Source organism: Psittacula echo (genome assembly GCF_963264785.1).
Source record: "Psittacula echo genome assembly, chromosome: 17".
Lineage (NCBI taxonomy): Eukaryota > Metazoa > Chordata > Aves > Psittaciformes > Psittacidae > Psittacula > Psittacula echo.
In genome coordinates this window covers 8,809,688-8,948,209 of record NC_137753.1, presented here as the reverse complement: position 1 = coordinate 8,948,209, position 138,522 = coordinate 8,809,688, and the positions used below count along the sequence as shown (strand labels likewise).

Genomic DNA, 138,522 nt, shown 5'->3' with positions numbered 1-138,522 from the left:
GGGTCAGCCATGGGGATAGACGTCAACGAACATGGGATGCATGTCAGTTAATATGGATGTCAGTGAACTCATGTCCCCTTTGTTCCAAACTGCATAAAAACCTGTAAAAAGTTCATGTCATGGCACGCCAAGACACATCCAGACCTCCTGTACCTAAACACTGCTTGTGCTAAAAAGCCATGTTAGAGCAGCTGTTCTGAAACAAGACTGGGAATGAGCTTCAGGAAGGGGGTCACAGAAGCTGTGGGACAGAAAGAGACAAGAGATACAAGAAAGAACCTCTTGAGACTTATGTCCTTTTCGTTCTACACCATAGGGTGCTGCCATCCCACCACCCAGTGCAAGGGATGGATGGAGGGCAGCACCTGATCAGGTCTCGGCACCAGCTCTGGGCATCCCCATAGGCAAGAAAGAAAGGAGGTCTCCTTCCTCCAAGCTCCAAGCTTTCTTTTCATTCCTTCCAAATGATGGGATGGAATTGCAGGAATTCCACAGCCAGAGGAATCACCGGCTCCACACAGATGAATAAATGGGGAATTATCCTAGGGCTTCTCAAACACATCATAGAATCACAGAATGGTTTGGGTTGGAAAATACCTTAAGATGATCCAGTTCCAATCCCCTGCCATGGGCAGGGATGCCTCACACTAGACCAGGTTGCCCCAAGTCCCGTACAACCTTGACTTGAACGCTTCCAGGGGTGGGGCAGCCACAGCTTCTCTGGGCAATCTGTGCCAGTGCCTCAGCACTCTATCAGGAGCTAGATGCCTAAATCCAGAACTCACATTTGAAAACAATATTAGGTGTATTAATTCCTGTTTCATTTGTCAGAAAAGGTATGTGTTTACAGAAAATAATTCCTCACATCTGGTATGTTGACACAAAACTTCCAACAGCAAATGCCAAAGCAGAATCTCACACTAAGGCTCTTACTGTTGCCTCAAAATTTGCATCTCTGGGAAAATGGATTTCCAGAATCAAAACTCTACCTGGGCTTATTTGAACCTGTCCTGGGTTCAGCAGCAGCAGTCAGTTTTTCTTCTTCTTAGTAGCTGGTGCAGCGCTGTGGTTTTGACTTTCGGCCTGGGAAAAATACTGATAAAGCTGATGTTTTCAGTTACTGGTCAGAATGTTTACCCTGACCAAGGACTTTGTGAGTCTCCTGCTCTGCCAGGGAGGAGGAGAAGCCGGGATGAAGCAGAGACAGGACACCTGACCCAAACTAGCCAAAGAGGTATTCCATACCACAGCATGTCATGCCCAGGAAGTAGAATTGAGAGTGCCCAGAAGGGCTGGATCACTACGGGGTGGGGGCGAGGTGCCAGTTGGTGAGCGGTTGTATTCTCTTCCTTGTTATTTCCTTTATCATTATTACTATTAGTGGTAGCAGTAGTGATTTGTGTTATACCTTAGTTATTAAACTGTTCTTATCTCAACCCATGGGAGTTACATTCTTCCGATACTCCTCCCCATCCCTCTGGGGGGTGGGGGGGGAAGTAGACTGCGTGGTTCTAATTTACAGCCGGGGCTTAAACCACGACAGAACCCTAAAGTTATTCCTCTGCATAGAGAAATGTGGCTTAATATTTTCTCATAAAACCAGCTTGTCAAATCACTAAATCTTAGCACAGCAGCTTGGAGTGGCTCAGAGAGGACTGGTTATGTATTTTGCAAGGAAGACTTGTGGCAGTAAGTATCAAGATGTGCCTGCTGGAACGGAGACCCTCATGAGTGTTTTCCCATGAGCCTTCTGCCCCTTTTTATACACCACAGACGAATTATGGTCTAGTGTATAGAGCAGTGTCTTGGCACACAGACAAAGGGGGTTAAAGGAGGGTAATGAACCTCTGTTCTGTACTTGCTGGATGAGATCTTTTAGCAATTTGGGATTATACAGAATGTTATGTCTCTGGGGAGGAAAAGGGGTGCACACAATCAAATAAACAAACCAAGAGAGCCATGAAACAATAGGCAGGAGTGGAATTTGTGTTTGTAGTAGGCTGTAAAAAGCCCACTGGAGAAACCAAATTTTGAGAACGGTTCTCCCCAGCAGTCTCCGGGACCTGGAGCTGTAGGCATGGCATGCTCAGAGCAGAGCAAGTATTTCATCAGGCTGGGTTACCAGCTCATCCGCTGACCCACTGTCACCTGCACACAATCTGAGAAATGTCCTGCAGGCTTCATGCTTGTGCAGAAACCCTAAGCTGACTTGCTGAACTGCTAATACTGTGTAAAAGTATTAGTACTGTGTACTAATAGACGTACTGGTCCATAAAGGTGTGTATTGACTAGTAGGATGTTCTTGCTTTAGGAAAAGATTTCTTTGCCCTAAGAAGTAACCCCTATGGCAAATGTTGTGTTCCTCCACACAGGAAAGCTGCTGTCTCCTCCCGTGACCCTGTACTCATCAGCATCTCCTTCTTGGCCCGTATACTAAACAGACACATGACAGAGTGAAAGAAGGAAATCCAAGGTAGGTCTGAAAGAAATATCCTCTAGTTTTCATTGCCTTTGTTGACAAGAGAGAAGACAAAGTCTTCAGCTAGTCACAGCTCAGAAGAAGTAAGCTGCTGGCTCAACTCATTTATTTCACCTAATTGCACCTTTTGAGGGTAGAACCATCCTAAATCATAGAATTATTTAGATTAGAAAAGACCTATAAAATCATGAAGTCCAACCATTAAACCAGCACTGCCAAGTCCACCACTAGACCATGTCCCCAAGCGCCCCATCTACATGTCTTTGAAACACCTCCAGGGACGGTGACTCCACCACTTCACTGGGCAGCCTGTTCTAGTGTTTGACAACACTTTCAGTGAAGAAGTATTTAAACCTTCCTTGGTCATTTCCTCTTGTCCTATCACTTGTTGACTTTTTTCAGTTGTAGAATGCAAGAAGGTCTCCTCTGGCATCCTCAGGTAAGATTAGCAAGTTTTTTAGCCTATTTTTCCTCCCATGGCCTCACCTCAGTGTGTTTGAGGGCAAGCAAACTTTGGCTGTTTGCTCATGTATGTGTACAAAGCACTGCCAATACAAAGCACTGCCAATACCCAGTGAGCAGTTATCTGTGCAAATATCCTGCTTCCCTAGACAGCTCCACTCTGTGTCCTGAGCCATAGCAGACACTCATAAACAACCTTTAGAGGTGGTAGAAGAGTCTGGGTATGAGAAGTGCCATGATGGAAGCATAAAGATGGCTGAGAGTCCTGGCTGGCAACTTTGTAGATCAGCATAACCAACTGAATTTCAGCATGATTGCTTGGCCTGAAACCTGGGAGAAGTAACAAGTGCTAAGCAAATATTACATAAGATCACCTTAATCTGTTGTTCAACATAAACTCCCCCCAGTTTCTATCCCAGCATGATGGGATGTGGTATGAAATACTCCTTTGGCTAGTTTGGTTCAGGTGCCCTGTCTCTGCATCCCCCCAGCTTCTTGCGCTCCTCCTCACTGGCAGAGTGTGAGAGGCTGAAAAGTCCTAGATCAGGGTAATTGCTACCGACCAACAACTAACATATCAGTGTATTATTAACATTATTCTCAGACTAAAGCCAAAATACAGCACTATGACAGCTACTAGGAAGAAAAATAAGTCCACACCAGCTGAAATCAGAACAAGCTGATACCTACTCTGAATACACATTGCCAAAGAGAAACAGCCACTCTTGCTTCTTTAACCAAAAACTTTTCACTGGCTAACCTGCCATTTTAACCGTTGGAAATGTGGACTGCAGGCTGTGCCTTGAGCTAAAAGTCCTTCATATTTTTGAACAGAGACAAAGGAATACTTCCCTTCCTCATTGTCACTCCATTCTACTTCTTTTCACTGCATCATAGTATTTTTCCAGGAAGATGCAAGCAAAGCTATGAAATTGTTGCTAGATAAATACATAAAGTAAATTCCTATGATGAGCAAGCAGCAATAAAGCAGTCATAAAAAGACTTCCTCATACGTAAACTCAGAAGAGAGTAGAACAATCAATTAGTGTGAAAAATATTCTAACTGTCCATGCTTGTATTTTATTCTCTGCTCGTTTTATGTGGAAGGATATGATAGAGGTGGTTTGTGTCATGGGCAACATGTACTGCAAATGGTGAAAAATCTGCAGTAAAGTACCAAAGGGATGGTAAAAGAGTCCAGTATAACATTGCCCATTGCTGCTGGCCCCAGGGAAACATGGAGGCTTTTCTGAGTAAATACTTCCCTAGTAATTTCTCATACCATAAGCCCATGGATGGAAGACAGATGTGATCTTGGAAGGCTGTGGTCTTAAAATAAATGATTGTAGTTAAGTTTGTGACTGTAATGATTGTGATTAAGTTAATGATTTTTGTGCCTTCCTAGCCTTGAGGAATACATGCATCATATTCCTATATTGCTGTATGTAGTAAGTACATGCACAACATGTATTGAGACTGCAAAGGGCAGAATAGGGCAAGAAATCATGTCGGAGTGCTGTGAACAGATCCTACAAAGAATCTGTACAAGGTTTCCTTGCTGCTTTGTGCTGTCTGTCTCCCAGCCTACCAGGGTCACTGGCATCTTCCCCATGGTGTTAAACTCCTTACAGCTCAACAAGATTCCCTGTCCATCAGTGCTGCCATGCGAAGAGTTGGCAGAGTTTAATCATTATCATGATGAAAGTCGGTAAATCAGAAGGACTCATGATTTAACCATAAATCACACTTTGCTGCCCATGTCACTAAAGAAGAGTTGTTACTAACTTAAAATGAAGTTTTTGCTGAGGAAATGAAATTTCAATGCCATTATGCTTACGACATTGAAAAGCGTTAGGAAAAATGCAAAACATTTGCAAGCAGTTTTGATGGTATGGTATTGGTCTTATCCGTGGTTATGCTCTCACTCCTACTAATCACACAAATGCAAGGATGCAGAAAGAGTTCTCGGCAAACACTAAACACACAAAGGTGTGATTGTCTTTGAGTAATATTTTAACTACAGTAACAGTCAAAGAAAGTACCAGTAATGACGCAATTAGGTTTATAAGCAATAAAAAAGCTATTGCATACAAAGGAGTATTTACATCAAATATTTTGTGTGACTGGCATGGGTTCTGATAAATAATAGTGAAGTCTATATAGACTTAGATCTTTCTAGGAGCTTATCTTGTTTTTTCAGGCATCTGGAATTCAAATTCAGCATGGACCTCTGTCTGGGATATTTTCACTACCAGACACTAGAATTGATGATGCAGGTTGGTTTTTGTTGCTTTCAGTCCAGTCATGGTGAGACAGATAGCATTTGACCAGATCAGCATCTTTTTTGCTTTGTGGTTCGGTTGGTACACAGGAGGGAAGGGATGGGATCCAGAGGGACCTTGACATGCTTGAGAGATGGACAGTGAAGTTCATGAAGTTCAATAAAGCCAAGTTCAAGGTCCTACACCTGGGTTAGGGCAATCCCTGGCACAGCTACAGGTTGGGTAGAAAAGTGATTCAGAGCGGCCTTGTGGAGAAGGACTTGGGGGTGTTGGTTGACGAGAAACTGAACATAAGCCAGCAATGTGTGCTCTCAGCCCAGAAAGCCAAGCTGTGGACCTCCTTGTCACATGCAGTAACAAATGGCAAATATTTACAGGAGTTTAAAAAAGGAATGAAAATGCACATGGAAGATCAGTCCATGGAGGGCTATTGAGCAAAACTCACATTCTGTTATAAGAATTATCACAGGACCAACACTCTATGTTTGCCCTATTCTTTTACTTTTCTTTGCATATCAGTTGGCATTCCAAATGTCTTGATCAAAACCATCCCAACTTCCACATTGTTTTTCAACATCCTGTTTACTACCATCTTTCCCCAGATGCCTGCATCATGATGGCTCTGTTTGGAAAGGATCTTGTGGGAAAGGTTTTGTTTGAAAATGAAGATGTTATTTTACTGTACTGGTATCTCTTTGGTAATCCAGACCCTCTGCTGCAAAATAATTGTTTTGTGTTTATGAACAGCAGTGCAGAATCACCAACAGTGGAGAAGCTGCCAGTGAATGAAATGCAGACCAGTTCCCATGATACTCACAAACCCATATTTCTATCAGTTGAGACATCTGCTGCAATCATTACCTTGTTATTGCATAGGGACTGATAACAGAATGAAATAACAAAAGCAGATCATAAAATAAGCTCACTCTCCACTGTCCAGGGTCCAAGGACAAGATTTTCTGGCCTTAAGTGCAGTTATTCTTGTTCAAGTGAAGTTACAAGAGTATTCTCTGAGATATATATGTGTGTGTCTGTATGTATATCTAAATGATTACACTGAAAGGAAAACAAAAGCTTTAGGTCCATAAGTGATATAAGCATGAATTAAAACAAAAATGAAGTTTTGCAGAGAATAAACTAAAACCATGAGAGCCAAGGATGAACCATCTTCTAAGAAACTGATCTTGTAAACCCTACTTTGAAAATATGCTTTAGTAACTGACACAGAAAGGCGAGAGAATAAAACATTCACCTGTAAACATATTTTTCCTTATGCGACTGAGGCACTTGATTTCTGCAGGAGACACAATTAAATTAATGTTGGTTTTATTTCTGTTTCATCAGTCTGGCAGGCTGGAGATATATTTTTCTGCTAGTCACATGAACCCATATCCAGTTCTAATAATAATAGATGAACCTGCTTGGATTTCAGTGGGTGCTAAAGAGGTAGGAAACGGAGGCTTAATTCAGTTAATTAAATAGAATGGACCCGACTGACTGTTTCTGTTGTATCCACGCTTCTTAGCATCAGTCCTGCATTCAAACAGTGGCTGTATCATGTAACACTTGTGTGAATTCAACTGCTAGAATTATCTTTCTCTGATCAACTGCTCAAGGAGAGCTACTCTTGCCAATCATCTGCTATTGCAACCACACTGATGAACGTGGCTGGGATTAAACAATAATCGTTCCCCAAAGTGAAATTTAATATTTTGACAATTTATTTGCAGCCAAGAAACTCATTTAGTTGTAGTTGTGCTTATGGCTGATCTCACAGTGAAGGCACATGCAACTGCCTAGGTGCACTGCTGAAAATCACCTTTGACCAGGGAAATTGTAATCCACAGAGTGACTGGCTTAATGTAAACATAGATCTGGTAGAGGAGACTTTACTTCAAAATAATTGGTACAAGGTGAGGAGAAAGCAAAAAGTCACCTTCTAAATATCTTGAACATAGAGCCAAAACCATTCAGCAAATTCATCTGGGTAAGTAAAACCAACTGCATGAACTGTGCAAGAAGAGAACTGCACTGTATGATAAAGAATCTGATCCAGTATTGGTGGTTGCAGATACAGGACATAACAAAAGATTACCATCGTATAGGGAGAGGATGTGGTTGGTAGCACAGCTTGGGTTGGACCCTGCTTGTCCAGATAAGGATCTTGGTGGCTTCCCAGCTCAGGTAATTGGGTTTCCTCCTGAAACTGAGGCATAAGGAATGATAATGTACTCTCTGGGTCTTATCTCTATGTAGGACTGGGAGGGAAAGAGGGACTGCAAGACCAGAGACTCAGAAACAAGTATGGATTTACCAGCATAGACACAGGCCATGTGACCTGCAGCCACAGAAATGACATCTTTTCAGATTGTTCAGTCTAAATCAAGGTTTAGCTTCACCTAGGAAAGAAGCCAGCACAAAAATAACAAGAAATTCTCCAGGATTACAAAGTGAAACAGAATGAAAGATCTGATGTGTAATAAAAGCATCACTAACAAAATGTTTGCCTGAAGAGGCAGAAGGAATGCCCAGATTTCAGGTTCTGCCTAACAGGCTTTTGTTCATGAAATACAGAATTAAATTAAATCCTAAATGTGACTAGAATCCCCATGTGAATTAGAGAAGAAAAGCTCTTTGTCTTCAAGCTGGATTTTCAGGTTTATTGTATAACACCGTGATTCACCAGCTGAGCAAAATTCTGTATCTAGAAAAGGTTTCTGTGAGACAAGCGAGCCCAAGGCTAGCTTGAAAGAAATACGTGATTTCTTTTTGATAATTTCTTGCAATTTCCTAACAAAAAGCTAGCTATTACTGAAGCCATCTTGAATCAGGCTATGACTCTTGTTAGTGCAAACAAGAGAGTGAGGAAGCCTCAGAAGCAAAGGTATGTGGTGGGCTTGGGGCCCCAAAGTGCTCTGTCCACGTTAGAGATTACTTGTGTCCAAGAAATATCCCGTGTCTTAATATGTCTAAATATCTTAGGAAAAGCTTCTCTTTCAATCCAAGATGTGGCTGAGTTTTCACAATTTTCCCTTGTGAAAGCAGGGGATGTCGGAAGAGACTTCTTTGAATTGGACCACGCTGGCAGGTTCAACACATCGTCTTTTCCTCCTTTGTTTTGAAAGAAAACTGTATTAATATGGAAAGATCCATTAGGGTGATTAGCTGTCTACTGAAGTTAGTTCACAATCAATCGGGGTGACTCCTGATGTGTCAGGCTGTCTTTTCTGCAAAGAGATGATGTGTTATGGCAGGGCTGCCAACTGCATGTCAGGGGCCACACAGACTGCACCAGCTTTACTAGGATTCATTTATATTTTCTAGCTGAGCAAGTTTGATTTGCTAACTTTCAACCAGGAGTCCAAAAAGAGCTGGTTGAGATCGTTCAGTGATCTGTGACTCAGCTGAGCATGCTGGGGAACTAAGTACAGTTACTGAGATCCAACCACAGTACCATGTGTCACTATGATATACAAACCCTTCCAATGTCACTCTACAGTCACATGAGTATGGTGAGTACTAAGAATAATATTAATGCAACTCTTTTGATCCTGCCTGTGAAGGAAGGTCCGATTCCACCCAGCCCTTCTGTCCATGGGGACGTTTGTGTTATTGGTAAACTGGATGATACTGTCCCCTTTGCAGCATGTTCTCTCACATAGTCCAGAAATTTCAGTTCTTGTGGCATAGCTCAGCTTTACTCACATGATAAAATATTATTAAACAGTTATCATCATCTCACTTTTTTTTACTTCTGTGACATCGTTATCATTCCCAGTAGACTCTTCTATAGAGTCTCAGTGGGCTGAGTATGCAGAACATGGCAATGGTCTCTTTAAGAACCTATTACCGTGGCTAGGGTGAGATGCCACTCCATATTGGCAGGTTACACTTACGTGGAGCAGATGTGGAGATTCTGCACACAGATGCATTCATTTGCTGAGAGTGTAACATCTTGCTAAATAAAAATGAAACATAATTTTACCCCGAGATCATTACTGCTATTTCTTATTTTTGTGCTGTATAAAAAAACCTCATCAGCTGTATCTCAGTGGTCCTAAAAACCGCCTTGTGATCGTCTGACATATTCTGCATTTCTCTGACTTATTCCACATCCTTTCTAATATATGAATATTAAAATTTCTATTATTTTCTTCTTCTGCTTCATGGGGTGAAGCTTTTCATGAGGGTTCATAGTACAGTGGTGCAGACCTTTGAACTGATTTTAATATTCTGACTAAATAACTGGTTTTTGCTGGCTGGTGAGGCTAATGGGCACCTCTGTGGATTTTTGTTAGCACACACCTCAAAGGTAAGCTTTCAGTGTATGCAATGTAAATGTAACCTGATGTTTGGATTTACTAGACTAAGATCCAGGAATCATAAACATTTGTAGCAGTATCAGTGCATATGCTTGCCATATACTGTTGCATCGCAAGAGTCTGAAACACAGTCTTTCCTTGCACACACAAATTAAGAACCATGTTTAAATAGACAAATTAAATGTGAAGATGAAAACCAGACTTTGTTAGATCTGAAGTAAAGCCTTGCGTGAATAAATGAGTGTCATAATCTCTGTGTAACTGGAGAAGTTGACCTTTTTGTGTGTATTTTCACCAATTCTTTCATGAAGACGTGGGTTTGAAATGAAAACCACACAAGAAAAATCCTTCTAGAGATTCAAATATAAAAGCACCCCTAATTGCCCCAAAAAATCACTAAACTGCACATTGTGGAAAGCTTGCAGACTCAGCTGGAAACATGGTCCCTTCTGCTCTGGGATGAAAGGTGTCCTCCACATGTGCTGCTGGATCTGTAGCTGCCTCCTAGAAGGGTCCACCAGACCCTGTCTGGTCTGGGACTGCAGGGGAAGACCTCTGAGGATGGTCCCTGTGCCCTCCCTGGGCATGGAGAAGGGCCCAGCAGCAAGGCAGGGGAGTCCCTGCCTGAGCCTGGCAGTGCTTCCTTTTCAGGGCTGCCTTTGTGAGTGGGGAGATACATTAATCTTCTATTGTTTTTACCCTAACGCCAACCATGTTAAAACACACAAAAGTGTGTTTATTCCTTAATAAACAATTAAAAACACTGCTTACCTGGGCCCAGGTTAAAGATTTTCTCTCACAATAAAAAAGAATGACAAATGACCCCTGAAATGCCATTCTAGCCCATTTTTAACACTACCACAGGCAGTCTTGCAGACATGCCAGAAAGGTGTGCTGAGACCTCATTCAAAGCATTCCCTCCCGCTGCAGATGGTGCTCTGAGCTTTGGGTGAACTATTTCCCATTTTCCCAAATTTCTATTTGAACTATTTCCCAAATGCTTCACATGTTGAATAATGTCTCATTCTACAGGACAGATTATCCCTGACAGTCCTTGACAAATTAGAGAGAATTCCTTCCTGAGGATCCTGCAGTAACCAATGTAATAATGAATGCTGGGCCAATGTAGAGAGATCACTTTGGAGGCATCAGTGCTCCTGGCAGCCCTGCTGCTCCCATCCTGGGCTCCAGAAGACTTTCAGGAGCTCTGGGCTTGCTAAGAGATGCTTTATTGTCTGTGAATCAATGAATTAACTCCCTTTCCACACATTAGGTATTTTGTTGAACAAAGTCAAAGGGAAACAGAGGAAGATGGGGATCATCTCTGCCAACATCTAATGGGAAGGGGGTTACATGTTAAATCCCATGAATCTTCAAAAAAATTACTGAAAGCGCTATTGAGGTGGTCACAAGTAGCCTCTGCTTGAAAGGTGTGCATTTACCAGGGCTGTAAAATCTCAAGGCAATGAACTCAGATTGGTAACCTGCAAACAACTGAAACCATCTCTGTGGAATGATACTTCATGACTAAGCATGTTTATATCTATGTGATGCAATCCATGCACACATGGATCACAGGAACTCCAGACTGATATGCAAGTACAGATGGACAGTGTATCAACCAGTCAAATTAATAAAGCAAATGCAATTTACAACTGTTAAAAATTAACAGTGATGTCCTGTGCTTGGAATGTCCTGTTCATTTGGTCTCTGTCAGTGTCCCTACTATAAGGAATATTTGCATCTCTGTTTGACTGTGAGACTGGCTAAATTGTAGACTGGGTGGGATGGAATTTTCTTTTGGGAGGTTTCTTTGCTGTAGTAACCCCTGAATTCACATACTCAAAGCCTGAGATATCTTTGATCATAGCTTTTCAGCTTAAACAAGTTCAATTTCTATCAGCCTGTTTCCTGTGCGCATTCACTCTTCCATGTATTTTACAAACAGAAACATGTACCCCAAAAAATCTGTCTGTTCCTCAGTGTGCAAGTACCGTCCTGCCATGATCATCACATTTTTAGCCTACAGACTGTAGATAGAATTAGGATGTGTCTCTCATGCACTCGTCATCCTGTGGCTGATCAGCAGCACATTCATAGTGGATCAGCAGTTCTGCTGCCCATCCTCTCATACTACTCTGGCTGGAAGACTGAGCAGTTTGGGTTTTGCATACAAGGTGAATTGCTGGCAGGTCATACTGCTCAGCAGTGTACAACTGTGTTTTCTCATTCAAATGCAAAGGTGTAAGGATGGCAGTCACCTTCTGCTGATCCTGGCCCATTGATTGCTTCTGCTTTAAGCCAGCCTGCCCTGAAAACAGCAAAGGTGTCAATGAATGAACAGCTAGCCAAGTGGCAGTGGCATACCAGAGGAATGCACTGGTTTAGCAGGACCTGCCTCTAGATTGCTGGATCAAGCATCTTTTTATCACCTTTCCTTGCCCAAAGCAGAGGGTGGGAAGGAAAGCATCTGTCTTGAGCATCTCACCCTGCAGGGAAGTCTTTTTGCATACCACAGAGATAATCCAGGTTCAGGAAACAAGGTTCATGACTTTTGCATGTGGGGTTTGAACACTGACAGATAGGCCAGAAGGCAGAGACAAGAAAAGATTTCAGCAGAGGCTCCCACACAGGGACAGGAAAGAGAGTTAGTGGCTTCTTTTACGTTGGGGTTTAATGGCTTCATCTCTGCTTATTCTGAGCTGGACAGGAAAATAATATGTTTTGTTAGGAAAGTTCCATTTTGTAACTGATGTACCAGAAAGATTTTTGAACATTCTCCAAATCTTATTCTTTGTTCCTAGGTTCCTAAGATTACTATATACAAAAGCCTGTATGTTTGCATTCCATTGCAAAAACGTAAGTGGATAGACTGTGAGTTACAAGTGTAAATGTCCATCTCAGCAATGAATTATCAGATCTCCTGTCAGTATTGCTTGAGCAAGAACTAGAGGAAGAGGCACTTGACTTAGGATCTTTTAATATTTTTTTAGACCTTTCTTTTCATTAGAGCAGACTAGGCTAAGAACTAGGAGGTGAAAACCCAAAGAATTGGTGATATTTCAGTCCAGGTTGATTTAAATGATTTGGAAGAAATTCACGAATTTTCATAAAAATATCATAGTAGTCATTATGTGCAATAATGGGCATGCTGACATCACAGGGTTGGGGTTAAAGAGGAAAATACACCACTTTCAATATTTCCAACATATTTTACTTACTTGTTGGTTGGGTGCCATATTTGGACTGGTCCTGCCCCTCTGCTCTCGTGAGACCTCACTTGGAGGATTGTGTGCAGTTCTGGTGTCCTCAGCATACAAAGAACATGGAACTGTTGGAACAAGCCTAGAGAAGGCCACGATTATCAGGGGCTGGAGCATTTCCTGTGTGAAGATAGGCTGAGAAAGTTGGGGCTGTTCATCCTGGAGAAGAGAAGCTGTGTGGAGACCTCAGAGCAGCCTTCCAGTATCTGAAGGGGTCCTACGAGGATGCTGGAGAGGGACTCTTCATTAGGGACTGTAGTGATAGGACAAGGGGTGATTGGGTTCAAACTGAAACAGGGCAAGTTCAGGTTGGAGATAAGGAGAAAGTTCTTTACTGTGAGGGTGGTGAGGCACTGGAATGGGTTGCCCAGGGAGGTTGTGAATGCTCTGTCCCTGGCGGTACTTAAGGCCAGGTTGGACAGAGCCTTGGGTAACATGGTTTAGTGTGAGGTGTCCCTGCCCATGGCAGGGGGGTTGGAACTGGATGATATTAAGGTCCTTTCCAACCCTAACTATTCTATGATTCATGGACAGATGAAGAAGTCTGACTATAATCATAGCTTAACCATTAACAGCCTAAAAATTTTTTTGAGCCCGAAAAGCACAAATAAATCATTTCAGTGTTAGAACCCCTATGAATAAAGACCGAGGAGCACTTTGCTTGTTTCTGTGGTGGTGGTGGCTGGTTTTGAAGAAAAGGGCAGAAGTGAACGTTCAGAGCGCCTTCTGTAATTTTGGGTTTATTAATGCATCCTCTTGAGGGTGTTTGCACCTCTCTCCCAGGAGATGGCAGAAGAGTCCCAACGATGGCAAATAGCAGTCATTGCAAGCTGTCATTTTGCTGTCATGTTTAAGCAGCGAGAAAAATCAGGGAGCTGTTGAGGTACAATACAAAACATCAAAACCTTACGGATTTACAACCGAGGCTTTTCATGCTGTTTCTAAATTTATGCTTTCATGCTATGCACATAGTGATGTGTTCTGACTTGATTTCATATCATACATGCATCCAGCTGAAGCAAAGTGAAAAGTCAGCCATAATGTGTCAGCTGGGAGCAAAGAAGTTTGTAAAGGGCTGGGCTGTTTGTCAGGAAGATCTTGGTTCAGGAGTGATGGAATGACAGTGTCAGTTTTTAGGTTAGAACTCCGACCGCAGGACTGAATTCCTCAAAATGAAGTCACAACAATCCCATTTTACAAGTCTGTGGGTGGGAGATGCCAGAAACTGGGACTGAGTGAATCACAGTGCCTCACAGTTCAAAGCTCCTGCACCTAACAGCATGTGAAGTAGCACTGTATACATCAGGAATATGGCTTCCAGGTAGCAACACTGGCATAAAGTGCATTGCACTGCTTGAGAGCAAACCAGAGCTGCTCCAGCTCAGGACTGATACCTGCTAAGATGCAGCATTGAGGTATATTGCAGGCATCAGGCTGCCTGGTCATCCACCGAGCAACATCGTGTGAGATGCACCCAGCCATGGAGGTGTAGGGGGGACCAGACGTGACACAGCCAACAAAACAAAGGGTGCTTTAGAAGGCAAACATAAACGGCATGGATATCACTCTAGCTGCTTCACAGCTGGAGTGCTTTTCTGCTGCATGAGATACCTGGCTCAAATCCCTCTCTAGCCTGAGCTAGATGTCCTACTTTCAGGTAACGTGCCTTCATCAGTAAGTTATAGGCTGTTTTCCAGCAAGTTGCACTTGATCTGCCACACTGAATAGCCTCTCTTGCTGTTAATGAGAATGAACAAGAGCACCAAAAAGTGCCAGTTTACAGGTTTGAGGGTGACTCACTAGAAAAGGAAAGACTTGTTAGTGTCTGCAATACTGATGGAAAAGTAAAACATCTTATCTTCATCAGACAGAAGGACGTTCCAGTGGTGTGTCATCCTGACTAGACAGTGACATGGGGTATAAATTCTAATTATTCTTGGAAGTTTTTAGAGATAGCAGATGGGTAAACAATCACTTATTTTGTTCCAAAGCAAGAACTGCCCCAAACTGGCACATAGCCCTCACTCAAAAAGACCAAGGTTAGACCGCTTGAATATCTTGCAATCAAATACTACATCTTGTGAGTTCAAAGCCTGGAAAGCAATGTTGTGTCAGGCATGCCACAGACAGTAAAGGCGCCTCTACAGGAAATCAATCATAGTGCAACATACCTGCCTGCACACCTCTGGGCATGATCATACATGACTGCAGAAAGAGTTTGCATAGAGCTTATTGCTGTTTCTATAGCCCAGATGAAATACTTGAGCATATGACATTCATATTACACATGAAATGCAATTACCTACTAAGTCCAGAGGAAACGAGTAAAGCAGCAACAATGACTACCTGTAAGGCAAGGTTTACATTATTTCATATCTTTATCAGGGAACAGAAATTGTCCGAAAAAAGGCAGGGAACCAAGTTTGCAAATCTTAGTTTTCTAGGCCTTCAGCAATGGTCTCTGTACTCAAAAATGAAGCTGAAAAACTGCACACAGAGTGAAAACAGTGAAAGACAAGAGAAAAGGGAGGCAGGGTAATTTTCTAATCCTCTTTGAGACACGTCCACTTTGGAGACACTGAGTAAACATGCAGTAGGAGGAAGTTACTCTGCAAGAGGATCTAAACTCAGTTATGACATATGAGAACATGTATTTTGAAGGGTCTTTGACTGTGCTAGTCTGCCTACCCTTTTGCACTGCCTTCAGGATTTCCAGGCTGTACAGCCATTCTGCAGACGGCTGTTCATTTTAAGGTAAGAGTTATCTTGCCCTGACCCTCTGCTTGCTTTAATTTCAGGGTCTAGTTAGGGCTGCAATCACAATATCCTCCTAAACCTGAATGGGCACTGTAGGAGCCAAGACTCCTCAGTCAGTGGTACTTGCTCTGCTTGCACTCATGCCTGACACTGTTCCCATCACAGTGATATGGTGTTGGCATTGAGTGGGCACAACCAAGGAGAAGAAATTGTGCCTGTGGCTTTGCAGATTACTTGCTGCTATAGCTGTCCTAAAGGTAGGCTTCTGCTGGCTAATGCACTTTCCCTTAGCATCCTCCCTCACGGGGACGTGTGCCTACCCTACCCAAAGCGCACATTCCCACACATTCCTGTACTTAAATGCCACACTCACACAATTGCCTATATACTGACATAGACACAAACTTGAGTCCAGCTGGAATATACCAGCATATGTTCATATGTGTCCACTCACATGAGTAAGCTTCAGCTTTAGTACTGAAATGCTTCAACACCCTTTGTGTGACCACCACTTCTGCAGAAATCCATCCACACTGGATGTTCTTTTCACAGTTTTTATGTGATCCAGGAAAGAAACGGACCCTCACGTCCCAGGTATCACAAGCAGGGCTTGTAGGCTGGTGCCATTTTCTAGCACATGATGCTTTTAAGGCTAAACCAGGTGAGGAAACCTCTTCATGTTAGATGGGCTCCTGAAGAGCCCTGGACTGAAGAACGCAGATTTTCTGAGAGACACAGGAAATTTTCAGCCCTGTGATGATACCAGTTAATCACCACAATGGTCATCAAACACACAGTGTAAGTGTGGAGACTTAATTGCTTGTCTTTCTGTTTTTCTTCCAAATTCCATCCATCCAGCCCATTCCCACCTCTGTTTTCTGCAAGCACCCTCAGTTGCTAGCTGGCCTGTTGTGCACTGCCAGGGATTGCAAGCCATTAAAGTAATTTCATTTCCAAAGGGCTCTGAGAGCCAGCTGTGGAGTTGTCATTCCCTCCCACAACCCATCCATCCTCCCCTGTCTTTCCCTCCGCAAACCCTATGATGCTGCTCACCCCTGCACCAGCAACCCTGAATCGAGTAGGTGATCATTTTGTCTTGGCAAACAACTGGAAACCCAACATTAGAAACGTCGGTTGGGCCATGACAAATTGCAAAATAATGAACAAGCAAACGTGAGGAAATATGTGGATAAAAAAACCCCAATTCTCCTGGCATACGGTCAAAAAGTTGCAAATTTCCTTCCACACAGAAGGGGTTTAAGTTCTTGAATGATATGATGCTTGGAGATGCCATTTTTCATTAAAAAACCCCAACCAACGAAAAATTTCCAACCCCAAACTCACAATCTGGTGTTAATAAAAGAAGGTAAAAGGACAAATCTCTCAACAATGACAATTGAAAAATAAAGGTACAAATCAGCATTTGTAATCAAAAACTATTACATACTGTACCTGGGAAGTCTCCTGGGGAAAGATCATTGGCATCTAGTGAGGATATCACTAAAAGTCCTGTGCATATGATATGTATGAGGCAATGATGCCACTGGAGGATGGATGAATGGACCCTTAGGAAACTGTCACTCACAAAACTGTTCCATGACAAGAGAAAATAAGAGATGTAAAAAGGATTGGTTTTTCCCATTGCCACCCCCTGAAGCATTACAGATTCCTTCTCAATTGTCGGAAACACCCTCTTCTAGTCTCAGTTCATTTGTTTGTTGGTTTGGTTTGGTTTTTATTTTTTAAAAAAGTCTTTAGCTTTTGAAGAAGTCCATCCATTTCTGAGATGCACTTAGTTCCACAGCACCAAAGAGCTTCAGCTCTCTCTCCCCTTTGATTTGCAAACAGGGGCTTTAGGGAAGGACTGCTGACCGCATGACACTCCCAGAGCCGCCATCTCATGTGAGAAAGAGAAGTGCTTCTTGAGACCTTTCTTTGCATTCATCTTCTTGAAAAAGTCTCATTGCTCCAGAGGTGCTGGGCCCAGCTGCAGCAGCCTTGCGCAAGAGGAAACAGACAAAACTGTTCTCTTCTCTTCCTTTGGAGACTCCCATTGGTCTTGGAGCCCTTTTCAAGAATGCAATTGCTTTATTACTATTTAAAAATATTTCATAGTTTGTGGTTTGGTTTGGGGTTTTTTTCTTTTTCTTTTTTTTTTTTCCCCAAAATAGTTGTCTTTTTTTGTTCCCTTTTTCCATTGCTTAAATTCTAGACGCTCTTGGCGACTTCTCATTGCTGATGGCAGGGCATTTCTTCCTGTTGCCATGATCCTCAGAGCAGCTGCCTGTCTCTGGTCCATGTAGAACACTCAAGAACTGTAGTTCGGACATACAAGGGCAAAGGGGAGCAGGGCCTCAAGGAAGAGGAGTAGGAGGGCACATTGCTATCAAACCTCCACAGACGGAATTTGGTTCATCTGTGCTCTCATCACCTGGATACTGTTAAGAATTTTCTTCTGGTGTCCTGCTGAAGTGACCCGAACTCACAGAATGTCCCTTTTGGAGAAAAAGAAACAAACACCACATAATACCACATTTTCCTCACAGCAGAACAAGTTCATATGTGAGCATATTCCATGTATGCAACAAATATAAGCAAACCTGGTGAAACCTCTACTCTTTCTTTTTGACTCTTCCTGGCTTTGCAATTGCTACCTACCTGCAGCACCCCTGCAGTACTGCAACCTCAATAGAGAGTACGAAACCAAATACCACAGGCTCTGCTCATTGTTTGTAAGTGAATTTGCCTTAAGGTTTTCTACCCATGTATTGTTTTGTTTCTTTCTTTGCATGTTTAGATTATCTCTCTCTTTTTGTGAGACAGTAACCCATTTTTTCCATCCCTGGGGACACACAAGCAGGAAGTGCTACATCATCAGCAGCGTGAATCTCACTCCCCCTGTGCAGATGATGGTTGCTCTTGCTACTTTTGCTTTGATCTGATGACGCCATCAAGTGATAAACTTTTGCTACTTACCCTCTTTGCTAAATCACAACAATCTCATTTTTCCACTTCTATTTTTTATAGAGAGTAGGCATCTGGGAAGAACAAAGGTTCTGTCAAGAGCATGCACTGTTCGTATCTGTGGTCACTCCAGATGAGTTTGTTACTCATCTCCTTGGTGGATAAATCTCAGTCATGAATTCTTCTGATCAGTGAACAGACAGCATTCATGAGATGTGACCTGTACCTGACTGTAAGGATTTTCCGTTGCCTTTTCTCCTCCCATTGAGTGTTAGCAGTAGATTTCTAAGAAGTGTGGCAAAACCCTTGCCTGTTTTAAAGTGGAAGTCAATGGGCAAAGAAGGGTAAACAGGTGCTCCAAGGAAAGGTGAGAAAAAATCCTCTAGCACAAGTGGCACATGAGCCTTCAGAGCTCGCTTTAGACCTTGACCCAGCCACATGTGCTGGATTTTCCTTCTTGGATGAGTCTGGCACCTTGACTTTAGCTTTTGTTCTGATTGGGAACAAAGACCAAAGACTTCACTCATGTCTGTAAACCAGAATAAGGCTGTGGCCCCACACAGCCCTGTGCTTCCTCAGCTTTCTGCCCTGGACACAGATACTTCGTTGGCCCAGGTGTCCCCACCTGCAGACAAACTTAGGCAGGCTGGGATGTGGTGTAGGTGTGATGTCCCACTTTAATCAAAGTTCTTTTTCCCTCTCCTTCAGATTTTATGGACCCTCTTTCTGTTCTATGAACACAGCCTATAATGTACCAACATCATCCCCAGGGCCCTGGGGTTGTATCACAGATGTACTGAACAGTCACAACCGCCATGCCAATTTCCTAGCAGCAAATAAGAACAGAAAGCCAGAAACGGTCAGTTTGGCTGTTTGTGTGAGTGGGTTCTGAGTCATTAGTAGATTTAAAGACTGGAATTATGGACCAACTGAAAAAAGAATTCCTGGTTACGAGGCAGAGACATTGTAGCACTTACAGATGGCTTTAACGCTTGGTGCTTTCTTAGGCAGGTTTGCTAAAGCTAACTGCAACCAACCACAAATCTCACCAGAGGCATCAAAGTCCCAGCTAGCCTCAAGGGATTTCAAAACCCACCACAAACAGGTTTCAGCTGCCTGCTTTCTCTGAAGAACTTGCTAGGATCTTGACACTAAGGGATGTTTTTAGTAGACACAGGGCAATTCAGAACAAATTTGAAGCCATCTGGACTTTCAGAGGCCTTTCTTAGTCAGAAATTTGTTTGCGTCATACGTCATACATCCAAAAGGACAGTGGTGTCTAAAAGTGCTCTTGAGTGGCTGGAGAATGGTCTGATGCTGGCCTAAATTCTCTATGTTTTGCATGTTGGGGTTTTGGAGACCCTTGTGGGGGTCTTGTTTTCACAGTGGGGACGTGCAGCATGATAGTGCAGAAATGAATTCTGCAGATCCAGGGCAGCAGACAGACACACCATCTGGAAACAAGACAGAGCCTGCTGCACAAAGTAGTTCTCCATAAACTGAATAGACTAGAAGTGGGTCCACAGAGCAACAAGTTTTATAGAAACTACATTATGGAAGAATAAAACCTAATTCAATAACAACCAGTTGTTGTCAAACTGCTGAGATTTTTCCTTGTGCTTTGGGAATAGAAGCTAGGGCACTTACTCTGCGGTCAGCTGAGATACTACATCAAAGGTGGTGAAGCCAGCACTGGCAAAGCTCTTCTTGTACTGGCTCATCTTGATTTCATCCACAGTGTTGAAGCTGGTGTAATCTGGGATTGTGCAGTCAAGTAGGAGGAGGTTCATCCTGAAAGACAAAAATGGGGAATGAGCAGAGCAAACAGCAAAAAGCACGTTTATTTCTGCATCCTCCATCAGCTGAAGAGATCTGGACCAGCACCATTCACAGTGCCTGCACTGCACCATATTATGAATTACCAATCAGAAAACAGTGTAATTCAACTGAGGGAAAGATTATGTAGAGCATCAGAGAAGTCTTACTAGATCAGTTTGTACAGGAGAGTCAGAAGCCTTCAAAGATGATGGGATGCAGCTCTAAAATCATGGCTGCAAGAGGGGAGAAAATACATTCTCTGGGTGTATCTCCACCCAGCCCAGGGAAACATCATACTGCTTGATGAGGCTTTATTTGCCTCCATTGCATGCAAGATTAAGCTACCAAAACAACCACACTCATCCAGCATCATATATATATCTGAAACCAATATGCTCCCTTAACTGCAGTTAGAGTCACTGTCCAACTCAGTGAGCTGTGTTCACCAGATCTAACCTGTTCAAGAAGATGGACCAGAGTGACCTTGACTTCTTTTAATGCCCTTCCTATAAAGGACTAAAGATCACAGAGCAACTGCCTCTGAAATAACTAGCCTTGAGAGATGCAAAGATGGTACCCACCAGGACACAAAGGACAGCAGATCTGCAAAGAGAAGCCACAAGACAAGAGGAAGACAGAAATACACACTGAGAAGAAAGAGGTGCCATGGATTTCAGGCTGTTTGGATTTCGGATCATTTTATCTAAGGTGTTGACAATTTGCCCAAATTTGGGTCTGTGGTTTCTATCTTTCTGCCAACAGTCAAGCGTTAGCTGGCATAGGACATTTGGATAATCCATAGGTGGTGGCAGCCGATAGTCCTGCTCAATAGCATTTATCACCTACAAGAGGAGAAAGAGAGATCAATACATGGCAATAAAACCTATTTAATTCATCATCTACCTTTTCCCGGACCTTGAGTGTAACTGGCACGGCCAGACATACTGCAGCGAGGCTGACTGCCTGCACTTCTGCTGCACTTCTCAGCCACCACCACATACTACTATAGCTCCCAGACGTCTCCACGTCATGTTATCCAGTGAGGACATGATGGCCTTGTTCAGCTGACATGCAGCCTTGCTGACCACGTGCGATAAGCCATGCCCATAAGTCTCCTAATCCAGGGAGAGCATCCCCACTACCTTGACAAGGATGCGTAAGCCTGCAATGTCAGGCATGAGTAAGGTGAGTCAGAGAGAAGGGTTTGTATTTTTGAACAGGTACACAGCACAGCACAACAGCTCACTGGGAGGGGAGCATACCTGTCCAGTGAAGGGCCTGTTTGTGAGTTACAGACAGGGGAAGCTGCCCCTGTGTTTTCCTTTCTCCAGTGGTGCTCTCTACTCACTCCTGCCAACAACCCAGCCGTTCCAGGTGACAGTCATGCCACGAGACAGGGCTGGGTGCACTGAGCCAGCAGTACATGTTGGATGCCCCACACTTCTGTGCACAGGCAAACTGGAGCACACAGTGGGGAGGACCAAGACTTTGGTCAACAAAACAAGACTCATGTCAACTTTGCTACAGCATGCAGAGAAGGGTTGCAGCACACCTTGCCTAAGCCATGCTGCAGGTCTGCTGGCCAAACACAAGGCAGCTTTGGCTGCTGCGTGTTTGGTCTCTCCTTACTGCATCACACAACATGGGAAAATGGTCTTGCAATGTTCAGTGGAAGAAGCACATGCACAAGGGCTAGAGGCTCTTCTTCAAGAGGAACCCTTGTCATTCTGCTCCTGCAGCCCTCCATCCTTTCTATAATCAAGGAGGATGGAGCTGTACAGCTTTTTCCAGGGGCTTCTTACACATCACAGTCCAAGCTTGCCATGGGAAATTTAATAACCCTCTAGTAGAAGATGACCTTGACCATGGCAGTGGGGTTGGACTAAGTTATCTTCAAAGGTTGTTTGCAACCCAAACCATTCTGTGACTCTAGAACAAACTTTACCAAATGCCTGTGGTCTCCTGTAGATGAAGATCTGCTTGCTGCTCCAGGAGCTCTCAGGTCAGCGGTAGCATTTCCTTTTCCACCTGCCTGCTCCCTTTCTTCCTGGGCATCTGTCTACCATCTCTGAGGGTGCTCACATTAACCCTGTCCTATTGCACTGGGTGTTGTACAGTCCCTAACCTCTGCCACAGCAGTACAAAAGCAAAAGTTATCCCCATTACTTCTTCCAAAGGTGTTGACCTTGGACACATCTCCCATGACAGAGAAGGTTCCGGACATGCCACAGGCTGGGTCTAGCTGTAGCCATGCTTTGGCATTGCATTGCTTCCAATTTCAGTGTTTCTGCTCCTTGTTTCTCAACAATTCATATCTTGATTTGTCATATCCCACTAAGGCCCTTCGCCATACGACATCACCTCCCACGTGACTATTCCATAGCTCCACACATCACTGGCCGATGTGAATTTTCAGTACTGAATTGCCTCAGGTGCTGTCCATCGTATTGGGATCTTCCCACCCTGCAGGAAAAAAACTCCAGGATAGTAACAGAAAGAGCAAGAGTAATTGAAAAAGACAACTCTCCAAAATTGCTCCTAGAAGGGGGGGACCCCAGGACTATCCCTAACACTACATCAGGGTGTCTGTGGTTTGTCTAGCAAAGTCCAGAAAACCATCAAGGATGATGATTCCCCTCATTTGTGTGGTGACCTGTCTCAAGGCTGCACCAGCCTCTTGGGGAAGAAGCTTTTTCTGTTCCTCACCCTGAACCTCTCAAGCTATGGTTTTGTCTATTGCCCCTTATTATACCATCTGGTACCACTGCACAGAGTTTGGCTCTGTCTTCTTCATAACTGCCCTTCAAGTACTGCAGGTCACTTACAGATTCCCTCTCAACCTCCTCTTCATAGTATTAAACAAGCTCAGCTCCTTCTACCTGCCTACTGCTATAGCAGCCTTCAGAAGGACAAAATGCCCTCTGTGCTGGTAAGGTCTTTTATGACAAAAACGAAAGGTGAACATATTTAGTATGGCATGCTTGGTCACTGGTGGGAAATGAGATGAACTGGGTGGGCCATGGGGTCTCTGTTGTCCTCTGGAGAAATCAGTACTCTCCACTCCCATAGAGTTATGCACTGAAGTGCAGAAGAGTGGCATACACAGCATAGGGCCACAGGGCAATGCTCTGCTTAAGACCTTGTAGCCTCATGATTTTTCACTAAGAACTTTGGACTTGAGCCATTCACAATTCAAGAGATTTTCTGAAGGGAAAAATCTTCACCTGTGCTGAAAAATAAGCAAAACTGTCTCTGGTCTGTGGCTCTGAGAAGATTAAGGAACATTGTATTTTCTCAGTGAATAACTACCATGTTAACTTACTTTCTTCCTTTCTTCGTTTCCTGCATGCCTGCTTCTCTCCCTCCTTCCCTTGCTTTTTTTCATGTTACTATTTATTTTCACTATTTATATTTATTTTTCCCTGCCCATGGCAGAGGCATTGGAACTAGAAGATTTTAAGGTCTTTTCCAACCTAACTATTCTATGATTCTATGATTATTTCACCATGTTGTTTCATCATTTCCTTTCATTTCCTTTCATTTCATTATTTTCATTCATTCTTTTAGTTTTGTTTTTTTCATTTCAGTTTTCCATTGTTTCATTTCAGTATTTCAGCTTATTTAATTCTAACAATTCAGTTTATTTTTTTTTTTTTCCAGAACGAAGCAAACCGGAAGAAAGCAGAAGAAAGCAAAACAACAAAAGAAAGAACACCTCAGTTTATTTAAACAGTTGTGTCATGAACAACGTGGTGGATTTTCTACAGCTCCTTCAGGGTTCTGAACACAACTTCTGGGATGTGGGAAATTCTGTTGACCTTGGCCATGAGGCCCTGGCTGAGCAGACATGAAAGAAACCTGCAGAAATAAGCATTTAAGTATTGTTTGTGTAAGAATGCAGTTATAAACTTGCTTTTTAAATCATTAACTTGTACAAGTTTCTCAATGATTTTATACATGGTAAACTCCTTCCCAAAGTGAACCATGTCAGTTTGGTATTGAAAGGTCCACGAAGGACTGCATAAGCCTTCTTCAACATGAAGCTGCTTAGGGCCTATCTGACATACCTTCCTTATTTTAGGAGGTGATGAACTGGGAGATAAACTCTGACATCTCCTTTTGTGTGAGCTCCTCACCTGTGTACATGGTGATCGTGACCGTTTGGGACTTGGACTTGGAATCCCTTGGTTTTTACTCTGATTTTCTGCGTATATTTGAAATAGCCTGGGTTGCTGTGAGCGACAAGAAGAGATGGAACACAAGGATCATTGGCAGGCATCATTTTGGAGAGAAGTGAAAAAGAAAACCCCAAGAGCCTTGTAATTGTTCCACAATCGAGAAGACAGTTTTGAAATTTAAAACCCCAACCTATCCAATATTCTCAGTTCAGAAAATCCTCTTGCCCATGTACAAAGGTCAGATACTTCATTACTAATTTACTAAATTGTCAGACAGCAGCAGACAAACAATGACAACTACGTGTATCACCATCTGTGCATGCAGTAGGCATACAAACTTACTGATCTCTTTGGAAACTTGTGTTTCATGAGGATGCTGGAAAAATCCAGGTTTGCAGGCAGAGGTTTATTTGGCCAAGCAGGATCTAATACATTGACTCTGATATCCAGTACAAGTAGTTTCTTGAAATGAAAAATACCATTCCACGTGCAGCGTAATTGAAATAAACATTTCTTAGTATTTGCATCCACCTAAAAAAATCAAACAATTGCACGGCTTGTTAAGTTAATAGAAAACAATTTCTTGATCTTTTCTGTAGAACTACAGATTTCATCTATTTCCTATCTCTAGGAACAGTTTGCCATTTTAACACCTTGGACTTGCTCTACAGAGTTTGTAAGCAGTGCAGATCATACATCTATACCCATGGAAGCTCGAATGTGGAATTGATGTTTCAAGACTATTTGAAGGTTTTATTCCACATTATCATTCTCTGAAAACTTTCTTTCAACTATTTCACTAGCAAAATTTTCATTTACTTGCCCAATTTCTGTGGGAAAAAAAAATTAGTAACAAAAATACTGGCAGGCAACAGGGGAGGAGGCTCCACAACCACTCTGGGCACCCCATCCCAGCACTCAGTCACCCTCTCAGTAAATGAGTTCTTCCCCAAGTTCAGGTGGACCTTCCTGCCTTTGAGTTTATTCCCGTCACCTCTCATTAAGAGCAAAACATTAAAGATACAGCAGCAGAACAAGAAAACCCCAAATGGAAAGCATGTATGTCCTACCAGGAACAAATGCTGCTGAGATTACAGAACTTTTCTGAAAGTGTGCATACCTGTTCAAACACACAAGGAAATATTAAAGGTAGATTTCTAGCAAATGCAGGAAGATAGTCTCCTCCCACGTTCTTGATAATGGAATCCATGAGGTACATGACCGGCAGTTTTTGAGATGCAGGAGCCTGGAGTAATGAGAAGAAACTGACATGGGGCTTCAATCACGAGACATGCTGCTCCCTCAGAGCTTTTGGTGGGATGAGTCCCAAACCCTCTCCTACCATGAACAGGGAGGGAGGGCTCTTGCTCTCCTCGGAGTCCCCTGCCCACTTTGCTGTCTCTCCTTGTCCCTTCTACATTTCTCCTCCTGCGACCCCTGTGCCTTGTGCTGCCTTGTCTCCTCCTGTGCTCCTCAGCACTCCATCTCCCCTATGCCCTTCCTCCTAGCCCCTAAGGCCACCCACGCCTGCTGCCCCAGCTGGTCCCTCCAGCAGTGTGGATACAAGTAGGAGTCAGTGGCATATAAAAACCTTGGTGATCTGTGCCTCAATCAGGGATACAATGTCCTTGGTAAAGCGTATGTTCTCCATGGCCCAGGTGGTCAGCACATTGATGCGCCACTTGCTGTTGCTGGTCAGCTGCTTCAGCAATGACCGGTATTTGTGGCACACATCTTCCCGGGTCTCGCTGCTACCAGCGCTGCTCTCCGGGGCCAACATACTCCTCTGAATGGGGCCTGCACCAGGACCCAACCCACCGAGCGAGAGCCTGTGATGCCCTAATGCCGCTGTGGCAAACAGCAGCCTCCCCTTGCACCAGGTGAGTTTCTTGTCAGGATGGGGCCCGTCACCTTGGAAACCTCGTCCAGTTCCCTCACTGCACCCTGATTGGCTGGCGACCCTCTGCTCAGCCCATGATTAGCTCATTCATCAGAAGAGCAGCCTCTGACTGCCTAGGACCATCTTCCTCTGCTTGGCTCCTAGGCTAAAGCCCCCTTCTTGCACCGGCACCCTGACTCTGATTGCGTTTCCCTCCTCCCCTGCTCCTCATCTGCTCTGCCTCTTCCTACACCCTTCCCTCACATCGCTGAGCTATACTGGCTTCCCTGCACAATCCAGCCTTTCCGCCAAGCCCTATATTGGGACTCTGTGGCCTCACCAACGTTTGGCTTGGCTGCTGATGTGGCGATGTTGCCGTGTGCAGCTCTGCTCTGCCCTCGCCACAGGGTCAGCCATGGGGATGGACGTCAACGAACATGGGATGCATGTCATTTAATATGGATGTCAGTGAACTCATGTCCCCTTTGTTCCAAACTACGGGAAGACCTGTAAAAAGTTCATGTCATGGCACGCCAAGACACATCCAGACCTCTTGTACCTAAACACTGCTTGTGCTAAAAGGCCATGTTAGAGCAGCTGTTCTGAAACAAGACTGGGAATGAGCTTCAGGAAGCAGGACACAGAAGCTGTGGGACAGAAAATGACAAGAGGTAGAAGAGAGCACCTCTTGAGACCAATGCCCCTTACCTTCTACACCATAGGGTGCTGCTGTCCCACCACCCAGGGCAGGGGACGGATGAAGGGCAGCATCTGATCAAATATCAGCACCAGCTCTGGACATCCCCACAGGCAAGAAACAAAGGTCTCCTTCCTCCAAGCTCCAAGCTTTCTTTTCATTCCTTCCAAATGATGGGATGAAACAGCAGGAATTCTGCAGCCAGAGGAATCACCAGCTTCACAAAGCTGAATATATGGAGAATTGCTTCTCAAACACATCACAGAATCACAGAATGGTCTGGGTTGGAAAGGACCTTAAGATGATCCAGTTCCAATCCCCTGCCATGGGCAGGGATGCCTCACACTAGACCAGGCTGCCTCAAGTCCCGTACAACCTTGCCTTGAACGCTTCTGGGATGGGGCAGCCACAGCTTCTCTGGGCAATCTGTGCCAGTGCCTCAGCACTCTCACAGTAAAGAACTTCCTCTTATACCCAACCTAAATCTCCCCTGTTTAAGTTTGAAGCCATTGTCCCCTGTCCTATCATTACAGTCCCTGATGAAGGGTCCCTCTCCGGTATCCTTGCAGGCCCCCTTCAGAATCTGGAAGGCTGCTCTGAGGTCTCCACACAGCTTCTCTTCCTCCAGGCTGAACATCCCCAGTGTTCTCAACCTGTCTTCACACGGGAGATGCTCTTAGGTTTCAAGTTATTAATATACAGTTATTAACATTATTACACCCAGTGAAACCACCTGCACTCCAGCAGTACCCCGAAAAGACCTCGATGACCCACGTTAACACGCTGGCATGCAGCTGGGACGTAATGGAAATCCTGCCAAAAGAGTTGTAACAAAGGAGCCAATTTAGCAAATTCACCCTTACTTCGAATGCAACTTTCCTTACACACAGCTCATCTGCTGTGTTTAGAAACTGTGGCACAGACCTCTTCCAGACAAGCCCTGCTTTTCCTTCCTCGCTGATGCCTTGCTTCACGCAAATCAATCCCTACCAAGAGCTCCTCACGAAGACCACACAGAAAAGCCAACTGCAAGTGCCCTTACTTGCTCTGATTTTATCACACAGCAATCTGGGAAGAAACTGGGATTTCCCACTAGGTTTGCTCCGGCTTCACTACCTGTGAAGACAACACCTGTGACATTTACCAAGCCAAGGCAACCTCACAGGTCACCAAAAGCATGCTTCATGTAGGAAACCTGCACCATAAGATGAAGACAGGCACAGTATAGGAACACATTAGTCTCCAACAAGAGACTCTTCCAAGCACTCTTCCCCTTGCTTACCAAAGTTCACAAAACATCAGAAAACAACAACGGAAGAGCAGGGTTACTTCTCCCATTCCACAGAGCCCATCTTCAGACTTCCTTGGAAAAAAGGAAAGGCTTTGAAGTGGCGAGCTGGAGAGGCTGAGGAGCAGCAGTGCGGGTCGGGGTGAGGAGGTGGGGAGGGAGAGAGCAGCGATGGCCTCCAGGGTGGAAGAGCCAAAGGAGCGTCGAGCAGGACAGAGTCCAGAGGGAAGCAGGGCCAGGCGAGGAGGGGATCCATAGGGAGCAGGGGGGCAGGCTGCAGGACAGAGCTCTCTGCAGCTTCCTGAAGAGAGGACGTGGGGAGGGAGGTGCTGATCTCTCTGGGATCCAGGGCCAGGACACCTGCAAGCCAGGGCAGGCTCGCACTTGATGTTAGGAAGCATTTCTTTACAGAGAGGGTGTTCAAACATTGGCACAAGCTTCCTGGTGTGCCACGCCTGTGAGTGCTGAAGAGGCATATGGACAATGTCAATAAGGACTATACCCTTAAGAACATGCTTTAACTTCTGGCAAGCACTGGATTGGTCAGGCAGTTGGACTACAGGATTGTTGTAGGTCCCTTTCAGCTGAGCTCTGCTCTGCTGTTCCATGGCCCATGCTGGGTGTTGCACCTCGAAAACCCCTGGGACCTCAAACCACCTGCACCTCGAGCCCCTTCCCCTCCTCAAGAGCCTCAACCCCAGCAAGCTTCCTGCTCTACCCCCTGCACCCTGAAACCCCCAGAACGCCAAACCCCCCAAAACCACTGCTGGGAGCCTCAAAACACCTCATGGCACCCACTCAAACCACCTCTGCCCCACAAACACCCTCCCTGCACGCCCAAACCACCCTGGGAGTCCCAAACCCAGCTGGCTGCCAGGAAAACCCCCTGCACCCTGAGGTTCCTGGTTTTATTCCCTTAGAAAAGCAGAGGGCTTTATGCCAGCTGTGTCATTGTTTACTTGTGGCGCCGTGCAGGTTCTCTTGATCTCCCTGTTGTCCTCACCAAGAGTGTTGGCCTCAGGTGCCAAACATGAAGGTCACAGAACTGCTGCATCCTTTTGTTTTCCTGCCTCTTGCAGCTGAACAGCCACGATGACAAAAATAGATCTACTTTATCAAATACAGTCTGTCAAAATCAATACTTTGCTGTGTCTCTCATAGTCATGATCGAGAATCAACTCTTGGCCAGTTACATCCATTACAGACGTCACCGTCTGCAACATCCAGGTCAAGCCCTTGGTACCGGAGCTCTTCCAGGTTCCCCACACGGGTCCCTAGGAGGGGGACCTTAATTAGTCCAAGTGAAAGGACACAGATGCAGAATGCAGATGGCATTTTAGGTGGCTAATCAAGGGTGCATTGCCATGTTGGTGGGATTGTTCCTGTGCTTGCTATGTGCAGGTTATGCATAGCAACAGCTTTCTGTCTTTGGCAGCTTCAAGTGTGGGAGCAGGGGCTGGATGTTTGTCCTCTGAGAGCTGTTCTCCAGCACACCCGAAAGCTCTCAGCAGAGGGGCAATACACAGATGGAGTTTTAGGTGATTAGTTCCATGGTGGATTGCCATGTTCGTGGCACCATTCCAGAGCTCACTATTTGCAGGTGATGCCCAGCACCAGGTTTCTGTACTGGAACCTTAGGCATGGGAGCATAGGGGTTGGAAGTTTTCACTGTTGGAGCGGGGCTCTGGGGAGGCTGAGAGAGCTCCTCAGAGAGGGGTAACGCAATTCATTGCAGCCTCCTTAAGGACAGTTCCTGTGCCTTTTAATATGTCCATTTTAATTTGTTGTAGTAAAAAGCACAAGCAAGGTGACAGTTTAGAGCTGGTCATATGCAGGCACAACCTGTGTTTATCTTCCTTGGCCATTGCTACTTTTTTAGTACCTGGAACCCCCAAAAGAGGGCACTGACTGGCCAGTGAGCAGTGCAAGGGTGGTTTTTTTTTTTACATCTCCTTCAAAATTTCTCTTTTTCACAGCTCTGCAGCCAGTGGTCAGAAACCTGAGTACATCCCTGATACAAAGACTGAGTATCAGATGTTGCATTAGATCAAACTCTCTGATTTTTCTTGTTGTAGGCTGGAATGTTTTGCTTGCCTGTGTCATGGCCAGTGTCTCAAAGTGGGAGAGACTCATAACCCCCAGATCTGTGTGGGTGTGAATGCCCTACTCTGCTCAGGAGTAGATAACTGATAATCTACTGAGGGTTTATTATATGTCAATAAAGAGTTTGGTTTAATGGATTACAAAGGAAATGCTATGTGAATTCTTTATAAAGCTCCAGCTTTGCAGTGGAAACATAGATCTCTGACTACGAGGCAGTCAGAGTCCTTAGAAGAAAAGAGGTAGTCTGAGAGACAGAAAAAGAAAGCAAAGAGCAAAGATATTCAAATATATATTTCAGTATATTCCGATAAGGAAAGGCTACACTTTGCAAGCACTATGAAAGACTTTCTTTCCTTTACAGTCCTTGCAGTCCTTTTACTGTTGCACAGCTCTCAGGCAGTCTACGTGCAGGTGAGTTTTCTGCTCTTTAGTTTGTTGGTGTTGCAAGTTCAATGAAGGACTGATACCATGTGAGGTGGTGTGGTTGCGACAGGAATCTGAAGTGATAGACCTGAAGTTTTGCTTTGCTCTGGCTTGATATCCAACTTAATCTCCTTGTAGTTCTGTTTTGCTTTCTATGAAGTGCTTTGGGCATTACTAACAAGTCACTGGCTTTTGGGACCCCGACTGGTGGGTTTCATTCAGTCCATGACTTGGGGCTCCATCTGTCATGAGTGTCTCTGGGCAGGAAAGATGGATGGTGTATGGTGGTGGACTCTTGGGTGCTGAAGCTGATTGCTGTGCCATCTCCGCTGCCCTTGCCCAGCTTGATCAAAGTTCCTGCTTCCTTGATGTGGTGATCAAAAGGGAGTCAGGTTCATGCTCAAATGCGGAGCAGCGGAGTTGGGTGCCTCGAGGTGCCCAGTACAGTGATGGCTCTATGACTGCTATGGAAGTGATAATATCCAGTGTACACAGCATCATACTGTTCAATTCAGTGGCTGTTGTCACACAGGATTAAATCCCCTTGAGGTACACACCGGACTTCCCCATCCCCCCCCCATTCCCCCAACAGGTGCACGCAGGTCCTTGAGCAAAAGCAATCCCACGAGTGGGATTGCCTTTGCCCAGAGCAGTAATAACCCAGAGTCTTTATCCCAGCAGGCAGATTCTTTGGTAGTTTGCTGTACAGTGGGGCCTCCTCAGCACGTCACCTCGTGTTCTGGTGATATTGCAAAGTCTTTATCCTGTCTCAGTCCATGATAACTTCTAGAATTCCTGGATGACTGGGATTTCCTGTTCGAGCTCGATGTGTGATTACTGTAGCCCACTTACTCCGCATAGCATCAGTTGCATGATGTGTAGAGGAGACCCTGCCTTTGAACATGCAGCCCAGCACGGGCCACTGGAGTGCCAGGGGGAGCTGTACTTCAGTGCCCATCTCTTCTGAAAAGGCTCAAACCCCTTCACAGGCTGCCAGTATCGCTTTCACTTGGGGTACAGCCGGCCTCACATTCTCTGTATCCCTGACTTGAACAGCTGAGGGGTCAAGCTCAAGTCTTCCCTTGAGCTTTCTGCCAGAGGCTCCAGGTAGGACCATTCTCCCCATCTGCACTGTAGAGCATGGTTTGCACATCTTGCCCTGTCTGGAGTGGCCCAAGGGCTGCTGCATGAACTGTCTCTCGTTTGATTTGTTCCCACGCTTGTTGTTGCTTAGGGCCCCATTTGAAATCCTTCTTCTTCCAGGTCATTGCTAGAGAGGGCTTACAATCAGACTGTAATCTGGGATGTGCATTCTCCAGAAGCCCACAGCACCTAAGAAATCTTGTGTTTCTTCTAAAACAAAAAGGCCAAAAGACAGCTACTAGGAACAAAAATAACTCTGTCCCAGCCAAAAGCAGGACAGTATCCACCCCTTATTCCAGATCCATTCACGTCATGCCAGTTCCCACACTTTCCACCATCACCTTTCATGTCCTTTGAGAAATATATAAATATATATATAAACACACACACAGGTATCGTTCCCGTAGTCTCTGGACCATCCCAACAAACGTTGTTTGAGTTCATTCAGTCCATGACTTGGGGCTCCATCTGTCATGAGTGTCTCCAGGCAGGAAAGATGGATGGTGTGTGGTGGTGGACTCTTGGATGCTGAAGCTGATTGCGATGCCATCACCACTGCCCTTGTCTAGTTTGATCAAAGTTCCTGCTTTCTTGATGTGGTGATCAAAAGGGAATGAGGTTCAGATGCTCAAATGCGGTGCAGTGGAGATGGGTGCCACGAGGTATCAGCACAGTGATGGGTGTATGGCTGCCATGGAAGGGTGAGTGGGTGCTGCTGATCTCTCCATAGCACTCTTGTGGTTGTGATCGGCACTTGTTGTTTGAGCTTCAGGAACACCCCAGCAGAGAGAGCAGGCAAGGTAGAGAGCTGCTTCATTTCCTGTTGCACCAGTTGCAGTGACTGTGGCTGTGGTTGGAGCAGATGCAGTGTCTGTCACTGGGGCTGGAGTTGCTGCTGTGTCTGTTGCATTGCCATGAGATCCAGAGACATCTTTTTCCCCTTGAGGGTACTGGATGGACTGAGCAGGGCTCGGTAGGCACGGGCCCACACCCAGCAGGTTGCAATGTTTTGTCCTCTCTGGTGGTGTCAGGCGCACAGCACAGTGTGGAGCATTATTTCAGCCACCAGAGGAGACTCTATACTACAGGTACTAATGCCCATGGGTGCAGTGGGGCAGAGAAGGGAATGATGTTGGTTGTGCAGTGTGCAAGTGGTCAAAGTTGTGCAGTTCTAATGGCACAGTTGCTTCCAGGAGCACAAAGTCCAGTTTTGCCCAGAGTAGCCATCGCTTGGAGCTTGCCAAGAGGCTGTGCTGCAGCAGCTGGGCAGCACCAGTCCTGGGTGGCAAAGGGACTTTGCAGTCACCATTGCAAAGGTTTCAGTTCCTTGTTGTGGGGCTTGGGATTGTGCCTGCTCAGTCAGGGGGATGGTGTGACCTTTGCTTGGGAGCACAGCAGGTGGTGAGATGGCGGCCAGGCAGTGCCACCTGCTCCAGTGGACCTGCCTGCTCTGCGCTGGTGCCCAGGGCTGTGGTGTCCCTGTGTGTCTGCCGCTGGCACAGCGTGTCCTAGCGCTTGCTCAGCCGGCGCAGCTCCATCTTCCTCCTTTTCCTTGGTGGGGAATGGTCCTGCTGGGAGGACTCTGGCTGGCTGCGGGTGCGGGCTGGCACAGGGCACTTAGCCGGCCTGCTGCCCACCTCTGGCAGTGTGGGCACCCCCTGGCAGGAGACAAGGCCCAGGGGCAGTTGCAGTGGGATCAGAACTACCCTGGGCTCCCTGTTCAGTGCCTCCTGCACCAGTGCGTGTTTGTGTGGTGGCTGCTGCTGGGGGGCACCCTAGGCTTGGGGACTCGGCACTGTCAATCACTCTAGAAGCACCCTGGGCTTCATGTTCTGTGTCTCCTGCAGCAGCACGTGTTTGTGTGGTGGAAGGTGCTGGGGGGCCGCCGTGGCGCTGGCCTGGAGACTGGGCACTGGCACTCACCTTAAAAGCAGCCTGGGCTGCCTGTGCATTGCCTTCTGCAGCAGTGAGCCATTGCAGAGTGGGTGTCGCTGGGGGGCAGCCGGGGCCTGGGCACTCCGCAGTCGCAGGCAGTCAGAGGCACCCTGGGCTGCCAGCGGGGGCTCAGCAGGGGCTGCTCCATGGGAGCTGCCAGGGGCTCCATCCAGGGACTCTTGGCAGCTCTGTCCCCTTGAGCCTCTGCAGTGTCCTCGGAGCTCTGGGCAGAGCTGTGGGGAGAGCTCTCCTCTGCAGTGTCAGAGGGGCTCAGTGGTGGCCAGGGGGGAGGTCTGCTGAGCCCCTGACCTGCTCCCGCTGTGTCCTGCAAGGGGGAGGCCGGTGCCCCCAGAAGGGGTCGGCAGCCCTCAGCATTGGTGTCTCCGAGCAGCCCTTGCTCCTCCTGATGTGCACCCAGTGCTGCAGCAGGTCAGGAGCCTGGGTGAAGGAGTGGGCGCAGGCAGGGCTGTCTGGGCCATCGTGGGAGGTGTCATCACTGTCCTCCATCTCCATAGTGCGGATGTCCTCTGCCCTGCACAGCAAGAGGAGGGGGAGCACGTGAGGGAGCTGGTTGGGATGTGGACGTTGGGGACACCAGGGACTGTGTCCTCACCAGCCCCCAGCCCCACCAGCACCGATGGCTCTTTGTGGGAGCCGCTCTCCGCCAAGTACTTGGACAGTTCGGGAGCTCATGGAGCACCTCTGCAGAAGAGCTGGGTCCATCGGTGCTCACGGGAGTGGCCTCCGTGTCGGGGAGCTGCGCCAGCACCGCCGGGTCCAGCAGGCAGTCACCATTGGCCACGTGCTCCAAGAAAGTGCAGAACTCATTGAGGAAGCTGGTGATGGCGAGGCTGTTGAGGAAATGGAAGGCACTGGGGAAAGTGTCCTCATTGTCTCCCAGCCCAGCACCACCACTTCGCCACCATGCACAACTTACTCAGGGAGTTCCGGGATCTCCTGGAGGAAGGCAGCCCAGTCAGGGACACGCGGGACGGTGCCACCCCTGCGCGCTGCATCAGGCTGGTGGAGAGCGGCGGAGGGGATGGTGTCCTCCACGGCTGACCCATCCTTGGTGGAGGCCGCCTCCTGCCCATGGGCGCAGGGGATTTGTGCCGCGGGTGGGAGCGGCAGCGCAGAGGGGAGCTGCAGCAGCTGCCCTGAGGGGCCCTGGCACCCCCTGCACCAGCTGCTGGGGGCCAGGCTGGTCATGGGCAGGCACCAAGGACAGCGACAGCCCCGGGACAGGGGGTAGTTCACGTGTAGTGACGCGTCTCGCCATGGCCAGAGCGCTGGGGCTCAGACCAGACACTTGCAATGTCGCTGGCAGGTGGAGGGGAAACCTCTCTGTTGGGAGAAGCAGAGAGAGGTGCTGGGGTGAGAAAGCGGCTGGCAAAGCCGGCTGGGGTTTACCTGGGGGGCAGGAGCACCGGGAGGAGCGGGAGCTGCCGCTGTACCTGCCATGGCTGTGGGTCAGCGTCAGTTGGGCTTGGGCCAACGGCCCCTCTCCAATGGGATCCACCCAGGGTTCTATAAATGGTGGCTGCTGAAGCAGCTGCACAGCCAATGGACCCCATCAGCTTCCCCTCACTGATTATTCCCTGTCCTAAATGATGGTTTCCCTTGCCCACGATGGTTTCCCATCCCAATGATGTTTGCTGGGGAAGTGAATTTGGTGTCTGAGGGGCAGGGATGGGGCCGGCACCACTGTCCCTGCAATACTGACGTGTGTGCTTCCCAATCTTTCCAGTGGTGGCAGTCAGAAGCGGGCTTGTGGCACTTTCCGGTTGTCTTCGGCCCTCTCTGGTGTGGGCCAGAGCTCAGTCTCGGTCTCGCTGTCAAGGAAGATTGACCCTCCCTGGATGACAACTTTGCTGGCTCTTGTCACTCTGTCACTGGCTTTTGGGACCCCAGCTGGTGGAACCCATTGTTCATGTTATGAAACTTCCCTGCCCCCTAACTGTTAGGTCAAGCAGTCTTGAAAGTATCAACTTGCAGATCATAGAATCATAGAATAGTTAGGATTGGCAAGGAGCTTAAGATCATCAAGCCCCAACTCCCTGCCATGGGCAGGGACACCTCGCACTAAACCATGTCATCCAGGGCTCTGTCCAACCTGGCCTTGAACACAGCCAGGGATGGAGCATTCACAGCTTCCCTAACCTGGCCTTGAACACAGCCAGGGATGGAGCATTCACAGCTTCCCTGGGCAACCCATTCCAGTGCCTCACCACCCTTACGGTAAAGAACTTCTTCCTTATATCCAATCTAAATTTCCCCTGATTCAGTTTGAACCCATTACCCCTTGTCTTATCACTACAGTCCCTAATGAAGAGTCTCTCCCCAGCATCCTTGTAGGCCCCCTTCAGGTACTGGAAGGCTGCTATGAGGTCTCCACGCAGCCTTCTCTTCTCCAGGCTGAACAGCCCCAACTTTCTCAGCCTATCTTCATATGGGAGGTGCTCCAGTCCCCTGATCATCCTCGTGGCCTCCTCTAGACTTGTTCCAACAGTTCCATGTCCTTTTTATGTTGAGGACACCAGAACTGCACACAATACTCCAAGTGAGGTCTCACGAGAGCAGAGTAGAGGGGCAGGATCACCTCCTTCGACCTGCTGGTCACACTCCTTTTGATGCAGCCCATATTATGGTTATGGTTGGCTTTCTGGGCTGCGAGCGCACACTGAAGCCGGCTCATGTTCAGTTTCTCATCGACCAACACCCCCAAGTCCTTCTCTGCAGGGCTGCTCTGAATCTCTTCTCTGCCCAACCTGTAGCTGTGCCTGGGATTGCTCCGACCCAGGTGTAGGACCTTGCACTTGGCATGGTTAAATTTCAGAAGGATGGCATCAGCCCACCTCATAAGGGTGTCAAGGTCCCTCTGGATGGCATCCCTTCCCTCCAGCGTATCAAACGAACCACACAGCTTGGTGTCATCAGCAAACTGAGGGCGCACTCAATGCCACTCTTCATGTCACCAACAAAGATGTTGAACAAGACTGGTCCCAACACCGATCCCTGAGGGACACCTGTCGTTACTGGTCTCCAGACGGACATTAAGCTATTGAACACAATTCTTTTCGTGCAGCTATCCAGCCAGTTCTTTATCCACCAAGTGGTCCACCCATCAAATTGATGTCTCTCCAATTTAGAGACAAGGATGTCATGCAGGACAGTGTCAAACACTCTGCACAAGTCCAGGGAGATGACGTCAACTGCTCTACCCCTGTCCATCAGTTCCGTAGCTCCATCATAGAAGGCCACCAAATTGGTCAGGCAGGATTTCCCCTTAGTGAAGCCATGCTGGCTGTCACCACGCACCTTGTTGTTTTTCATGTGCCCTAGAATGCCTTCCAGGAGAATCTGCTCCAAGATTTTGCCAGGCACAGAGGTGAGACTGACTGGTCTCTAGCTCCCTGGGTCATCCATTTTCCCCTTCTTGAAAACGGGAGTTATATTACCCTTTTTCCAGTCATCGGGAACTTCACCTGACTGCCATGATCTTTCAAATATGATGGACAGTGGCTTAGCAACTTCATTTGCCAGCTCCTTCAGGACCCACGAATGGATTGCATCAGGTCCCATGGACTTGTGTACATTCAGGTTCAGACCATCTCATGATCGCTGCATCCAAGGCTGTCCTGGAGCATCACGTTTCCAACCAGCCCCTCCCTGTTGGTGAGCACAAGGTCAAGCATGGCACCTCTCCTTGTCGGCTCCTCTATTACCTGCAGAAGGAAGTTGCCTTCCACACAATCAAGGAACCTCCTGCATTGCTTGTGCCGGGCCGTACCGTCGCTCCAACAGATATCAGGGTGGTTGAAGTCCCCCATGAGAACAAGGGCCTGCGAGCGTGAGGCTGTTCCTATCTGTCTATAGAGCGCTTCATCCACAGAGTGCTCTTGATCAGGCGGTCTGTAACACATCCCCACAGTAATGTCCCCCATCGCTGTTCTCCCTTTAACCCTGACCCACAAACTCTCTGTCGACTGCTCTCCTGAACCCAGACAGAGTTCCATAATCTCCAGCCTATCCTTAACATGAATACCAACACCCCCTCCCCACCTGCCAGGCCTGTCCTTTCTAAAGAGCCTGAAACCTTCCGTTCCAACACTCCAGTCATAGGAGCCATCCCACCATGTTTCTGTGATGCCTATTATATCATACCCCCACAGATGTGCACACATCTCTAATTCCTCCTGTTTGTTCCTCATGCCATGGGCGTTTGTACAGAGGCATCTGAGCCAAGCTCCCAGTGAAGCCGGCTCATTGGCTGGAGCGGCTGGAATATCTCTACATTGCTCCGAGCATTTATTATAGGTGCTGGCGACTGACTGGGTGTGATGGGATGGAATGATGCCCCCCTCCCCCAACACATCTAGTTTAAAGCAACCTTGACCAGCCTGGCAAGCCTCCTACCAAAACCGCTCTTCCCCTTCTTTGTCAGACCAGCTCCACCAGCCCCCAGTAGACCTGGCCTACTAACTTGGGTCTCCTGTTCAAGACACCTAAACCCCTGAATAGGACACCACCCTTTTAACCATTTATTCACCTGGCCAATCCTCCTAGGCTTTTTAAGGTCCTCCCCTGTATCCTGGAGAATTGATGAAAAGACAATCTGAGCTCCAGAGCCCCTAACCACCTCTCCCAGGCCTCTGTAGTCCTTAATGTTCTCCAGTCTACTGCTATCTATATCACTAGCACCCACATGGATCACTAGAAGTGACTAACAGTCAGTGGGGCTTACAAGAGCAGGCAGCCTCTCTGCAACATCCCTGATCCCTGCCCCTGGTAGGCAACACACCTCCCTTGAGACTGGGTCAGGCCGACTGATGGGTGCCTCAGTTCCTTTCAAAGCAGAGTCCCCTACCACTCTGACCCGCCGCTTTTTCCTGGTAGCACCAGTAGAAATCTCCTTTACCAGTGCACCAGCTGGTTGTTCCGGGTGCGCGGTGTGCGTTTCCTCATCAGGCCCCTGCAGGGCAGCAAAGTGGCTCTGGGTGAGGACAATAGGTTGAGGAGGAAGCCCCTTGCTTTTAATTCTGCTCTTCCTCCTTTTTTTGTTGGGTTTTTGTTGCTGTTTCCCAGCTTCCTGGGTTAACAGCCTCCTTCTTTGCTCCATGAGCTGCAGGGGACGCTTGAGGCCCCTGCACAGGTTGGGCCTGGAGCAAGCAGTGCTGCTTCCTCTCAGCTTCCCTGACATCTCGCAGCCTATTGCCAGCGCCCCGCAGCTCAGCCCCTGCTGCAGGAGAACCTCCACCAAGGCGCACCGAGTGCAGCCTCGCTCATCGTGCCCCCTCCCCTCACCAGACCGGTGCAGGCACCGTCTACACTCCGAGCTCTGCGCTGCAGCCTCCCCTCTCATCGGCTCTGCCTGGGTGCCTACGCTGGCCACTGCCGGGGCAGCCAGAGCAGAGCTCCCAGAGCGGACCCTGCTCACGAGGCGAGCGCGAACCATCCCGCTCGCCTGTCCGCGCAAACCGCCTCGACCCGCCCGGGTCGCCGCGCTCCCTGGGGCGGGTTTTACTCAGTCAGGGCTGGTGCCGCCCCTCCTGGCTCCGCCCCCTGTGAGTCCCTGGCTGCCTCAGCGGAGCTGCCGGCTCCTGGGCAAGGCCTGGCGAGGACCCCAGGCTCCCTCGGTGGCTCTGGGCGCTCTGAGTTGAGGCTCCCGGACGCTGATCTTCCCCCGCTCTGGTGTTGAAGGCGTCCTCTCTCGAGCTGCTCACCTCAGCAATTCAACCTGCGTTAAAATGGATCCATTTTGATCCTCCTTTGGGGTGCGAGCAGGACAGAGCTCAAAATCTTGCTTGTCTTTAAGACCCCAGGAAAGAAGCCAAGGCTCTGGGGGAAACTGCACAGTATTACTTGGGGTAGACAGTGTAATGTGTAGAGTTTGTTCATCAAAAGGTTTAAAGGAAAATATTGTTTGCTACAATAAGAAACTCTCTGTGACTATCACTTTGTGTGGAATCATATTTTCTTTTTTTTTGTAACTATTGTACTTCTGCATTACGACTTCTGCATTAGGAAGGAGAAGTCAGTTGTGTTACTGCAGAGGATTGTGAGAGGGAAGAGAAGGGGGGTTGGGCAGTTTGAGTCTTGTTACAGCAAATGGGGGATGGAGGTTGCTATGACGACTGGGCTGGGGGCGGGAGCTCCTCGAAACTTCCAGGAAACTTCTGGGAGCTTCTCGAGGCTTCTGGAAACTTCTTGAAGTTTCTCCACGATGAGACCCCAGCGGCGGGGAGAACCAATGGAAAAGAGCCACGTCAAAACATCCAAGCAAAGGAGACCACAGGATTGGCTGAACTCCCAAACCGAAAAGGTATAAGGGACAGCCTCCAAAGAAACCCGGTGTGCGTCTTGGGCGGGGCGGAGCGGAGCCTCCTGGCACACCCAGTGCTGTTTGTTTTATCTGCTATTGCTTGCTCAATTTAATAAATTTATATTTTAAAGCGAGATTGGCTCACTCGTCGGTAACAGACAGGAACTTAAGTTCAAGCAGAAACTGTGCCACTCGCAGACCTGATTGCTCTTTGCACATCTTCCCCTCAGGCGAGAAATGATGCCGCTGCTGTCCCTGCTCTTCTCTGCGCTCTTCATCCTCTTTGGCACTGTTATTGTTCAGGCTTTCAGGTGAGTGCACACCAAAAGGCCCTCAGGGATCTGAGGGTCCGGCCACAAGCACCTCAGTCCGATCTGGTGCCTTAAACGCGCTCAAGATCATCTTCCTCTGCAGCGATTCCAGCGACACAAGAGACAGTCCTCCCTCAGAGAAAGAAGGAACCGCAGCAAAGACTGAGAAGAACGATGCGAGCTTCAGCAAAGAGAGTAACAGGTTCCCTCCCTAATTTCTCCACAGCTGTTTTCTGCCCATTGCCAGCAAGGGCTCATTTGGAGAGCTTTAAACTAGATTCGAAGGGGGATGGGGTTGTAACTGGGCTTGCCCCAGTGGGGCAGCACTCTAGGATTGATGAAGACTGGGAGGCCTCCTATAATCCTAGGGTGAAATTGGTGAGCTCAGCTCCCTCCTTGAAATGCCTATACACCAATGCGTGCAGCATGGGAAATAAGCAGGAGGAGTTGGAGACCTGTGTTAAGTCAGGAGAATATGATCTGGTGGCAATTACAGAGACGTGGTGGGACAGCTCACATGACTGGAATATACTCATGGAGGGCTATGTCCTTTTCAGGAAAGACAGGCCAGCCAGGCGGGGTGGTGGGGTTGCTCTTTATGTGCAAGAGCAGCTGCAATGTACTGAGTTCTGTCCAGGGGCAGAGGACGAGCGAGTTGAGAGTCTGTGGGTGAGAATTAAGGGGCAGGATGGCAGGGGCGATACTGTTGTGGGTGTCTGTTACAGGCCACCAGATCAGGGTGAGGAAGTTGACGAGGCCTTCTACAAGCAGCTGAGAGCGGCCTCACAGTCACAGGACGTGGTCGTCGTGGGGGATTTTAATTTCCCTGATGTTTGCTGGAAGGACTACTCAGCAACCCAGCCACAGTCCAGGAGGTTCCTCCAGTGTATGGATGATAACTTCCTCATCCAAATGGTGGATCAGCCAACCAGGAGAGGAGCGCTGCTGGATCTCATCCTCACTAACAAGGAGGGTCTGGTCGAAGCAGTAAAGGTTGAGGGCTGCCTTGGTTGCAGCGACCACGAGATGGTGGAATTCAGGATCTTGTGTGGTAGGACCAGTACAATAGCAAGTAGAATTGCAACCCTGGACTTTAGCAGGGCAAACTTTGGCCTTTTCAAGCAATTGCTAGGGGAAATCCCATGGGCAAGGCTGCTTGAAGGTAAAGGGGCCCAAGATACTTGGTTGACATTCAAGAATTGCTTATTCCAAGCTCAAGAGCAGAGCATCCCGACACGTAGGAAGTCAAGGAAGAGGGCCAGGAGACCTGCGTGGCTAAATAAGGAACTGCTGGGTATGCTCAAGTGGAAGAGGAGAGTTTATAGGTCATGGAAGGAGGGGCTGGCCACTCGGGAGGAATATAAGGCTGCTGCTAGAGGATATAGGAAGGCAGCTAGGATGGCTAAGGCCTCCTTAGAATTAAATCTGGCCAGAGGGGTCAAGGACAACAGAAAGAGCTTTTTCAAATACATAGCTGATAAAACTAACACCAGAGGCAAGGTTGGCCCACTGGTGAACGGGATGGGTGCCCTGGTGACAGAAGATACTGAGATGGCAGAGTTATTGAATGCCTTCTTTGTCTCAGTCTACTCTACCGGAGGCAGTCCTGAAGAGCCCTGTACTCCTGAGACCTCAGATGAAGTCAGGTCACTGGAGCAGTTTGCCTTAGTCGATGAGGAATGGGTTAGGGATCAGTTGAGCAATCTGGACATCCATAAATCCATGGGTCCAGATGGGATGCACCCGCGGGTGCTGAGGGAACTGGCGGAAGTCATTGCTGGACCACTCTCCATCATCTTTACCAGGTCTTGGGAAACGGGAGAGGTGCCTGAGGACTGGAGGAAAGCAAATGTCACTCCAGTCTTCAAAAAGGGCAAGAAGGAGGACCCGGGTAACTATAGACCGGTCAGCCTCACCTCCATCCCTGGGAAAGTGATGGAACACCTTATCCTTGATGCCATCTTAAGGCATGTCAAGGATAAGAGGGTTATGAGGGGCAGTCAACATGGCTTTACCAAGGGGAAGTCATGCTTGACCAACCTCATAGCCTTTTATGAGGAAATAACATTGTGGATGGATGATGGCAGAGCGGTGGATGTGGTCTACCTTGACTTCAGCAAAGCATTTGACACAGTCTCCCACAGCATCCTCATAGCTAAATTGAGGAAGTGTGGCCTGGATGATCAGGTAGTGAGATGGACTGCGAACTGGCTGAAGGACAGAAGCCAGAGAGTTGTAGTCTATGGGGCGGAGTCCAGTTGGAGGCCTGTATCTAGTGGAGTGCCTCAAGGGTCAGTACTGGGACCAGTATTATTTAATATATTCATCAATGATTTAGATGAGGGAATTGAGTGTACTGTCAGCAAGTTTGCTGATGACACTAAGCTGGGAGGAGTGGCTGACACGCCAGAAGGCTGTGCTGCCATCCAGCGAGACCTGGACAGGCTGGAGAGTTGGGCGGGGAGAAACTTGATGAAATATAACAAGGGAAAGTGTAGAGTCCTGCATCTGGGCAGGAACAACCCCAGGTTCCAGTATAGGTTGGGGAACGACCTGTTAGAGAGTAGTGTAGGGGAGAGGGACCTGGGGGTCCTAGTGGACGGCAGAATGACCATGAGCCAACACTGTGCCCTTGTGGCCAAGAAGGCCAATGGCATCCTGGGGTGTATTAGAAGGGGGGTGGTCAGTAGGTTGAGAGAGGTCCTCCTTCCCCTCTACTCTGCCCTGGTGAGACCGCATCTGGAATATTGTGTCCAGTTCTGGTGGAAAAGGAGCTGCAGCACCACAGCTCTGCTCCTGCCCTTGGTGACAAAAGCTGTCCCTGTTACCTGTCCAGCAGGAATGTGGCCTGGCTCAGGAGATGTGCTCATCCCTCTTCTCTGAGTGACTGGGATGGGTCAGTGCCTGGCCCTCCCTTCCCCTGCTGTGCTGCCTGTAGGTGTTGTTCATACCCCTCTATTGTCCCCTTGCCGAGCTGCCCCTGCCCAACGGGTGACAGCGCCGTGTCCCTACCAGGGGCTGCTGCTGATAAGGCAGCCATGCTGGGGGTGCTGTCCCCATGCTCTTGTGTTGTGCATGCTCCGTGCAGGACTTGGGCACTCACCCCGGGAGGCTCACGGTGACTCAGTGCCTGTTGCCATTGCTGACGGAGGGGTCCGTGTGTGCAGTGCTTGGGGGGTGGCAGGCTCTCGTGGTGTGCAGCCCCCGAGGGCTGTGTCTCTGTCCTGAAGATGTGTGCAAAGGCGGCTGCTGGCTCTTGAGGCTCTTCTGTGTTTTCATGTTGTGTTTGGCGCAGGAAGGCGAGTGTTGTAGCTCCTGTGGTGCATGGGGGGAGCAGGTTTTGGAGCTGCACCCTGGAAGCTGGGTGCAGTTGGGCTGCCTGCAAACCTAGAGAGCAGTGTGGCTATTGCAAGCTGCTCCCCAGGAGGGACCCTGTGTGTCCCCAGGCGTCCCTGCTGTGCCACGTTGGATGGGCAGCTGTGGCTGTTCCCAGGGGGCTGATAAGATGGAGCAATGGGGATGAGGAGCTGCCCCCCCCAGTGTGGGATACTCACCACATGCTGGCCAGGGGAGGGTCAAAACCAAGGTCCTGGGGTGCTATAAAAGGGGTGAGCGGCCCCTCCATGCACTCCGGACTTCTGCAGCCATGCTGGGTGCTCTGTGTCTCGCTGTCCTGCTGAGCTACGGTGGGTCTGAGGCACAGGAGGGGATGGGGTGTGCGGCTTGGGACCCCAGCAGCTGCTGTGGCCCTGGGCAGAGGGTACAGGCAGCCGCTGAGGTCCCTTTGCGGGTGTCACCCAGCCTATGGATGCGGGCAGAGGGCCGTGGCACCGCTGCATGGCCCCCGCGTGGTGGGTGGTGAAGATGCTGTGCCCCACAGCTGGCCATGGCAGGTAAGGGGGGATGCAGGGATGGGGATGGGGACAGGGACTGGGACATTCCCGCACTGATGCTGTGCCTCCGCTGTCACAGATCTCACTGCAGTACAGCCGCCGTGGGGAGTGGTACCACACATGCGGCGGGACCCTGATTGAAACCAACTGGGTGCTGACGGCTGCCCACTGCATCAGGTGGGTGCTGGGGTGTAAGAGAGGGGTCCTTGGGGGGGGGGACAAGATATCTATGGAGACTGACAACTGTGTTTCTCCCCCGGAAGCTCTACCCTGACATACCGAGTGGTGCTGGGCAAGCAGGTCCTGTCGGATGAGGAAGAGCAGGGCTCGGTGGCTGTGGGTGTGGAGAAGATCATCGTGCATGAGAACTGGGACTCCTCCCTCATTGTGTATGGGATGGGATGGGTCAGGGATGGATGGGGGGCGTATTATGGCCGGGTTCCCCTTCCCTATGGACCTGATCTTCCTGTCCCCGCGGCTTGGCTCTCCCCATAGCAATGACATCGCCCTGATCAAGCTGGCAGAGGAGGTGCAGGAGAGTGAGACCATCCAGGTGGCCTGCCTGCCGCCCGCCGGGCAGATACTGGAGAACAACTACCCCTGCTATGTGACCGGCTGGGGCCGGCTCTGGAGTAAGTGGGGGTCGGTGGGGAGGAGTCAGTGGGGTCCAATGTGGGTGCAGGGTGTGATGAGTGCCTCTCGTGGCAGCGAATGGGCCCCTGGCTGACGTCCTGCAGCAGGCGCTGCTGCCCGTGGTGGACTATGAGACCTGCTCCCAGCGGAACTGGTGGGGCACCTACGTGCTCCCCAGCATGGTGTGCGCCGGCGGCGATGGTGTTGTCTCCGGCTGCAATGTAAGTATTGGGCAGGGGGTGGCAAAGGTGGGTGCAGGACTGGTCTCTGCTCCCAAGGAACAAGGGTTGTCAGCAGAAGGCTGTGAACCCCATGGAGGTGAGCACTGGGAGGTGAGGGGCTGGAGGTGAGCGTCCAGAAGGGTGAGTACTGAGCTGTGTCCATGGGGACAGGGGGACTCCGGAGGGCCCCTGAACTGCCCGTATGAGGGGCGCTGGGAGGTGGCCGGAATCGTCAGCTTTGGCTCGGCGCTGGGCTGCAACACGCTGAGGAAGCCGACGGTGTTCACCCGCGTGTCCGGCTTCATCGACTGGATCAACGAGGTGGGTGCCACGTGCTCTGCCCCCACCGAGGGGCTGCCCCTGCCCGGCACCGAGGCTCACTGCAATGTCCCCTCTGTCTTGTCCTTGGCAGATAATAAGCAGCAACTGAAGATGAGGCGCGAGGCGCTGCGCGTCTTGAGCATGATAAAGGCACAATTGCTGAGCTGGTCTCGCTTGGTCTGGTTATTGAGCAGCGGGGGAGTGGGGGGCAGGCACCGGTGGCTGTGGCTGGGGATGCCGGGGTTTGAAGGGTCCCCACGTTGCCCATTGAGGGGACTGGGGCAGGGTTAGGCTGCAGCTGTGGGGAGCAGGGGTGGGATCCATGCCGTTAGCACCAAGGGGCTCAAGGCTTTGCTGGTGGTTGGTGAATGCCCCATCCCTGGCAGTGCTCAAGGCCAGGCTCGACAGTGCTTGGAGCAAGCTGCTCTAGTGGAAGGTGTCCCTGCCTGTGGCAGGGGATGGAACTGAATTAGCTTTAAGGTCCCTTCAACCCAAACCATTCTCTCATTCTCTGGTTCTGTGTCTCAGGGGACTTTGCTGGCCCTGGGCTACTTGAGGACAGGTAAATTTCAATGGGGGTCTCAAGGGTTGGTCCTTGGGGGGCTGATTGGTCCAGGGAAGGAGGTTCCAGGACCTGCGCCATGACCCAGGAGCTGAGCGTCTCACTGTTGGTCTCCTTCCACAGTGTCTGCAGGAGCAAGGTGGGTGCTGGGTCTGGCAGTTTGGGGCTTACACCCTGGCTGGGCATCCCCAGGAGGAGCCAGGGCTGCCATGGGAGAGATGTGGGTGTTTGCAGAGGAAGGAGGCACCGTGCCAGTGGAAATGGATGTGCAGAGGCTGCAGATGGTGCTTTACCATGAGCCTCCGAGCAAAGCTGCCCACCAGCACTGTGGTGCTGCCATCACCTTGTCATGGCTGCTGAGCCCAGTGGGAAGCTTTGTGGCAGAGGATGATGGCTGGTGGTGACTTGAGCTCAGCAGGGGACGTGATGGATGGTGCCCAGCTTAGGAGTGATGCTGCCGCCAGCCCAAGCAACACCAGCACCAGCCTGGGGAGCGGTGCCATCGCCTGCACTGGACCTGCAGTGGGGCTCAGGAGCAGTGGTGTGAGCCCCGAGGCTGTGGGAGCCACTTGCCTGGACTGTGGCTTGCTTGGGCAGGGTTGTGGATCCCTCTGGGGACCGAGTGACACTTGACAGCCTGGCCAGAGCTTTAGTGGGTGAAGAGATGCATTGGGAGGGTGGTAGCTGGGGAGGCTGCTGGCTGATGTGGCAAAGGGATTGTACACATCACCCCTTGGGTATTAAAGACCTGCCCAAAGGATGTGTGGAGTTGGACCATGTACCACAGGGGTGGCTCTTTTGGGTGGGAGGAAGAGGCTGGGGAGCAGGACCCCAACATGCTGTAGGCACTGCCTGGTGTTGCAGTCACATCGCGACCTGCTCTCATGTCACGTCTATGTGTCCACCTGGGCATCGTGTCCCATCCTCAGAGGTGGTGTGGTGAGTGTGGGAGCCCTGGGCATCACTGCAGCACTGGGGCTGGTACCCAGCGGGTCACAGCCTGCAGAACCAGTGGTGGTGGGGAGGGAGCAGGACCGTACCTGGCACTGGCACCCTCTGAGATGGGTCTCACCCCAGTGAAAGATGACCCCTGCTGCAGGAGGTGCTGGAGAGTCACAGTCCCTGCATGAGACTTGGCTAAGCCATGGTTTGCAGTGAGACCCCACAGTGGTGGGTGGCCACGAGGCTGGTATGTGACCTGAGCGAGGCCAGCAGGGTGCCTTTGGGTTGTGTGAATCCCTGTGGTGGCTGTGTGAGCATCCAGCATGCCCGATGGACAAGTGGGGTGTGCTGGGGCTGTACTGTGTCAGGGGGACACAAAGCACCATGGCGTGGCTGCTGGAACTGCCCATGTGTCTGTAATGCTGACAGAAGGCGACCCCTGTAAACCATATTGGGTAGAGGAGTGGCCCAAGTTGATATTGATGTCCACAGGTGATTCCCAAAGCCTCCCTTGCTCCCCCAGCAGCATGGAGGCACAGGGGCACAGCACAAGCTGCCTTTGCTGTGCTGTAGCGACCAGGACTGTGAAATGCCCCATGCAATTGAGGAGCCCTCATCAGCATTCTGCCCTGTCCCGGCTCTGCACAGTGACACTTCCCTTCGCCACATACCCCAAGGCAGCTGCACCTCCCCAGGGCAGCTCCTCAGTCTCTGAGGTCGCTTCTCCCTAATATCCCACATCCCTCCCGAGTTTCTAATCCAAAACTATCACCACAGCAGCTCCTCAAGGCAAGTGCTTAACTTCGGCTCTGGGATTCAGAGGGATCCTCATCAGGTTCCTCTGTAAGTTCGCATTAATACCGATTGCCTCAGGAGCACGCTCGCTGCCTTCTCGCATGGCCATGTGTGAAATGCTCCCAGTAGCAGCAGGAAGATGAAGATTTACATGAATGAGGCTTTTCTTGCTCTTCCCCTTTCAGAAAAGCCTTTGGGAGAAGTTGAACTAGCACTCACAGCACGGAACAGATGAAGAAACACAAAGGATTTTCTTGCCTTTTCCATCGTGTTTTATTGGAAATTTCAATTACAAAAGTCATTCCATGCCACTTAAGTGACAGACTTTGATCCCATCAGTTGGTTTTCCAGGCAGAGAAGGCCACAAGTGTGGTGGTCACCAAACAGAATACCCCGAGGCTGAGCACGGGTGCATCACAGGAAGCTGGAGATGCTCGCCTCTGGGAGCACAGAGGCTCCTGGCCAACACGTGCCCTGGCAAAGGGGCTTCCTGCTCCTTCCATACCATTTCCCATTGGCACGGTGCCAGTCTCCGTCTCCTCCCTGCTCCACAGCATTCACGGGTGACATTTCTCAAGACAAACATCTCGACAGACAGAGATGACACCAGGAGCATGGATGCAGAGTCCTGGTGAGAGCAGGTTTCCTCTGGCTGCAGGGGAAGCAGCTCTGGAGCTTGGCAGGATCCTCAGAGCATCATTTGCACTTGAAGAATAATTTTTTACGGAGGAAGTTGAAGCAGCCTGGGATCTGCTTGTACTTCCCCTTGGCAGAGACAGCGTTGGCCACCTGATAAGAGAGGAGTGGATGAGGAGCAGGAAGGACAGGGAATGGGACAATGGGATGCGTGGAAAACTCAAAGTAGCTTCCAGTGTCTGAAGGGGGCTACAAGGATGCTGGAGACAAACTCTTCATCAGGGACTGGAGAAACAGGACAAGAGGTGATGGGTACATATGTGCCATAGTGTCTTAGGAGTACCACAGAGTGCAAGCGAGCACCATGGATATCTCCAAGCACAAGAGAACCAGCAGGACTTCCCCAAGGGCATGATCTGCCTGGACACATGGCAGCAAGCTTATGACAGTGACCCAAGTCCCACAAGCTTGGACTTTGACACTCACCCGCAGTAACATGTTCAGCAGGTCTTCTGAAGGGGCATATTGCTCCAGCACACTGTCCAGGGTTTCCACATACCATGAGCCACTCGACACCTCCCTCCAGGAGACAAAACCTGCAGAGAAAGAATGAGAACATCCCTGACAAAGACGGTTTTATGTTCTCGTCTCACTAAGTTCCTGCCATCTCCAATTGCCCCAAACCTCCCCCAACTTTGGCTACGAAGCTCCAACATTTTGGCCAGTTCCCCTGGGGATCTCACCTGGGAAAGTTGAGTAGGAGACCAAGATGTCACTGGGAGTGGGCAAACTGCCTACGGCATCTGGCTCGTCCGTGTTACCTGATGGAGCCTGGAAAGGAGTCGCATCTGACTCCACAGAACCTCTGGGAGCTTCATCTCCAGGTGAACTGGAATCCACTATAAAGCCTCGATCTCTTTGCTCTGCAAAAGGCAGGAACAAGTCAGTTCCCAATGTTCATATTACTCAGTTGCTCAATGGTGAGACGACTGGTGGCCACGAGGATGATCAGGGGCTGGAGGCAGGCTGAGAACATTGGGGCTGTTCAGCCTAGAGAAAAAGAAGCTGCGTGGAGACCTCAGAGCAGCTTCCAGTGTCTGAAGGGGGCTACAAGGATGCTGGAGAGGGACTACCAGAGTCAAAACAAATGCGCTACCAGAGCCAAAAGAAAGATTCACCTCCACCACAGGCCTGGATGAAGAACAGTTTGGGTTTTCCTCTCAGGCTCGGGCAACTGGACCCATTGAAATAGTTCACAATCTTTTCTATTGGAATTGGTTTTCCATCTGTTCCGTAAACGCCTCCGGGGAACTGAACATGGCTCGTCTGCAAGAGGAAAATCCAGGAGCTAGGAATGCAGAAGGGGAAGCCAGCTCCGAGGGAACCCATCTCTGATGGGTGTTCTGCAGCCTAAAGTTTCCAGAACAGAGCTTGATTCCTCCCATTTGCTCCTTGTCAGGCTGAGGGGACAACCCAGCATCGTCTGAAACATGCTAACACCCATCCTCCTATCGTCCAACTCCTATCCCACCTCTTCCAGCAATGGGGCTTTTCATCCTCTGGGACAACATGCACGTAACATCCACCATTTTCCTAACAGTGACTCTCCCCTCCTCACTCTGTGAGGCCTCACACTTGAGATAAACAGGCTTTACTATTGATAGCATCTTCCCTGTCAGAGCTGACACAGGAAGAACTGAATGGCCACAGCACGAGGGTCAGCGCTGCCTCCCTTCACGCCGGGCCTGTCATTCAGCTCCCAATTATACAGCCCAGATTCCAAAACGGAGAACACTTGGCAAGGTTGGATCAGACTATGCTGGAGAAGCAGCACATAGCAGCAGCAGTTCAGTTAGTATCCTCAACCCAGATACAAAATGTAACTCTCTCAATGTGCAGAGGCAGGGGAGTAAAAAACCTTGGGAATGACTCCGTTTCCATGCAGGCAGCCTCACTAATGGGAAAGAGAGAGATGGGAGGAACCCACCTGACAGCCATGGGAAAGGATGACCACAGTGCAGCAGTCCAGGGTGCTGTGGTCCTGCCGTGCCAGCTTCTGCAGCTCTGAAACCATGTCCTGCATGGGAAACATCACGGTAACAATTGTTCAAACCATACCTCAGATTGCTGCTGGGCACTGCTCTTATCACAGACTGATCTGGGTTGGAAGGGACCTTAAAGCTCATCCAGCTCCCTCCCCTGCCATGGGCAGGGACACCTTCCACTAGAGCAGCTTGCTCCAAGCCCCTGTGTCCAACCTGGCCTTGAACACTGCCAGGGATGGGGCAGCCACAGCTTCTCTGAGCACCCTGGGCCAGCACCTCAGCACCCTCACAGGGAAGAACTTCTGCCTAAGAGCTCCTCTCAGTCTCTCTGGCAGGTTAAAGCCATTCCCCTTGTCCTGTCCCTCCAGGCCCTTGCTTTCAGCATGCTGCCAACATGGGCACATTTCCCATCACACACACTTCCATGGGCTCAATGCAGTGGCCTCACCTGAGCTTTCAGATCCCTCTGAGTCAGGACGTCAAAGCTCAAGGCCCTGAAGCGCTTCTCCAGCTTCTTACAGTCCACATCGGAGCCGTGGCGAGTGGACAGACCCAAGCCTGTGGTGAAGTTGATGTTGTTGAGGATCAGGCAGCGCCCGCACGGATCCGCTCTCAGCTGGTAAACCTGCCAGGCACACACTGCAGTTAAACGCGCTCTCATTCGAGTGCTTGCTGGCTATTCCTGCAGGATGCAATGCCAAGGAGGAACAGGAGTCCTTAAAGCAGCTCAGTTCACAGCTTTTTCATCTCTCCAAGACTAAGTATGGATAAGAGGCTCCGTCCTTCAGGCACACATTGTTATCAGCAGCAGGGAATGCAAAACCACCACCAAGTAGGGTGGAAATTTGTGGAACACATCTGCTTCTCCACCCAGAGCCTCCAATGGCAAGTTGAAGCCTCTAGAAGAGTTTTTTAGGCATTGTCATCAAATGTGACCACAACAGTCCATGTGAGGAAATGGGAATGGAGTAGAAAAATCTCCCCCAGACTCATCTTTTTACCATCAACAGCAGCACCACAGGAATCTCATGAGGGCTACCCTCAGCCCTATGCTTCCAAAGTCTAAACAGAATCTATGACAGGATCAAGGGGTTGGATGCTGCAGAGCCCTGAGCATCCTTGTGACCCTGAGCAATGGCTCAGATGACACAGAGCAAGAACCAGCTATCCCAGGGTTATTTTCTGGCAGCCACCCACAAGGCCCAAAGCCTTTGCTTAATAGCGAATGTTTTCAGCCCAACCAAATACTGACCAGATCGCGGTTCCACTTGTCAACAGCCAAACCTACAACACACAACACAGACACAGGACTTAGCTCTCCCACGCTCCACAGCCAGGTGTCGTCCACCTTCCTCCCAAAATCCACGTTGTTCCTTCCCTGTCGGCCCTGACACATTGGTGATGTGTATGAATTCCCTGGCTCTCCGGAACAGCCTGAGCCATGGCTTACCCCGGACTGGCACAGGAGGTACCCACGGTCTTTCACTCTCTGCTTGCACTGGGATGGACAAACGTTCTGGAAGGTTCACATCTGTAAAGACAGAGATCAGGCAGATCTCACTTCTCCCCCTTCTGACTTTATAGAATCATAGAATAGTTAGGGTTGGACCCTGCTGTGATGCTGCAAGGTCACATCACATCTGTTTTCTCCTTTGCAGGGTTTCACAGACACACAACCTTCTCTCGCAACCACACAAGCTGGACCCCCATGCAGATACAGAGGAGCACAAGGTGGTGAGGACATGGCAAAATCCATTCTCACCAAGGTACTGGGGAAATCCTGTGCAAAACCACAGACAAGGGTGCTCCTAACAGCACGAGTACACAGCCCAAGCTCTGCAGTCATCTCTACAAGCCCTGCTCCAGGATAACAGAGCATGGCAGCAGGTCGAGGTGATCCTCCCTCTCTACTCAACCCTGATGAGGCCACATCTATAGTCCTGAGTCCAGCTCTGGGCTCCTGAGTACAAGAAAGACAAGGAGCTACTGGAGAGGGTCCAGCTGAGGCCACAAGGATGCTCAGAGCTCTGGAGCATCTCTCTTTTGAGGAGAGATTGCAGGAGCTGGGCCTGGTTAGTGCAGAGAAGAGCAGCCTGAGAGGGGATCTCATCAATGCACATCAGTAGCTCAAAGGTGGGTGCCAGCAGGATGGTGCCAGACTCTTTCCAGTGGTGCCCAGCGACAGGACGAGGAGCAATGGCCATAAACTAAACCACAGCAAGTTTCACCTCAACATGAGCAAGAACATCTTTCAACTGAGGGTGGCAGAGCCCTGGCACAGTCTGCCCAGGGGGGTTGTGGAGTCTCCCTCTCTGCCACCCCACATGTTGCTGTTTGCCCAGAAACCAGTCACACCCTCGAGTCTTACTTTTAGGATGCTCTTCTCCACGTAACTGCAGCTCGACAGGCCTCAGGTCTGCCAGCTGTGGTGGTGCCAATGGGCACCCACACTCCTTAGTCAGCATGTCAGCGAGGTCTCCCTGCCCTGTGTCCCGCAGGATAGAAAGGAATACAGGGAAAGCCCGCTTCCCTCGAGTCTCCAGGTCAATGACCAGCTGCCGGGCTTGCTCTCCTCGGCTGCCAGCGCTCTGCAGAGGAGGAAACCCCAGGATCATAGACTGTCACCGAGCCGAGGTGTGCTGCTGGGCCAGTCTTTCCCACTGATCTCTGTGGAGGGGAAACCTCCACACAGGGCGAATGAGACCGAGACCCACCAGACACAGTCACAGATCTCACCAGCAGCCACCCAAACCCCAGCCCTGGACACCTCCGACCACAACCCCTGGCTGCCTGCCCCATAGAGCCCACCATAGGGAGGGCAAGGGAGGAGGGAGCCCCCACAGGACAGGGCATTGACACCCCCAGGCCTGTCCCCAGTAACTGAGAGGGGACATGGGGGCCCCTTACCCCTGTCACCAGGCTGGGATAGCCACCCAAGGGGAAAGCAAGAAGAGTCAAGACCCGGGGTAGGTGTCACAGCTCTGATCTTTAGGGCCCATGGTAAGGAGCGACAAGGGCAGTTCCCCCGGCCTGGCCCCAGCATGGGAGGTCACGGGGCGCTACCTGGGGCCTGAGAGGACACCGGTGGGTGTCCCCCCTCGCCTGTCCGCAGCATGGGGGGAATCGGGGCCCTTCCTGGGGCCTGTCGCTAGGGACAAGGGCACCTGTGGTGCACACGCGGTGCCCCCCCTTACCTGCACGTCCTCCACCATGGACCGGGTGAAGAGGCCGCGCTCCTGCAGCGGGCCCCAGAGCGGGGACACCCGCAGCGCCGCCACCAGCCGCGCCCGGCAGCGCCGCAGAGCCCGGCGCTGGGCCTCCTCCATGGCCGCGCCCTGCTCGCTGCAACCGGAACCGCCGCCGTCTCCGTGGTGACGGCGGGGCGGGCGCGCCGGAAGCGGCGGTGCAGGCTGAGGGCGGCCCGTCCGGTGCCCGGTGTCCGCGTCCCCCCGCCGCAGCCATGGAGCTGGGCCGGGCGGGCCTGGCCTGGGCTGCCGCGCTGCTGCTGGCGGCCCTGGGGGCGCAGGCCGCGGCGGGGGATTTTGACCCGTACCGCGTGCTCGGGGTCGGCCGCAGCTCCAGCCAGGCCGACATCAAGAAGGCCTACAAGCGGCTCGCCCGGGAGTGGTACGTGCCCGGGGGCGGACGCACGTAGGGGCCGGGCCGTGGCCTCTCGGTTGGCAGAGTCAGGCGGCTGCGCTCCGGGCGGTGTTTGGGGGGTGGTGGTGGCCGCCGCGCCTCCAAGTCCGAGGCTTGAGGCTCCCCTCAAACGTGTTTCAGTCGTGCTGAAGCGAGCAGGGGCAGTCACAGTGCGATCCCGGTGTAAAACCCTGCAGGAGTGTGGCTGTGGGGAAGAGCGCTCCCCGCCTGAGCAGGGAGCCTTTAATACACGAGGAGTTGAGTCTCGCTGGGCAAGGGGTAGCCAAGCCCCTGCATGCAAAGGGGGCTGCATCAATGGGATGAGGGTCAACAAGGGCAGTGCTGGGTCCTGCACTCGGGTCACAACAACCCCATGGAATGCTCCAGGCCTGGGGAAGGGCGGCTGGAAACTGCTCATGGGAAAGGAGCTGGAGGTGCTGACTGATGGAGCTGAACATGAGCAGCTTGTGCCCAGGTAGCCAGGAAGCCACCAGCCTGTGTCAGCACCAGTGTGGCAGCAGGGCCAGGGCAGTGCCTGTGCCTCTGCACTGGGCACTGGTGAGGCCGCACCTCGAATCCTGTGCTCAGCTCTGGGCCCCTCACTACAAGAAAGACACTGAGGTGCTGGAGCGGGGCCAGAGAAGGGCAATGGAGCTGGTGCAGGGCCTGGAGCACAGTGTGATGGGGAACGGCTGAGGGCCCTGGGGGGTTCAGTCTGGAGAAGAGAAGGCTCAGGGGGGACCTGATCGCTCCCTGCAACTGCCTGACAGGAGGATGGAGCCAGGAGGGGCTGGGCTCTGCTCCCAAGGATCAAGGGAGCAGAGATGAGCAGACCAAGCCACCATGAGGTTAGGCCACCATTGTAAGCGCTGTATTGCTCTTTGTGCTACACTTGGATGGCTTTGAAAAGCTCAACTCCCTGCACAATATGCCCTCAACATAAGGGCTGCTACCACCCAGTGAAGTTTTGAGACTATTGAACACATCTGGATGCTAAGGAGGTATTTTGTCCTTGTCCGTCCACCCCAGCTTCCTTGTTTTCCCCATAGCTGTTGCTCGCAGGTGCTTCCAGACACACAGAAACTCAACAAGCAGCAGGAGACAGAGGCAGGGTTGTTCCCCTTTACTAAGATGTTTCTGCTTTTAATGTAGCTTGTGAAATACCAGAGGACAGAGGAAAAGAGGACAGTGTGTCCTCTCTTCTCCCAAGGAACAAGTGACAGGACAAGAGGAAATGGCCTCAAGCTGCACCAGGGCAGGTTTAGATGGAGACCAGGAACAATTCGTTCCCCAAAGGGTGCTCAGGCATTGGAACAGGCTGCCCAGGGCAGTGCTGGAGTCACCGTCCCTGCAAGTGTTCACACACTGTGGAAACAAGGCCCTCAGTGCCATGGGTTAGTGGTGGCCTTGGCAGTGCGGGGGTAAAGGTTGGACTGGATGAGCTTAAAGGGCTTTTCCAACCTTGTTGATTCTATGATTCTGAGGGCTGTGGCAGGAGGTGTTTTCCAGGAGGAACACAACAGATGTGTGGCTGTAGCAGTGGGACACATGCACACTCCCTCATCACAGCAACGGATCAGATAGAGAGGCAGGTCTGCAGGCACACAGCATGTGTCCCAGCTCTGTGTTTCGGGATGAGATTTGGACAGGGAGAGCACGGGCCAGGTATAAAACCCCATCTCCATCTCAGGGGATGCTGCTGCATGGAGGCTGATGGCTTGTTCTGCCCCCCTAGGGGCACCTCTGACCCCTTTTTGCTCTGGTTCTGCCTCATAGGCACCCTGACAAAAACAAGGACCCGGGAGCAGAGGACAAATTCATCCAGATCAGCAAGGCTTACGAGGTAACATACTCTTGTCCCTAAACACCCACTGTCATTAGAAGCGAAGTGACCTGCTTTTTCTGGATATGTCTGCATGGGAAAAACACTCAACTCTGTGGAGCTGGCTGCTACTGACAGTATCCCCTGCTGTCTCAACAGAGAGCCACTGGATGTCACCAGTGTGGCCTCACTTACAAATAGTTTACTCCAGGTGTGCCCTGTTCTTGCTCAAACACCTCAAACAAGAGCAGAGCAGGTATTCACTGAGCACAGAGCAGCTGGGCAGCCATGCTGTCTGTGTCACACATTCATCTAAGCATTTGGGAATGATGTAAGCAACTCGAATCACTGCAGGGCTTTAGTCACTTCAGATTATCCTTTGCATAAGTAGCTATTTAGGCACTGCTCTGGCACAGTGACTCAGTATGTCCATGGTAAGTGGTGGAGCCCATGGAAATCAAAGCAAAGCCTTGTCTCCCAGCTGAAAAATGCAGTTTCTCTGCAGGAAGCTTTGCTCATTGCTACAAGATGCATTGAGATGTCATTCTCAACAGTGCCTTGAGAAGACCCTCCATGGTCAAGCAGATGCCAGCAAAAGCTGCTCCAGAAAAGAGCATTAGCACTCAGGCAGCGTGACATTCAGGAGCAGCAGAGCACTCTTGGTTCAGAGGCTCCTTTTCTTCAGGCTTTTACCCTTGTTTACCACAGCAAGCCCAGAGGCAATGCAGTAGTTCCCCTTTTCCAGCTCATTTATCCTTCTGACACATAGCAGAGGCTGCACCTTCCCTCATAGCCTGTCCTTCCACAGTTGCAGTTGTTGTCCAGGTGCTTCCCCTCATGCTTTCAGTCAAGCGTTCTTGTATCTTTTACTTCCCAGATCCTTTCCAACGAGGAGAAGAGGGCAAACTTTGATCGCTATGGAGATGCTGGGGAAAGCCAGGGCTACTCTCAGCACCAGCATCGCCAGTTCCACCGTTTCCATGAAGGATTCTATTTCGACGAATCCTTCTTCCATTTCCCTTTCAACTCAGAGAGGCGCGACACCTCCGATGAGAAGTATCTGCTCCACTTTTCCCACTACATCAATGAAATTGTGCCAGATAGCTTCAAGAAACCTTACCTCATTAAAATCACCTCAGACTGGTGCTTCAGCTGCATCCACATCGAGCCCGTGTGGAAGGAAGTCGCTCAGGAATTGGAGGCACTGGGTAAGGATGAGGCCGTTCAGGTTGAGCGCATGTCCCTCGCCCACCAAGGCTGTGGCCGTCGCGTTTGGCTTTGGAGGACTGAGTTTAACCTTTAGATTTCTTTGGGGATTTATCCTAATGGTTTTACAAATGTTAGTAATCATGGACTCATAGAATAGTTTGGGTTGGAAGGGATCTTAAAGGTCATCCAGTTCCAACCCCTGCCACGGGCAGGGACACCTTCCACTAGAGCAGCTTGCTCCAAGCCCCTGTGTCTAACCTGGCCTTGGAACACTGCCAGGGATGGGGCAGCCACAGCTTCTCTGGGCACCCTGGGCCAGCGCCTCAGCACCCTCACAGGAAAGAGCTTCTGCCTTATCTCCAACCTGAACTTCCCCTGTTTCAGTTTGAACCCATCACCCCTTGTCCTGTCGCTACGGTCCCTGATGAAGTCCATCTCCAGCATCCTTGTAGCCCTCTTCAGACACTGGAAGCTGCTCTGAGTTCTCCATGCAGCTTCTCTTCTCCAGGCTGAACAGCCCCAACTTTCTCAGCCTATCTCCATACAGGAGGTGCTCCAGCCCCTGATCATCCTTGTGGCCTCCTCTGGACTTGCTCCAACAGCTCCATGTCCTTCTTATGCTGACACCAGAACTGCACACAGTGCTGCAAGTGCAGATCAGAGCAGAGGGGCAGGATCACCTCCCTTGACCTGATGGTCACGAGGCCCTCAGTGCCATGGGTTAGTGGTGGCCTTGGCAGTGTGAGGGTAAAGGTTGGACTGGATGAGCTTAAAGGGCTTTTCCAACCTGGTTGATTCCATGATTCTAAAGCTGTGAATTTTAAATGCATGAATTTGATTGCATCAGTTTAAACTTTCAAGGGTTGTGAGAGGAGAGCAGCGAGTTCCAAGGGATGGTCCCATGAGTAACTCCTGGGCAGAGTACTGGGCAAGGGCACAGCTCTTCAGCCCTTGTTTCCTACTGGGTGTTGGGGTGACTTTCACATGAAGCCGTTCTCCTTTGCAGGAGCAGGGATCGGAGTCGTTCATGCTGGGTACGAGAGGCGCCTTGCCCATCACCTGGGTGCACACAGCACCCCTTCCCTGCTGGGGCTCATCAATGGGAAAATCACCTTCTTCCACAACGCCGTGGTTCGGGAAAACCTGCGGCAGTTCATGGAGAACCTCCTGCCTGGGAATCTTGTGGAAAAGGTGCGCTCCAGCATGGGTGGGGTGCGCTGCTTCTGGGTCTGTGTATTCAGCTCTCCTTTGCTGTTGCTTTGGCTAATCTGTGACATTCAGCCCCTGAGCTGATCTACATCACAACCATGAGAACATCCGGCCAGGGCCAGGGAAGGGAGGCATTCCAAGAGCTGTAATTACAGCTACAGACCCTGGAACTGTCAGAAGCAACCGTGTAACGTGGCTCTGTCACACTTCTCATGGCAAAAGGGCCGATCCCATTACTACACAATTATGCCAGCAACGTGGCATGCCTGCTGTTCTCCCAGCTGTTGTGCCTCATGGCTGCCAGAGCCATAGGAAAGTTGGGAATCCACAGTCATGCCCTGCCTGCCTACTTCCCTTCTTTCTCAGGGTTACATCCAGCCAGCTCAGGTCTCATCCACTTCCACTTTCAGCATGCTGTGGCTGTGATCTAGGTGCCCAAGTTTTTGCCCATCTTCTTCATGTTCCCTCTCACAGCCATCACCAACAGCAGCAGCCTGCTCCTCTCCTTGCAGGCCCCTCAACAAGCTGTGGTCTCCCTTTTCTCTCCTTCCTCTAGGTCAGAGAGGTGCCATGGTTGAAACAGAGCAGGTTTGATGGAGCTCACAGATGACTGCTAACTCTTGGCTTCCACCTAAATTTAAAGCCTATGGCCCCACCAAACAGTTAGGAGAATGACAGTGGTCTAGAAATGGAAATGACAGGAGTGCAGTGACAAAAAGGGTCAGCAGGGGGTCAAGACTGATGGTTTTAGTTAATTTCCTGTATCAAGAAGCACAGATGAGACATAGCTGTTGGAAAGAGAAACCCACAGTCTGCTTTCTGTAACACCCAGCTTTTGGGGCTCAGTTCTGGGACAGCTCATCACAGAATACTGTGTGTGTCTGATGGCTCAGAGCTCAAACTAACATTCCAATTCTATTTCAAGATCACAGATAAGAACTACATCCGCTTTCTGTCCAACTGGAAGAAAGAAAACAAGCCCCACGTCCTTCTGTTTGATCACATGCCAGTTGTGCCATTATTGTACAAGGTAATGGAATTTCTGTTGCTGCATTGTTGGCTTGCTCATAAACCCAGCTCTTCCAAAAGAAAATGCAATCTCACTGTGAGCAGAGGCAGACTGATGCCTCCAAACACTGGAGAGTGGTTCTAGCAGAGATTATTTGTATCACTTGAATACAGCACAGCTGGATGACTGACTTCATTTGGAGTTTGTTCCTCTGTCCTGCCACGAATGTACCTTTAGTGGATGCCAAAGTGCGGGTGGTTTTTGGAGGCAGTGGCAGTAGAGGTGTGTACAAACCTCTGTTGGTAGTGAAACATGTGGCACGTCTAATTTGGGTGAATGGAAAGCCTGTTTTCTTTTAAACAGTGAGGGATGTTCTTGAAGCAAAATCACTGTGGGCTCATGAGGGAGAAACTGTCTTTTGCTCTCACACAACCACACACCAGTGCTTTCTTCCCTCCCAGCTGACTGCCTTTGCCTACCGAGATTACTTGTCCTTTGGTTATGTGTATGTGGGACTTCGAGGCACTGAAGAGTTGTCCAGTCAGTACAACATCAACGTCTACACCCCCACCATGATGATCTTCAAGGAGCACATCGACAAGCCCGCTGATGTTGTACAGGTATTGCACAGAGCCCTCTCCAGGAGCTGCTGTGAATCAGAGCTGAGGGTTTCTGATGGAGCAGGCACTGAGAGGTTTGTCAGTGAGGCATTTCAGAGTGAACAGCATTCATTCTCAGTGTGAATTCATCCTTTGGCAGAGGCAGAGAGCAACCATTAGAAGAGAGGAAGCTCAGCAGGCATCAGCTGTGGTGTCTGCCCTTGTGAGGAGGGTGGCCACAGGTAGCTTCTCAGTCTCAGGGCCCCAGAATGTCTCAGGGGGTAGGATTTCATTGAGGATTGTGATGGCTGGCAGCTTTCCCCAGGCTTAGACAGGAATATCACAAGTCCTCTCCTCTCCTCATCCCGCTCATTTCTGACTTCTGCTTTCTCTGTCCTCACCAGGCACGAGATATGAAGAAGCAGCTCATTGATGACTTCCTTTCCCAGAATAAGTTCCTCATGGTGGCCAGGCTCACCAGCCAAAGGCTGTTCCAGGAGCTGTGTCCCGTGAAGAAGTCTCACCGTCAGCGAAAGTAAGGCTGTGCAGGTGGCACATGTCCCCTTGTTCTGTTCCCTGAAGCTGTGGGGCTGCTCCTAAAGCCTCCAGCATCCACATTGTTCGATGGGGTTCTGGCTTATCGGGATCATTCCAGGTAGCAGAAAGGGGACAGTTGTTTCCCCTTGAATCCAGAATGATTCCTAATCCTCCATCTCCTTGCATTGTCTAGGCACTGCGTGGTCCTGCTTACTGGAGAAGAAGAGAAGTTTGCTGAGGCTTATGAAGCGTTTTTGACTTTTGCTATGGCCAACACAAAAGACACACTGAAGTTTGTGCACATCTACAATGATCGGCATCCAGAATTTACAGACGCCTTCTTGATGGATGAGGAGAAGTATCGGGGAAAATCAGCTGTGAGGGTTTCCTCTTGGATTTTTTTTCCCTTCATCTGTCATAGAACCATAGAATGGTTTGGGTTGGAAAGGACCTTAAGATCATCCAGCTCCAAGCCCTGTCCAACCTGGCCTTGAATACTGCCAGGGATGGGCAGCCACAGCTTCTCTGGGCACCCTGGGCCAGCGCCTCAGCACCCTCACAGTAAAGAACTTGTGCCTTTTCTCCAACCTGAACTTCCGCTGTTTCAGTTTGAACCCATCACCCCTTGTCCTATTGCTCCAGTCCCTGATGAAGAGCCCCTCTCCAGCATCCTTGTAGCCCCCTTCAGACACTGGGAGCTGCTCTGAGCTCTCCACACAGCCTTCTTTTCTCCAGGCTGAACAGCCCCAATGTTCTCAGCCTGTCTCCATACGGGAAGTGCTCCAGCCCCTGATCATCCTCGTGCCCTCCTCTGAACTTGCTGCAACAGTTCCATGTCATGTCAGTTTATGTAGGATGCTATACCTTGATCTGACACCTAATTCTGGGCAGCGATTTGAAGCGTAACATCTGTCTAGATAAAAGTCCCTTCTGCTCTGACAGCTCTGGTGTTGTTGCCCCATCCAGGTGGTCATTTTGGAGAGACGCAATAACGCAGGGAAGGTGGCCTATAAAACCCTGGAGGAGGCCTGGCAGGGCAGCAAAGAGGACAACTTCATCCTCCTGGATCTTCTGGACCAGCTGAGGACAGACCCCAACCTCCTCTCCTCAGAGACTGTCCTGGCAGACTTGAACGATGAGTTGGCTCCCGTAAGTGCATGGCATTTCCAGATGCCTAACAACCGTGTTGCCCTTTTCCATGGAATCCTGATGGTCATTCACTGACTTTATTTAAACTTTAATATACCAAAGCAAGACTCTTGCAGGTTTTCCTGCTCCTGGAAGGAAGGAAGCCTGTAGGGTGTCACAATTGTTCCATGATCCTGGGCCAATTCAGCCCAGGGTTCTGTTTCAGGAGCATGACTCCTGTCAGGGCTCTGGAGAGTCATTTGCTTTTTCCTTTATCCTTCTTAAACAGATGTTCCTTATCCGATGGCTCTACTCCACACTGGATTATCTCTCAGACTGCTGGGATAGTTTGTTCCACAGTAACTGGTATGGGCTGGGTGTTAACTCTCAACAGGGAGTGGGATTGTGGTTATCTGGTTCAGCTGCATAGGAGAAAGAGGTTCTTAGTAACAGAAATAGGAAATACATCAAAAACACCTAGGGACCTGTATTCTTGAGATGTAGGTGAAGAGCAGTGATGCCACAGTGACATCAGGTTCTGCCTTGAGTGCTGGGTACTTCAGCTTCAAGGCTGAGCGAGCACAGACATGATGCATCTGTTGTTTTCACCACTTCCCTGTCACCTTCTTTAAAATGGATCCATTTTGATCCTCCTTTGGGGTGGGAGCAGGACAGAGCTCAAAATCTTGCTTGTCTTTAAGACCCCAGGAAAGAAGCCAAGGCTCTGGGGGAAACTGCACAGTATTACTTGGGGTAGACAGGAACTGTTCAAGCAGAAACTGTGCCACTCGCAGACCTGATTGCTCTTTGCACATCTTCCCCTCAGGCGAGAAATGATGCCGCTGCTGTCCCTGCTCTTCTCTGCGCTCTTCATCCTCTTTGGCACTGTTATTGTTCAGGCTTTCAGGTGAGTGCACACCAAAAGGCCCTCAGGGATCTGAGGGTCCGGCCACAAGCACCTCAGTCCGATCTGGTGCCTTAAACGCGCTCAAGATCATCTTCCTCTGCAGCGATTCCAGCGACACAAGAGACAGTCCTCCCTCAGAGAAAGAAGGAACCGCAGCAAAGACTGAGAAGAACGATGCGAGCTTCAGCAAAGAGAGTAACAGGTTCCCTCCCTAATTTCTCCACAACTGTTTTCTGCCCATTGCCAGCAAGGACAGGGGTGCTCAAACTCAGTTACTGAGCAATTCCCACCTCATGTGCCCAGACAACATCCTTAGGGTAAGGGTAAAGGTCTGCCTGACTTGTTGAGGATCCAGGTCTGGATCTGTTGCCCTGATGAAACTGGCCTTATCTGCAGGGCTTATCAGGGACCGCTCAGCACAAGGGGGTGGGTTCATGGTTTCTCTGTCCTTGGTCGCTCGTGGTCCCTCATTCCCCTTTCACTCAGTCACTGTTTCTTTGCAGCAGGATTCCCAAAAAGGGCTTTGTAGAGGTGACGGAGCTGACGGACATCAACTACAACAGCAACTTGGTTCGCCTCAGGCCGGGTCACATGAATGTGGTCTTGATCCTGTCCAACTCAACCAAAACTGCCCTCCTTCAGAAGTTTGCCCTGGAAGTCTACACGTTCACAGGGTAGGCTGGGGCCCTTGCCCAGGTTTCTGCTACTGTTCTAACACCTTGCATAAGGCCGCTCTGATGCCATGGCAGGAGTGGTGTCAGCTCCCTTGCCAGGAGGGAGCTTGGTGGTGGCTGTGCTCATTAGTGGCCTCAAGCCGAGGAAAACCAAGTGGCCTTTGAGGCTGGACTTGTCAGAGGTGACCGGACAGGTCTGGCACTGCCACCACCTTGGGCATACCCATGTTTCAATGAATGGAGAGCGTGAGAGTGCCACACACCAGGCAGTTGTCAGCTGCACGGAGTCAGGGTGGAAAAGGAGCTGCAGCACCACAGCTCTGCTCCTGCCCTTGGTGACAAAAGCTGTCCCTGTTACCTGTCCAGCAGGAATGTGGCCTGGCTCAGGAGATGTGCTCATCCTTCTTCTCTGAGTGACTGGGGTGTGTCCAGAGAAGGGCAACAGAGCTGATGCAGGGTCTGGAGCACAAGTGTGATGGGGAACGGCTGAGGGAGCTAGGGGGTTCAGTCTGGAGAAGAGAAGGCTCAGGGGGGACCTGATCGCTCCCTACAACTGCCTGACAGGAGGATGGAGCCAGGAGGGGCTGGGATCTGCTCCCAAGGAACAAGGGATGGGACAAGAGGAACCGGCCTCAAGCTGCACCAGGGCAGGTTTAGATGGAGCTGAGGAACAATTCCTACCCCAAAGGGTGCTCAGGCATTGGAACAGGCTGCCCAGGGCAGGGCTGCAGTCACCGTCCCTGCAAGTGTTCACACACCGTGGAGACGAGGCCTCAGTGCCATGGGTTAGTGGTGGCCTTGGCAGTGCTTGTACTTGATGGTCTTGAAGGTCTTTTCCAATCCAGTTGATTCTATGATTCTCCTCTGCATTTCCCACAGAAGCAGCTCTCTACACTTCTCCTTCCTCAGCCTGGACAAGCACCGGGAGTGGCTGGAATACCTGCTAGAGTTCGCCCAGGATGTGGCCCCCATCCCGAACCAGTACGACAAGCATTTCCTGGAGCGCGACTACACGGGCTATGTCCTGGCTCTCAATGGCCACAAGAAATACTTCTGCCTTTTTAAGCCTCACAGATCAGGGGATGAAGGGGGATCACCTGAGGATTACAATTCCTCACTCCACTCAGAAGCCAGAGGGAAATCCTCCTGCAGCCCAGGATCTAGATCCATTAAAACCAAATTACACAAATTGTCCTTTTGGATGGAACGCCTCCTCGAGGGTTCCTTACAGAGGTTCTATATCCCCTCGTGGCCAGCACTAGACTGAGAGATCTTAAAGAGGTTCTAACAGACTTTTTATAAAGACAACAAGGGACAGCTCTCTCCAGTGATCCACAACCTAGTGTGATGAGTGGACCTTAGGGTTTAGATGAACTCCTCCTAGGGCCACCAACTAGAACATACCTCCCCGCGTCCAGAGCCCAGGAGTGCAGCCAAGTGCACTGAACCTCTCTCCACTAACTCAGCGTGCATTTGGACACCATCCTACCGAAGAGCCAAGAAGTCCATTTATCCCCTTCTTGTCCCAGATCACCCCAGATCCACCTCTCATTTTACCTCGGATGAAGAAAAACACGCAAAGACTTCTTGGCCTCAGCGATTCAGGACGGACCGAACGCGGCTGGTGACACGGGCCAGGTCATGGTTCTCTCTCCCCTTCCACGTGTGCTTAGCCTGTGGTGCATGGTGTAACACTGGCAAGACCCTGCAGACCCTCCTGGGCCCTGCCCTTCCAAAAGGCCTCCTCCCACCAGGCGGTACTACTTTCTCAGCTTTCCCTGTGGTAAGTGATGTAGAGTATGGTCGGGAGCATCTCCCTCGTAGCAAACCTTTAGCTGGGACTCACCTGTGGTGTGTGGTGCAGGCTAGTAGGTGATCTGCATGTTTTCATGCTCCGCCTTGTGTCATAGTTCCACGTGCTGCTTCACCAGCCAAACCCAACCCGGGGAGGGAAGGAAGGGGTTTTGCACGGCCATACAAACTGTCCAAGTGTTGAGCCATTTAAATGTCACATTGATTTTTTTCAATGCCTTTCTGCTTCTGTCGACTTTAGACAATGTATCCTAGAGCCATAACTTTACCTGCATCTTTAGATCGTAGGCATGAGCTGCTATAAGCCAGTAGATGTGTAAAAGAAACTCTCCTTAGCTGCCAGGGAGTTGGGCTGGGCTCCTTCCAAACACCCCTATGTCTGTAGCACAAACTGACCCGTCTTTGTGTCAAGGAACCTGCTCCTTTGACAGCTGTATTCTTGAAGCATTGCCCCAAAGTGCTGTATCATCAGACTGTCATGTACGTGTGACGCTGCTTTCAGTTTACATGTGAGTTTAAGACTCTTGCTTTCAGCCTCTCAGCTATTTCTTTTTTGCCACAAGCCTTTGTTCTCCACACCCCTGCTGCTGCCTTGGCTTCTTCCTAGGTTTGCATGAGGGGGTTGGTGTCTTCTGGAAGTCACAGGGCTGTGTGAAGCCAGAGCAGCGGAAAACATAGGGTTTGGGTTATGCTTTGCTCTGACAGCAGGAAAGGGCAGCCCTTGATAAGGCAGAGGGAAGGTGAGCAGCAGACTCAGGGTGACAGCATCTGCTCCTCACAGCAGCATCCTTTTTCTTTGCATCTGGGACTGAAATTCATGGTTCTGTGATTCCATAAAATCCCATGGGGTTTGCTCTTCCTTCCTACTGCTCCAGGGTGGACACTGTCCCCAGGGCAGCGCCTCCTCCAGCCACCCCACATGGTACCAAGTTGCTGGGGGGGCACAGAACTGCTAAAGCAAAAGGATCCAAGCACGGTGGCCTTTGCCAAAGGGCTTCAAGCCTGATGGTCGAGCCCTTGGTTCAGCATTGGTGTTAATTAAAAGCTCGCTCAGCTGTCACTGCCTTAGTTACCATCTTGAGCAGCCCATTAGTAGGAATAACTCTGCCAGTCTCCGAGTTAGCTGCCAGTCCCATATGAAATCTGGGAATGCTCAAGTCATTTTACTGCCAACACAACATAGTTGCTCACCCTGGGAGCAGACTGATGTGCTTCAACCACCACAGGTATCTCAAACCCCATGTATGATGTACTTCCAAATAAAGGCTACGATGCTTCCAACTGACCCTACGTGAGGTTACTTAATCTGAGCTCAGCAGACATGGCAGCTTGTGAAAGAAGCACTAAAGTAGAGGGAAGGAAGGACAGAAGGAAGATGAGGGCTTCTCCCTGCTCAAGACTTCCAATGCTGAAGTAGAGCAGGAAGGGGCACAGAACACTGCCTTGATGCTGATAGACTTCACTTGCATCCAGGCAGAGCAGTCGTGCTTTTCCTGCAGCTTGCTGTTCTGGGAATAGGTTTTAGCCAAGTGGAAGGCTTTGCACAACTTCTGAAAGCTTTGCGGAGAGCAAAATGCCCCTCTCTGGGTCTCTGCTGTCTCTTCAGCTGGTCAGAAACCAGGAGAAACCCCTTGACACATTAAAAGAAGTGCCTAGTGCTACAGCGAGGGAGCTCAGCCCTGCCCCAAGCCAGAAGAGAAGGCCACAGAGCCTTCAAAATTACCTTCATGTCCTTACACCTGCTGGAATCCTTTTTGGTGTCATTTGCTTTTGAGCACAGGTAACCCCCCTTTTAGACTGGGTTTGGTTGAAGGGGTGCTCGCAGCTGCCGGCTCTTGCTGGGTGGGAGCACAGCTCCTGGGTAGCTGTAACTCTGCCCTTTGTGGCTTGTAACCGGGTTCAACAAACCCAGTTCATGTCACTGGTTTATGGACAAAACCTCCTTTCATGGGCTGAAGCAAACTCCAACCTGTTGTAAACCCCTCGTGGAGTTAGTGTGGAGTGCTGGGTGCTTGCTTTGTGGTAGCAGAGCGTGGTCAAAGGCTGCTCACACCGAGCTCTGTCCACGTGTATCGTAACACATCACCCATGGGAAGCACTTGGTGGTGGTTTGTAACCCAAAGAGTGAGGAATTCGGTCCTAGAGCACTGTTAAGAGTGAGCCCTGAGCAGTCACACACTGCACAGGGCTCCGAGGCTGTCACACAGTTACTCCTGTACCCAGTGTGGAGGGAAGCAGCTCTGCCTCCCCTCTGCCCTGAACCCCCAGCCTGGTTCGCTAAAGGCAGCCTGAGAAGTAGGACTGAACCCAGGTACATATATTTTGCACTTTTGATACTGGGGAGGGGGGAAGGTGGGAATTAACTTATTTGGCAAACTTGTCTTTTTTATTTTGTGGTTTTGGGGGGTTTTGGTTGGTTTTTGTATCTGTGACCAGGCACCGGCGCCATTGCGGTTTAAGACGATGACAGATTCGCAACCAAAATAAACTATTTTAATGTGTGATGAGGTGGCTCTTGTGTTTCCATGGACAAACAGATCCCAGGAGCAGTTCAACCTCCCCTGATGTGGGTGGTTCCTGGTTATTCCCAGCAGGAAATGCAGTCAGAGATTCCCCTGTCCCCAGAATGAGCCCAAAGCTGCCCTCGTGCCCTCCCTTCCTTTACGTTCATCCTCCCACTGCTGCATCTTAGTGGGAGGAATCTTTTACCAGTGATGCTCATGTCAGGAGCCCCCTGAGCCGGGTGAGTAATTCCAGCTGTGAAAGCAGAGGCTTTCCCTTGGCTTTCCCTTTCCCAGGCAAACAAAAGCTCTGGACACCACTTAAACTGTTCAATCCCATCTGCTCCCTTCTCAGCTTCAGATTTCCTTTTTCTAGCAGTAAATGCTGTTTATTCCTTACTGCAAAGCTTGGCTGCAACCGCAAAGCCTCATCTGAGCAAACCCTGCCCCTGGGGCAGGCAGGAGCTGCCCTTACATCGTCTTCACCCCAGGGAGAACGCAGAGCATCTCAAAGAGCAGGTTTGCCCCCAGCAGGGCTGTGTTACCTGAAACAGGCAATAATGGGGGGGAAAACCCCAAACCATGGTGGTCAGCGCCTTTGCCAGGCACACTTCTCACTCTCTACTGTCTTTAGACTCACCAGAGACGTCGTACATGGGTGCGACCTCGACAAGGTCACATCCCACTATGTTCAGGCCTTTGCAGCCACGAATGATCTCCAAAGCCTAGGAAAGAAAACAGGTTTGGGATCAAGAAACACATAGGAGGTAGTGGAATGGTCAGGGCTCTGCTTTTCCCACATGCAGGGGGAAACCCAAAGTGTAGAGGTCAAACTGCATTAGTTCATAGAATCCCAGCCTGGTTTCGGTTGGAAGGGACCTTAAAACTCATCCAGCTCCAACCCCTGCCACGGGCAGGGACACCTTCCACTAGAGCAGCTTGCTCCAAGCCCCTGTGTCCAACCTGGCCTTGAACACTGCCAGGGATGGGGCAGCCACAGCTTCTCTGGGCACCCTGTGCCAGCGCCTCACCATGTAAGATGTAGACGTAACGTTCTTCCTTACATCTAAGCTGAACTTCCCATTCAAGTTTGAGTGTTCTCTGTTCCAAACCCCCATTCAGCATTTTCTTTCCTCATCCCTGCTAAGAAATGCTCCCTGCTCTCCCTTAATGCTTCTCTTGCAGCACGACCTCCTGTAACAGGAGCAAAACCATCCCCATCCCTGGGAAAAGACACTGCCTCCCCCTCACCTGCGCCGGCGTGAGCCCGGCCACCTCTGGCGTCCCAGTGCCTGGTGCGTACGCAGGGTCCAGCCCATCGATGTCAAAGCTGATGTACACCGGCCGGTCCCGCATCTGCTGCCGCACCTCCACCATCAGCGGCACCAGGGACCTCATCCAGCACTCCTCAGCCGGGACCACCCTGAACCCCTGCACAGTGACACACAGGCAGAGCAGAGCATCCCCTGCCCCCGTGGGGATGCCTCATTCCCTGCTCCACTGATGTCTCAAGGCACTGGGAGCACTCATCCCAAGCCACAGAAAAGACATTTCCTGCTGAAGCCAAGGGAGTATTACTGACATGGGAATATCAACGGTGGGGAAAGGAAGAAGCTCTTCACTGAGCTTACCTGGTCCCGGCAGTACTTGTAAGGATCAGGATCATACGAGGAGCCCCGGATGCCGATCTGGACCACGCGCCCACAGTCCAGCAGCCCTTCATCCACACAGCGCCGGAATGGGGTCCCATGGTAGATCTTCTCCCCCAGGGCTCTGTCTGCGGTATCGGTGTGAGCATCCACATGCACCAGCCCCACAGGACCGTGCCTGGTCGAGACAGGGCAGCCACGTTATTCCCCATCCCCACAAAGCAGGAGCCTTCCCAAAGCTCCTTCCCAGATCCTTATCCTACATCTCCAGGTCAGAAATGTACCTTTCTGCCATGGCCTGCAGGATGGGGTATGTTATGGTGTGATCCCCACCTGCAATAGGACAAGGGAAGAGGGTGTAACCCTGTGGGAGGTGCTCAGTACTCACATCACCCAAGTGATGCTTTTTCCTCCTTGCTTTTATTCTGCACTTGTTTATATACCCTAGAGCTTCACTCCCAAAGGAAAATGAGGCTCCCAGGTACAGGCTGCTTCCTCCCTTCTCTTCCCTCCTTGGGAGGGCCAGAGGTGCAGGATTGCCAGCAGGGCAGCTTATAAACTGGTGTTTGATTGGCCTCTGAGGACACCATCACTGATGGTTTGTCCTTCATCACTCCCCACACTCACTTTATCCAGTGATGCCAAGCTGTGACAGGCAGGAACTTGAACACTGGCCCAATTCATGCCCTGTGCAGAGCAGGACGATGCTGGGTGCTCACTCAAGCTCAAAGCTTTCCAGAGGGCCACAAACTGCTCTTTGGGTCCTGCTCAACAAAAAGCCCTTGCTGATTGTGTTTAGAGCTGAGCTTTGGGCTGTGCTTGCAGGGGAGCACTGAAACACGCTCTTGGCTGAGCCAGCCTTGGGTCTGACGCAAGGGGCATCACTGATGGCAGTAATTTGGCCAGAGAGACTTCAGCCTGGAGAAGAGAAGCTGCATGGAGACCTCAGAGCAGCTTCCAGCGCCTGAAGGGGGCTACAAGGATGCTGGAGAGGGACTCTTCATCAGGGACTGGAGCGATAGGATAAGGGGTGATGGGTTCAAACTGAAACAGGGGAAGCTCAGGTTGGAGATAAGGCAGAAGCTCTTCCCTGTGAGGGTGCTGAGGCGCTGGCCCAGGGTGCCCAGAGAAGCTGTGGCTGCCCCATCCCTGGCAGTGTTCAAGGCCAGGTCGGACACAGGGGCTTGGAGCAAGCTGCTCTAGTGGAAGGTGTCCCTGCCCGTGGCAGGGGTTGGAGCTGGATGAGCTTTAAGGTCCCTTCCAACCCAAACCAGGCTGGGGTTCTATGGAATTCCCCCCCCAGCTCAGCAGTGCAGGGCACATCCATCACTCACCTCTTGCCGCGTTCACACTGAGTGAGGGGAGGGAGCTGTCGTGAGCAGGGACATGAGGGGGACGCGGGTCCTTACCCAGGGTGAGAGGCACGCAGCCGGAGCCCATGATGTCCTGGAAGGCACCGCGGATGAGGCGGCAGCTCTGGGGCAGGCTGTAGGGGTTCACGTTCACATCCCCGATGTCAGCCACGCACAAGGAGTCGAACGGGGCAGCCCCGGTGCTGCCGTTGAACCTCCGCAGCAGCGACGACTCCGCCCGGATCTGCCTCGGGCCGAACCTGGGGACGTGCCACAGGCGGGGAGCACTGCCGGGCACGAATCCCGAAGCCAGGAATGGCGAGCGCCGCGTCCCCGTCACCGCCGCTGGCCCTTACCTGGCTCCGGGGCGGTTGGACGTGCCCGTGTCCAGAGGGACGCCCACAAAGGCCGCATCCAGCCCCGCCGCTGAGTCCCGCACGGGCAGTTTCATCATGGAGCAGATCCCCACGGGCCGCGCCACGGCCTCAGCGCTGGGGGGCACATGGAAGCGCGAGCCCCAGCGGGCCGGGTGCCGGGGCAGCCCCACGGACACGGCGGGTGAGGAGCCGGACGAGGCCGCTGCGGTGGTCACAGGCAGCTTGGGAGCGCAGAACCCCGCTGCCCGCAGCAGGAGCCTCATCCTGCCCCACGGGCAAGAGCCTCTGCCCCACACTAACCAGAGCAGGGAGCACCACGGAGCCTGGGCTGCATCAGCACACACAGCTCCAGACACCGCCTCTGTGCCTCCTGCTGCTCCCCAGGGATCAAAGTGCATGGATTTGAGAGGCAGAGGCGGTGCTGCGGGACAACCGTTTGAGGGCGGTTTTGGGGACAGAGATGTCATGAGGTGAGTTCCAGGGTCTGGAGTTACCCAGCACAGATCAAACCCCGCTTGGTCTGATCCTGACATGCTTGAAACCAGGCAGCTCTGGCTCCTGATTCTGCTCCCTGCTCATGTAGTGATTGGAGCAGTGAGAGAAAGGGCAAAGAGAGGGGTAAATCATGGACGATGCTCCCAGCAGAAAGCCTGCTCCATGCAATGGGTTTGGATACGGAATATGCGTGTTTTCAATGCCCTGTGCTGCGGGGCACATCAGAGCTGTGTCCTGCTGATCCAACCCCCTTTCAGATCACAGAACAGCAGGAAGAGAGGTGGGAGCAGGGAGCTACCAGGAAAGCATGAGCGTTCACCCAGCAAAGAGCTTCAGTGAGTGCCCAGGACCAGGCCCTGCAGTGAGACACAGGTCAGGTCTGTACCAACAGCTTCCTTTCCCACACGTTTTTCCCCAAAGCGCTCATTTTCCCTGATTTCCCAGGCTCTTTGCTGAGCCTCCGTCCCAGGCTCCATGAACAGGGCTATTGCCTGCTCAGGGGCTGCTGAACGAGGCACTGGTTCAGTGTGTGAGACACTGATGGCATGTTTATTACTGCAGGATGATGAGGGCTATCGGCCATTGACACACGATGTCATTGACCTGGGAACTGCAGGAGCAGACAGGAGAAATGGGTGCATTCAGGAGACAAAGTCCATTCCTTTCCAGGAAGCTCCACTTGGGGGATAAAAGAACATGTTCCACAGACAGCACTGCAAAGACCTAGATGATCTTTAAAGGCAGCACCAAAACAGGGCTACGCTGTCCCAATGCATCTGCAGCCTAAAGCCCAGACCTACCAAACAGACACATGAGGCTGAGAGACCCCATGCAGCAGAGGAGCATAAACCAGTTTATTGTGCAGCAATAACTTCCTGCCCATGTTCCTCTAAACACCATTCTAGACATGAAAACGAACGATGGCTTCATAAACGTGACTTGTTCAAACCTTGATGTGTCCTCCCCAACCAAAGGGTATTACATCATTGAAAAACAGGTCAGTAAACCAGAAGAGCATTACGCTGTGTTCTTTAAGCAGGCACCACTGCTCAGCCCTATTTTAATGCAGTGTTATCCCCACCTTGACAGCCTGACTCGGCTACACCAATCAAGACACAAACCTCAGTGGGGTTTGAGCTCAGTGTGCTTCACATACAACTCCTGGGGTGTTTCATGGTGTGTTCTTGTCAGCAGCGAGCACTCCTGACACTTGTTCCCAGGCAGCACCTCACTAAGAGGCTTTGGCTGGCACTCTATAGCAAGAGCCATCCATGGCTGCAGAGGAACAGCACCCTCAGGGCACCACTGGATTCCCTAAGCACAGAGAGTTCTCAAATCCCTTTGCCGGCTTGGCTTTCTCCACGTATTGTTTCAATCTGTGATGCTCCAGTGGAAAGAGCAGTTAGACCGTGCCTCCTCCCTGCACACTCTCTTCTTCATTCAACACACGAGTTCAAAGTCAACTCAGAATTCCCAAATGTGATCAAACGCAACCGCGAACCTCAGGACACCTGCAAGGTCTGCACAGCCTCACACCAAGACAGTAATGAAGCAAAAGCATTTCCTCTAGCAGGAGAGAAAAGCAGCGCATGCTAATGCTGGAGAGACACTCAACCTTTTACACAGGGGCCTGCAGGTCTGCTCCCTAAAGTGCTGCAGGATTCCAGGCAGACATAAAAGACAGACTCCCATGTGCTCAAACAGAACCATTTATCATGGGCTTGTGCTGCACTCAGAGTGGCTCCTCCAGGCCAGCAGCAGGAATGTGGCTGCCCAGAGCTCTTCATACTCAAGGTTTGCCAGAAAGCACATCTTCATCTTGGTTTCCACCAGGCTTTTACCCACCAGCCCCTCCGTGAGCAGGGTTGCTGCAGACTGGCACAGGAGCCAAGTGATCATCTGGTCTGGTTTCAGCGCCTGGGTCGCCAGGATGCTTTCACCCCAGAGGCTCAAGTGAAGCACGTTGGCAGCAACCCTGGCAGAGAGTCTCTGCAAAAGGAGGGAGAGGGAGGATGAGCTGCTCCTGCTGCACTTCCATGTAGCACCCACGATGCCCAAAGAGCCCCAGGCCTCCTCTAAGGCATCAGTCCTATGAACTGAAAAGCTTCTTGTGTCTATTAATACTGGGCCGCTGCATGGCCCCCCCCCAATTCCCTAACACAAAAATCCACTGAAATCACAGAATCCAATTGTGTTGGAAGGGCCCTTAAAGCTCCTCCAGCTCCAACCCCTGCCACGGGCAGGGACACCTTCCACTAGAGCAGCTTGCTCCAAGCCCCTGTGTCCAACCTGGCCTTGAGCACTGCCAGGGATGGGGCAGCCACAGCTTCTCTGGGCACCCGGGGCCAGCGCCTCAGCACCCTCACAGGGAAGAGCTTCTGCCTAAGAGCTCAGCTCAGTTTCCCCTCTGGCAGGTTAAAGCCATTCCCCTTGTCCTGTCACTGAACCTACTCAGGGGCATCTTCGATGTGCAGTGGCACACCAGCAAAGACTTTCTGCTTGTTTTTCTTGTTACCCAGATTGCAATGACATCTGGATTACAGCCCCCTGAATCTGTAGCCCTCCATGGTGAAGTGATCTACAGTCAGATGACAGAGGTCTTCAAGACATCTTCTTACCTTGTTGGGATCCCTCCGAAGCAGCATCTTTATCACTTGCTTCACCTCGAGGGGCACATGGTCGGGCAGGCTGGGCAGCTGATCTTCATGGTAGCTTCTGCTCTCCAGAGCCGAGGCCCCGTGGCCATAGAAAGGATTGGCCAGGCCAAGGATTTCATAGGCAATTGCTCCAACAGCCCAAGCATCAGATTTGCTGTAGCTGATCACTGTGCCTGGACCAGGCGAGGCTGTGACCACCTGCCACAGAGATGGGGGTATTCAGACAAACAGCTCTAGTGTGGGCTCTGTGCTAACATTGATTTCCAAGGCTTGAGTCAGCATTCCCACTGTAATTAACCAAGAGAGACTGAACCCAAAGCTGTTTCATCTAAATCTCTGGTCTAAATATTCCTTTAGGCATGTCCATAGCCTTCGGCATTGCTCAGACTACTGGGACACCGCGAGGAATCTGGTCACCGACCCAGATTACTGGGACACCACGAGGAATCTGGTCACCGACCCAGACTTTAGTCATAGCTCCTGACCAGCGTTCCCAAAGGCTGTTTCACACTGGGATTTCAGACAGGCAGGCGACAGGCAGACGAACTGCATCAGCACTTAAGCAAGACAAGGTCAAGCAGACAGTTAAGGATGTCTTCGCTTTTCTTAGGGCTACTATCAGAGAATAAAGGGAACAATAAATAATTTCACAACCACCTGAACTTCACCCAAAAACGACTGTAGCAACACAAGGAGTTTATCTGCATAAACTTCTTCAACAGCTACATAGGAAGGGCTCTGAGAGAAAAACAAAAAGCAAACTTTTTGTGGGAAAGGCCAATTCTGCTTCTAACAGCGACTGGTTACATTTCACGCTTTAGAGCTCAAGGTGTTGGTTCCACAACTGCTCAGCATGGGTCTGAAGAGGACCTCCTTCATTAATGCAGAGGTGTTTAGCAAGCATAACTCAAGACACAGACCTCCTACACTGCCTGCGGAGACACTGCTCGCCATGGGTGACATTCGTTATGCAGTAACCAGCATCAAGTTATTCTTGCATGACCAAGTTATGTCAATAAGGAGGAACAGGTAGAAAATCGATCTGACAGCAGAGGCCTTCAGGAGGTATCATGGGAACACACCAGAGAGCATTGGTGTGTATACATGGGGGAAGGCTCAGGGACAAATCCCAGCAAAGCAATGTGCACGCATCCCCTCTGCCCCTTTTCGACTTAATCCCACCCTTTTTCAAGTTCCAGTCACAGCCTGCACCAGAGGCTGGAGCCTTCCATCCTGACAGCAGGACAAGCAGCAACACAAACCACTGCTACAAGGGGGATGTACCTCAGGTGCCATAAGACAGCCGTTGCCGCCCCGATCCACGTAAGAGCTGGTGAAAGGCAGTCTCAAGCCGATGTTTTCATCTGCCAAACAGCAACCAAAGTCTGTGATCACCAGCCAGGGGCAGCCAGCTGCAAATGACACAGGGGAGCAGAGTAACCATCTGTTTTGGGAGGACACGGTGGTACCTGCCACGGGCAGGGACACCTTCCACTAGAGCAGCTTGCTCAAAGCCTCTGTGGCCAACCTGGCCTTGAACACTGCCAGGGATGGGGAAGCCACAGCCTCTCTGGGCACCCTGTGCCAGCGCCTCAGCACCCTCACAGGGAAGAGCTTCTGCCTTATCTCCAGCCTGAACCTCCCCTGTTTCAGTTTGAACCTATCACCCCTTGTCCTATCACTACGGTCCCTGATGAAAAGTCCCTCTCCAGCTGCTTTTGACTTTGATGCTGTTGGTCCCTTTGCATTCCAACCCATGTCCCATCACCCCATAACCTCACCATGAGGTGAGATTTTAAGATTTGCCCTGTGTGATTCAGCTAGCGAGATGAGAGCCAAGAGCCTGAGCAAAGGCATCTCCAGCATCACGAATGCAGCATTACTCTACACCCACCTGCTGGTTCACTGTGCTGTGAAATGGATCACCTCAGCAATATGCTGCATCTCTCCACCTGATTATAGCACAATGTTCCTTTCAAGCCTGTTTTAATGATCCAAAACCTGAGGCACAGACAGTCATCTATCAATGAGGTCCCCAGTGCTGCAGTGACAGCAAGCAGTAAGCTAAAAACCAAACCTGAGACTCTTCAAAGGGTTTGATGCTTGTTCTTCCCCCAAATCTGGGTAGAACTTCCCTGAACTCCTTCACAAATACAGCAGTTCTTTGCCTGACTTCACTGGCATTTAGACTACATACCAGAATCAAATTCAACCAGGATGTTGTCAGATTTCAGGTCTCTGTGTGCTATTCCATGGCGAACAAGATGGTCCACACCTTCCAATAGCTGTAAAATCATCATCATGGAGAGACAAACATCTGGGCTGTTCTCCCTCAGATACTGGCGCAGCGTGCAGGGATAACTAGTGAGAACAAGGAAAAGCTTGGAATTAGCATCCTGGAAGCTTACGGCTTGTAGTTCAACCTCAGTGCTGACTGGCTGGGAATACAGCACTTGTATGGGCCAAATTCCTGCTGACCTCCACAACGCCTTCCCACCTCCCAGCCTCACCCTGACACCACATCCCTGTCACAGAATCATAGAATAGTTAGGCTTGGAAAGGACCTTAAGATCATACAGTTCCAGCCCCCTGTCTGCTGTTCTTAAACCCTCTGTTTTGCATCAACACCCACCACTGAGCTCAGCACTGAGCTCAACCACCATGAATAAAAGCAGTCTCTTGAAAAAGGGGCTCTGGGTACACAGCGGTCACTCTTGCAGGTTTTTATGTAGTGGTGTTCTCTTTTACATGAAAAAGGAGGCAGATTAATAATGCAGCTTGTATGAGCAAAATGAATCAGGAGAAAGGACACGGAATAGAGAGAGAACAGAGTGCTTCTCCAGACACAGGCAGAACAAGAGTGAGAAAACAGAAGGTGCTTTTAGGTCACGCCACTGCAATACCCATTCAAAACCAAAACCCAACAGAGAAAGCCAAGCCACAGAGCACTCATAAATCTCATCAATGATTCTGCTCTGTCTCTAGCGGTGTGTTCAGATCAGGGGTGAAATTCAGCCTCAGAAGGGCAGACAAATGGGGACAGGCTGCACATTTCTCACTTTAATCTGGGGTAATTATTAAAAAGAACAGCTTGTTTTCATTGTCGAACAGGAGTTCACATCTCAAGGACTTGGAACAGGTCACAGGAGGTGTTTCCACAAGCACACTCTGCTTTTTGGCAGCAGCCCAGAGCAACCTTTTGCAAGGACCCATGCAGCAGCAGCAGAACACAGAGTCTCACAAAAAGCCTGAGTCACGTTAACAAGCTGCTCTGTACCTACTTCTTCATCACCAGGAAGAGCGTGCGGCTGTGACCAATCCCTCTGGGATTCAGGCTTAATGGAAGAACATCAGGATAGTCTGCAAAGGCTCCAGGCAGCAAAGGGACAGAGGACGTGAATGCTCTGATCACCTGGATTATATTGGGATGAGGTTGCAACTTCTTCCTTCCAAGGATGGGTTTCCTGTGCAGAAGTGCAGATACTATCGGTCTCCCAGTCAGCTCTGATTTATCAGACACAGTTCTGCTGTTTCTGCAATTACTTTTCACTAACAAGCCCCATCCTCCCCATCAAAGAGCTTGAAAGCAGTGTGCAAACATGTTTGTTCTGCACTGAAATCCTTCTTAGGGACAGCATTAAGGCTGCCCAGTGGAGATTACAGGACAGCACATTAAGCACATACTCAAAGGCTCACATCCTGGAAACCATTCAGTTAGAAAGAACAGAGACAGGAACCTCCCTGCCCTCATGGCCCATTTCCTAACTGGTTTCCCACGCTGATGCAAAGCAGATCCACTACAGCAGTGGGCAGGTCCCAGCACCACTGGTAGCTGCTAATAGGGCTCTGCCATAACTGGATTTCCCTATATACAAGGGCCAAATGGGAAACAGTGGTGCTTTACCAGCGCTGCAAATAAAGCTTTGCTGAAAACCTCTACCATGCCGCCTTCCATTTTACTCAAACCCTAGCAGCCCTTCCATGCTGCCAATAAAGGCAGAGCTGCTTCCTGATTCAAAAAGAACTACAATAACAGCTTCAGAGAAGAAAAATAAACACAATTACTTTAGCAGATATCATATAGAGGTCAGCTTCACATCAGGCATTATCAATTCAGACTCCCTATTCTATGGCACAGGCAGGAAGCACTCACTACAATGAAAGGTGGATTACCTATCTATGTCTGCAAAACAGATCCCTCTCCCCTCCCATCCCCTGAATGTCAAATAGCCCTTTGGCTGCTCTGTGGCATTCTCAGCTAGCGCTGTGCCATTGATGTATTGGTAGCTGAGATGGATTTGAAATACAAATGGGACAATCTGGACTGATGACTCCATTGTTTCAAACTGAACACAAAGATGCATTTTTGAACAAGCAGACAGCTAACTCAGGTCATTTAAAAGCTTCTGTGCAGTTTTCCACCTTCATGCTGTCTGCTCGCTTCTCATCCAAGTGAAAGAGAGGGAACAGAGTCATTTCCCACCTTCTTTCTCACCACCTTCCCTGCGCTACAAGTTTCAGCCTTCCTGCCCAGCACACATTTAAAAAGCAAACCACTTCTAAAGTAACAGTCAACTGTTTGATGTTTAATATGAACTTTGCATATGGAGAAACTGAGGCACAGGGCATGGTAGTGCCTGGGCCCAGTCACCCATCAGACCACTGGCTGGTTTCCAGTTGGTCCCCAGTTATTGGCATACCCTTCCCCAACACCCTCCTGGACTATACCACCCAAGCCAGTGCAGTTTAACTATAAGTACTCCCCACACACCATGCCACAGTCTGCTCCTCAGAGTAAAGAAGGCTGTGTTAAATCACTATTTGAACAGCAGAACTGCTGTGTGTGTGGTTTCCTAACTCTGCTGAAGACAGGCACACCAGAGGAAAAGCCCCGAGGCAGCCCCATTCCTGAGTGATGTTTGAGGTGCTGTTGAGATTGAAAAAGCCCTTTAAGATCATCAAGCCCAGCCATAATCCCAAGGCTTTGTTTTTATCTACTTCCAGAAGCTGTTCTAGAAACCTATGGCCATCTTAACACCACAGATGTGCTGCAAAATGAACTAGCATGTCACCATCTGCCTTTCCCATAGCAACTGTACCTGCGGCCAGGGATGGCTCCATATTCTCCAGCTAAGGCAACGCCTGTGGCTGGAACAAGCTCTTGGCCCATAGCATCAAGGATGGCTTCGCTTGAGGAACCAGCCTGCAACAGCAATTACACACCACATTGGTTTAAGCTCTAAAACCACCCGGCCTCAATAGAAACAGAAAGCAGACAACTCTGATGCTGGTGGTGTATCTGCAGTTAGATGAGACTGAAGGGACTTCCTGCTCTACTTTGAAATCAAGGAAGGCAATTAACTGCTTAAAGCATTTACCAAGGGATGTGGCAAGGCCTTTACTTGCACGAAGAAATCCAGCTGTCTCTTCAAATGCATCCTTGGCTGTTAGTTGTATGTTAACACTCACTTTCAGCTTCAAAACCTGACTGAAAAGCCCACAGCTAAATGGCAGGGCACTTCTGGAGCCCAAGGGATTGCAGACATTGGCATTTTGGAAGACTCTCTTAGAATTGTCACATCAAGTGCTACTAAACCTCTCCCATGGGAAAAGCCATGTGAAGCTTGTGAAATAGGAAACAGCCACATTGAGGGGCTGGATCACCAGAGTCACGCAGGCTGGGAAACGTGAGCACAGATCTCGTTCACTCACTTCATGGCCAAGGAAACTAGCATGCAGGTTACTGCCCCATGCCCTGACTACAGCCTCACTCGGCTGCACTTGGCAGAAGAAAAACCTCTCTGTCCTGACACCGACAAGGACACCGATTCCTGAAGCAGTGGCAGCAGTGGCTTTCCCAACCTTACCCCTTGCCATTACAGCCAGCTCCGGAAAAGCTTTCTCCCAAACCCATCACCTCCATAACCAAAAACTCCACCAGCACCAGCTCTCGATGCCGATCCCAGAGGAATGATGAATGCTTAATTACCTTGCTCTGGGATTGCTCATCACAATGGACGTCTCCAGTGTCACTTATCAACAGCTTTGTTTTGACATGCTTATCATGCACTACATAATTAGCACTTTCAACACTTCAGCGTTAAACATTCCAGACTTCCCCAGTGACAGACAAGACGAGGCACCGACTCCTTACCGAAATGTTCCACATCATTTTGATAGCTAATGGAAAAGCCTCCTTTGGTTGGTGTTTCACTACGGGCTCCTCTTCTGCTGCCTGTGAAGCTGAGCCATGCCCTGCGAGGTGCCTGCTCTCCACATAGCCCTGACCACGGCAGGAGAAAGGAATAGCTGCTTCATACACCACGGCACTGCAGCCCTTCCCGATGGGTTGGCCGATGAGATATTCCTCCAGCTTGAAGCCCTGCCAGCGGAAGCCGCTCAGAGGATCTTTCTGTGGCTTGTTCTTCCCAACAAACACGGTCTGAAAGGAGGAAGAAATGATAAAACCCCCACTTGCTTATTCAAGGACTCCCAGGGAAGGAGAACCCTCCCACTGGTGAAGCAGTATCTTGCATCCTGTTGGGTTGGACCAACCTGGAAAGCCATTATCAGGCTCTAACCATTAGGTTCAAATCACTGTAACCAGAGAGAAAATAATGAGCAGACCATGTATTTTTTTCTGAAACAAATAACCCCTAAACCAGTCTTTACCAAAGGTGCCCTTTCCGAGGGTGCTGAGGATGCACAGGAAAAGAAGGAATGGGGAAGAGAATTCATCTGCTAATCTAGAATATAAATGTTTGGTAGAGGCAAGTCTAACTAAATCATGGAATCATGGAACAGTTTGGGTTGGAAGGGACCTCAACGCTCATCCAGTCCCAACCCCTGCCACGGGCAGGGACACCTTCCACTAGAGCAGCTTGCTCCAAGCCCCTGTGTCCAACCTGGCCTTGAACACTGCCAGGGATGGGATGGGCACAAGAAGATGTGAGAGAACAAAGCACAGGAGAGCACAGAGCAGTCACAGCCCTACGGGCCTGGTGGTGCCAGCGCTGTCACCTGCAGTGGCTGGCTGAGGAATGTGCCCCAGGAGGAGCAGTGGAAAGGGGAAGACACCAAATGTAACTGCCTAGCAAGGGCAGGGGAGGGGAAGCGTCCTGGGAAACCTGAGGGAGAGGCAGATCCTCAGCAGGAACGTGCTGGTTCCCAGCTAGCAGTGAGCGCTGGCTCCCAACGCCAAAGGTCTATTTTTACCCATGAAATCTGTTCAGCACCATCCGTCCTGGTGCCCTGCCAGCACCGTCTGCCTCGGGAAGAGGGGACAAACCTTGGGGTCAGCACCAGCCTCTGGGATACGAGACACCCATCCCCAGGGCCAGGACCCCCTCCCTTTGTGGGGGTCAGGGAGTGAGCGGGTCCCCACAGGGAGTATCTTCCAGTACCATCTTTAGGGCTGCTGACAGGGAGGTTTCCCAGGTACCCTGTTTTATCGGGTGTCTGTGGGGCTCCCCACAGCACTGACCCCCCCATCGCCCTTCATGAGAAGTGTCTGTGGGGCTCCACACAGCATTGACCCCCCATTTCCCTCCAGGAGAGGTGTCTGTGGGGCTGCCCACAGCACTGACCCCCACTGCCCCCCATTGGGCTCCACTCAGTGCCGCCGCTCCGGGCCCCGCAGCCCCGGCTCCCCACACCTGGATGTGCCTGCACGCCGCCTCTGCCCGCCGCTGCTCCTCCAGACGCGGCTCCACCAGCCCCAGCGCCATGGCCAGCGCCAGGCACGCCCCGCCGCGGCCCCGCCGCACCGCGGCCGCCAGCCCGCGGGCCGGGCCGGGCAGCAGCAAGCGGCGGGCAGCGGGCAGCCAGGCCAGCCACGGGGACGGGGAAGGAACGGAGCGGGGCTCGGGGCGCGGGTCGGGGCGCGGGTCCGGGCGCGGGGCACAGCGCAGGCGGCAGCGCGGGAGCAGCCGCAGGACCCGGGACAGCAGAAGCCGAACCGCCATGGCCCAGGGCACAGCGCAACGGCGAGGGGCGGGGCGAGGGGCGGGGCGAGGGGCGGGGCGAGGGGCGGGGCGAGGGGCGGGGCGAGGGGCGGGGCGAGGGGCGGGGCGAGGGGCGGGGCGAGGGGCGGGGCGAGGGGCGGGGCGAGGGGCGGGGCGAGGGGCGGGGCGAGGGGCGGGGCGAGGGGCGGGGCGAGGGGCGGGGCGAGGGGCGGGGCGAGGGGCGGGGCGAGGCGAGGGGCGAGGCGAGGGGCGAGGCGAGGGGCGAGGCGAGGGGCGAGGCGAGGGGCGCAGCCTAGGTACTGCTCGGTGGATCCCGGACAAGCTGCGTGTGCCTTGTGCTCGGCACAGCTCGCTGCTCGGCAGGGCAAGGAGCACAGCACTGGCCTGGGCACAGCTTGTGCACAGCCAGGGCACAGCCCGGTGCACGGGACATCACGGAGCAGAGCCCTGCCCTGGGCAGAGCCCGGTGCAAGGCTGGGCACATAGAATCACAGAGTGTTTTGTGCTGGAAGGGACCTTAAATAAAGCTCACCCAATTCCAACCCCTGCCACGGGCAGGGACACCTTCCACTAGAGCAGCTTGCTCCAAGCCCCTGTGTCCAACCTGGCCTTGAACGCTGCCAGGGATGGGGCAGCCACAGCTTCTCTGGGCACGCTGTGCCAGCGCCTCAGCACCCTCACATGCCAGGTCAGAGCTGGGCATGGCCCATGCAGGGGAGGGCAGGAGGGCACTGGCTGCATTGCCCTGGCCACACTGGGCCATGCAGTGTTCTGGCCATGTCCTACCTGCAGCACCAGCACCCTCCTGCTCTGCCCAGGCACCCGCTTCCCCTGCCCTGTGATTCATCATTGGTTGCAACCACAGGAGATAAACCAGGACTGCTTTTATTTCACTTGGGCATGGGCAGTGTGCTGGCTCAGAGCTGTAACATGTTCATTTGTCACTGTGCATGATTCAATTAATAGTACAATCAGAAAACAGTGTTACTCTGGAGATGGAAAACCCTCCCAAAGCCCTCAAAACCTCCTCTCCCTCTTCATTCCCACAAATTGAATAAAGGCAAAGAAAACAAGCCGGAGAGAAGCGAGCAAAGGACACACTCTGTGATAACCAGTTCCAGCATGTCTCCTAATCTGAACTGGCTTATTAATAACAGCTGGGGTTGATGTGGCCTTTCCTTTTTGCTTTCACTTCTCCTTTGGAGCTGAAACATTCAGCATTTTTCCACTACAATGACTTTGCACGATTTAGGAGTGGTTTCTGTACCAACAAGCCCAAGCCTGAGCTGTGCATGAAATTCTTCTCTGTGAACTACCCCCTTGCCTGCAGCAGTACCTGGACACTTTTCTTTCCTAATAACAGGGCATTTCTACAGTTTGATTTCACTTGTTCAGTGCTGAATCAGAAGATGAGGAGAGGAATGGTTAATTTAACACTATAAACACATTTCCCATCGCATTGTCCCCAAGAAGCCGCTTACACACCAGGGAATCGGGGAAACCATCCTCCCCTGCTGCCAAACAGCCACAGCTGGTGCAGCCATGCTGCTCACACCTTCTTCAGGTCCTCAGGGCCGAAGGAGAGTGGCAGCAGCTCCTCCAGCCTCTTGACGATGTAGCTTCCATCTGCTTTGGTCAGGTAGACATCCCAATCTGTGCCGAACTGGACGGGAAGAGAGGGCAGAAGTGCCTGTGCAAAACCTCCATTTCTTCCTCAAATTACCCAAACAATCATAGAATCATAGAATGGATTGGAAGGGACCTTAAAGCTCATCCATTTCCAACCCCTGCCATGGGTAGGGACACCTTCCACTAGAGCAGGTAGCTCTAGAGCCCTTTTTGGCTACCTCCACAGGGAGCATCCCCCTCTATTGCATGTGGTTTGGATCAGGTTTTCAGCATCACTTCCCGCAGGGGGTATTTTGGGCTCACAATGTGTGGGTTTGCCCCCTGAGGGTGAGCCCTGATGTCTTGAAACCTGCTGAATCTGGTCTTCAATCAGAACCCTGCCACCCGTTAAATATTAACCGTTCCAAAATGGGCTGCAGGAGTCGGGGTGCCCGTGGGGAGGAGTGAGGTAAGAGTGGGATGGGCTCCACTTGGAGCTTGGCTTTTGCAGGAAAACCCTCATTTTCAGGCTTGCCAAAGTCATGGCAACAGCTCCAGAGCCAAACTCTGCACGTGGAGCTCCCAGCAGGAATAAACCCCCTGGGAAGGGTGAGTTAATGGATTACCCTGGGCACCCGCTCCCAAGGGACAGGGAGGAAAACCCTTTTCCCAGAGGAATGTGCAGTTTCAGGAGGCTGGGGCTGGGGACAGGGGGTTGCAACCCCCGTGTTTGCACCTCGGGGTGGTTTAGGGGGAGATTCCTGGGGTCAGGGGACGAGACACGGGACCCCCGCATGCGCTGTCACCTCTCTCATCACTTGTCTGCAGGCACCACAGGGTACGATGAAGGTGTCCCCCATGTCACTGCCAAAGGAGAATGGCACAGAGCTCAGTCTTATGATCAGAGGTAGGGGGGAACACCTGCAGAAGACCTTCCTGCACCAAAAAGTACAGAGCTACAGCACATTTCCCCCCATTTCCTCCAAAATAACCATGCAACAACCTATATCCCCCCAGCAGAACACTGGGGTTGCTGCAGCAGAAGCTGCCCCTTGGGTGCATGAAAGGTTTTCCCACTTCTCCCCTATTCCCCTCCCTAGCTGTGCCCTTACCTGGCAATGGCCATGGCCCTGAAGCTGGTGTGCCCCTCGGAGATGGCTTTCTGGATGGCAGTGCGCTCGGCACACACCCCGAGGCTGTAGCAGGCGTTCTCCACGTTGCACCCTGTCGGGAAGCCCCCAGCACCCACTCAGCCACCCCAAAACCCTCCAAGTGAGCTATTTATTAGTGAATTTGCAAAAAAAAACCCCACCATTTTTAGTGTGCAACACCCCATCCTGGGCTGTTCCCAACACATTCCCCTCTTTTCCCATCCACTGTGATCTTTGGCTTGCTCTGGGGCGGCAGCTGCCAAAGAGGTGACTTGGGGAGGTGCAGCACCTCACACCAACCCCTCTACACCCCATGCATGGCCAAAGGGACCCTAAAACACAAGAAGGGGTGTCACAAGCCTCAGCTTACCGGAGAAGATCTCCCCACTGGCTGTGAGCAGCGCGGCACCCACCGGGAACCGGCTGTAGGGGCAGTAGGCGCAGTTCTTGGCCTCCTGGCTGCGGAGCAGCAGGAGCTGTAGCTGCTCTCTCCGGGGAGCAGCAGGGGCTGGGTGCTGCCTGTCACCCTCCATTCCTGCCCCTGCCTGCCCTGCCCGCTGACGCCGTGGTTAAATATTTCCTCGCCTGGAAAATAGGCTGGGCAGCACTGCCGGGATAACGCCCCGGCAGTGAACCATGGGGAGCATCCCTAGGGACAGCCCCGACCCCCCCCAAGCATCACGCTCAGGGTGTCCCCTGTCCCCTCCCCATCTGCTGCCTCATGCTTTCCACTTTGTCCCTTTTGTACCTCCTCCTTTCTCCATCCCAGTGGAGCATTTTCCCACTGCCGCTGCCTCCATGTGTTGTTTTCCTTTCATTCCCGGTTGAAAACTGGTTGTGCTGCTTCACGGTGAAAATGTCATTAAGCCACCCCTGGGGCAGAAGAAACAACAGGTCCTGATGAGTGAGATCAAAAGAAATACATTAATTTGATTGAAAACAGAAGGAATAATATAGATATAATATATATATACACACCACATATTCCCACTTCTTTTAACTACCGCTGCCAGACAGCAGGGAAAGCTGGCTGAAGGCAGAGATGATAAAACCCATTTTGGGATACCCTCAACCCCAATTTGGCTGGTGCTTCCATGGGAATCAGCCCCTGTGGGGTAAAGCGCTCCCAGGATCCTGGGCTGATCAGCAAATTGCTCTTTAATTAAAGACATCTCTTTCTCTGCCTTGCTGGAAGAGCTTCTTGCCCCATTTTCTGACTGCGCAAATGGGTATTCCAGCCCTCACTGATTGATTACTGAGGGTTTTGTCCAGTTTGCTGGATTTGGGGAGGATTTTGATCTTTCCTGGTGGTTTTGGGAGCAAATCTTGGTGCTGGGTTGCTGCTGACAAGCCACGACAGGCTGGGACATGGAACTGAATTGGCAGCAGTCTCTGGTGTGGTACAAATGCCTTGAGCTAAGAATGGAGTGTGGAACAGTGAGAGGACACAGGAATCCCAAGAAATCAAATCCAGGATGCTGAGATCAGTATTGTCCCGTGGGATAATGGTACAACCCACCTTCTGCACACTGTTCACCCTGAAACCTAATGACAACAGTTAGCTACTTGCACGGGTAGGCAACAGGCAGCTAGAAGAGGATTTGGCAGCCTTGAATCAGCGCAGAGCCTTATTTTCAGCTTTCCAAGTGCAAATCCTGGTTGTTTTCCCAACTGAAATGAGCCACAGATGCTCCTGTGCCCCATCATGTGGTATGATGCCCCCAAAACCTGGGAGAGAAAAGGAAACCCAGCCTAAACTGGACTAAACCTGTTGTTTTACCCCTTTCTCCTCCCCATGTTTCAATCCCAAGGCATCTTTGTGGGTCCCCAAGCCCAGGGATCCTACTGCTGCATCCACAAGAAGCCCCATAGGTGGAAAACAGGGTTTGAGCTAAGAGCTGATCCCTGAACAGCCTCAGGCTCCACAGTAGGGTTGAAATCTCACAGGTATCCTCACACAGCTCCCCCAAAATCCCCCCTAGGCTGTGCTGTGGGGCAACATTTAATTTTCTCCAGAGAAAAACTGTCCCGAGGCCTCAGGTGGAGTGAAAAGCAACAAGTGAAAAGCCAAAAGCTCAGTCCAAGAGGAGCAGCGAGGAGGTCTGGCTGGATTTGGTATAATGGGGTGAAAAATGAGGTTTCTGGAGCAAAAAACGCCAGCAAACCTTCAGGATCTGCAAACCCCTTGTGCAATGCTGAGGTCTGGGGAGAACCCCCCCTCTTTCCTCATACCAGGGCCAGAAACTTACATCCAACCCTCCCCAGCATCACCCCCTTCATCCTGCCCTGATTTCCCCCTGGAGCTGGCTCCGGGGTCCGGCTGCTGCATGGATGGAGGGAGGAGTGTGGTTATTTCCCAGCATCTCTATGTCCGTACCCGAGCACGGAGCGAGCGCGCGTCCGGCGGCGCGCACTGGGAGGAGGGGGACGTTTGCCGACGTTTCCCGGCGTTTCCCCGCATCCTCGGGGCCGGGGCGACGCGGGGAGGTGGAGCAGCCCGCGGAGAGCTGCATCCCCGCAGCAGCCGATCCCACCAGCAGGCGCAGGAAGCAGCGTCTCCGCATCCTCCGCTGAGCAGACGGCATCGGGATAACGGTATCCACATCCCACTGCGCTGCGGTAGGGGCTTCACACACGCACACCCACCCCCCGGGGTGGGGGGGTGCTGGGACAACACCCCAGAAACCAGATTTGGGGTGCGGGGAGGTGTGTGGGGACCCTCTCCGCTTGCAAGCGGGTCGGTGGGGGCTGTTGCGGCCAGGATTAGAGGAGCGTGGAGCGACCCTTGGCACAGCGAAGATGCTGCCCTGGCGCCGGAGCAAGTTTGTGTTGGTGGAGAATGAACGTAAGTGCAAGAGCAAGAGCCTGGGGCCGGGGCTGAGCTACGCTGCGCTGCTGGCCGGGTTCCTGCGCTCCTGCCCAGACCTCCTGCCCGAATGCCCGCTGGAGCGGCTGGGCAGTGTCTTCCGTGGCAAGCGCCAGAAAGTGGAGCTGAACAAAGAGGACCCGACGTACACGGTGAGGTACCTGGGCAACGCCGTCACCCTGCATGCCAAGGGCGAGGGCTGCACGGAGGAGGCGGTGGGCAAGATCTGGGCAAAGAGCGACGCGGGAGCCGGCGGGGTGAAGATGAAGCTGACATTGGGACCTCAAGGCATCCGCATGAGCCCATGCGAGAAAGGGGCCCGACGGCCAGGCCACGCGTACCTCCTGCACCGCATCACCTACTGCACTGCCGACCACCGGCACCCCAAGGTGTTCGCTTGGGTCTACAGGCACCAAGTGAAGAACAAGGCGGTGGTGCTGCGGTGCCACGCTGTCCTCGTGTCCAAGGCTGACAAGGCACGCGCCATGGCCCTGCTCCTCTACCAGACCTCCTCGTCCGCCTTCAACGAGTTCAAGCGGCTCAAGAGGCAGAATGACTTCCGTCACGTCCAGCAGCAGCTCCTGGGCGATGCCATCGTGCCCTTGGTGCCTCTGCGCCGGCTCCTCAATGCCAAGTGTCCCTACCGCCCGCCGGCCGAGCGCACCCGCTGCGCCCCACGCCTCAGCTCCATCCTGGAGGAGGAAGAGGACGAGGCCTTCGGCAGCGGGGCACCGCGGGGGGACGGCGCTGAGCGTGCGGCCGTGCTGCGCCTAGCCAGGGAGATGCGGGGCTGCAGCCTCCATGGCGTGCTGAGCCACGCTCACCCCATGGCGGGGACCGGCTGAACCTGGACCCCCCTGGGGATGGATGTGGACAAGACAGTGGCTTCATTTGCAAGGCAGAGCCCTCGGGGGGGGTGTGTGTGATGCATCCCCCCCCATTCCCACACACAAACCTGCTCTCGTGCCTCCTCCACAGCAGCCATAATAAACCAACGTGTGTTTTCTGCGGTGTAGCAGCGCCTGTGTCTCGCCTGCACCATGGGAGAGGAAGAGTTAAGCTCAGCGCCGAGGAAAATGGGGGGGTTAAACCGAATTTACCCCTCCAAAGGGGAGCCAAAGGGGGCTGGGGGCACCCAGCGCTTTCTGCACCCTCCCTGCAGCACCAAAGCTGGCAGAGCTCTCGCTGTAGCCATGGCAACTTGCTTTTATATATATAGCTGGGGATGGCACAAGGCTGCGAGGGGAATTCGGCCTCTTGGACCCCCACTGCAGAGTGGGGTTTGCTCACAGCCCCCACCTCCTGCCCCAAAAGCAGCACTGGGGCCTGAAAATCAATTAATTTACCTCAAAATCACTGCTTTTTCCTCGTTTTGCTGTTTTTCCAGAATAAGAAATAGCAAACAGAATGGGAGGGGGGGAGCAGGGTCTCTGTGTGTGCCCCCTCCAGCACAGGGCTGACAAGGACCCTGCATGGGCTATGCAAGACGGACCCTTTGAAATGGGTCTGGGGGCTGCTTCCCTATAGACCCCATGCCCAGCCATGGCTTCAACACGGGGGGGGGGCTTTGAGGCTCTGGTGGAGGCCTGCTGCCCCACACCATGGTGCTCCCCAAGGTGCTATGGGACTGGTGTTTGGACCCATAGGAGGGGGGGCCTTGGCCTGACACCCCCCAGGCTTTGCAAGGGGCGGGATTCGGGCTTCCCCCCCGCCAGGCTCTTTGGGGTGGGGGGGCAGGACATGCTGGGGTGCTCCCCCAGAGCCATGGGGGGGGTGTTAGGATTTGGGCCCCATACCAAGATCCTGATGGGATCCAGCGCTTGTGGGGCTGGAGCTTATGGCGCTTGTTCCCCCCTCCAACACCCGGGGGAGGGATCTGTCCTGCTCCCCCCATACGCTGGATTTACCACCCCCATAGGGGAACCGGGATAGAGGCCGGGATATGGGCAGACCCCTCCAGGCCTCATGGGGCTGTGGGGCGGGGGTTTGAGTGCCCAAAACAAGGCCCTTTTTTTGGGGGGGTCTTTGCGACTCCATCCTCAGCTGAGACCCCCACCCGCCGTGGAGGACCCAGCGTCTCTATGGTGGCGGAGTCACCCGCCAGAGCGCCGCTGAGTGCGTCATCACTCGCGGACGGTTGCCGCGGTAACAGCAGCGGCCATGGAGGGCGGCGGGCGGCCTTCGCTGGCGCAGGCCGCGCTGCTGGCTGCCAGCACCGCGCTCACCGCCCTCGTCTGCTCCGTGTACCGGCACAGGGCCCGCATCGCCCGCGGCCTCGAGGTAGGTAACGGGGGTCCCCGGGGGAGCGCACGGGCCGGGGGAGGAGCCGCGGCCTGGTCCCGGCGGCTGAGCCACGGCCTGGTCCCACCGCCTGAGCTGCGGGCTCCGTTTCCCTCCTCGCAGGGCGCCAGGAGGGTCCGGCTGGACGGGGACCTACGGGCGGTGCTGCTGGAGGCGCCGGGGCGCTGCGTGCCCTATGCGGTCATCGAAGGTAGGGGCAGGGCCTACTGCATGCAGCTACACAGGTATATATATATGTATATACATAGTATGTGTGTGTATATATATACCTGTACGGAGACGGGGGGTTAGGGGCACACCCTCCCCCTTTCACTCCCTCTAGTGGAAGGTGTCCCTGCCCATGGCAGGGGCTTAGAGCTGGATGAGCTTTGAGGTCCTTTCCAACCCAGACTATATTCCCCCTATCAGGTGGGCACTGGCTCTGGACAGCATATTCCATGGGCTCCTGGCTCTTGTGCCCCCCATCGTGTTGACATCCTGCCCTTACACATGTGCAGTTGGGGAGCAGCTCACACACACGCTGTGTTTCTCTTTCAGGGGTGGTGCAGTCTGTGAAGGAGACCTTGAGCAGCCAGTTTGTGGAGAACTGCAAGGGCGTCGTGCAGCGGCTGACGCTGCAGGAGCACAAGATGGTGTGGAACCGAACAACACACCTCTGGTATGTGCCCAGTGCACACAAACCTCCAGCTTGCACAGCAGCCAAAGTGCCCCAGAGGGTCTGATGCACTGAAATACCATCACACATGGGCAGACTGATGGAGGTGCTTCAGACCTGGACTCACAGCAGCCCTAATTCCTACGTGACGATTCCCAAGCACTGCCATTAGTTTCTAACATAGAAGCACAGAATCCCAGACTGGTTTGGGTTGGAAGGGACCTTAAAATTCATCCAGTTCCAACCCCTGCCGCGGGCAGGGACACCTTCCACTAGAGCAGCTTGCTCCAAGCCCCTGTGTCCAACCTGGCCTTGAACACTGCCAGGGATGGGGCAGCCACAGCTTCTCTGGGCACCCTGTGCCAACGCCTCAGCACCCTCACAGGGAAGAGCTTCTGCCTTATCTCCAGCCCGAACTTCCCCTGTTTCAGTTTGAACCCATCACCCCTTGTCCTATCACTACAGTCTCTAATGAAGAGTCCCTCTCCAGCATCCTTTTAGCCCCTTCAGACACTGGAACCTGCTCTGAGGTCTCCACGCAGCTTCTTCTCCATGCTGAATAGCCCCGGTGTTCTCAGCCTGCCTCCATACGGGAAGTGCTCCAGCCCCCTGATGATGATCATCATGTCTGTCAATCCCCAAAACAGGCCTTTGGGGATATACTAACCCTCACTTTGCTTCATCCCCTTCTACAGGAACGACTATGAGAAGATCATCCACCAGAGAACCAATACAACTCCCTTTGACCTGGTTCCTGCAGAGGAAGGTGCTGCCGGCATCACCGTGAGGGTAATGAAGCCTCTGGATGCAGCCGAGCTCAGCCTGGAGACGGTGTATGAGAAATTCCACCCCTCTGTCCAGTCCTTCACGGATGTCATTGGCCACTACATCAGCGGGGAGCGCCCCAAGGGCATCCAGGAGACAGAGCAGATGCTGAAGTTGGGCACGGCACTGACCGGGGTGGGCGAGCTGGTCCTGGATAACGCCACCATCAAGCTGCAGCCCCCAAAGCAGGGCATGCCCTACTACCTGAGTGCCATGGATTTCGACTCCTTGCTCCACAAGCAAGAATCCAGTGTCCGGTTCTGGAAAATCCTGACTCTGGTTTTCGGCTTTGCCACCTGTGCCATCCTCTTTGTCATCCTCCGGAAGCAATACCAGCACCACCGCGAGCAGCAGCACCTCAGGCAGATGCAGGATGAGTTCCGGCAGGCCCAGGAGCGCCTCATGAGGGAAATGAACGTGGAGGGGGGAGAGACACTCAAAAATGCCTGTGTCATCTGCTTGAGCAACACCAAATCCTGCGTGTTCCTGGAGTGTGGGCATGTGTGCTCCTGCAATGAGTGCTACCAGGCGCTGCCTGAGCCCCGGCGGTGCCCCATCTGCCGGCAGGGGATCGCCAGGGTGGTTCCTCTCTACAACAGTTAAATTCAGTGCCTGCTTGGGGAGAGCTTTTCTCCTCTCACAAAGGGGTGTTCTCACCTCGCTGCTTGGGTCTAGGGAAGGGGAGGGAGCTTAAGTGAGCAGGTGCTTCACCTTGAGGGCAGAGCCAGGGCTTAAAGGTGATGGTGCAGCTGATGGGGGCTCACATCATGCTCCAGAGGTGTGTGGGGGGAGATGAGTCCTCACAACGGGCTTGGTGCTTGGCTGGGAGACAAAGTGAAGCTCTTCTGTTAGGAATTGAACTCCAAGGGTTTGCTTCATAAACCTGCAGGCCCTTACATGGCTTACAAAATATAGTGGGGGAAATAAAGCATATTGAGGATTCTCAGAGGCTGCAGAATTCGAGCCACAATGGCACCCAGTGCCAGGGAGTGGGTTTGTGTGTGAACACAAGTGATTCTGCCATCATCCACAACGTTGGTTTGGGACTGGATTGCACCAGGACAGGATAATGGGGAGGAAACATGCTGTGGCTTGAGCTGGGATAGCAAAATAGGGTGTAAAGTAATAAAATAAGCTCAAAAGTGTGTTTGTCTCAGATCGTTCCAGGAGTGAGGCTGTGCTGATGAGCCCTGGAGCAGAGGAAATCACCCCAAGCTGTGATCAAGGTTGGGGTTGGGATCCTGTTCCCCCCCCCCGAATCCGACCCCTCTATCCCCTCATCTGTAACACTGAATCCACAAAAGGAAAACTCCCAAATCCCTCATTTTGCCACAAATCACGTGCGGCGACAGCACCCACGAGGGTTAACAAACCCAGTGTGCCACTCCAGTTCATATTTGCTGTGGGGGCACTGAGGTTTTGATTAAACACCAGGTGGGCAGCCCCTGTTTTAGGGGACTGGAGTAGGAACATCCAAAACCCCCAGGATCTGGGGGAAGAGCACACGGAACATCAGCTGTAGATGGCGGTGGCTGCCTGCCTGCACACTGCCTGCACGCCAGAAACCCAGAATCCCAGTGGGAAAAACCAGGATCCAGATGGCTGAGCCCTCCCTCCTCTCCCTGTGGTTCCTGGGGACCAACCACCCCAAAAAGCCTCGTCCCCTCCTCAGGAGCAGCGTGAGGGACACATGGACACGCACCCCTTAACAGAGTGGGGCAGGATGCGGCCTCGGTGCCTCACCGGGGGTCGGAGCTGTCACTGTCACACAGAGCCTAAAAATACCCTTGTGGGGGGGCTGTGCTTTCCCCATCCCCTTCTCCTCCTGTTTCCAGCTTTCCCCCGTGATAGCTGGGGCGGAGACGCAACCTTATGTAAGGAGCTGACAGCTCGGGGGTGTGTGGGAGAGGGGCTCCTGGAGCTGAGGGCTTGGGAAACGCAGGGTTTGGATACTGGAGCAGCACATCCCAGCCCATTGGCATGAGACATCCCATCCTGACCGGGTCCCCCTCAGGTTCAATCTGAGCCACTTGCAAGTCCTGTATTGAAATCACAGGCTGATCTTAGTTATATTATGGTGTCCGTGCCTGGGGCAGGGGGTTGGAACTGGATGATCTTAAGGCCCTTTCCAACCCAAACCATTCCATGGTTCCGGAGTAATCCATGAGCAGAGCTGTTGTAACCCAACCTGTGGAAATGGGTCTTTTGCTGCACTCCACACTGTGCCCACAGCACAGCTTTGCAGAAGATGCACCAGGGATGCCAGAATACACACACACACACCCCCAATATATACGGCTGTATAGAAATATAGCCGTGGTCTTCCCCAAACTGGCCCTTTGCTGGGCAATAACCACAATGAGCTGCTCTGCTGTGCCAGCACTGCTGGGAAAAGCCCACTGGAAAGTTCTCAGCAACCCCAAAGCCCTTTGGCAATTCCCCAGGAGCAGCCTGTGCAGGGCCACGTCCTGGGGACCCACAGCCACACGTGCCCTGACCGACTCCGTGCATTGCAGCCCCCCACGGAGTACCAGAGACCCCACAATGGCTCATTTCTGCTGGGCTCTGTAGGGCAGATGTGGGGCTGAGCCCACACTCCCTGGGAACAGGCGCTGAGCTCCCCAGACGGACCTTTGGGGCAGCTTCTGGATCCCCAGGGATGCTGTAGGGCAGCTCAAGGCTCCACAAGGACACTGTGGGGCAGCTCCGGGCTCCTTGGGGATGCTCTGGGGCAGCTCTGTGCTCCTTAGGGATACTGTGGGGCAGCTCCGAGCTCCCGGGACTCTGCGGGACGCTCCGGTGGGGCAGCCCCGGGGGATCCCCGGGGGGTCGCCCACCGGGGGCGGTGCCAGGGCCGGTCCCGGGGGCCGATCCGCTCCCGCCCCGTCCCTCCCGGTCCCGCCCCCCGCTCCTCTATCGCTGCCGCCGCCGAAGCCGCTGCCGCAGCCGCGGAGCCGCCAGCAGCGCCGGGCCCGGCCGCGATGTGACGGGGCGGCCGCCCCGCGCCCCGCTGCGCCGCTGCCCCGGGCCCGCGGGCCCCGCGCCCCGGGAGGCTGTCGGGGGGCGGCGGCGGCGGCGGCCCCCCCCCCGCCGCTCCTATGTCGGAGGGGCCGCCCTACGGCGAGGGGCAGCTGGCGGGGGACGCGGCCGTGGGGCAGCTGCCGTTCCCCGTTCGGCTCCGCGGCCCCGACGGGCTCCTCGCCGGCGGGCAGGGCAAGCGGCCGCCCAAGCTGGGGCAGATCGGCCGCAGCAAGAGAGGTGAGTGCTGCGGGGACGGTCGGCGGCGGGCACCGGATTCGCAGGGGATGGAGCTTCCCCGGGGGTGGGGAACATCCCGAGGGGTGTCGGGCATCGCGTCCCCGAGACATTCCCGGGATGAAGGGAAGCGGGGAGCATCCCTGGGGATGGTACCCTGTGCACTGGGTACCTATGGGGTGCGGAGCATCGTCTCCCAGGGACCTTCCGCAGGAATACAGGACACCGGGGACTGTCCCCAGGGACAGGCACGATGCAGCGGAGTCCCTGCGAGGTGTCGGGCACCGTGCCCCAGGGATCTTCCCCGGGGTGTCGGGCATCAAGGACCTTCCTAAGGACAGGGAAGCGTGTCCCCGGCTGTAGGGCAGCAGGGGTCTTCCCAGGGGACAGGGCATCATGTCCCGGGGACAATCCCAGGGCATAGGGGTAAAGGGACTTTTCTCGGGGACAAGACACCATGACCATGCCCTGGGGACCATCCCCGGGGTGTAGGAAGAGCACCAGGCACTGTGCTGGGTACCGGGTACCCTCCTTGGTGACAGGACACAGCACACCAGGTAACCCCCCAGAACATCAGGCTTTGTGCTGGCTTTGCCACCCCTCACACCAGGGATATGGGACCCCCAAAACCTACCCCGGGGTGCCCACCACCGCGGGGTGACCTTGGGCTTGGGGAGCAGAGCATTCACCACGGTTACGCTGGGATTTTCTTCTGCTTTCTAGTGGTTATTGAAGACGATCGAATAGATGATGTGCTGCAAAACCTCTCGGAAAAAGCCCCTCCTGATGTTTAAAGCCTCCCCGGGGATCCCCGGGGAACCAGGGGCGGGAGGGGGTTCGGTTTACAACGGCACAGGTTATGGGCAGAAAATAACAACCACCACCCCCCCCGCCAAGACCGCAGCGCCCGTATGCTGAGCGAGCACTTGGAGAGCCGTCCCCGTCGCACAGCAGCGCAGCCTCTGCCCTCCAGGAGCCCTGCCCAGCCACGGCCACCAAACTACTGATAAACCAGTGGAAAACGAGAGAATCGGGAAAAATACACACACACACACACACACACCCCCCCAATTCCTTATCCCAGCCTGCGGCACAAGGGATGAACGGAGGCAGCCACACCGCGGCTGGGAATCACTCGCGATTCCTCCTCTGGGTCTGATGAACCTTGCGCCACGCGAGATCCGGGGGGGGTAAGAAGGGAAAAAGGGGGTGGCAAAAGATGGAAGGGGTGGAAGCGAGACCCCCCCCCCCGGGGGTCTCCCCCCTTTCCAGGGGCATTCCCAGCGGGCACCTTGTTTACATTTAACCTTGCAAAAATGAATCTGTGCACTTGGATGTACCACGCTCCCCCTTTCCTTCCGAGGTTGGTTTATTTTTTATGTTGATGTCTTTGGATGTTGGAAAACTATATAAAATATATAAATATCTTTCATTTTAGTCACGTTTTAAGGTTCTTGAGGGGGAAACCCCCAAACTTTTATAAAGGAAGGGCCTAGAGGAAGAAGCGCTGGCTATTTTTTAAAGCTTGTATTTCTTGGTTGCTGTGAGCAAAGGGACAGATTTTATATGTACAGGGGGGTGGGGGGTGCTCGGCTTTTCTAACTACCCTGCAGTCTGTAGTGTGGTGATTTGTTTGGTTTGGGGTTTATTTTCCTTCTATTGTGGCCGTTTCTTTAATAGACTGTATTCAAATGATATATAGATAAACTAACCTGATGTAATCACAAGAGTGCCAAACACTTGGAGATGCCGGAGGGCAGCGATTCCCTCCCCGAGTCAAGCAGCACTCGGGGTTTTCTGCTCTTTCGAGGGCTTGGGCGAATCTCTCGTGGGGTTTTTCTTTGACTTCTCTTTTCTAATCTTTCTTTTGAACTATTTTGCATGATGTGCATATAAAAAAAGAGGTAAAAAACAGAAAAAGCCTCTTGGCGAGGGCTTGTTCCTTGTTTCTGTTTGCGACTGAGTGACCGACCTCCGGGCAAGGTTTTCTTTCCTCCTTCTCTGAGATATTGTGTATGTTGCACTTCACTCCACAGGGCTATTTCTGCGATGTCCAAATAAAGAGGAAAATGAAACAAAAAATGGTAAAAAAAATATATATATATAATAGTAATAACAATCCCTGTGGCTCTGCCGTGATTTCCCACCCAGCGCCGTGAGCCCCCGACACCCAAATAACACACCAAATAATGAAGGAAAGCTCCAGCTCAGGCCCCTCGGGATCAGGGTCATGCTCTGCCCCTAATAATTAGTTATAATTAATATTTACCTATGGGATTCTTTAGTTTGTTTGATGGGGGAACGCCTTAGGGGCTCAGATTCATGGGGAAATTCAATAAGAGGTCCCAAAAGGGGATGATGGGGATGCAGAAAAGCATCATTCCCTTCACTACTGAGAAAGCTGTGAGAAATGGGGATTTTCATCCCAGGATTGCCTGTCTGACTCCCTCTCTTCCCAAATCCCAAACCCAAATCCCCAAATCCAAAACCCAAATACCAGCTGGTCCCCTTTGAACATCACCAGTAATCACTGCCTGGGCTCATAAGACCCATTATGGCTCTGCCTGTGTGACTTGGGGCACGAGCAAACTTCTGCACTAAGGGGGTGAAAACACAACCATGTCGCGGGAAATGAGTCCTGGGTATGGAGGTTATCCCAAATGAAATAATATAACTATATATAGATATAAAACTACAATAATATATTATAAATCCCTAATTATTTCTATTCCCCCCCAAGCGGGTTCAGTGCGGCTTGGACTCAGTGGCCACCACCAACTTTTGGCTCCAAGGTTGCTGACCCAATGCCCCTGCAAAGCATGAGTTAAGCCATGGAGGAATATTCCCCCCCCGCCAAGTCCAGTCGGTTTTTCCCAGCATCCAAGTATGAGCCCAGGGCTTTGGGAAGAGGAAACAAAGCCCATGGAGGAGCAGAGCATCCTTCATCCACAGAGGGCAGTTCATAAGACGCAACCATGGGCTGGATGCAGGCACTGGTTAATTAGATTTACCAAAAACTCTCTATTTTGCATGAAAACCTCATCTCTGGGTCTGTCAGACCCAACTGCACAGTCACCATGCATCAAACACACCTTTGAGCACTGAAACCCACATGCTCCAGGGATGGGGTCCCTCTATGGCCATGGGAGCCCCCCAAAGCCACCTTGACACCCAGGAGCAGCCAAGGCTGAACCAGGGAAAGCCCAAGGGGGAAGGGAGGCTGAAAGAAGAGGACATTCTGGTGCATTATAAATTGCTCTTTTATATGCATCTTTCATGCATGACACATAAATAATGGAGCAGGAGAGCCCGGCGTGCAGTGAGCTCGCTTACAGGGAAGATGCGGGATGGAGGGATGAGGAAAGAGGGGTGCAGGATGTGGTGTGGGGGGAAGATGTTCCCAAGAGCTGAGCTGGGGATCCCCCAGCCATGCATCACTGGGAGATGATATTCTGAAGGAGGATTTAAGGATTAAGCTGGCCACGGGGCAGGAGTTTATTACATACATTATTTAACAGATGGCCCAACGCTGCCTGCGGTCTCCCCGGTGACCTTGGCTGGGAGATGCCGGGACCAGGCTCTGGTTACAGGGATCAGAGGAAAAGAATCCCCCCTGGGGAGCCGGCACCAGCAGCTCCAGCATCAAATCCCTATGGAAACAGCCAAAAAAACCCACCCAGCCCTGGCCCATATGGGCTGCTTGTTTTGGCAGTGGTGGGAAGAAAATAAAAAGGAGTAAAAATAAACCCTCAAAAAGCCACAATGGAAGAGGTGTTTGCAGGGTTATTCATCCAGAGGAATTTGGCACCTATGGCAGGAGCAGGATGCCAAGGAACAAGCGAGGTGCAAAGAGCCCGGTGGCACCCAGAGCACTTGCAAAATCCCACTCCCTTACCCAAACATGCCCTTTAATCCCATTTCTGCAGGGATTCTGGCACTGGGGGAAGGTGATGAAGCACTTGCTGCCCCAGCACAGGAGGCCCCTCGCACCCAAGAACTGGGGGGGTATTTTTATCCGTCTCTAAAGCCACTGATTTCTATAGGCTTGAAGCCCTCATATCAATTGCAGCATCAGCCCTTTGCATCGCATGAACTCCCAAGAGGTGATACCAGCAATGGGGGGCTCAGGGCAATCAATGGATGCTCATTTTGGGTCATTTCCCACCTCTTCAGAGCAGTTTGCAATAACCCACAAGCAGAAACCCACTCTAATGGTTGAGGGCACGGGGTTGCAATGGGCCACCCCTCCCAAGCTCTTCCCCACCAAAGGATGCCCATGGAGAAACTGCCCAAAATAAATAATCTCTTTTCTGTTTCCTTCTTTCCCACCAGAACTAGGGCACGTTAAACTAGGCCAGCACTCCCCTGCAAAGGGATTTATTTGTTGTGGGGGGAGCCAGGAGGGATGGCATGGGACAGGCAGCAGTGTGCCTAGGGCAGGGATGCTCCATCCTGCTCCTAAATGCTGTGGGTTTGAGGAATAAAATGGGGACAGTTTTCCCCACTCTTTTCCTTATGAGAAAATCACAGTCGCTCACAATAGGGCAGGTTTAGTGACCTTTGGTGGGGGAGACACTAAACTGGTCGTTTTAATGGTATCAAACCCTTTTTGGTTCTTCAAGACTGTTTTCAACCACATGGGGCTCATGTTTTATACTGACAGAAAACCTGCTTTAGCAAAATGGGAATGGATGAAACATGAAGGGAATTCTGCCCTGCAGAAAACCTCTGGCTTTCCTCCCACATTTTAACACATGAATGAGGAAAAACCAATCCCATGCTCCAAATCTCTGCACCCTGCTTGGTCCAGGGGGATTTGGGGTGCAGCACTCTCGTGCTGGGTGCTCCTCCACCAAACAGGGCCCTTTCTTCGCCTAAATCCCCTGTACCTTTGGGTATTGCTCTGAGAAAGGGGTTTCTGATGGTGTGGACCCAAACTGCTGCTTGTCTGGGGGGCTTGGGGGGCTGCAGGTCACTCGTCCCTGGGCTCTTTGTCCCACAGCCACTAGAGGCCACTGAGGCTCTGTGATCCCTCCAGTTATCCCTGTGGGATATTGGGACACCGACATTAGCACCCAAAGGGCTAAAACTGGGGGGGGAGGGGGAGAGAGGGGAAATAATGATCAGAGGCAACAAAACTGGGAGAAAACAGGGTACAAAAGAGCTCATTCCCAAGCTCCACTGGTCCCCCGGCGGCACTCCACACAGCACCCCATGGGAGACTGGGAAAGCACCTTCTCACACCAAATCTGGTCCAGCCACTCAGTTGCCCAGGCCTGTGATAAGCACTAACAGGATTCCCAGGCATCTCCACCAAGCAAAACACCTCTAGAAGATGGGAAATGCTTCCCCATGCTCAGCTTCCCTCCTGGACCACACATGGGCTCACCAGGACTAAATAGAGGGATCAGGAAACTGCTTCCAGGATGCGGCATTTCACATCTTGGGAATATCCTGAAGCTAATCCCAAACTCTTCCCTCTGGGAGGTGTGAAGCAGAGCTCCTGCCTCTCCAAGCTCCTTCTTTTTGCCTGCAGTTAAGATTCCAAGGATATTCTAAACAGCTGCTCCCACTAATGAGAATGAAGCAGAGAATCAGACGTCTCCATTCCTACATTGCTCAAGGTGTCAAACTGTTGCGTTACAAGAACAAGTGAGAGACACCTCACCCAAAACAGGAGGAAAGTTGCACTCAGAGCTAAATGCAGCAGCAGCTGCTCAAATCAAACCCAAACCTCAGCAAAGCACCAGCCCCTGCTGCACTGCCGATGCCCCGCAATGAAACAGGAAAGGTCTGGGGGGGATGCTTGCACAGCCTCTCATCTGTGCAACCCAGGAGTGTTCTCATGCCGTCAGTGGGTAAAGGAGCATCGCTGCTGCCTTCTCGGGGCTGCACCAGTTCCCAGCCTTATAGAGCCACAGAATGGTTTGTGTTGGAAAGGATCTTAAAGCTCATCCAGCTCCAACCCCTGCCACGGGCAGGGACACCTTCCACTAGAGCAGCTTGCTCAAAGCCCCTGTGTCCAACCTGGCCTTGAACACTGCCACAATAGGGCAACCACAGCTTCTCTGGGCACCCTGTGCCAGCGCCTCAGCACCCTCACAGGGAAGAGCTTCTGCCTTATTTCCAACCTGAACTTCCCCTGTTTCAGTTTGAACCCATCACCCCTTGTCCTATCACTCCAGTCCCTGATGAAGAGCCCATGATGCAGCATGAGGGATTTGAAGGAGCCAGAGGAATTAGGGCTCCCTCCATGCTGAGGCAAGGCTATTATTACGGACATATGTCTGCAGAGACAGCACCTGCACCAGCCCTTTGCTTCGCCCACCTCATCCCACCCAGTGGCTCTCAGCATCTTCCCACCCCACTCGATCTTCCCCATGGAGTTGCTGTGATGAGCAGCCACGGCAAGAGGGGGGCATCCCCTGGTGCCCCCGGAGCATCGCCCCCTTCCCGGGTAAGGAAACGAAACCAAACCACAGGGAGAGCTCTCCGGGCAGGCCCCTGTGCGCCAGCACCGCAAACCCTCCGCGGTGAGTCACGGCGCTGGGTGTGGGGATGGGGCTGATCCAGCTCTGAGTCAGCCACGGGCCCGCAGCCGGTGTCTGCCCCCCCCGCAGAGCCCGGCTTTGCTCCAAACCTGCACAAACACAAACACAAACACGCTCCGTGACTCAGAGGCACGCGGAGGGGCTCAGCCCGCAGCGCCCCGCAGCCGCCCGCAGGGAGCAGCAGGGATGGGGTCAGACACGGCAGCACCTTGCAAAGCACTGGGAGCGCCTGAAGGGGCTCTTTGAAATGGGTATTGCTGGAGGGGGCTCACACACACACACGCACACACACATACAGATACACACACATATAGATACACGCACATATAGATATACGCACACATATATAGATATATAATAATATAATCCAGGAGGTTCCTCGATTGTGTGGAAGACAACTTCCTTCTGCAAGTAATAGAGGAGCCGACAAGGAGAGGTGCCATGCTTGACCTCGTGCTCACCAACAGGGAAGGGCTCGTTGGAAATGTGACGCTCCAGGGCAGCCTTGGATGCAGTGATCATGAGATGGTCGAATTTGATATCCTCAGGACACTGAGAAGAGCGTGCAGCAAGCTCACTGCCCTGGACTTCAAGAGAGCAGACTTTGGCCTCTTCAGGAGCCTGCTTAGTACGATTCCATGGGATATAGCCCTAGAAGGCAGGGGGGCCCAAGACTGTTGGATGATATTCAAGGATCACCTGCTACAAGCTCAGGAGTGTTGCATCCCAACTAGAAGGAAGTGCAGCAAGAGGGCCAGGAGACCTCCTTGGATGGATAAGGAGCTGATCAGGAAAATTGAAAGGAAAAAAGAGGCTTTTAAAAGGTGGAAGCAGGGACAGGCGGCCTGGGAAGAATAAAGGGATGCTGTCCGGGAAGCTAGGGACCAGATGAGGAAGGCTAAGGCCCAGTTAGAATTGAACTTGGCTAGGGATGCTAAGGATAATAGGAAGGGATTCTATAGGTACCTTGCGAATAGAAGACAGACTAGGGACAATGTGGGCCCCCTCCGGAAGCTATCAGGGGAACTGGCTACCCTGGATTTGGAGAAGGCTGAGGTTCTTAATGACTTCTTTGCCTCAATCTTCACTGGCAAAGTCTCTGACCACACCAGTCTTGGAAGGCGAACGCAGGGACTGTGAGAATGAAGACCCTAGTCCCACTGTAGGAGAGGATCTGGTTCGAGACCATCTTAAAAACCTGAACGTACACAAGTCCACGGGACCTGATGAAATCCATCCGCGGGTCCTGAAGGAGCTGGTGAATGAATTTGCTAAGCCACTGTCCATCATATTTGAAAGATCATGGCAGTCAGGTGAAGTTCCCGATGACTGGAAAAAGGGAAATATAACCCCCATTTTCAAGAAGGGGAAAATGGATGACCCAGGGAGCTAGAGACCAGTCAGTCTCACTTCTGTGCCTGGCAAAATCTTGGAGCAGATTCTCCTGGAAGGCATTCTAGGGCACATGAAAAACAACAAGGTGCGTGGTGACAGCCAGCATGGCTTCACTAAGGGGAAATCCTGCCTGACCAATTTGGTGGCCTTCTATGATGGAGCTACGGAACTGATGGACAGGGGTAGAGCAGTTGACATCATCTCCCTGGACTTGTGCAAAGCGTTCGACACTGTCCCGCACGACATCCTTATCTCTGAATTGGAGAGACATCAATTTGATGGGTGGACCACTTGGTGGATAAAGAACTGGCTGGATGGCCACACGCAAAGAGTTGTGGTCAATGGCTCGATGTCCGTCTGGAGACCAGTAACAAGAGGTGTCCCTCAGGGATTGGTCTTGTTCAACATCTTTGTTGGTGACATGGACAGTGCGATTGAGTGCGCCCTCAGCAAGTTTGCCGATGACACCAAGCTGTGTGGTTCGTTTGATACGCCGGAGGGAAGGGATGCCATCAAGAGGGACCTCGACACGCTTGTGAGGTGTGCTGATGCCAACCTTCTGAAGTTTAACCATGCCAAGTGCAAGGTCCTACACCTGGGTCGGAGCAATCCCAGGCACAGCTACAGGTTGGGCAGAGAAGAGATTCAGAGCAGCCCTGCGGAGAAGGACTTGGGGGTGTTGGTTGATGGGAAAATGAACATGAGCCGGCTTCAGTGTGCACTCGCAGCCCAGAAAGCAACCGTATCCTGGGCTGCATCAAAAGGAGTGTGACCAGCAGGTCGAAGGAGGTGATCCTGCCCCTCTACTCTGCTCTTGTGAGACCTCACTTGGAGTATTGTGTGCAGTTCTGGTGTCCTCAACATAGAAAGGACATGGAACTGTTGGAACAAGTCCAGAGGAGGGCCACAAGGATGATCAGGGGCTGGAGCAGCTCCTGTATGAAGATAGGCTGAGAAAGTTGGGGCTGTTCAGCCTGGAGAAGAGAAGGCTGTGTGGAGACCTCAGAGCAGCCTTCCAGTGTCTGAAGGGGGCCTACAAGGATGCTGGGGAGGGACTCTTCATCAGGGACTATAGTGACAGGACAAGGGGTAATGGGTTCAAACTGAAACAGGGGAAGTTTAGATTGGATATAAGGAAGAAATTCTTTACTGAGAGGGTGGTGAGGCACTGGAATGGGTTGCCCAGGGAGGTTGTGAATGCTCCATCCCTGGCGGTGTTCAAGGCCTGGTTGGATGAGGCCTTGGGTGACCTGGTTTAGTGTGAGGTGTCCCTGTCCATGGCAGGGGGGTTGGAACTGGATGATCTTAAGGTCCTTTCCAACCATGACTATTCTATGGTTCTATGATTCTATACACACACATATAGATAACACACACATATAGAGATATACACACACATATAGAGATATACACACACATATAGATATACACACATATAGATATACACAAGCACATATAGATATACACACGCATATACACACAAATATAGATATACCCACACATATAGATATACACACACATACAGGAGGTTGTTGCTGATGCCACTACATCAGCACTTTGGACTTGCCACTTAGCTCCAATTGATTAGCATTCTCTCAGCTTAGCATCGTTTTAAACCTGAAGCACCAGCTAATTCTCTGGGCCAAGGCCAGAGGAAGCAAGCACAGAGCTGAGACCCTGCCCAGGGTGTGAAGCCTCAACCCCGGGGCACCCACACTGATGAGTGGAGCTGGGTGAAGCTCAGCTCCCAGCTGGGTGCGATCCAGTCCCAGCCCTTCCCAAGCCCCGGCATCCCCAGTGGGATGGAAACCAGCGATAGACAGGTCTTGTTTTGGAGGTGCTGCCTTTGGAAAGCTGCTCTGGGTTTATCTTCACCTGACCTGGACAAATCCAATGGCAGAAAACCCTTACAGCAAACGTGCTGCATGCTTGGTTGAGTGACGTGCAAGATTCAGCATGGTGCAAAGCTGAGCTGTGCACTGGGTGTAACCACAAACAGGGCTTAACCTCTCAACAGGGTTAATCCCCAGGTTAATGCACCATCCCCATAACACAGGTTAAGGAAAGGCAGAAGCTAATCACCGTGTGCCGGGAGGGGGATGAGTCCCCAGCAGCATCCTCAGCATCCTCAATTGGTTTCCATAGCAACAGGTTCGGTCCCAAATTGGCCGAGGGTGCTGGGAAGGCAGGGGCGAGCTCAAAGGACGTCCAGCACAGCAGAACAAGGGTGATAGTAACAGAATCTCACTTTGCACCTTGGTGCAATGGAAGAGGGTACGAGCGGAGGCTGAGGCCAGGTTGATGGGGCTGTGATCCCCCCGGCCAGCCCCATCATTGAGCCTGGGGAGCTGCCTCCATCCCTTAGCCACTGCTAAGTAAACACGCTTAGCTCAGATCCCCATCTCCCATTTGGGGTGTATGTGCCTGTGTCTGCTGTATCCCAGTTTAACCTGTGTGCCAGAAGCAAATAGCCACGAGACCCCAGAGCATCCATCCTACAGCCCTGAGCACCAGGAGTGAATGCAGGGAGGGTACAGGCAGGAGGGGGAGCCCAGGTGGGTGCATGGATGCCCCTGTGCACACAGATGCTGCAGACCTCCGCAGCCACCCACCCCTGTGGCCATGCCCAACGCCTGCAGCACTGTTACACAAGGCTCCCAGCACTTGCATAAGCCACACGCAGCATGTGCAGCCCCAGGAAGAGAGGAGAAACGAGCAGGGACCACATCCAAAGCTGTGCTGTGGGATGGGACTCATGGCCTGAGCCTGTGTCCTGCTGGGGACACAGTGCTGCTGGAGCCATCCCTAACTTGGTGGGGTGACCCCTGGCTGCAGGACCAACCCCATCCCTTCACTCTCTTCGATGGAGAGGCTCAGAAAAGGGGGAACTTGACCCCAGGAGAAAGGTGGCCAAAACCCCAAAGCCAGCAGCAGCTCACACTGACCCTGCAGCATCCAGCACTCGCCTGCGTCCACTTAACAGCCCTGGGATGGGTTGGGATGGGTTGGGATGGGATGGAATGCTGTGAGGGATGGAGCAGCTCTGCTCTGGAGCCAGGCTGAGAGAGCTGGGCTGGGTCAGCCTGGACAAGAGAAGGCTCCTGAAGGGGAGACCTTAGAGCAGCTCCAGTGCCTAAAGGGGCTGCAGGAAATCTGGAGAGGGGCTTGGGACAAGGCCCTATAAGGACAGGACAAGGGGAATGGCTTTAACCTGCCAGAGGGGAGACTGAGATGAGCTCTTAGGCAGAAGCTCTTCCCTGTGAGGGTGCTGAGGCGCTGGCACAGGGTGCCCATAGAAGCTGTGGTTGCCCCATCCCTGGCAGTGTTCAAGGCCAGGTTGGACACAGGGGCTTGGAGCAAGCTGCTCTAGTGGAAGGTGTCCCTGCCCGTGGCAGGGGTTGGAACTGGGTGAGCCTTAAGGTCCCTTCAACACAAACCAGGCTGGGACGAGTGGGGGTATTCTCAGGGGAAGACCGTTTTCTGAAGTCTTTGAGCCAAGCAGGACAGGAGCCACTTTGCAGAGCTTGGGCAGGCTGGGATCAGCACCATTTGCTCCCTCTGTGCAGGAGCAGACACGGAAAAGTATCAGCCTTCAGCTCCAATCCCCACTCCAGAAGGAACCAGCTCCACCATTAGACAAGCACCACATCAGCAAACAGGGATGCATTTGGCCATCCCGAAAATCCATTGCTTCTACCCTTCACACTGCTTTGGCATTGACTCCTCTCCCTGCCTTGCACTAGCACATGGCAAGGGAGGGCTGCAAGGACCCACAGCCCCTAGCAGAGCACCTTCTCCAGGGAGTTTACACCCCACAGCCAGGTCATCACACCTTCCAGGGTGTTTTTAGCCTGACACTTTCCCACCCTAAACCTACCTCACCTCACCATGCTGCTCACATCCCTCCCTTAGCTGCCTCGTGCACAGGAAGGGTTAACAACAGCAAAGGCCTAATTCGATGTGCAGGGCAGGAGGGGAGGCTCACAGATCTCTCACTCTTGAGCATCTCCAATGTGTGTTCAGGAGATTCAATAATTTCAGCAATTAAAGCAGCCTTCTGAGGGGCTGCACATGGAGGGGACAAGCACTTGCAGGACTCCTGCTCGTGGCTGCATCTCATCCCAGCACAAACGGAGCCAGCAAAGGTGACTTTAGAGGTGTTTGGGCAGGGATGCCAGCTCCTCACAGCACAAGGGAACCAGTTTCCATTGCCTGTCCTCGTGCAGGCTGGGGAATGGCACCACAGGGACAGCAGAGCCCTGGGACAAGGGCAACCACCACGCACTGGCAGGGTCAGCCTCCCCAGAGACTTACATGTGCCCTATCCATCCTGTGAGACCCTTCCACAGCTCCTCTTGGGTCTTATATTACCTTTAGGATAAATAAATCACAAAACCCCATTGTGGCTGTGCTGGGTGTGAAAAAACAACCCAAAAAGGGTCCAAACCCAGGTTCTTAAAGAGCTCCTGGCCCCAAGGTGAGCACTGGGTAGGCTGCTTGCACCTAAAGCACATCATTAGGGTGATGCCCAGCAAAGTGTATGTGTGGGGCTCCCCTGAAGCCCCACTGAAGCCTCTGTTTTGATGTCAGGAGGCGCAGGGTGAAGCCGAGCAGAGGGAGGTGATGAAGGCAGCTATTTCTGCACCATGTCAGCACCCACTGACAGCAGCCGTGGCAAAGCGACAGGCGTATTTTTATCCATGAAATCCATGTGTGTGTCTCTGTCTCCACGTTAGCGGGGTTGGAGGAGAGGAGCTCACTGAGCTGGAGCTTGGGAGCTTGGGGTCAAAGCGAGCCGCAGCAATAGGAGCTCCTGTGGCTTCTCATTTCCCCTTCTCTCATAGGTAGGAACCTCTGGAAATCCCTTCTCCTTCCTTGGGCTCACCCTTTTCTCCCTCTGTTTCTGGGGCTCGGGGATAGAGCGGGGCCAACACACCCGATTGTGTAACTTTTCTGCTCAGAAAGCTTCTTAAACAGCCACATATTTCTATTGGATTTCCCGTGCCCTTCGCTGCTGATTACTGAAGTATTTATATATAAATAGAAGCTGTCTTTCCCATAAGCTGCTTGTTTCTTCCTAATTAACTTGAGCTGCTCTCATCGGGATGCTCAGCCCCTGGGGTTTGGGGGTGTCGGGACCCAGTGGCACTCAATGAACCCAAATCTGCCCCATTTCAGCTGCTGGGCTGGTTCTGATGATGTGAAACCCTCCCAGAGCCAGAGGCTTGGAAAAGAAACCCCTTCTCCCAACTTGATGTTCTCAGGATCTGCCCCAGCATCCTCCCCATCCACCCGTGTTCAGGGGAGCACAAACACGACTCCTTCACCGCACCTTCCCCTGTCCTCACAAAGCTTTCCCCTAATTTATGAGACATCTCGATTTGCTAATTTTTTTAATCATTATTACTCATCTTTCCCCTTCTTTTCCCCCCCTTCAAAACTTGGTCCTGGGCCTGTCAATCACTTTAATAGCTGTTTACAACCTATCATCAAGTCTTGCATAACATCCACATGACTTCGCTCAGATGCCTCCGACACCCAAAAGCTGCCCCTGAGCTCTATTTCGGGAGCGATGAAGCCTACGGCACCAACCGGCTGCATCCCCCACTGATGTGCCTGGGCCCTGCGATGGGGAAAATCAAAGGGAAAACCATCCCCAAAGCAAAACAATTCCATAGTTAGGATAAAACAACCCCCATGCCACCCCCTGGGCCATATCTTGGGGGTGAGAACTAGTCTGAGTGGCTGCTGACCCCCTCCCCAGCATCACACCTCACATCAACTTGGAGAGATGCGGAGCAAAAAGCAACCGAAGCATCCCTGGACCACTCTGCGGATGCTTGTGGGGCTCTGCGGCTGCAGTGTGGCTTCTGCCCTCCGCTCCCCTTGGCAGCAATGGGGGGAACACACACACAAAGCACAGCAGAAGCTGTTGAAAAGCTCCTTTTCCATCAAAGTTCTCGCTGTCGGCGGCGGGCGGACGGGGGCCGAGCCGCAATCTGTGCTTAAGTGGTGCCGACACGTTGCCAGCCCTTTTCAGCAGGCGATGGCTGGGTTGTGGGGCGGAGGGGGGGGACACGACGGCTCTTTTTTAAGCTCTCTCATCCTCCCCCTCTTCTGCAGGTTTCATAACCCTTCAAAGCGAGGAAAAGCTCCTTCGGCTGCTGCCTAATGAGCCCCTGCGGGTGTTCGGCAGCAGAACGTGGCTGGTGGCAGGGCAGAGGGGTCTCTGCGAGGTCCCACCAACCACTACAACACCCCCCGCACCCACACTGGGTGCAGTTCTGCATCAGGGCTGCCCCAATTTGGTCATTTCTCTCCCCAAACCCCCCCCAGGTATCGATCTTGTGCTGATGCTGCCCAGGGCTGGGAAGCCTCCCCCTCCTTGTGCAGACACTGTGTGCAAATATTTATGTACACAGAGTAAAGGGGCTCATTTATTAAGCTGTATCCAAACTAATTTCTCTTAATAAGGCACTTGCAGTCACCTCGGCAACAGCATTGGAGCTCCCTGCCTGAAGATGACACCTTAAGGGGCTGAAAATCCCCTTGGATGCAAAGGGGGATGCTGAGGGGATCTTCTGGAGATGTTGTGGCTGGAGACACCCGCCCCCGCTCCCAGGGAGGCCTATTCTGTCCCAGGAGAAGGTGGTAGTTCCCAGCCTATCCTACCAGCCAGCTCTGCTCCCATTACTGGTCTAATTGGCCAACCACAGGCCAACTAATGAATCAAGAGATGGAAACTGCTGGTCCTTCTGGTCTGGTCCAAAGCGGGCAAATTCGGCCATAACTACTTTTTCGTTTTAAATATATATGTATGTATATATGTAGGTCACCAAAAGCAGGAGGGCATTGGAGTGGGTCCTTGCTCACCAACAGTAAAGTAAGGGGTGGCATAGCTCCTACCTCCTGCTTTGGGTTGGAAAACACAATGGCTGTTTTATCACAGAACCCCAGACTGGTTTGTGTTGAAGGGACCTTAAGGCTCACCCAGTTCCAACCCCTGCCACGGGCAGGGACACCTTCCACTAGAGCAGCTTGCTCCAAGCCCCTGTGTCCAACCTGGCCTTGAACACTGCCAGGGATGGGGCAGCCACAGCTCCTCTGGGCACCCTGTGCCAGCACCTCAGCACCCTCAGGTAAGGAAGATACTCTCAGAACCTGAAGGATGCTTCTTCCTCTCTGAAATCCAGCCCTTAACTCATGCACTAAGTCAGGATGGGGGACTCTGGGGGGAACCACGCAATGCTCCAGCCAGCTGGGGTGCTCCAATGGAAGACGGGGCCCCAGGAAACCCACCCCACAACAAAGGACTCACACTGGGCAGTGAAGCAGCTGTGATTTACTGGGACAGCAACAACATTTCTGAGCAACAACAGAAAACACGACCCCGGAGAGGGGACCCCGAGAGCAGGGACCAGAGGGATGCTCACGGTCCTGGGTACCACTTGCCCTCCACAGACAGACACAAAACATAAAACTGTTGAAGCACCACGAGGCTGCTACATGCCAAGGGAGGGAGTGAAAGGCAACAGGTTTCTGACAGGCTCCATGGGCATTGCAGCCACGGCGTGCGATTCCCTCCATAGGCACTTGATCCGTGGAGCTGCCGCTGGATGGATCCTGCAGGAAAGCTTATCCTGGGGCCACCAGACAGGGTACAATGCTGCTGGGGCTGGGCACTGAGCTCCAGTTGGCACAGAGAGAGAACTGGGAGGTGAAGGCACCAGCTCCTTGTGTTCCAGGCAGCAGGTTTAAGGAGACTTCCTTCATGTCCCAGCATGGACCACCTGGAGCATCCTCCGATGCTGAGCCAGCCCCAGCACTGGACAGACACAGCGTGTACAGCACAGCTTGGGGTTGGAGAAACAAGAGCTCCTATGAGAGCAGCGTCAGGCTCCAAAAGGGGCTCACCCATTTCATCCCCTTTTCCTTCCCTGCAAGCCAAGGGGATGGAGGAAGGGCTGCACCAATGCCAGACGCTTGCTTTTAAATACAGAACAAGGGATCTGTTGACTCCACAGTGGGGTGGATGCTCATCCCAATGGCTCCAGATTAACAGAGAACTGGGCAGCTCCTGGGAGCCTTTTGGGAGGAGCAAGGGATCAGAAACCAGCTCACAGTAACTGCAGGAGGGCTGAGATGCTCATGCCCTGGGTTAACCCTGCTCGTGGTGGGCAGGGAACTGAGGAAAGGCAGAAAACCAGAGGTAAGTTTTGCTCTGGAGCTCAAATACTCCTCATCTCCACCAGCTCTGCTCAGAAAAAACACACATTTGGTGCAAAGCATGTTCCTGCTCACAGTGCTTTGCTGGGGAATGAGGGGATGCATTTCCTCCATGGGAAGGTTTCTCTAAGGAGAAGACAACCTTCCCACATTTCCTCAGTTTCCTTCCCCATAACCCCCTATTTCCTCAGTTTCCCAACTCTCTGCAGCTGGTTTTCAGCTCTTCCACTCCCCTTCTCACCTGTCCCTCCTCAGCAGTGGGCCCCAAACCCTTGTGCCTGTGAATTGACTGCATTTCCTTTGAGTTTTCCAAGCCTCCGGACAAAAACAGTCCAAATCCAAACAGAACTGGGGCCTTTCCCAGCAGAAAATTGAAGATACTCCAAAACCTGGAGCCTCTGTTTTCCCCTGGGAACACCATTGGCTCATAACAAGTGAGCTTCTGGTTGAGAACTGCCCACTCTCAGCTTCTCCTCCCTGCCTCCTCCTCCTTTTCCATCAACTTCTATATGCCCTCAGTCAATGATGGTGCATAACAAAGCTGCAGTTTGCATCCAGCCACCTCCGACCAGCCTGGCCTGTCGCTGGGCTGAAGGCAAGGCAGCATCCTCCCGGTCAGGACAGTGGGGCCGCTCTTTGGATGGTCAATCCCAGCCTGGATTCCCTTTGGTCCATGAGACGAGCGCGTTGTCTCCACCAAAGGACATCGAAGCTGGCAGGAGCCAGGCAGGAGCCTCGGCAGAGCAGCAGCTCAGGGCTGGGGGACTGCAGCCAGGCTGGGCAGTGATTTGGGGCTGGGAAGAGGCAGCCAAGCAGGCACTGGGGAGACCTGCTCTGGGAACAGGGCTGAGACTGGGACCAGAGGGAGCTGCTGTAGCTGGAGGTGCTGCTCCGGCTGTGGGCAACCAATAGGTACCTTCCCGGGGCAAAACACCAACTGCTGAGCGCTGATTTTGCCTGAGCTGCTGCTGTCTGCAGGGCTGGCTCTGATAAGCACTCACTGTCCCTGTATCGAATGAACTGAGCTCCTTGGAGGTGTTTCCTTGGGGACAGGTGTCCTGTGCCCTCCTGGGTGAGATGCCCAAGCCCCTCTCCTCACCCTCTTTACACGCTGCCCGGGTTGTAGCACAGCAGGTTGAACTCCAGATTCTCATCCCAGTGACGGAGCAGCACAAAGAGCTGCTGGGCTGCAGCTTTCACCGTGGCCAGGCTGTATCCCTCTGGGAAGTCCTGTTGGCTCAGCCACAGGCTGGCTTTGGCAGCCACCAGCTCCCACTCGATGAAGTAGGAAGCTGAGCTGTTCTCCAGCCAGGCCAGCGCCACTGCTGTGGCCCACAGCATCCCCTCTGGCTCCGTCTGCTGCTGCAGCTCCAGGGCAAAGAGCAGTGCCTGGACCTCATCGCTGTCTGTGTTTGAGCCCTGGCTGCTGCTGGGCTGCCTCCCGGCTGGCTCTGCCGTGCTCTCCGGGGAGGAGAAGCGGCGGATGGTGATGGCTGGGGGGGACAATTCCTTCTCGGCTCTCAGGGCTCTGGAGATGCTTTCCACGGCGCTGCCCGAGGAGTGGCGCGGGCGCCCGGCACCCTCCACACCCAAAGTGGGGTCTCTGGTGCTGGGGCTCTTCCCGTGCCCATTGGGAACCAGGAGCTGCTGGCTGGAGCCGAGTCTTTTGTGCTCCATGGAGGGGCTGGCTTTGGTGTTGTAGGAGCCAGAGGGGCTGAGGGCCAGGCGGTGGCAGGCGAAGGGAGACGTCCACTTCAGCTTCTCCATGGGGATGCTGACGGCATCGCAGAAGGCTGAGTTCATGAGGAAGGCACCGCAGGCCAGCTGCAGGGACACCTGCAATGGTGGCACGCAGGGAAGCTCTGAGATACCAATTCTAGGGAGTTCAGGGAAAAGGCGTGTATAGATAGAGACACGGCCATCAGAGACAGCACGAGGCAGGAGCCAGGGGGATCCTCCTGCCCTCTGCTTCCCTCCACACAACCCCAGCAAGGCCGGGAGGAGCTGCTCACCAGGGGAAGGTAGTCTATGTTCTCACTGTCGCCCTCGGAGCCGCCTTCACCCACTCTGCTTGGAGATTTACTCATGAACCCCTTGGCAGCTCGCATCAGCAGCCTGGTTTTGTTGAGGGTGAGCCTGCAGCAGGATGAAAAGGCAGCTCTAACCTCTGTGATGCCTCCAAAAACCATCCCTGCTCCCCAGAGACCAGCATCATGCTCGGTCCCTCGCTTGTGTTTGCATTGGACCCATAGAGCAAGGCATCTGCTAAGGCCAGAGGAAGGTGGAGCTGGGCCATACCTAGCAGCAAAGAGGCTCTCAATGGATCTTTGGGCTTGTGCAGAGGAAGCAGACAGGCTCTGTAGCGGCCCTGGGAAGAAACACAAAGCTGGGAGTAAACTGAGGTGCTAGAGGAGGGCACAAGGGAGCAGAATCTGTGCACTGGGACATGGGGTGGCTCCTGCTGCTGCCGCCGAGCCTGTGAGAAAATCCTTCCCTTCTCCTCGCGTTGTTTCCTATGGAATTCCCACCTCGCAGAAATGAGCCCTGGTCATGGCCAAGCTGGACCCGCACCCTGGCAACACCACAGCTCCTCCCTTACCTTCAGGGAGCCCGCAGCGCTCCCAGGCAGATGAGGACGGGGTGCTGCAGGGGGACAGGCTGCTCTCCTCTGCATCTGCAATGGAGGAACCACATCAGCAACACCCGAATCAGCAACGCCATCACATCGGGCTGCAGCACAGCCACTCTGCCTCCTCACAGCACTATCGGGTTAATAAGCATTATGAGGGGCAGCTTAATTCAGCTGCAGGTCTGAAGATGCCAGACAAGGTCCTGGCAACCAAGGATTTAGTGACAAGTGTCTCACATCCCTTTGCCTCTAATTGCAGCTGGTTTTGTCCCTCATGTTATCTGCTTTACATCTGCCAGTTAACTTCAAAGCACTGCCAGGAGGCACTGCCTGTGATCTGGGTGTTCCAGGGTAAACTGGAGCTTCTTCTCTGGTTAAGGAGATGGACTCTAGCCAGATGTGTCTGGTGAGCACCGTAGTCAAAGAGGAAGGCAGGAGAAAAGAAGACCAAGAGGATGCCCCTTCATAGAGTAAAGCACTAAGAGCAGCACATCAGGAGGGAGACAAAACCCCATGGAACTTACTCATGCTGTAAAATCCATCATCTCCATTCTGGCCACAGGCTGAGTGGGGACGTCCAGGGGAAAAGCCACGATGCCTCCTGCTTCCTGACCTCAGGCTCCGCTGGCTGCCTTGCTTAGATCCTGCCCCTTGGCACGAGAGAAGAGAATTGCCAGTGTGAGAGAGGGATTGGCACACACACGATGTGATGGGCTCCTCAGACTGATGATGTTTCCCCCCTCAGAAAGTGTTTCCCCTCCAGTACCCGTGTGTGTGTACTCGACGATGGTTGGCAGGTAGGTGTTGGTGCTCAGGTCCACTGGCACGAACGCCGTGTACTTGCTGATGACATTGCAGGCTTTGCTGGTGTGGACAGCATTGACCTGGTACCGCCGTCCGGACCCTGCCATGGGGGAGACATCAGGGTTAGAGCCCATACACCCCATGGGCTCCATCCCAGACCCATCTCCATGCTCCATCCCATGCCCTGCAGGGAAAGCATCCCTCTAAGCTTTTTCTTCCACACTTGTTTTACATGCACATACACACTTCATGGAGGAGAAGTTTGACAGTACCCAAGGCCATGGCAGGGGTTGGAAATGGATGATCTTAAGGCCCTTTCCAACCCAAACCAATCTATGGTTCTATGACATGTAGAGTAGTGATGTGTGGCTGCTGTTGGACCCTCTGAGTTTGATGCTGCCTCCCAGCTCCAGGTAACTGATTCTTTAAAGATAACCACTGTCCCCCTGCACGTGAACCAGAAGAGCATCAGCTCAGGCACGTCACTGTGCAGAAGGAGGAGAAAAGCGCAAGGCAGCAGGAGCAGGACCTCATTTGGGAACAAGTGAGACATTCCCTAATATTCCTCCACTGCCTGCTCTTCTAGGAACTGGAGAGGCTGCTGTGGAGCCCACCCCGAGGCAGGGCAGGGCCAGCTGCACGTTACCATGCTCGATCTCACACTCCCTCTCAGCAAGATGCTCAAAGTCCAGGGTGACCGACTTGGCTGCCAGGTGATGGAAGGTCTCACTCCATGGGTCCGTGTCACCTTCCTCTTGGCTTTCCCGCTCTCGGAAGAGAGGGCAGATATCAAAGGTGACCTCCCACTGCACGGGTTCGTTCATCCTGAGCCCCTTCACCACCGCCTTGCAGAGGGTCCGGGAGGAGCGTGGGGAGCTGCAGCCAGCGCTGAAGTCCAAGTCCTGGGGCTCCCAGTCAGAAGAGGTCTCTGTTTCAAATGTGAAGGAAGGATGCTGGGCAGACTCTGCAGAGAGGGGAGAGGCAGGGGTTAATCCCATCTGTGGGAGCTTAGCTCCCCAAAACCACAATTAATACTTCCTAATACCCACATGGAGTTCAATGTACCATCACCAGCACCCCAGTGAGGCTGTGCTCCCCTGTCCCCATTACCCAGGTGCCCGGGGCTCCGGCTGTCCGATGAGGACCTCAGCCTCCTGCTGCCATCGCGTGGTCCCAAGCCTCTTCCCTCTTGCTGCAGCCCATCCGGCGCCGACGGGGCCTCAGCGTCGTGGGAGAAGGACATGCAGCCACGATGGAGCAGGGATGGGCGCCGAGCACCCAGCGTCCTCGTGGGGCTGGCTGTGAAGGGCTGAGAGCAGAGCAAACGTTAGGGCTGGAGCTGGCTCCATGGACCTGCTCTGTCTCTTCTGCTCCCTGCCTGATCCCAGCGGTGCAAAACACGGCCCTGGCTGGGATCTGTGCCTAGACAGAGCCCTCCTGCCTGTGACAGGGCGTCCCGAAGGGACCCTGGCCCCAAGGGCTCCTTCCCCAGACGTGTGAAAGGTGAAATATGAGTTCCACCCCTCCAGACATTTTAATGACTTCACTTGGGAACCAGAGGGAAGAAGAGACAGGAAGATCAAGGACCAGTTGCTTGGTAACAGGAGGAGAGGCGCAGGGGAGAGCAAGCAGGGAATTTTTATCTTTCTTCTTTTCAATGAGACTCTTCCTCCACTTTCAGGATCATGAATCCCCCTTCCAGTGTCTCCGGTGCCAATTCCCACAGGAACATCCCCCCTCTGCACAGCAGACACCAAGCTCTTGCTGTTCCTGTCCCCATCCCCAGGGCTTTGGGAAGGTTCCTCACAACCCCAGAGACCCTCCATGTTCTCTGCACAACACCAGCGAGGGGCAGAGGTGGTACAAAGCAGTGGACCTCAGGGCTGGATGGAAAGATGCTTTCTCTGGGTGGCAGGAAGAACCTGGCCTCCATCACCACCCGCTTCCTGATGCTTTATGGGATCAGCAGCAAAGCGGGAGGCAGGAGCTCCCTGCCAAGCTAGGACTGAGCTATGCCAAAGCCAGGAGGTCACAGACGCTCCTGCCAGACCCTTTTCACTCAAAACCTGCTCCTCCTGCGGAAGCCTCCAGCCAGGCAGGAGCAGAGCTGGGGGGTTTGAGCTGCCCATCACCGGCTCTGACCTTTCCTTCCCAGCACGGTGCTCGTGGAGATGAGCCGAGGGCTCACGTTCACACCCCCGAAAATGTCAAGCCCTGGCAGGAGGACCCCGGGCTGGGAATGCTGCAGGAGCCCTCGCTGCAGGAGCGGGAGCAGACGCATTTAATTAAGCACAGGATACACGCTGTTAACTGTTCACTGCCCTCCAGAACGGAGTCGTTTCCATCCCTGCCTTCACGCCTGCGGGCAGGAGGGTTCTCTGTGGAGCTTCGCAGTGCAGGGGAGGTCACTGACACCCCCAAAACCCAGCACTGCTCACCCTTGGCCAAGCAATGCCACTGGAGGGCAGAGGTCTCATTGCTCCCTGCCCAGCACTGGCCCTTCTTCCCCTGCATCCCCTTGTCTCACCTCCAGCCCTCCTTCACCCAGCCCATCTCTAACCTGCAGCAGAAGAGAAACGAAAGCCCCAGACATCCCTCTCTGAGTTTCCATGGGAACAAAAGTGCTGCTGGTCCTCCCAGCCCTGCAGATGCTGATTTCAGTGCAGAGCATCATGGCAATGGCAAGGACGGGATAAAACCATTCCTTACCCTTCCATAGGTCAGCTAAAATGTTGTCCCCAGGTTCACCTGCTGTCTGCTGCAGGCAAGGGACATAACACAGATCTATCAGCACACAGGTCCAGGTCTCAGCCCAAAGGCTGTGTTTCCAGCTGGAGCACCAGATGGATTTGTTGGACCTGCTGGAGTGAGGCCAGAGGAGGCCATGGAGATGCTGCGAGGGCTAGAGCAGCTCTGCTCTGGAGCCAGGCTGAGAGAGCTGGGCTGGGTCAGCCTGGACAAGAAAAGGCTCCTGAAGGGGAGACCTTAGAGCAGCTCCAGTGCCTAAAGGGGCTGCAGGAAGCCTGGAGAGGGGCTTGGGACAAGGCCCTGTAAGGACAGGACAAGGGGGAATGGCTTTAACCTGCCAGAGGGGAGACTGAGATGAGCTCTTAGGCAGAAGCTCTTCCCTGTGAGGGTGCTGAGGCGCTGGCACAGGGTGCCCATAGAAGCTGTGGTTGCCCCATCCCTGGCAGTGTTCAAGGCCAAGTTGGACACAGGGGCTTGGAGCAAGCTGCTCTAGTGGAAGGTGTTCCTGCCCGTGGCAGGGGTTGGAGCTGGATGAGCTTTAAGGTCCCTTCCAACCCAAACTGGGCTGTGGTTCTATAATTCTGTGATATGATTTGGGACTGAGTTTCTTTTCCCTACATGTTTGTGATGTGCTGCAGCACAAGGCATGGGCACACACATACACACACACACACATATATATATGCCTGTATCAGGACCAGCATGAGCCAGGCTCTTTCCCTTACGCATCCGAGATCATCCTGCAAAGCCTCTCTGGGATTAACTCACCTGGAGCTCCCCCTGCCAGGGCTCAGGGCTGAGCTGCTGCAGGTCCTGCAGGTGGGTTTTCCGCAGGGGATTCCTGCCCAGGGCAGTGTTGGGGTCACTGGATGTGGGCACCTTCCTGCAGGGCTCATGGTCAGCGGCCAGGGGGGTGCTGTACGCCCGCCTCCTGGAGGAAGCCTTCACATCCATTCCTGTGGCGGGGAGAGAGGATCAGCTCCATCCCACTCAGCTCATGGTCCAACCCCATGGGCCTCAGGGGTCAGGGAGCCACACTCAGCCCTGCACAGCTTTAAGCAAAGCAACGAAACCACCAAAGGAGATAAGAGCCTGCATTAAGATACCTGGGACGTGAGGAGAGCAGACTGGGGAGTTTCTGTCTGAGCAGTTTTTAGCCAGAACAAACCTGCCTGCATCTCCCCAAACCTCCCTGGAGAAGACAAAGGGTTTACTAATGCAATTTAATTAGTGCAGACGTTCTCCTGTCAGAGCAAGGGAAACATTTCACTTGGAAAGGGAGGAATTCTCATTGCTTTTGACAAGGCTGAGGGGATGCGCAGCACAGATCCTCCCTGGATAAAACGGGAGAACATCCCGTGAGTAACAGGTTTCCTTGTCTCTGCGGGGCAACCAGTCACTTTGCACCACACAAGCACTGGCCAAACTGTGATGGTGAGAGGTGATGCTCTGGGATCAGAGCTTTGAATCCTGCCCTGGTTTTGGCTGGAATAGAGTTTATTTTGTTCCAAATAGCTGGTACCATGCTGAGTTTTGGCTCTAGACTGAAAAGAATAGATCATTCTCCCCCTTTTCTGACTGCAACATCAGGGCTTGCAGGGAAGTGACTGCTCTAGGTGGGCATCTGCTCACTCCTTTCCTCTGCACACAGGAGGGCAGCTTGGGAAGCTTGGCCAAATTACATGGCCAAAGCATGAGCTGCTTTGAAGCCTGCAGGGAAGCCGGTTCTCCAGAGCTTCCCTTGATTTCCTGACAGGTTTGGATAAAACATCCAAAGCAAACAGGCTCAAGCCTCAGGAGATCTGTCATCCCTCCCGCAAAGCTTCTGTCTCTTTGCAGAGACACAGCCAAGCAAATTGGCAGAGAAGAGACAGAAGCTTGATTGGGAAGACAGGGGCATCACACCCACACTTGTACCGGTGTCCGTGTCCGATTCTCCCCCGGGCTCTCTGCCCACCACCAGGGGATCGGGGCAGCAGCCCTCGGAGTCTCTGGAGTGATTCCAGCTCTCCATTCCTGCTCCCTCCTCCTGGGAATGGAAGAAAACAGAGCTGCCCGACTCCTGGGAGTGCATCATGCTGTACCGCCGCCTCTTGTCCTGCAGAGAAGCAGAGAGAAGGAATGGGTCCCACCACTGTGTCCATCAGACAAGAGGAGCACCAGCACTTGTATCCAAGTTCCTATTTCTCCCCAGTGTCTCACCCATCCTCTCCTTTGAGGACAGGAGGAGACACCTCCTGACTCTGCCATGACACCCGCCTGTGGGTGTTCACACCAACACCCCTGCTCCCGGTACAGCCCCGCTTCATGCAGGGAGGACTCACGGATCTGGGGTTGGAGATGTACGAGGAGGTGTCACAGATGATGCCGTATCCAACCAGGCGGTCCCCAGGAAAGAGGCAGCTGGTGCTGATGGGGGAAACCAAGACCTCGGTGCTCTCAGGGAAGACCCATTCCACGGACACATCACTCAGGACTGGTGCCATGGCCTTCTTCAGAGACTTGATCATCTGGAGCAGGAAGCAGAGGGGAGCTGTTAACCACAACCGGGTGTTACATGTGCCATGGTGCACACACTGCGTGCTGCAGGGAAGGGGAGAGCTTCCTCAGGCAAACCCACCAGCTGATTCCTACCTTCCCCTGACCTTAGGTGGGAGTCTGCTCTGGCACCCATCCCCTTGGCATGGTTATACTGAGGGCAGCAGAGCAGATACGGATAAAGCACAGAGCTGATCTCATACCACATGTTGCCCAGCTCAGAGCAATGGGGGAGCTTGTGGCCAAAGGCATCTTGCTCAGGTGAAGGCATCATCTCCTGCTCCCCCCACAGCCAAGAAATGCTGTGGAGCTCCAGTTGTCTGAGTCCTAAGCCCTGACCCTCACACACCAACCGACAGCACTGTTATTTTTGGTACCTTTCTGGCTGGAGATGAGCGATGCCTTGCCACTTATGCATGTGGAGATGACCAAATATCCGTGGACCAACCTAATACAGAGCCATCTACAAAAGCTTCTGTGCACACCAGGGGAACTGAACACCAGATCTGAGGCAGAACAGCTCCACTATTCTCTATTGTTCCCTGCTTTTGCACAGGCTCAGGAAGACACATCAGGCTGTGTTTTATAAGGCCATTAATTGATGCCGCAGACTGCTGAAGGCGCAGCCCGCAAAGCTCTTTACTAATAGCTCTGTAAAAAACCCTCTCCCTTCACTGTCTTAGCTTTTAATTTACATCAGCAATGCTGATGCCGGTCTGTGCCAGGGAGGTTTTTGTGTGCTTCAGGTTCCCGCAGAGGGGTGGACTGCTGATCTCCATCTTTGGAGATCAAGAAGGCAGAAGCCAGCTTTTTAGGAGCTAAAGACCCAATTGTCTCTGGGTTTGGGCACCCAGCAGATGATGGGCCGGGCACCGTGGTGAACAGAGCCGTTCTCAAACCTCTATTTGAGGCACATCAGTTTACTCCATGGGGAGAGAGGAAATGAAGAGGCTCCCCCTGCTTGCTTTGAAGTTGGCTTAATAGCAACGCGTTCCTTTCCCTCCAACCCTTCTCCTCGCCAGAGCAGCGCCGGGGCTGAGCCTGGCTTCACAACTAATTGGCTGCTCTGATCTGGTCCCTCTGCTCTCGCCGGTGCCGGAGGCAGCAGCTCCTTTGATGCTGTTTCGCAGCCTTCGCTTCTCCCCACCCCTGGCGGGGTGAGCGTCGCTGCCGCTGGCAGCTGGGGATGGAGCTGTTCCCTCATCCCCTCCCGCGCCCACCTGCAGCCGAGCGGGAGCGGGAAGGCAGCGCCGGGATGATGGGAACAGGACCCGCAGCCTCCCCCGTGGTACCGGGCACTGCAAGAGCCCGGCGGGGGGGGGGCCCTCCCTACCTTAGGCTGCAGCCTCTCGCCCTCCACCAGGAACTCAGCGCTGCCCCTGGACACGGCCGCCAGGCCCCGAACCAGCCTCCTGCAGGCGCCGGGCCCCATGGCGAAGCTGTAGCACCTGCACAGGGAGACGGAGCATCAGCATCCAGGGACAAGTGATTCCAGCCCCTTCCCTCGCTGCTCTCCCACCCCCTGCCCCGGCTTCATTCCACTGCAGGACCCCAGCCCTCCCCTCCTCTGCAGACACAAACAAGCTGCTTTGCTGCCGGTTCAGCTCTTCCCCTGCTGAGCGCCTGTGGTCGATGGGCACTAAAGCCCCAGTAATGGTCTCTGCTCAGTTAAAACCAAGGAAGGAGGAATGAGGCGAGGCTGCTCTCCCAACTCCCAGCTCCATGAGTCAGGGTTTGGTTGAAGGCTGCAAGCCCAGAGATGAGATGGAGCCCAGGCAGGGAGAGCAGGAGTGAGCAGTGCCTGGTGGGGATGGATACAGGAGGGATGGGGATGTGGGGATGCAGCACTCAGCCAGGGCAGTGGGTAGCTGAGGAAGAAACCACCTTCAGGAGCAAACTGCGTCAACACCAGAGGCTTTTCTCATCCCCAGCTGCAGATCTTAGCTCAGCCTCACACCCCTCTTAAATGAGGTTCCAATCTCCTTTTGAGACAGGGATCTGCTGGGTGCTGCTTTCCAGGGTCACTCTGATTGCATTCAGCCCACACCACCACCCTACAGGGGCGAGGGGTGGGCTGCCCTACACAGCTGGGCAGCAGTTAGACCCCCATATGACAGGACCCCCACAGAGCATCTTCCCTGACAGGCCCAAAGTCTGAGGGATGGAAGGGGAATGAGGTTTTCCTACATTTTTCTGGTGTTTCAAGCCCCTTAAAGAGGCAGAGAAAGCAGAGCAGCCGTCAGCAGGGCTGGGAGCTCGATGCACAAATTAGCTGCTTTTTACATTGCTGTCTTTCAGCACATTCAATTCTGCACAGCCCCATCCTGGAAGCAGCTGGGGCCAGACCCAGATGTGCTTTAAAAAACCTAAAGCCCCACCACGGTGAGGAAGCTTGTTCATGTGTCAATCTCTCCTAGCAGGAAGCATAAGTCGAGAGCCTGTGAAGTTGTCAGCCCAATTATCCTGCTTTTGATTGTTTCAAAAGCATCTGAACTTCTGGGATCTGTTCCAAACGCTTTGAGGTTCTCCCATGGCTCATACCAGCATCTCTCCTGCCTCTGTTTCCAAAGTGGGGATGTCTGTGAGATGGGGGAAGCACATCCTCACCATACCAGGCTTTTGCCGCTTTAGCCCTGCTGTCCTCCATACCTGGTGGAGCAGGAGTGGTTTCGCAGCAGCTCCAGGACCTTCCCTGTGTTGCTGATGGCCCCATTTGTCAGCAGGAAGAGCAGGCGGGGATGGCCCCTGTGGATGGGCTGCCGAATGACCCACTTCAAGGGGGATAAGATGTTGGTGCTACCCATATCAGCCCGGATCCTCTTGATGCTCTCGCAGGCAATGGCCAGGCTCTCCTGCTCAAGGGAGCAGCAGAATCGTCAGCCTCTGCACCAGAGCACCAAGGAATCGTGGCTGCCCCTTCACCCACCTCACAGTAAGCCTGACTGGCAGGAAAGAGGGTCTTGAAGGTGGATCCAAATCCAATGACGTTGAAGAGACACGATGGCATCAGGCTCTTGAGAATGACCAACAGGGCATCCTGCAGGATGGAAAGCAAAGCAGATATCAGGCACACTGAGTCTCTCCCTGCCTGCACCAGCTCCACCAGTCAAAGCTCTGCCCATACCCATCACACCTTATTCCCACTTGCATTTAGCTGTGGGCATTTGGTATTAAACCAACTGCTCCTTTTACACGCATTGCACCAAGAAATCACTGCGCGTTACTCTGCTCTTTCCAAAGCTCCTTCGTATTTGGGTCCAAAGCACTGGGGAAAATAGGGAACCTTCAAAAACCAGACACAAAAAGGAGCTGAACAAATCTTCCTGTTTGTTTCTAACTGATGGGCTCTGTGCTCACAACCCAGTGCTGCAGCATGGAGCTGGTGGGTGAGAAGCAGAGTGTGAAATTGAGAAGTGTGACACGCAATGCATTTCAATGTCCAAACTTGCAGAAAATAAACAAACAGCTTAAAGTCACACAAAAGGAAAAGCCTCCCCCATCCCCAATTCTCTTGTATTCATAGCTGCCATCAATTAAAATAACTGGGTGAGACAGTTTTTAGCTCTCTTCTTTACCAGAGGTGGTTATCTAACATGCCTATTCCTGGTCTTTACATAAGGGAAGAGCAATTTAAAATTATCTCAGGCATCTGTGATGGCCGTGGACAATTCCAGCAGAGAGCTTGTGATAGCAGCAACTGGGCAAGAGCTGCCCAAGTTGCTCCAAAGCTTGCATGGGCAGCAGGAGCAGTTAACGTGGCAGGAGAGGGAGGCCAATTGAAAGCCAAGTGCTGGCAGCGTTCAGAAGCTTGGTTCTTTCTGCTCATATGCTGAAAAAGGCAGACTCCTGCCAGTCTGCCGAGGGCAGCAGAAACCCTAGAGCCAGTAGAGCCAGCCCCAGGAGAAGAGCTGCCAAGGCCAAACAAGCAAGAACAGCTTCTTGCTTCATGATCTGCGGTGGCAAAGACCGAGTGAGCGCATAGGGTGGGTGCTGGAGCCGCATGGGAAGAGCCACAGGGACATGGGTGCAGGTCAGGACCATTCCTGACCACTAAGACTCAGCAGCAAGGCAGAGCCGGAGCACTGCAGGATGATGGATGAGAACAGGGCTGCCCTTTAGCAGGCTCTGGAGTACTTCAAACCAGGCTGTTAGCTCAAACATACGAGCATATATTTATACTGCTGCTTCCCAGATGGCTCCTGGAATGGCGATGCTTCCAAACCTCAGCACTGACATCCCAGCTTGGAGCTAATTATAAGGAGAATTAAAAACCCTACAGATTCCCAAACATTTGTGAAAGTGCTTCCCAAAGTGGGCATCCACTGCTTGCTTCCTGCTTCAGCAAACAGAAAGAGTTATTGCTTCTTGAGGTAAATATTGATCTGGATGCCTTTGCACTCAATATCTATACAGCAACTCAATGAGGAGAGATGCTTGCCTCCAGAGAGGTCAATTCCCAGTTATTGGCCTGGTTTAGCCAGGGATGTGGGCATCATCATGGGCCTGGCTCTTATCCCGGCCTGCACCAGGATGGGAATGGAACTGCAGGATATTGAAACCGCTGAACTTTCCACCCAGGCTCTTTGGCCAAGCACCTCCCTGCTTGCAGTGAGCCACGTCCTCCCCACTGCATGGAGCAGAACCATCCCCTGCCCACCTGCATCTCTGCAGCAAAGCTGAAGATGCTGCAAATATCTCCATCAATGTAACCCCCAAGAACAGCCCCTGTTCTGAGGTCCCTGAGGTTTGCGAGAGATAAATAAGGACTGGAGACTCAGAAGTGGTTTTCTCCCTTGAGGTATCTCCTCTGAAATCTCCAATATCTCCCCAAAACAGTATTCCAGAAGGGGAACGGCCTTTTTCCTGTTTTTACAACCTCCTGTGGATGGAAGTCCCAGATCAGGACCTCTCAGAGAAGGGCTCTATCCTTGCAGGGTCCCAGTCCCCATGGGACAAAGCTGCCTCTATGGAGGCTGCAGAGACTGTGATGCCCAAACACATTCATGCTGTAAGCAAAGCAAAAGTCTGGCGTAGGACAGAGATGCTTCCTGATTCCCAGGCTCCAAAACCTGCAGAGAGAAGTGGGTACAACCGCAGAGATATCCTGGTGGAAGCAGGGACAACAGAGAAGCTGCTGCAGCCATCCTCAGGCTCCCCAGCATCCCAATCCCTGCTGCTGGAGGTGGCCATCCTCCAGCAGTTCCCATGGAAACCAGAGACCGATGGATACGGGGATGAGCTGGAAGATGGACGAGCTCGAGGAGTGGATCTGTGTGAATCTCATGGGGTTCAACAAAGCCAAGTGAAGGGTCCTGCTCTTGGGTCAGGGTAAACCCCGGTATCAACACAGGCTGGGGATGGAGGAATTGAGAGCAGCCCTAAGGAGAAGGACTTGGGGGTCCTTCAGTGGAAGGACTTGGCCCAGCTTCAGTGTGCGCTTGAGTTACTGGAGTGACTTCCCCTTGATGAACAGAGTGGTCCCCAGTGGGCTCAGAGCAGGAGCACAGAGGCCTCCAACCTGCAGCTGGATCAGAGCCATCTCTGACAGGGGAACCTCAGACCCACAAAGCATCATGACAAGGCCTTTCTACAGCCCTGTTCTTATCCAGAGGTCTCAGCACGCCTCCCATCAACCTCCACTGCACTGCTGGTGTTCCTTTGTGATGCATCGTGTTCAAACAGCCTCTGCAGGTGCACAGAGATGCCCATCAGCAAAGTATCTCCCAACACATGGTCAGCATTGACCTGAGGCTTCCCTTGGAGCTCCCTGGAGACTTCCCTCCTATGCAGCAATCACCCCAAGCCCTCTTGGAGGCAGGGAGAACTGGGGAAGGGATGCACACGACATGCAAGCCAGCAAGAGAGGGGAGAAAGCATCTTTGCATTTGATGTGCTGGCAGGAAGAAGAGGAAGAGGAACAGAACCAGGAGGCAGCTTCGCCGCAGGTACCTAACAAGCCACAAGGTCCTAATGACTAAAGATACAGCATATAATTACACCCCCATTCCCTCATAATGAACACTCTTCAGCACTCTGCAACCCCCACTGCTCTCTAATATCCCTGCCTCATTGGCACACAGGCGCTTCCCCTCCCGTGTGGTACCTTCACGCAGTTGATGTGCACACCACTCATGCTTCTGCTGCGGTCTATGAGGAAGATGAACTCTCCTTGGGCTTCCCGGAGGCCTGGCTGGGTGGTCCTCAGGTCGGGGCAGAAGTTGAGCATGATGACAGGGTGATGGGGGATGTCCTTGCTCAGCCGCTTCCGGATGATTTCTGTCTGCAGGAAGGGAGGAGAGAGCTCGAGAGGGTGATGTTTCTGCCCTTGTCACTTGGAAGGGGCTCAGAGCAGGGCTGAAGGTGGAAGTGTGTGGCCTTCTTCTGGCCTCAGTGGGGACAACACCTGAGCTCAGGTTGTTCTGTGGAGCTGCTCCATGGGTGAGCAGGATCCCTGCCTCCTCCAAGCCATGGCCACGCTTTGCACATGGGACAAAGGCTGGTAGAAAGCTTTAACCAGGGTCCCCAGCACCCATGGAGCAGCTTCACGCACCGATGAGAGCCTGGGGAGGAAATGGAAAGGTCTGGCCCCACGCAGCACCTTGCAGTTGTGATTCTCTGAACACTTCACTAGATCCCTATGGAAAACCTGGCTCAATTGCACAGTTTAGTATCACACTGAAAGGAGAAACCCACATTGGAGGTTTTGTCTGCGGTCACTCGACAATGAAGTGGGAGATACAGCCCTCAGCACGCTATATTCACCGCTTTGATTCATTCCTCCCACCTCTGGTTTGCTGGTTTTTCCTGCCCCTTTCCTTTATCATTTTATTTTGCATGGATTGAAATGCTTTGGGAAGCCAAACTGATCACTGAGGACATCACTCAACAGGCACGCACATGAGCTGTGCGCCTCTGTACTCCCCAGACCTCCAACGGCTCTCTGCATTTTGCCTCCATCTCCATTAAGAACATGATAAAATGACACAGGACAAAGCCTCCTGTGATGGGTTTATCATCTGCTCCTGTGGGTATAAAGCAGTCCTGGGTGCACAGCCTCAGCTGCAGTGAATCAGCTCATCGCTGCTTTCGAGGGACCCCACTTCAGTGGAAGGGCAGCACAGAAACATGCTCCACAACAAACATCTCTGGCCTCAGGGGCTGTGGTTACCTTTGACTTCCCCTTTCAAAGGCAGTTTCAGCAGGAACAAACCAGACCCCAGCACCCAGGTTCTTCCCCAGCCATGAGTCACATCCGTGGATCCATGAGGTGAAAAATAACAGAGTCCCTGAAGACCAACACATACACACGAGCTTCGCTTTCAGCTCTGTCACTTCCCTGACCCTGGAGAAATGCGGTTCCCATTCACAGGAACAAGCATCTCGCTGTCACCTTCATCCTCCTGCATTTCCCTCTCATGTTTGCAGTGAACATTAATCAGGCTCTGAGGAATGAAAGGCTCTTTCATCCCCATTCTCCTCCAGCCAAATGACATTATCTTGTGTAGCGTCTATTTCATAGAATCATGGAATCCCAGACTGGTTGGGGCTGGAAGGGACCTAAAAGCTCACCCAGTTCCAACCCCTGCCACAGGCAGGGACACCTTCCACTAGAGCAGCTTGCTCCAAGCCCCATCCATCCTCTCCCCACATACTGGGGATGTTTTCTTTGCTTCTTGCCTCTCACCATGCAGCTGTTTCCTGGTCCTCCTGGGGCAAAGAGGTGGGTTTCCTGCAAGGAAATAGCTCCAGAATGATCCCCCCACACTCGATAACGTGACATGCTAAAGATACAGGAATAATTAGAGATACATCTGAGCCACAGCGTGGGAGTTCCACTTTGTTCCCCCTGCTGCACACCACTAGAGGAGATGCTGCAGGCGCAGTCCTGCTCCTGCATCAGACAGCGCAGGGCAAGAGGGATGAGGAGAGGGCTGATGTGTCTCCACTGGCAGGAGCAATCCCCATATCTTGGCAGCACAGGGTGCCGCAGGTTTGGGGTGTCTGTAAATGGGAGAACCAGCTCAGATCCGTGGTTTAAAGGGGAAATGACCATCCCTGGTCACCAGTGCTAAAACCGGGGTGTGTATAACAGGTGCAGCAGGGCTGTGGTTACACGAGTGCGATGTGAGCTGTAAGGGAAGATGCTCACCCTGGAGACTGGGAGGGCTCTGAGCAGCCCATTCCCATTCCCTGATCCCAGACACATGGATGTGGCAGCTCCGTGCTGAGCTGTCACTCACTGCTTCAGAACTGCTGCAGGATGAGGCTCAACTCCCGAGCAGATATTGCTCTATTTGCTGATCAGCAGAACAAAGAGCAGTTTCTCCCACCTTGTCTTCAGTTCAGCTCATTATCCCAAGCAAAAACCACTTCTTCCTCCCTGACAGCTCCAGAAACAGTAAACATTTACTGAGCAATTAAAAGGATATTCTATTCTATGTCACTGCAATAACTATAATACCCTTAATGCTATAACAATGCACCTATCTAATCATGCTGTGCTAGACTAGCACTAATTATACACACAATAACCAGCTCAGAGCTGCTTCCACACTCCATTTATCAAAACCACTGAAGAGTCTTCCCCTCATCCTCTACAGAAGCCCCTCTCTGAGGGAAGATGCTGCAGGGCTCATTGGGCCAGGGTAACATCCAGTGCTGCAGGCACGCAGGCAAACCCTCCCTGCTCAGCTCCAGTCCCAGCCTCAGCTGCCACCTGCAGCTTGTGCTTCTCACCTTTTTCGCAGCACTGGGGTCTTTCTTAGTGCCTTTAATGAAATCCTTCTTCCCCTTCAGGTGTCGTTCATACTCTGCAGGAGTCATGTCACCTTCTTCCATTAAGATGTGAGGCATGTGGGGCTCTGGAAATGCAGAGAATGGGATGAAGAACAGCGTTAGATAAACCTGGGGTTTGGCAGAGATGCAGGAAGCCTCAGGGGTGAAAACAGAGCGAGAGCAGCACGGACAGACTTGAGAGGATTGGGATTATCTCCTGGGCAGCCTAAACCCTGAGAGCATTTGTGAAACCAGAGCTAACCCAGAACTGAGGAGGAGCATCCCGGGAAGGGGCGAGACATGGAGCTTCTCTGGGGAGACCTCAGAGCAGCTCCAGTGCCTAAAGGGGCTGCAGGAAATCTGGAGAGGGGCTTTGGACAAGGGCCTGTAGGGACAGGCCAAGGGGAATGGCTTTAACCTGCCAGAAGGGAGACTGAGATGAGCTCTTAGGCAGAAGCTCTTCCCTGTGAGGGTGCTGAGGCGCTGGCACAGGGTGCCCAGAGAAGCTGTGGCTGCCCCATCCCTGGCAGTGTTCAAGGCCAGGTTGGACACAAGGGCTTGGAGCAAGCTGCTCTAGTGGAAGGTGTCCCTACCCGTGGCAGGGGTTGGAACTGGATGAACTTTAAGGTCCCCTCACCCCAGCGCAGGCTGTGGCTCTGTGAGGAGCAGAGCACCTACCACTGGGGTGGATGAGGATCTCCACGGGCCTGTCGAACGTGTGCTTATTGGCCAGAGTGATCCTGATGCTCCTGGCAGAGCGGGCGCAGGGGTCGGCATCTGCTTGAATCTCGTGTGTGGGGCTCTCCACACCTGCCCAGGGAACCACGGTGCTGTCAGGCACTGAGCATGGGGAGGACCAAGGAGGAGAGGCAGCAGGACGGCAGGGGACAGGAACCAAGCGGGCTATGAGCTGCTTCTGCTGTATCGACACCATGTTAACACCAGCACTGCAAATCCACCCCAGCACAGGAACTTGCCAAAACAGACTCCACATCGTAGGTGGCAGAGAAGAAGGAAGAGTGTGGGCACTGCCTCGAGGAGTGACAGAGCAGCCTGGTGTAGCAGCACTGCCTTTCTCCTACCTGCCAGCAAGCACGGCCCGCGGATCTCGAGGTGGAAGCTGAACTCGTACTCGAAGGGGTTGGTGGCCTCAGTGTCCAGCAGCTGAGCCAGGCAGAGCCTGCTCCCCGGCTCCGGGCTCCCCGGTCCACATTGGCGCTTGTCCCTGCAGAGATGAACCCCAGTCAACACCGTGCACGTGTTACATCCCCCCAGCAACTGTGGCTCTGCTGGAGGAGAAGCCTGCAGCATCGCTCCAGCTTAGGGTAGAGACCAGGATCCTTCCCCAAAGGGTGCTCAGCCATTGGAACAGGCTGCCCAGGGCAGGGCTGCAGTCACCGTCCCTGCAAGTGTTCACACACCATGGAGACGAGGCCTCAGTGCCATGGGTTAGTGGTGGCCTTGGCAGTGCTGGGGAACGATTGGACTGGATGAGCTTAAAGGTCTTGTCCAACCTGATTGATTCTATTCTATTCTGTTCTATTCTTTTATATTCTATTCCATTCTTTTATATTCCATTCTATGCTGTTCTGTTCCTTTATATCCTATCCTATTCCATACCATACCATCCCATCCCATGCTACCCCTGCAGCAGCAGCAGCAGGCGGCTTCTCCTCTGCCAGTCCCACATCCCCTCAGACCAGTCCCGCATTGCTCATACATGCGGAGCTGGAGGCTGGGAAAGCTGCTGGCATTGTCCAGGCTGGGCTGGGGCACCCTGGGCACACACACAGCTGGGAGAAGGACCCTCACGGCCCCACTGGGCAGTGTCTGCAGCTCGGAGGAGGTGCTGATGAAGATGGAGACGCTTTCCAGGGGAGGCACCGTGCCCAGGTTGGCCACAAACGCAATCCTCTCCAGGTCCTCGTCCATCACGATCCTTCCTGCACAGAAACGCACACAGGGAGATGTGGTCTCACAACCATCGCTGCATCAGTGTTTCCCTAAAGAGCTCAGGCCCCGGCCCTCTGCACCTTCCAGAAGCAACAATGCTTCCCAAAATGGGTGAGGTAGGGACACATCACAACCAAGGGCTCAGCCTTTCAAAAGGAGCCCCCTCCATACAGTGACATACAACAGCCAGACCCCCCCCATCACCTCCCCATTCCTCTTCCCCTGTTCTTCTTCTCCATGTCCATTAGAACATCCCCTACCCCCTCACCACTTCCATCGCAGGCTCTTCCATCAGGGAAGCTGCAGCTCCCGAAGAACGTGTCATCTATCTTGGCTTTGTCTTTGATCTGCACGGTCACGGCACGCTGGGACACGGCTGCCTCAAAGCCAACAACGGTGGTGCACTCATCCAGGGGGTAGACAAAGAGACCTGCGGCCAGAAGGGGTTTTAGCAACACCAAACACTCGCCCAGACCCACAGGCCAGGATTGCAGAGGGGCAGGACCCACCATGGCACTGCCCTGCTATTCACAGTTAAAAACACATGGAATCACGGAGTCAGCCAGGTTGGAAAAGATCTTTAAGCTCATCGAGGGACGGTGACTCCATCACTTCCCAGGTAGTACAAACCCTGTAGCTCTGGACCATACATGGTTTCTCTTCCCACGAGCATCTCGAGGTTTAAGTCACACTCAGAAACCAAGCAGTGCAATGGCTCTGAAGCTCCCATTGCAGCTCCTGCACTGGCAGTTTCACCTCATGGAACTTGCCTTCCAAAGCCTGTGGTTCTGGGTTGCGGTAGGTGAGCAAGGCGCTCATCCCGAAGGCATAGCCGTGGACACAGGACGTCACCTCGGCCGCGGTGAGGGGCAGCGGGCAGCGGGTGCTCCGGTTCATCAGCCCTGGCATCCTCCTGGGTGTCTGTGGGTGCTGGCGGGGTCACACACAGTGAGCTGGAGAGATGTGGGATGAGGAGAATGAATGAGGAGCCCGGATGAGGCGTCCCCATCAGCTCAGGTTGGTTCCTGCAGCACTGGGGACACAAAGATGGCTGAGCCAAAATGAGACCTGGGCTTGATGGCTCCACTGGTGGGGATGGGGATAGAGACTGGTGGGAGGACACAAGGCAAACACATCCCTGCTGGCACAAGCAGGAGGCTCAGGTTAAGCCTGGCTGGAGACAGGCAGCCCCAGAGGTCAGCACTGCAGTGGTGGATCATAAACCATAGAACCAGAGAGGTTTGGGTTGAAGGGACCTTAAAGCTCATCCAGCTCCAACCCCTGCCACGGGCAGGGACACCTTCCACTAGAGCAGCTTGCTCCAAGCCCCTGTGTCCAACCTGGCCTTGAACACTGCCAGGGATGGGGCACATCCCACCAGCTCCCGCACTCCCTGCTCCAGGCTGGGCACGATGCGGGAGCAGCTTCTGTGTCCCTCCCGCTCTTCCTCATCCACGAATCAACAGGCTCCTCTGGGACAGGGCTGTGATGCCGAGAGTCTCCCTTCAGCATCAGGCCCCCTCCAGCCCTCGCTCACCCCCTGCACAGAGCTCTGCTGCCCTCAGCACCACATCCTTCCTGCACAGGCTGACTCATCCCTCCTCAGCACAGGCATTCACATGCAAAGAGGCGACTTCTGCCAACTTCAAGCTCTCCTTTCCCCGGAGCAGTTCTCCTCTGTTCCAGCTCATCTCCCCCAAGACAGGAGGTTTCAAAGGAGACCTTTCAGGTAGCTCTAGGGCCACATCCAGCTCCCCTGGGGAATCGGGAGAAGTTGCTAGGCAGCAGTTCTCCCTGGCTGGCTCTGTGATGCTTTATGCAGTGATTTACAAGGCCCAGGAGGAGCCAGCAGCACTGAAATCCATCAGTTTCTCATTTCCTAGCAGCCCTACGTTATTAAAACCACCTTTAGATGCAAACACTATGGAAGATGTGAAGGGCAGACATCAAGGCCACGAGCTCATCGAGCACCCAGGCAGGAAAATGGCATTAAGAGAGCGAAAAGGGGGAGCAAAGAGGGCTGGCTGGGGTGGAGAGAGCAGCCAAAGCAGACAAAACAGCAGCGAAGATGATGGGGGGCTGTAAGTTCAAGGCAGATTCCTAAATCCCAGTCAGCAACCTGGCCATTCCCAAGTCAATCCTCCTCACCTTTCACTGCAAAGGCAGATCCCGTCAGGAGCTGCCCATGGGGGATGCATCCAAGGGGAACAGGAGTTCTCCATGAGCCCATCATGCACCAGGATGCTTCAACCCATGCTAATAGGTGTTGTAAAGGCAGAAGCTGGCAGGGAGAGGTAGTGAAGGTCATCTCCCTGCCCAGATGTGGAAGACGCCACCGGGACATCGGGCAGTGATTCACCTCCCCTGCACCGGGAATGTCTGTGTCTGCCATGGAGCTGCTCTGCCAGTCAAGTACAAGCATTAGGGGACCCTTGTCAGGACGCAGAACCCAGCGCCATGCCCTGTGTTAAGCAAGCAGCACCTTTCCTGCAGCTCCTGCATGGCTCAGAGGAGCCCTGCATCAGCCCTGCCCCACAGGGACAGGGAGGGCTCCAAGGGCTCTTCCCATCTGCTTTTCCTCTTGGGATGGAGCTGGGAGGCATCAGGCTGCTGCCAGCACAGCCCGGGGGCTGCTCCACACAGATCGTGTCAGCATCGCCATCCAGTGACTGCAGCGTGGAAAGGGGAGAGCAGTGGGAGAGGTGGCATCTCTCTCTTATGCCCCCCCCGGCAGCCCACCACCAACCCCAGAGCTGCTCCCTATCCTGCCTGTGCTGCTCCGGGAGCGGCACTTGGTCCCTATCCAGGTCTCAGGCTGTATCCCCATGATGGGAGCTGGCTTCCCCAAAATCAGCCCAGCATCACTGCTGCACAAAGCATCCCTGCGTCCACCTGGGCCTCAACGTGTCCCCTTCCCACCACCACATGTTCGCTGTCTCCTGCACCATGGGCCATCCCACAGACCTGGACAGACCCCTCCTGACCCACATCCTCACACTGCCTTTGGCATCCCGGGAGGAGAAGGGAAAACCCTTGGCAAATGCGTTCAACCACCTGAATCAGCAGAAATACCCCACATCCATAATCCCACCGGGCTGGGAAGCAGCTCAGGGCTGGGGGCACAGATTGCCCCACTCAGGACCTGGCACACGAGGATGCTGCCTTTTCCCCTTGCTTTGTAAATGCTTTTTCCTTGACAACCTGCTCTTCTAGGTGGCCACAGAGGAGGGAATGACGCTGGCACTGTGCTGCCCTGCTGCAGTTTACATCCCAGCCAGTTCCAGTGCAGGATTAACGGAGAAGGTGCCGATGCTGCTCTGACGTCTGCAGACGGTCCCTGTGAGGTGCGGAGCTTCCATCCCCAGTGCAGTAGCACCCACTGCCCAGCACTTGGTTATGTCTGGGGCTGAACTGCAAAGGGCAGGGTTGCAGAGGGTGTTTGGGTGCCTGCAAAGGGGGTGCGACGCCCGGAGCACTGCCTGGGTCCATCTGCATCTCTGAGCACTGATGTGCCCCCAAAGCACCCAGCTTTCGACCACATGTATCAAAGACAGAGGCAGGATAATGCTCTTCTAAGGTGTATTTTCACCCATTGAATAGAACGCAGCAAGCTGAGCACCCAGCACAGGGCCCAGCTCCCAGAGCAGACTGCGGTCCCTGCAGTGTCACCACCACCAGGTCCATGGCACCTACAGCCAACAACAAGAACCACACCAGCACTGGATAACCGGGATAGAGCCGTGTCCCGCCTCTGGCACATCCCCATGGGAAGGGATCGAGGGGCAGCTCTGCCTGCTCAGGACACACATGCAGCCGTATGCAGTCCACCCCGGTGCTGCATGTGATGGACACGGGTTTGGGTGCTGAATGTCTGCATCACCTCACTGCAGCCTCTCACCAGCCCCAGAATGGGTTCCCTTGGATGTGTCAGCGCCAGATCCGAGGCGGATCCGGGGCATCCCGCGCTGCTCAGCCCGGCTTTATGGCAGCTCGGTGAACATCCTTCCCTTCATCTGTCTCAATCAACACTGACATCCAGCGGCCCGTCAGGATGATTACAGCCTGCGCCCGCAGGGATGCAGGGGAGCAGCCCGGCCGGTGACGGAGCCTGTTGCACCACAGCAGGAGCCTGCTGTACCACGACCCTTCCTCGAGGTCTATGGGAGCTGCTGGGCAGCCCCCACGGGAAGCAAACCCGAGACAGGAGACACCCTTCGGGGCTCTCCAGCACAGCCAGGCTCCGGTATCTCCTGCTCCCGGAGTGGCCATGGGAATGCTGCTGGAGGAGCCCCGGCACAGGCAGCACTCTCCTGTTCCGGGGCAGGGAGGGGATTCGCTGGCTGAGGGCAGCACCTATGGAAGAGACACAGAACACAAGCACTTGGGCAACAGCACAAGAGAGACCTAGAGCTGTTGGAGCAAGGCAAGAGGAGGCCACGGAGATGCTGCGAGGGCTGGAGCAGCTCTGCTCTGGAGCCAGGCTGAGAGAGCTGGGCTGGGTCAGCCTGGACAAGAGAAAGCTCCTGAAGGGGAGACCTCAGAGCAGCTCCAGTGCCTAAAGGGGCTGCAGAAAACCTGGAGAGGGGCTTGGGACAAGGGCCTGTAGGGACAGGCCAAGGGGAATGGCTTGAACCTGCCAGAAGGGAGACTGAGATGAGCTCTTAGGCAGAAGCTCTTCCCTGTGAGGGTGCTGAGGCGCTGGCACAGGGTGCCCAGAGAAGCTGTGGCTGCCCCATCCCTGGCAGTGTTCAAGGCCAGGTTGGACACAGGGGCTTGGAGCAAGCTGCTCTAGTGGAAGGTGTCCCTGCCCGTGGCAGGGGTTGGAGCTGGATGAGCTTTAAGGTCCCTTCGACCCAAACCATCCCGTGGTTCTATGACCACAGCAGACCTGTGGGAACCTCCCATGGGAAGCTCCAGGATCTGTTCTCCCTCACCTCAAACTCCAAGCAGGAAACCAGCAGAACAGGCACCGTGCTTCACCCCGGCACCACTGCAGACCCGCTGGCGATGACAACATGGTACCAGTCACCCAGCAGTGACACAGATGATGCAGCACCCGGCTGAACGGTGATTGACAGCCCTGAGCAGAGGCAGGTTGTGGAGTCTGTCAATCATCCCCTGGCCCCAGAGCTGGGTCTCAAGGGCCATGATTCACGTCCCAGGCCCTGTTTCTGGAACCATCAATCATGTCCATGGGCAGCTTTTCTGACACAGGCTTTGGTTAACCCCTGCCTTGCTGGGCTCTGGGCTGAGTCACAGAGGGAGGTTGTAGCCCAAATGCCCTTCAGTGTGCTGGACCTGCAGCAGCCAGCCCCATGGATGGATCCAGAGCCAAGGAAACACACAGGGTCCCCAAGGACAGCACAGCCCTTCTCCATCCCCCCAAGCAGCAAGTACAAGCTAGGTCCTTGGTGCTTTGAGCCTCACCAGGGGGCTCAGATTCTCCCCTCACCTTGCCAAGGTCAGTTCTCCCTTATCCCCAACCATGTGTCCACAGCTGGGATATCCCACCCAGAAGAGCACCAGCCTGGACCCTGCAGCAGCATCCTCCCCATCCACAGAGGACAGTCACTGTTGCTGCCTGTACAGCTCTGGGAGGAGAGGGATGCTGAGGAGGCTCAGCATCCAGCTGGGAAAAGGCAAGGCAGGGAAGCAGCAGCTTGCAAAGTGTGGGCTTGTGCCTGCAGAAATATTATGACAGGAAGATCTGTTCAGAGAGCAGCTTTGTGCTGAGATTGTGCACAGCCTGGGGAGGGAAGAGCCCGCTCACACACACACACACAGACACCCGGAGACACACAGAGCCCTGCGGAGCACACACAGCCCAGCCTGCTAGAGAGGTGCAGAAAGCAACTGGAGAGCAGCCACTGCTTGTCTTACCTTGCCTGGCAGGAGAGAGAGGAGGAGGAAGAGAAGGAGGAGGAGGAAGGGGATGGGGAGGGTTGGAGCAACTTCACCCGCTCCAGTCACCCCCTGTGCCTGCCCTCAGCGGGGTTTTGGGGCAGGAAGGGCAGGAGAAATCCCGAAGGCGTCAGGCACGGCTTCAGGCTGCTTTTGTCTGGGAAAGACACGGAGAGACGGAGATAAGCACAGAGAGGGAAAGGGAGGGAGAGGGAGAGGGAGCAAGCGCCAGGGCTGGCGGGGGGAGCGCTGCACAACAGAGCCCTCAGCAACCTGTGGCATCTCCCCTGCTCCGCGGGTCCTCTATGGGGCAGCAGTGCCGGGAGGGACCGCACCAGTCACCCCAAAACACCCCCCGTGCACCCCGATGGCTTCTCTGCTCCCCCCGGGGCTGCAGGGTGAGGGGCGATGCTCAGCGGTGGAGGAGATGCTCCTCACATGGAGGGTTGGGAGAGAAAGGGGGACGTGACCTGCTCATATCCTCAATCCATTCCCGGGATGTTCCACAACCGGGATGGGAAGGACCCCATTTCACTTCTAACCTCCCTCCTCTCGGAGGCTGCTCCTTCAGCCCCCCCAAATCAGGATGCATCGCCCTTCACCAGCCTTTTCCACAGCCCCAGGCCCCCACCCCCCCACGCTGTGGTCCGTGTCCTCGTCTCAGCTCATGGCCACCAAGCACTGCCCGGCTGTGAGCACTCAGGGGGACCCTCCTGCGGGAAAGGGGAGCGATGCTGGACCAGAGGGATGTGCTCATGTGGGATAGGGCACTGCAACGCAGGAAAACCCAACTTGTAGAGGAAAGGGGAAACTGAGGCAGCAGGAACGGCACCACCCCGGCCACTGTTCCAGAGCAGAGCTAGACCTGAGCCTCGCTCTGAGCACACAGGTGGGTAAAGCTGGTACCTAAATTCAGTGATATTGGTGCTGCTGCTGACAGGCAGCTCACCAGTACTCAAAATACCATCACCTCCACGTGGAAGAGCTCCATGAGCTGCAGGAGGACAGAGGGGTTTCCCACTGCTTCACCCTGTGCTGAGACACGGATCCACCGCACATCTGGCTGGTTCCAGTGTCCCACCACAGACTCATCTCGGGCAGTAAATCCACCACCAGCAGCACTCCAAGCCCCCAAACCCACCCTATAACCCCCACATCTCCTCCCTTTGTGTCTGCGTTCAGATGGCCCCAGAGCGTTTTCTCCCTCCTCTTGTCTCTAAGGCACCCAGACAAGCGCTGTGTCCTTAAGCCCAGCTCCAGAGCCTGGCTTAAGCACTGAAGCTTGAGGATTTATGGCTCTTTCTAGACAAATAAGCACTAAGAAACCCATGTCCTGTGTTCCCAGCGCCTGTTAAAGTGTTTGTTTGCTGTGGCTTCTGGCTCCTAGGAAGAAAATAACATATGTCAGGAGAAATCCTGGGATCCACACCAACAAATCTGGGAGCTGCAGCATATTTAGTTATAACACAGCCAGATCCAGCATGGAGATGGGAGACTTTGGGAGAACAGAAACAGAGCTGGTTCGGGAGGAGCTGGGTGCTGAAGGTGAGGTTGCATCACCAAGGGATGCTCAAAAGCAGCTCACGGGCCTTGGACCAGCCTTCACTCATCATCTCCAGGCTGCCCCAGCCCAGCTCTCTCAGCCTGGCTCCAGAGCAGAGCTGCTCCAGCCCTCGCAGTATCTCCATGGCCTCCTCTGGCCTCGCTCCAGCAGCTCCACGTCCCTCTTGTGCTGCTGCCCCAGAGCTGGATCAGGGCTGCAGGGGGGGTCTCCCCCTGTTCCTTTTCATTCTACCCTCATTATTTAATGTTTCAGACTTGTTTTGGCTCCCTGCTCTGTTCCCACTGGAAACCTTCTCGCGTTCAGCTCCTGCATCCAGCGTCCTCCCCGGCACTGCGATGAGTTGCCATGGCAAAGGAAAAACCCTGATGTCACCTCTGCAAATGCAACTGCCCACCCCAAATTCACATGTGTGGCTGGGGAGGGAGGGGTCTGATGGACAGAGGGACACGGGGCTTCCACTTCCAAAGAGGAAACCGAATCCAATGGGAAAGCATCAGGTGACAGCACTCAGCAATCAGGGGGTGAGCTGGAAGGAAAAGAACCATCAGAGGTGTTTGAGGAGC

At 52.6% G+C, this 138,522-nt stretch overlaps 10 protein-coding genes across 16 annotated transcripts; 5 read left to right on the top strand and 5 right to left on the bottom strand.

Annotated features, from left to right (window-relative positions):
* Positions 1-43,701: 43,701 nt before the first annotated feature.
* On the top strand, positions 43,702-45,821 carry LOC308227996 (chymotrypsin-C-like; the record flags this gene model as incomplete). Its single annotated transcript, XM_080631017.1, has 8 exons — positions 43,702-43,744; positions 44,308-44,519; positions 44,599-44,696; positions 44,783-44,908; positions 45,015-45,151; positions 45,228-45,373; positions 45,545-45,694; positions 45,786-45,821. 8 exons carry the CDS (start codon positions 43,702-43,704, stop codon positions 45,801-45,803), a joined length of 930 nt encoding a protein of 309 aa, XP_080487143.1. The 3' UTR covers positions 45,804-45,821.
* A 2,421-nt stretch (positions 45,822-48,242) lies between these two features.
* LOC308228136 (caspase-9-like) lies at positions 48,243-54,110 on the bottom strand. The gene is made up of 10 exons (XM_080631266.1): positions 53,869-54,110; positions 53,043-53,262; positions 52,125-52,205; positions 51,927-51,958; positions 51,123-51,299; positions 50,617-50,706; positions 49,808-49,955; positions 49,373-49,552; positions 49,116-49,225; positions 48,243-48,782 (listed from the first exon to the last, which is right to left on the bottom strand). Exons 1-10 carry the CDS (start codon positions 53,998-54,000, stop codon positions 48,690-48,692), a joined length of 1,263 nt encoding a protein of 420 aa, XP_080487392.1. The 5' UTR covers positions 54,001-54,110; the 3' UTR covers positions 48,243-48,689.
* DNAJC16 (DnaJ heat shock protein family (Hsp40) member C16) lies at positions 54,073-67,570 on the top strand. 4 transcript variants are annotated; one of them, XM_080631264.1, is made up of 15 exons: positions 54,073-54,301; positions 56,090-56,156; positions 57,013-57,343; positions 58,351-58,535; positions 59,479-59,583; positions 60,024-60,182; positions 60,566-60,696; positions 60,892-61,075; positions 61,665-61,847; positions 62,116-62,192; positions 62,653-62,733; positions 62,837-62,935; positions 63,237-63,407; positions 64,287-64,388; positions 64,937-67,570. In XM_080631264.1, exons 1-15 carry the CDS (start codon positions 54,135-54,137, stop codon positions 64,971-64,973), a joined length of 2,079 nt encoding a protein of 692 aa, XP_080487390.1. In that variant the 5' UTR covers positions 54,073-54,134; the 3' UTR covers positions 64,974-67,570. The 4 variants fall into 4 exon arrangements, with proteins under 4 accessions (XP_080487390.1, XP_080487389.1, XP_080487388.1 ...); XM_080631263.1 differs by having other exon boundaries at positions 62,820-62,928; XM_080631262.1 differs by having other exon boundaries at positions 63,240-63,407; positions 64,287-67,570.
* Positions 67,571-68,191: 621 nt separating this feature from the next.
* AGMAT (agmatinase (putative)) lies at positions 68,192-71,361 on the bottom strand (the record flags this gene model as incomplete). Its single annotated transcript, XM_080631016.1, has 7 exons — positions 68,192-68,265; positions 68,361-68,445; positions 68,972-69,151; positions 69,352-69,547; positions 69,654-69,702; positions 70,779-70,981; positions 71,078-71,361. 7 exons carry the CDS (start codon positions 71,359-71,361, stop codon positions 68,192-68,194), a joined length of 1,071 nt encoding a protein of 356 aa, XP_080487142.1.
* A 1,468-nt stretch (positions 71,362-72,829) lies between these two features.
* On the bottom strand, positions 72,830-82,215 carry PINK1 (PTEN induced kinase 1). 3 transcript variants are annotated; one of them, XM_080631365.1, is made up of 9 exons: positions 81,837-81,884; positions 80,806-80,847; positions 80,405-80,692; positions 79,350-79,453; positions 77,532-77,714; positions 76,448-76,611; positions 75,535-75,662; positions 74,212-74,448; positions 72,830-73,582 (listed from the first exon to the last, which is right to left on the bottom strand). In XM_080631365.1, exons 2-9 carry the CDS (start codon positions 80,815-80,817, stop codon positions 73,307-73,309), a joined length of 1,392 nt encoding a protein of 463 aa, XP_080487491.1. In that variant the 5' UTR covers positions 80,818-80,847; positions 81,837-81,884; the 3' UTR covers positions 72,830-73,306. The 3 variants fall into 3 exon arrangements, with proteins under 3 accessions (XP_080487491.1, XP_080487489.1, XP_080487490.1); XM_080631363.1 differs by lacking the exon at positions 80,806-80,847 and having other exon boundaries at positions 81,837-82,215; XM_080631364.1 differs by lacking the exons at positions 80,806-80,847; positions 81,837-81,884 and adding an exon at positions 81,906-82,215.
* A 1,548-nt stretch (positions 82,216-83,763) lies between these two features.
* On the bottom strand, positions 83,764-85,506 carry CDA (cytidine deaminase; the record flags this gene model as incomplete). The annotated part of the gene is made up of 4 exons (XM_080631352.1): positions 83,764-83,877; positions 84,629-84,686; positions 84,935-85,046; positions 85,344-85,506. 4 exons carry the CDS (start codon positions 85,504-85,506, stop codon positions 83,764-83,766), a joined length of 447 nt encoding a protein of 148 aa, XP_080487478.1.
* Positions 85,507-87,772: 2,266 nt separating this feature from the next.
* FAM43B (family with sequence similarity 43 member B) lies at positions 87,773-88,684 on the top strand (the record flags this gene model as incomplete). The annotated part of the gene is made up of 1 exon (XM_080631015.1): positions 87,773-88,684. One exon carries the CDS (start codon positions 87,773-87,775, stop codon positions 88,682-88,684), a length of 912 nt encoding a protein of 303 aa, XP_080487141.1.
* A 1,293-nt stretch (positions 88,685-89,977) lies between these two features.
* Positions 89,978-92,765, top strand: MUL1 (mitochondrial E3 ubiquitin protein ligase 1). Of its 2 annotated transcripts, none has more exons than XM_080631288.1 (4): positions 89,978-90,119; positions 90,243-90,364; positions 90,678-90,798; positions 91,491-92,765. In XM_080631288.1, exons 2-4 carry the CDS (start codon positions 90,316-90,318, stop codon positions 92,221-92,223), a joined length of 903 nt encoding a protein of 300 aa, XP_080487414.1. In that variant the 5' UTR covers positions 89,978-90,119; positions 90,243-90,315; the 3' UTR covers positions 92,224-92,765. The 2 variants fall into 2 exon arrangements, with proteins under 2 accessions (XP_080487414.1, XP_080487413.1); XM_080631287.1 differs by having other exon boundaries at positions 89,984-90,119; positions 90,243-90,330.
* A 1,953-nt stretch (positions 92,766-94,718) lies between these two features.
* On the top strand, positions 94,719-95,734 carry CAMK2N1 (calcium/calmodulin dependent protein kinase II inhibitor 1; the record flags this gene model as incomplete). The annotated part of the gene is made up of 2 exons (XM_080631275.1): positions 94,719-94,878; positions 95,599-95,734. 2 exons carry the CDS (start codon positions 94,719-94,721, stop codon positions 95,667-95,669), a joined length of 231 nt encoding a protein of 76 aa, XP_080487401.1. The 3' UTR covers positions 95,670-95,734.
* A 16,417-nt stretch (positions 95,735-112,151) lies between these two features.
* On the bottom strand, positions 112,152-131,403 carry VWA5B1 (von Willebrand factor A domain containing 5B1; the record flags this gene model as incomplete). Its single annotated transcript, XM_080631238.1, has 21 exons — positions 112,152-112,883; positions 113,060-113,183; positions 113,346-113,415; positions 113,647-113,721; positions 114,201-114,326; positions 114,443-114,580; positions 115,127-115,444; positions 115,591-115,789; positions 117,997-118,184; positions 119,146-119,326; positions 119,553-119,738; positions 121,100-121,214; positions 122,416-122,618; positions 122,693-122,803; positions 125,870-126,046; positions 128,503-128,627; positions 129,220-129,351; positions 129,624-129,766; positions 130,262-130,484; positions 130,763-130,924; positions 131,265-131,403. 21 exons carry the CDS (start codon positions 131,401-131,403, stop codon positions 112,152-112,154), a joined length of 3,867 nt encoding a protein of 1,288 aa, XP_080487364.1.
* Positions 131,404-138,522: the final 7,119 nt, after the last annotated feature.

Excerpts from the sequence above, each read along its gene's own strand:
- LOC308228136 (XM_080631266.1), bottom strand. The coding sequence starts at position 54,000 with ATGGAGGAGGCCCAGCGCCGGGCTCTGCGGCGCTGCCGGGCGCGGCTG. Across the intron at positions 51,959-52,124 it reads ACCTCCTGTGCCAGTCCGGG|GTTTGGCTGTTGACAAGTGG; the intron begins GTAAGCCATGGC and ends TGTGTGTTGTAG. Across the intron at positions 49,226-49,372 it reads CTCCTACTCAACTTTCCCAG|GTTTTGTCTCCTGGAGGGAG; the intron begins GTGAGATCCCCA and ends CTTTCTCTGCAG.
- DNAJC16 (XM_080631261.1), top strand. The coding sequence starts at position 54,135 with ATGGAGCTGGGCCGGGCGGGCCTGGCCTGGGCTGCCGCGCTGCTGCTG. Across the intron at positions 57,344-58,350 it reads TCAGGAATTGGAGGCACTGG|GAGCAGGGATCGGAGTCGTT; the intron begins GTAAGGATGAGG and ends TCTCCTTTGCAG. Across the intron at positions 63,408-64,286 it reads GAAGTCTACACGTTCACAGG|AAGCAGCTCTCTACACTTCT; the intron begins GTAGGCTGGGGC and ends CATTTCCCACAG.
- PINK1 (XM_080631363.1), bottom strand. The coding sequence starts at position 82,214 with ATGGCGGTTCGGCTTCTGCTGTCCCGGGTCCTGCGGCTGCTCCCGCGC. Across the intron at positions 80,693-81,836 it reads CCCAATGGGGGGCAGTGGGG|ACCGTGTTTGTTGGGAAGAA; the intron begins GTCAGTGCTGTG and ends TCCTCCTTTCAG. Across the intron at positions 77,715-79,349 it reads GGAGCCATCCCTGGCCGCAG|GAAACCCATCCTTGGAAGGA; the intron begins GTACAGTTGCTA and ends ACTTCTGCACAG.
- MUL1 (XM_080631287.1), top strand. The coding sequence starts at position 90,000 with ATGGAGGGCGGCGGGCGGCCTTCGCTGGCGCAGGCCGCGCTGCTGGCT. Across the intron at positions 90,120-90,242 it reads GCATCGCCCGCGGCCTCGAG|GGCGCCAGGAGGGTCCGGCT; the intron begins GTAGGTAACGGG and ends CCCTCCTCGCAG. Across the intron at positions 90,799-91,490 it reads AACCGAACAACACACCTCTG|GAACGACTATGAGAAGATCA; the intron begins GTATGTGCCCAG and ends CCCCTTCTACAG.